Source organism: Staurois parvus, unplaced genomic scaffold (genome assembly GCF_062004578.1).
Source record: "Staurois parvus isolate SC_StPar_1 unplaced genomic scaffold, SC_StPar_1.0 ptg000034l, whole genome shotgun sequence".
Classification (NCBI taxonomy): Eukaryota; Metazoa; Chordata; class Amphibia; order Anura; family Ranidae; genus Staurois; species Staurois parvus.
Window position 1 is genome coordinate 3,649,213 of NW_028317830.1, and position 144,179 is coordinate 3,793,391.

Consider the following 144,179-nt stretch of genomic DNA (forward strand, 5'->3'; position numbering starts at 1 on the left):
TACAGGCCTATCTCTGCCGTAATTTGCCATGCTTATGTTATCCACAGTGTCGCACTCTACCATGTTGTTTCTTCCTGTATTTTGGTTTAAGCTGTAACTATGACCTGATTGATGCTGTATGTGCATTTCTTTATATTTTCCTGTAACATGTTGTCACTTCTAAATAAACTTTTATGGAATAAAAAACAATTTACATTTTAAAAATTTTCGTTTTTGGGCCTTTAGTGACAATATTTCAACTCCTTGATGTTATTTCTTTTTCTGATTTAGCAATTCAAATCCTTATTAAGATTAAAAAAAATAAAGGTGTGCAGAGGTCATCTTCTTTATGTTCCTTGATGGTATGTCTGTGCAGATTCATCCTTGTTTGCACCTTCTGTCCTGTTTCACCAACATAAGATCCTTTGCTGCATTTTCTGCACTGGATGAGGTACACAACATGACTGGAGGTGCAGCTGTATGATCCGGAGATATTGAAGATCCTTTTGAGTGTCTGACACTTTTTGATGGATTGATTTGGTTGCACAGTTTGCAGCGTTTCTTATTGCAGGGAGTGCTTCCATTATTTGTGACATCATCATCATGATTAGTTTATTTCTGAGGTTGGGGGGTTGTCTGAAGGCCAGTATTGGGGGGGTTGTCTGAAGGCCAGTATTGGGGGGGTTGTCTGAAGGCCAGTATTGGGGGGTTGTCTGAAGGCCAGTATTGGGGGTTGCTGGAATATTTCTTTCAGAGTTCCATCCTCCGTTATTCTGAATAGAAATTCGGACGGATTTTCCTTTATTCAGAGATTTGAATGTATCCAAATTACAACAGTAATGAATCCGAAATAATGAAATTAAATTTTGTCCAAAATTCAAAACGAATTTGAAAACGAAATTGAATTTGAGAACAAATTTTAAGTATGAACATATTGCTGATTATTGCTGATTTCCTTCAAAGACTATGGGGTTTATTTACTAAAGCTGGTTCACTCAGGATCTCATGCAGTTCTGCATGGAAACCAATCAGCTTCCAGGTTTTATTGCTGAAGCTTAATTGAACCAACTGAGGTTAGAAGCTGATTGGCTGCCATGCACGGCTGCACCAGATTCTGAGGGAACCAGCTTTAGTAAATAAACCCCTATGTGTATTAGCATTAGAATGTAGCGGTCTTTCGAATAGAATATAAAATAATAGAATAGAAAATAAAATAATGGACTAGAATAGAAAGTATAGGCATAGAATAGAATAGAATAAAATGATAACTGAACCCACTTATATATTGTTTTTTTTTTACATGTATTATCCCGCATTTGGATTCACTGTGTACACAACTGGTGTATGGTATTGATCCCTTGTTAGGGAGTGGGTTCAGTATATGAGTTCATGCACTATTTATTTTATTAGTTCACTTACTGGGTCCAAGTTTAGGACCTTGTGTGTTTATGCAATATTGTTCACTGTTTTGCACATTTTATGTAGGTCCTATGAGGATCATTTCACTTATGTGGTTTAATTTATTTATGCATATATAGCGCTGCACCATATTATTGTTTAGTTTGTTTATTCACCTCTAGGTAAAAGGTTTGAGGTGCTAGCTGCTTAGTATAGATTTATTCCTATTAAGCGCAGGGGGAACACTACTCTGTTTAATAAAATGATAGCTGCTTTCTGAAATTCAATTTTTTAAAAGAATAGAATAAAACAAACAGAATACAAAATAAAAAAATAGAATACAAAAGAAAAGAATAGAAAATAAAGGAATAGAATAGAATAAATATAGCCGTCATTCAAATTCACATTTCGAAAAGAATAGAATTGAATAAAACAGAATTACTTGATTACCAGTCCCCAAGTGTACTTTGAAACACCACCTTTTGTTTCATTCCTCAAAGAAATGAACATGTCCTTTGGATCTGTAACAGTAGCAGTTTGTGAAGATGCAGGGATATCCTCCAATAAAGGAAGCAGCAGCATTGGAAGGGACAAGCTATGTGAAGAAAGAGGCTCATTTCCCTGCTTGGGTTTCTTTGTTTTAGCAGGACTTCTAGTAGAAGGGCTGTCAGGTGGGCTGCCCAAGGTCGGCTGTGGGTTGCAGAAGAAGACTGAGCTGGTGTCCTCAGCCAATGAGTATGAGTGCTGTGTGTCTCTGAAAGCAGCTTCCCCACCATCAAGCTGAATTCTGCAATTGGGGGATAGAGAGCAGTCAGCTTTGGTAGAGCTGATCGGGTATTTTGCCTTTTGGGCATGGCTGGAAGGGTCCCAGATGCTCCTTGAACAGCTGTAGAGAGTGAGAAGGAGAGTGGAGCTCTTTCAGCAAGCAGCCATCGAGCTCCAAGCTGTACCCCCCCCCCCCCAGTATTGGTATTAGAATTCTTCAGATTTATTTGTATATGATAATTAATTTTTCATAAGGGTCTGATTGCTGGTAGTCCAGTTTGGAATATTAAAATGATGATAATAGTGTATATGCCGCATGTTCCTATATAATTATAGGTTAGTATGGTTTACTCCTTTTAATAATGCATTTTTCGTGAAATAAAAACATTGTTTTAATTATACCTTCTCAGCTTTCTTTTAATTACCCCATAAAAGTCCCATATCGTATTAATTTTTGATTTTGTATATATTATACTTGCAGACAGTATACATCAGTTATCTGGGAGGATCCCATGGTATTCCTTTGTCAAAAAAAGACAATCCATCACAAAACTTTTTAGATGCCATTTATTATATCTGTATTATACTTATTGAAAATAATTTCCATAATATTTGTTTTTTTTCAAGCTAATAGTGTTTAGTTTTAGTAATCATGTATAGAAAATGATCACATGAAATACCATTTAAAAGATTCCTCTTAACCCATGTATATGTTTATGACCCCTATTTATCCCAGATACAAATCATTCCTTGAAATGTCCCACTTTGGACATGTTTTTAGTCTTGTAGATGCTTCCAAATGACTTTCTCATTTTTTATTTTCTTCTGGCTATGCTGGTCAGCAAAATTCTCCCACATTTATTAATGCGTTCATGTTTTAAGCCATATCAGATTTAATCGATATGCCAGGAAGTGTGATGGTTGTGGTTCTCCCGATATTTACCATCTTGGCAAGACTTTGTCTGCAGTAGAGGATCATGCTTTGCTCTGAGTGTTTATAAAACCCTTCCACAATGTGTAGAGTGTCACTGATCTACAAATCTGACACCAATTCACATGGATGAGTCTCACTAATGCTAGTACAATAGGAACAGGAAAACAATGGCGGAGATGAAAAGCTTTGCCATTGGTACAGCAGTGCCTGGAAGACAAAAAACAAAAATGATCATTTCAAAAAATATCCCTAAACATGCTATCAGTCATCCAATCTGTACACTCATTTTCCCCCAGCAAGACAGTATCGGGGAACTCTGCAGTGACCCCCCCCCCCATCTGTCTGTGTATACCAAATACAACTGTTAAAATGAAAGTGCAGGTGAGTACAAATGGTTAATGTTTTATTTTTCTGTTCTGACTTTTCTGCAATTATCTGGGTCAAATTTTCAGTTACAACTATTACGATGTTTATGTGAGCACTGTGTCCCTGGGGTGACCTGCTGGGTGAATGGATCTCAGAGGAAAGGGTTAATGTGGCTGGCCAGGTCTTCCCACCAAAATTCTGAGGTCCACCCCCCCTGCAGGTCAGCCCATATAAATAGAGGCTCTTCTGTGCCCCTGAGAGCTCTTCCTAAGTCACTGCCAAGATGCACGCTGTTACCCTGCTGGACTGTGTCCCCCTCCAGGGGATGGGGGGGGGGGGCAGTAGGGATTCCTTGAGGGGCTGGAAACCTGAAGACTTTATGAATTCTTAACTGCCAGCTATGGACTTTGTGCCTTTATGGATTATTGCCAGACACAGACTTTAAGGATTCTTGCTTCCACTTGTGGTTTCTTTGCCTTAACGTGGTTCTAAAGGATCAAGGTTTTTTATCTTCATGAATTCTCTGCATGAAGGTAAAAAAAAACCTTCTGTGTGCAGCAGCCCCCCCCCCCCAGCCCCCTCAGAACTTATTTGAGCCTCATTGTGATTGAGCGGTGTGAATGACAGCCTTGGCTGTTCTGAGTCTGTACCTCCTCATTGGCTGAGACAGCAAGCAGGAACCATTGGCTCTTGCTGCTGTCAATTACAACCAGTCAGCCAATGAGGAGAGAGATGGGCGGGCAAAGCCACGGCTCGGTGTATGAATGGACACACAGAGCAGCGGGTGTCCCACAGCAAGCTGCTTTCTGTGTGGTCACCCAACAGACAGGAGGAGCCAGTGGGGGAACCAAGAAGGGTAGGATCCGGGCTATCTCTGTGCAAAACCATTACACACAGCAGGTAAGTATGACATGTTTGTTAGTTTACAAAAAAAAATGAACCTTTAGAATCATTTTAATGGACTATTGCTTTTAAAGGACTATGGACTTGCTGCTACTCAGGTATTCCTACCCAATGGGCACTTAGAGAATCTTTGTACAGAGATACATGTGATCTTGTTACAAGAAGAGCTGCTCCTGTATGTTTTTTATTGCTTGGTTGTTGGTTGTTATATACCTATCTAAACAACAGGGCTATATCAGCGATGTAAATAACACCCTAGAGACAGTTTCCTTCTCTGTCCATGTCACCGCCATGTAAAACAAGGGAAACACAGATAATATAACATCCTTTTATTTCATAAACCACAATATACACAAATTGTGACCTTAAATTCTACATAGATATGTATGCCTCCACTACTGGCCCCAATCCAAGATAGTCGTGTGCTCCACAGACCTTAAGTGACGTCTTGGACATAGCCCCACCCAACGCATTTCATCTAAAGAACGTCTTCAGGGATGGAGATCCCAGGATTCCAGTCTGTGGAGCACACGGCCATCTTGGGGCCAGCAGTGCAGTTTATATGTATGAGGCCTACATATCTATGCAGTATGTCAGTATGCAATGTGTGTATATTGTGGGGTTTATTAAATAAAACGGTGTTATATTATCTGTGTTTCCCATATTTTGCTTGGCGTGGATGGAGAGTGGAGGAAACTGTCTCTAAGGCAGGGAATTGGAGGAAAGTAGGGAAAAGGAGGAGATATTAAAGCAGAACAGCAGAAACAGAAAAAAAGCACGGAGACCTTAGGGGTCATGGGAGACCCAGTGAGTGAGTTTTCCACAAGCTGTATGTGGTTAGGCACTGATCACTGTGGTCACTGGATTCTTGTTGAAGCACATGGAACTATGAAATATTACAGACTTGGCACTGAAGATTTCAATGTGTACACAGACATTTTATTAAGAGCATTATATTAATGAGAACTTTATTTGTTTGCACTTTTAATGTGATAGCTAGACATGTGTGATTCTTATCATTACGAATCATATTTCGGGAAAAAAAATGTTGTTATTCAGAGATTTGGATGTATACTAATTTCTGAATCACAATAGGAATTAATTTCAACAAATCTGCATGAAATTATACCAAAACAAGGAATTAATTTGTATTCATTTGTTTCATTCTAATGATATGACACTACAGTTTGGGCATTTTATTATTGTTTGAAGCATCCGAAATAATGTAACGACATAACTAATGGATCCAGAATTTACTTTCTTCCATACGTTCCTCCGGTTCCATTTCAATTTACCATTTTTCATTATTATTAAAAATGCATCATATATGAAATGGAAACATATTGCAATAAGTACAGCAAGGAAAGATGAAATAAGATGATGATTCCCATGTATTGTGGTTGGGTTGGATGGAGGTGAATCCATCAGAATCTCTAAATCATAACATAACAAATTAATATAACATTTAGTTCCATTCGTTCTTTTGGATATCGTCCAATCAGCTCGTTCCAATTTTCTTTATTATGAATGAACTTAATGAATGAATCCAAATAAATTTTGTTCCATTTTTTTTTTTTTTAAATCATCCAGTTAGCTCATTCCATTTCTCTTTGTAACAAATGAACATAACAAATGAATCTGAAATCAATTTAGTTTCATTGTTTTTTGCGGATATCGTCCAATCAGCTCATTGCATTTCTTTTTATAATGAATAAACATAACAAATGAATCCAAAATTAATTTTAGTCCATTGGTTTTTATGTAAATCTCCCAATCAGCTCGCTCCATTTCGCTTTGTGGGTTGGACTAGCCGAATTTGAAAATGTGAAACTAATCTGAATATCCAAAACTAATCTGGATATACAAAACAAACTCCAAATATGTGAAACAAATCTGAGTATATGAAAGGAATCTGAGTATACAAAATTAATTCAGAAAATGAATCATTCTAACATAATGATAATGACAAAATTCATTTTTAAACTTAACAAATTAATCCGAAATAAACAGATTTTTTTCTTGTGCGCATCTCTACAGGTAGTACATTTGCTCATGAATGTTTTGAGGCACATATTTTATAATATGGTAATGAAGAGGATTTGTGTGATTATTTATACTGTGAGCACAAGCTATTTATTTGTTACTCAAATAATAATTTTTCACCAGTGTGGATTTACATTTATTATTTTTTATTGAGAGTATATTTGTTTAGAGCAAACAGCGCCTCACCTCTGGAATATCTCTATAGTATCTCACCTTCCTTATCAGGAAAGAAAAAGGTGTCCAGTATCAGTACTTACCAATCAGCACGTTGTATTTTCTATAGGTGCGGATTTTATATTAGATTTATTCTAAGACTCTTAGTTTGTCTCATAGGAGGGACAACCCCGATCCCTCTATACAGAGGAAGACCTCCACATGGCTGAAATCCCACCTAACTTCACTGAATGTTTGAAAGTAACACACCTTCCCTGGAATAGGGACTCAGATTTATTATTTAGACCTTTTTATCCCAATGAGTTACTCCACCAGCCAACCAAATGTGATCCACCATGACTAAAGGCAATTGATTATAATATATCATTTCCCTTCTTACCTCCATCAGAAGACAGAGCAGCTGGAAATAAAAGATATAAACACAAATCAGACGGTTTTTTTATAACAAAACTATGTTACTTATCACATTTGTTCATATATATTTATTTATTTATTTCAGGTACATATATAGCGCTGTCAATTTACGCAGCACTTTACATATATATTGTACATTCACTTCAGTCCCTAACCCTCAAGGGGTGTACAATCTAAGGTTCCTTACTCACATTCATATACAAGGGCCAATTTAGACAGGATCCAAGTAACCTACCAGCATGTCTTTGGAGTGTGGGAGGAAACTGGAGTACCCGGAGGAAACCCATGCAGGCACAGGGAGAACATGCAATCTCCAGGCAGGTGGTGCCATGGCTGGGATTCGAACCAATGACCTGAGTACTGCCAGGCGGAAGTGCTAACCATTTAGCCACTGTGCTGCCCATATATATATACAGCGGAGCTGTAATTGGCTCTCAAATCAGCTGTGCTGGGAATTATTAATATCAAGGCAACTTCAAATTAACTTCTATTAAACAATCATATTTAGGAAACATTAACAAAAAGACAAAACAAGAATAAAGCACCCCTCCCCCCAAAAAAAATAAAACAAAACAAAATAAAAACAAAAAAACACTCCACCCCCCCAAAAAAAACAACCCCCCCCCAAAAAAAAACACAACACACACACACACAAAACAGACAGACTCAATGAACCACTTAGTCTGTTTCTGCTGCCATATTTCTATGTTTCTATATTTTTTAATTTCAATGTTTCTCCAATCCCCTTTATTCTGATTGGATACCAAAAATGAGCACAGGTGCTCTCCGCATGGAAAGAATTAACTCCTATCCAGCCAAATACGTTTACCAGCCACCAGTGATAAGACTTCTACTTAGTTCTATACTTCTTTTATATGTATAATGCACTTGATAAAATTGCAGCTGATTATAAAAAAAAAACTCAAGCTCACCTCCAACAGACACCTCAGCAGCTGAAAGTAAAATAAAGATACAAATATTATTAATGAAATTTGTATTATTAACTTAATTTAACTTTGTATTATTAACATTTTTACCTTAACTTTTCATCGATTTTTAGAAAAGGTTTATTGTACTTCTAAAATATATATTTTTGTATCAATTACTTTATGAGATATCAGCTACTGAAATGAAGCCTGGGTATTACAGATATCCAATTTGTTACAAATAAAGAAATAGATATAAAAGAAATAAAACAGAATAGCGCATCATTACTTCTACATCAGTTTTTAACAAGTTATTTTCAACTTTTAGGCTGAGTTCACACCTATGCAGTTTGCTTGTTATCCATTTTTCAGTGCTTTTCACAGTTTGGTTTGCGTTTTTCTACACGCATTTTTTACATGTTTTTGATGTGTTTTTGTCATTTGTTCAGCTATTTTTTTTTCTAATCATGGAATTTTTTTTATTGCTGGGCAGAATAAAAATGCAAAACATGGGAAAAAGTGTCAAAAACGCTCTACCATGCATTTCAGCAGCTTCTCCATTGAACTATTAGCAAAACCGCTGCTTTTTGCTTTTGAAAACACTTTTAAAGAAGTGTTGTAAAGTGAGAAAAATGCCAGAATATTCTGCTTCTCAAAATTACAAGAGGAGGGAAAATCATAATATTTTTGACATACCAGTAAAATATTTTTCTTGGTGTGAAATTTGAAATACAGGATCCCTATAAATTACATTGACTATTATGCAGCTACTTTCAGGTGATTGGACAAAACTAGGGGTGTATGCAGTGTCATCCTCCTTTGTAACTCCTCCCACTCCAAGATAGTTTCAGTTTTGTAGCAAGCAATCAAGAGACCAGATTTTTCTCAATTTCTTCTTGGTCCATAATGTACAAGTCAGGTCCTCCAGCTCTGTGGATGTTTATTGAACTTTCTATATACACTTCATTATTATATCCTTTTGAGTCTTCCTTTCTCCATTTGCAACATTTATATTTGTGGGTTTGGGAGTGCCACATCTTTTATTTTATCCACAGAGTCAGAGAGCTGCTTGTAGCACCTATGGCTGAAATCACCATTAGAGGAGGCCTTAATGTCCACCTGGTAAATCTTTACAAACATGTGAATGGAAGACCAAGTGGCTGATGCTGAAAAGTCCATGAAGCACTAACAGGTTTGGTAGAGTTTGTTTTAAAAGAGAAGGGAGGAACCCTATCATTTAGACCATGAACTCAGGTAATCCACTTAGCAATGGTGGAATCTGAAGCAGAAATTCCCCTTTGGGAACCCTCAGGAAGCACAAAAAGGGGATCCAATTGCATAAAAGAGGCACCAACTAAGAGACAAACTTTCATAGTGAGTATTATGTCAAGTCAGTGGAGAGGAATGTCAGTGCAGGTCATAAGGAAGAAATGACAATGTACTGGAGGAGATGTAGGGAAGAAACCACCTCAAGGAAGAAGGAGGCTTTGAGAAAATCTTGTCCTTGTACAACAGTTGGAAGGGCTCCTCACAGGCTATGGCTGCTATCTCAGAGACCTTCCATGTAGAGGTGATACAAGAATGGCCACCTTGTAAATGAGGTCAGGCTACGGAAAATATCCCTAGTGGGTCCAAAGGGCAGCTTCTGAAGAGCTAAAATAACCAGATTAAGACCCCATGGAGGAACAGTGGAGTGTGCAAAGTGAAAAGTGAGTGAGACAACTTGTACAAAAGCCTTAAATAGTGAATGAGAAGCCAATGGCCTATGAAACAATACAGCCAAGGCTGACATTTCCCCTTTATTAGTGCTCAAAGCCATATGCTGATGCAGACCAGAGTGACTGACAGAAAGGCAGGATGAGTCCCTTGGAGTATTTCTAAGGAGAAATTTCCTTAACTTGCACCAAGCAAGACAGAATTTTATGAAGACTGATCATGTTCACTTGCCAGCTCTCCACTCCAGGGATTTGGCTGTGTATAGGGCCAGAATATACAGTTCTATCCATGAGAAAATCAAGCCTGCTTCCCATTATACATCTTTTTAGTGAAATTACTTCCTTGACTCCAGCACTAAGTTGAAAACCCCAAACCCCAGTGATAGTCTGGCCTTGGGGTCAGATGCTGACAAAATGGTGAAATGCAACAGACTGGAGAGAAAGTACACATATGGCATTGCCTCAAAGAGGCCATCCTTCCACCCCCAAAAAATCATGCAGCCACAAAGTGAGACAGAAGTTGGTCCAAGGGTAGGAAAATCCTGGACTGGATCATGTATAACAGGTCAAAGCACTCTAGTTTATGAGAAGGTTCCAGCAATGACTTTCATAGGCTGAGGATTAAACCAAAGCTTTGCAGAATTTGCATCGTCCACTGGATGTTAGCTGACAGGGATAGGGAGGACTGATCCTTTACTGGGAGATCATCCAGGAATCCCACAACATGAATCCCCAGAACACAGAGCAGAGCTCAGACTGGGGCAAGCGCCTTTGTGAAAACCCGGAGATACCAAGGACAAGCCAAAGTGATGAGAGACAAAGTGGTAATGCTGATCATCCATTGCAGAACTAAGATAGCATTGATGTGGAGGATAGATGGAGATGTACAAGTAGGCTTCCCAAATGTCTACTGAAGCAAAAAAATCAGAAGCAAGGAGGCAATTACTGGCCTGGCAGAACCCATGCAGAACCTCTGAACGCATTGAGAGTCTTTAGATCCAGAATGAGAAAAATTCCTCCATTTGGTTTCCAACCAGGGGTGGACTGACCATTTGGAAACTCGGGCACTGCCCAAGGGCCCGGGGTCAGTAGGGGGCCCCATGAGATGCCCCTGGTACCTTTTTCATAGGCTTTTTTGAGTTTGGGCAAGGACACAGGGGCCCAATGATCCCCTATTGCTCGGGGGCCCCATGAGTTGTCAGTCCGCCCCTGTTTCCAACTGTAAAGTGATGTGTGCAGAGGAGCTGCTGAACAACAGCAAGAAGATCCAACCGCCCTTGCTGCACAAGAGTCGCAGGGACTATGGTTCTGCAATGAATATAATCGGAATCAACAGAGTAAGAAAAGCTTCATAGGAAAAGGGAACTTCGCTAAGCTAACACTAGCAAACAACTGAGGCTCTCTGGGAGGGGGAGGTCTTATATAGGGGGATGTCCCTGTAGACTTCTCTTTTTTACCGGCGTCCAATCACCTGAAGACAGATGCATAATACCCAGTGCAACAACTAAAGATCCCGTGTCCTGTACCATACCACTAACACCTTCCCATGCTAAGCATTGTTATACAAATGTTTTGTGAACTAGAAGTAGATATTGACAGTCACATGTACAGTATAGGAGACATCACATATTTCCAAAAAACGTCTTTATAAAAATAAATCTTACCTTTCTGGTATATGGGTCCAATAGTTATATTTTTCACATTATCATTGCCAACCGAGGAAGATCTCATAGCCGGACAACTCTAAAACCCCAAAAAAAGAGTCATCAAATTCTAACCCAGAAACAATAATAGATAAGTCACAAACATGTATTGTCAAATTCTGAGGGTTTCTACATCCCAGGAATGAGAACAATTCTTAATGTATTATCAGATCTTCCCAAAGAGCCCCGGGTGTTATATAAATGACAACATGTTTATACTGCAAATAAAACTCCTCATCTTATTGGAAATATCAGTTAATTATGTATATTGTTCAAGAATATTTTTAAGGGGAACAAATGAACGCAATAAATATCATTATTATCAATTCATGTTTACAAATAGGAAATACTTTCAATTGTAATAAATACATAACGTGCCGACTTATTATGAAGACATGAACTATTATATGATAAAAAATGATCAAACTGTCATGTAATAAACATTCCAAGAAATTTCAAATTAATAGTAAATGTATGCGCCATTGTCTTATATATATTATTTTTTATAAATATTAATTTTAAATGAATTTTCAATTTTCCTAACATTGTTTTTCATTAGTTTATCAAAGAAACTGATAATATTTGCCACATAAAGACAAACCAACAGAAGAACTTAATCCAACTGACCAACCACAGTCACACATTATTATTATTATTAGTAGTAGTAGTAGTAGTGTTGGTAGTAGAAGTAGTAGTAGTAGTAGTGGAAGTAGTAGTAGTAGTAGTGTTGGTAGTACTAGCAGTAGTGGTAGTGTTGGTAGTAGTAGTAGAAGTAGTAGTAGTAGCAGTAGTAGTGGAAGTAGTAGTAGTAGTAGTGGTGGTAGTAGTAGTGATGATAGTAGTAGTAGTAGTAGTGGTAGTAGTAGTAGTAGTAGTCATGGTAGTAGTAGTAGTAGTTGTAGTAGTAGTAGTAGTAGTGGAAGTAGTAGTAGTAGTAGTGTTGGTAGTACTAGCAGTAGTGGTAGTGTTGGTAGTAGTAGTAGAAGTAGTAGTAGTAGTAGTAGTAGTGGAAGTAGTAGTAGTAGTAGTAGTGGTGGTAGTAGTAGTGATGATAGTAGTAGTAGTAGTAGTGGAAGTAGTAGTAGTATTGGTAGTAGTAGTAGTAGTAGTAGTAGTGGAAGTAGTAGTAGTAGTAGTGGTGGTAGTAGTAGTGATGATAGTAGTAGTAGTAGTAGTGGAAGTAGTAGTAGTATTGGTAGTAGTATTGGTAGTATTAGTGGTAGTAGTAGTAGTGGTAGTAGTAGTAGTAGTAGTAGTAGTAGTAGTGGTAGTAGTAGTGATGATAGTAGTAGTAGTAGTAGTAGTAGTAGTAGTAGTGGTAGTGATAGTAGTAGTAGTAGTAGTAGTAGTAGTAGTGATAGTAGTAGTAGTAGTGGTAGTATTTTAATATTAATATTGTTTCATAAAGCCGTCACACATTCTGTAATGCTGGACAAGGAGCTCTGAGCCAATCCCCTGCACCGGAGGAGCTTGCACTCTAATATTCCCGCCTCATTAGACATACAACACTTGCAGTTTAAAATGGAACATAAAGTGTTGTAAAGGCAGAAAGTTTTTGCATTATAGGCATGAAGGTAAAAAACCTTAAGTCTTCCCCTCCCCCCCATTGTGATCCAGCACTGTGCATGAGAGCATCAGATCTCCTAGGTCTCTCCCTCTTCATTGGCTGAGACACAGCAGCGGGAGACATTGGCTTCCGCTTCTTTCAATCTTAGCCAGTGAGGAGAGAGTGGGAGGCGGGGCGGAGACACGCTCTCTGTGTCTTATAGGCACTTGGAGGTGGAGTGGGAGTGAGCATGCTTGAATGCCTCCAGGGCAGGCAGGGGCCAGAAGCACTGGTGGGGGACCCGAGAAGAGGGGAATCAGGGCTGCTCTGTGCACAACCATTGCACAGGGCAGGTAAGTACGATTTGTTTGTTATTTATATACTTTGTTAATATGTGAACCATTACAATCTAAATGTCACAAATAAACCATTGAGGACGGGCAGGATCTTTCATGCAGAATATAGATACAATGTCTCTGCATTACACTTCCCTTGCCTGCCTGTCCTCTCTATACACGGAGCTGTGCATGCGCTGCTCACTGCAGAAATGCAAAAGGCCGGATCACTGAACTCCCATTGTGTGTGGGAGTCACATCATCTTGGGCCAGCCAATTACATCATCCCTGGATTGATACCCAAAGACCACCAGGCTGATGATGTCAGTGCCCAGTGGGGAGCTCTGGGGGAACACAACACTGGAGAACAGGTAAGTAGAGTTCCGCTTTAAGTGGAGCCCAGTTAGCCTATCAGTATAGTAAAATCTTTAACCCGACAAAATAACATGCAAGTCCTTTCCAGTCTGATTTGTGATTCCCACCCTTCTACCACACTACACCTATAGAGGGCGCCGCTCCTACTTTGTTCTTCAGATTTCAGGCTCCTGTTCCCATCTCTATCTCTAGCCTGCTCATTAGATAATCAACCATCATCATCTCTATGATATCTCATTGTCCAATTAGCAGGCAGGTGACAAAGAAAGTTACTGAAACAGGAAACAGTGGAGTTATATTTCTGGCTGTGCAGTGTGGCAGGGGTTCCTAAACCACAAGATTAGCCAAACAGATTCACAAAATTCCTTTCCAAGAGAAACATTTCCCATGTATCAGTTCTGACTTGGAATTCATCTATTTTCCTGAATTCCCAACCTTAGAACACAGAAATGTACATTACCAATCAATACTCACAGCTGCACAGTAGGAGTTGGAGGTGTCACACAAGCCGACCTGACAGTGTAAGTAAATCTGACTGAATCCTGCCAGGAATTTAAACACTTGAAGTGAAAAGCGACCTTTAAGGGACACTCCATTTTCCGCCATGGAGAGTGTTGGGTCATTCTTGTTGGGACATCTAAAAGTGATATCATCAGACAAGGATCAGAATATTTTCAGCAATATCAATCTATAAAGGTGAGTAATCCCCATTCATTAATATTCTCTTTCCTGTAGCAGATTTCCTGATCTGAAAAGTCATTTTGGGTTTTTTTTCCACCATTGATTAGATTCTGACACCAATGCCTGACAGGTAAATTCTAGAGCCGGTTTGGTGAGCAAACAGGAGGCCCATTCATTATGTAAAAAAAGACAAAATCATTTCCAACCTGTCCTTTCCCTTTTTTATGCTTTGAGTTTTAGACACAAATACAAAAAAACAACTTGAAAAAAGTAACAAGACTTTAACAAAATCATGCAGCCAGTGGTAACCACCTGCCCTCCGAAAGATTTATGACCCGGCCATTTTTTTATATACAGCACTGCGTTACTTTACAAGACAATTGCGCGGTCATGCAAAGCTATACCCAAATAAAATTGAAGTCATTTTGCCCACAAATAGAGCTTTCTTTTGGTATTCTTTGATCACCACTACGGTTTTTTTTTGTTGTTGTTTTTGTGTTATAATAAAAAAAAAAAACACAGTTTAAAAAAATATATATTTTTTTAATTGCTGCTATAAAACATATCTAATAAAAACATTGTTCTTAATAAATTTAGGCCAGAATGTATTCTGCTGCATAATTGTGGTAAAAAAATGCGAACAAGCGTATATTGATTGGTTTGCACAAAAGTTATGTCTACAAACTATGGGATATATACTGGAATTTTATTTTTAATTTTTTTATAATAGCAAGTGATCAGTGACTTATAGAAGGACAGAAATGCCCGTAGCGAATAGGGAAGAATGGAAATAGCGCAGGGCATACATGACTAGGCCCAGAGTGGTGTAGGGAATGGAAGGGGTTAAATTTAGCTCCAGGGGGTGGGGAATTGATTGGGAATTATATTATTGGCAGATGTGGAGTGTAGGAGGGGTCTGTGGTACCTTAGGGTGGGGGGTTCTGCGGAAGGGGTGTCAGTGGAGCAGGACGTGGCGAGGACCAGAGCTTCCCTCCCGCCCTCCCTGTTTTTGGTTAGGTATAGGGTCTTGTCCGGGGGCAGGTGAGTTAGACTGCGAAACATAACACGACCACAAGAACAAAATGGACACCAGTTGGCAGGGGTGTTTTTCCGTTGGTTCTTGGGCGGTTGTTGGTCTTTGGAGGTGGTTCTCATCTTGGAAGGTAATACAATGGTGTGGGACCCCATCCGTAGTATGGGGGGCCCGGTGGATATTCCCAGTTAACCAAGGTTTAACTGGAAGGTGGTGGTGCTGCACTGCGGACGGTATGGTTGTCTCCGAGCTGGTTGGTTGCGGCTGGAGGCCTGGTGTATAGGGTTGTCCGCAGGTGCATTTTGGATCGTTTGTGGGTGCCTTTGAAGACCAACAACAATTCTTTGGTTTTCCGTTAAGGAACGGTTGATGTATGTTAAAATGTGAAGTTGTTAATAAAAGGCCATGTTGGCCATTTACTCCAAATGGTGTCATGTTTTTTGTAAAGTTTAGTTGGTTAAGGGGGGTGTGGAGGGGTATGGATAGGTAATGGTGGAAGTAGGAGTGGACAAGCCTATCTATGGTGCATTAGTCATGCAATATTGCATCAGACAATCGGACACTAACTGACACCTTGTGGGAACCAGTGACACGGATACAGTGATCAGTGCTGAAAAGATAGATTGACACTGTAGTAGTGACACCGGTGAGGAAGGTGCTAAACTTCTAAGGTGATCAAAGAGTTAACTGTGTGCCTAGCTAGTGTTTCAGTGTAAACTGTGTGCTGCTTTTACTAAGGGAAGTGATTGATCTTATTCCCTGCTTTGCAAAGACACAGAATCCATCACTTCCCCTCTGTCAGAACAGAGCTCTGCCTTGTTTACATTGGCAGAGCTCTGATCTATTTCTCTGCCCAATAGTTGGCTGGTGCCAGTGGACATTCGCTGTACGGAACTCACAGATCAGTTTCTTCTGTGAGTACTCACAGCCAAAGTGGTACACCGGCGGCACCCGTGCTCGCCCCCTAGGCAGACGTGTGGAATCATGTATATGTATGTGGTTTTGCACAGGAGGGCTGCTCTGTAGCAGTTTATCTGCTATAGGGTGATCCTTAAGTGGTTAAGGTGCCTCAATGCTCCTTTCTTGTACAAGTGTATTGCAGATCCTATTACCAGCCTATGTGTGTTACCATCACTTGCTCCAATTGTGGATCCTTTGTATTTGTGATGTATGTATCTTAAAACTCTTAATAAAAACCTATTGAACATTAAAGTACTTTAGATTGTAAGGATTTTGATTGTCATCTTAGCAAGGGGTTTGCATACTTCCCCACCCATCACCCATGGGGGGTACAAAGCTGAATGTCTTCTGTTCTGGGTTTGTATCTGTTGTTTGTGAGTTTCTTTCTTTTCAACAATGTGTCCTCCTCCAAACTCTCACACAACATATAGAAGCCCAGCACCCCCGGCATTCAGCTCTGTGCTCCCCATGGGTGAAGGATGGGTAAGCATGCCAGTCCCTTGCTAAGATTATCATAAAAATTCTTAAAAATCTACAGAGCTTTTTTTAAAATAAGTCTCCCCACTACCCACATCAGTTCCTTTTAAATCTTCCGGCTTATCCAGGCAGCTTTATATTCCTCATGATCTTTGATTAGACTTTGCCTTGTAGTGCCGCGAGTCAAATCTAAAGAACACATTTTGCAAACTCCAGTCAGACTGAAACTACTACTTTCATAAGTAAAGTTTGGTAACATTTCCCACCCGTACCTACACTCCACTGTTCCTCCATCGTCATTCTTCAACACTTCATCTACCCAATAGGAAAACCAACTGTTCCTCTGTATACATTGTCACCCCAAGTATTGCTATCACATAAATCAAGTGAAGGGCAGGGAGAAGCATCCAACCATGTCCCCAATAAAATGACGGGGCTCCTGTGATCCTCATCACTCGGCTATATCTGAGGAATATGGGTTCTCCTGGGGTTTGTCCAATCCTGCAATGGAATATTCAGATTTTCCTACTTACAGATCTGATTGGGTGTTCTGTATTTATTTGGCAATGCTGGAAAAAGGATAAAATGACAAAGCTTACTATAGCTTGATACCAATAATATACAACACATGTAATGAACTTACTGGTTTATCAGGATATCATATCGGGGGCCGTAGGAGCTGTCGGCTGTTGGAGAGGCGTAGCAGTTTTTCATGACGAGCACAAATGGCGATGAAGCCGTGGCTCCGGTTACAATGACACCAACATATAGAATGGAGGAGGAGTCCAGCCACACCTGGGAGTCAGTATATGTGGTGGTGTAGCTGGAATCCTGGAACAGACCCATCGTGATTGTGAAATTTGCTGTTCCAGCGATGTTGATAGTGGCCCCGCTGTAACAGAATATAGTCATTATTACAATAACAAGAAGCAAAAAATACAAAAACATGATGTGTTCATTTTTGGTCTCATATAGAAAAAGTGTCTTTGTTTTAGGATTTCTAAAGTAATTTTTGTGTATAACAGCAACATTCGACAAACATTTATTCCACTATGTAATAAATAAATAACTAAATAAATAAATAAAATCACATCCCACTTTCAGATTTGTAGCCAGACTGCCGTTATTCTATAAGGAGAATGCTCATAATGAAGATATTGAGGCTGATTTACTAAAGGAGTTGAGATATCTCACACAACAAATTGTGTGAATATTCACTTCTATTATTTAATTATGTGAAAATCCCTTTTTAGTTTTTTCACATAATTGGATACATTTTCATAAAATATTAATATATGCACAGTACTAGCGAACGTAAATGTTTACACAGGGGGCTGTTTGTGCTGCAATTATTTGTGTATCTTTGTATACAAGATCCTATCTAGCTGGTAAGGGTCTTGGGTCATGACCAGAGCAGCCTACCACCCAGGTTACGTATAAGACCATATACACTATATTGCCAAAAGTATTGGGCCAGCCCTCCCAATCATGTGATTCAGGTGTTCCCATCCCCTCCCAATCATGTGATTCAGGTGTTCCAATCCCCTCCATGGTCACAGGTGTATAAAATCAAGCCCCTAGGCATGCAGACTGCCTCTACAAACATTGGTGAAAGAATGGGTCGCTCTCAGGAGCTCAGTGACACCAAGCGTGGTCCCGTGATAGGTGGCCACCTGTGCAATAAGTCCATCCGTGACATTTCCTGGCTACTAAATATTCCACGCTCAACTGTTAGTGGGATTATAACAAAGTGGAAGCAACTGGGAACAGCCACTCAGCCACCAAGTGGTAGGCCACGTAAAATAACAGGGCGGGGTCAGAGCTAAAGAACTCAAAAACTTCATTTGGTCTTCAGGTGAGCCCAACAACAGTGCGTAGAGAGCTTCATGGAATGGGTTTCCATGGCCGAGCAGCTGCATCCAAGCCTTCCATCACTAAGTGCAATGCAAAGCGTTGAATGCAGTGGTGTAAAGCACACCGCCACTGGACTCTAGAGCAGTGAAGACGTGTTCTCTGGACTGACAAATCACATTTCTCTGGCAATCCGATGGACATGTCTGGATTTGGCGGTTGCCAGGAGAACAGTACTTGCCTGACTGCATTGTGACAAGTGTAGTTTAGTCGAGGGGGATTATGGTGTGGGGTTGATTTTCAGGGGTTGGGCTTGGCCCCCTAGTTCCAGTGAAGGGAACTCTTAAGGCATCAGCATACCAAGACATTTTGGACAATTTCATGCTCCCAACTTTGTGGGAAAAGTTTGTGGGAAAAGTTTGGGGATGGCCCCTTCCTGTTCCAACATGACTGCGCACCAGTGCATAAAACAAGGTCCATAAAGACATGTAGGAGAGAGTTTGGGGTGGAGGAACTTGACTGTCCTGCACAGAGTCCTGATCTCAACTCGATAGATCATTTTTGGGATGAATTAGAGCGGAGAATGCAAGCCAGGCCTCCTCCCCCGACATCAGTGCCAGACCTGACAAATGTGCTTCTGGAAGAATGGTCCAACCTTCCCATAGACACCCTCCTAAACCTTGTGGACGGCCTTCCCAGAAGAGTTGAAGCTGTTATAGCTGCAAAGGGCGGAGCCAACTCAATATTGAACCCTACGGACTAATACTGGGAGGCCATTAAAGTTTATGTGCGTGGAAAGTCATGTCCAAATAGTTTTGGCAATATAGTGTGTATGCTGAACATTATAGGTCTTTGTAGAGCCCCTTCATTCCTCAGCTCCTCTTTCACATGATCGTGGAGGATAAACCAGAAGGAAATGAATATGGTCTGTATCAGAAGAGGACAAGGTTAGGCAGTTATTGAACGTTTAATAGTCAGGGCTTAAAGCTGAACAAATAATTTATAATTTATACATAGAGGATTAAAGGCAAACCATTTAAAAGCATATTTGATGTATAAAATAGAACCTGATGTATAAATCATCAAAGAAATACATTTCTACAGGACTGGACACCAATTAGTTCAGCAGGGTACTTGGTCCATGCCAGGACATACACTGTGCTTGTCATAGATAAGCATGGAGAAAATGGAAGTCCGTCACCGACACACTTTGGAATAAAATAGTTACAGACTTTAATTTTTATCTATCAAGTCAATAAAAGAATCCAAAGTATAAAAAGAATAACCTGTTTCTGCCCCTTCTGTGCCTTAGTTGTAATAATTATTATGACTAATGCCCGGAAGGGGCAGAAACACGTTAATCTTTTTATATTATGGATTTTTTATTGACTTGATGGATATCAAATAAAGTCTGTAACTGTTTTACTCCAAACTGTGTTGGTGCCGGACTTCCATTTTCTCCATTCGGCACTACACCTGTATCTAGGAAAGGTACCAAGGAAAGTGACTCACGCTACGTAGCTGCTGATAGCGGTTAGAAGGTTGATCTCCATGTCTGATGGATAAGAGCAATGGAAGTCAATGGGGTACTCATCTCTTACAATCACTCCGTCAGATTTTGGTGTTAGGTATACGGTGTTTGTATATGTGATATCAGTTCCATCGTTCTGAAAATAACATTTACAGTAAAAGTTAAAGAATTAAACAACAATTCCAGGCAAAAATATATATGACTTATTGTATGTTATTGTCATGTAGTCATGTTTCCGGCTCATTTCCTCTGCAGTCTGACGCACGCTGTGAGCTGCCATTTTAATCAAAGCAAGGCAACAAAATGAGTCAGAACACCAATAAAGTGACCAATGATTGGTTTACTGATCGCTCTCTGTCTGTCCCTGTTGTATCCTCCACCATAGAGATCATCCATAGAGAACACCTGGACTGAGTCAGCTTTTACTGCTCATTCGGGCCTCCTGTTCTTCAAGGGGGAATCCAGGGCTCAGTTACATTGTTACAGCTGCTGACCCCAATCTGTTCTACACATTTGTGATTTACAAATCATTTTATTGATTCTGATTGGAAAGCCGACAAGTCTGCTAGAAGATACTCAGCATCAAACCTTCTCACCGTGCATTCAGATCCATCAATTGAGGATTTTCACCAGTATGTAGCCTTTGATTGGACAGAGAATGGGAAGAAGGGATGATGGGTAGGTGAATATCCCGGGTTTACTTGCTTTATCTAAATCCCCCCTTAGTGGTTTTCTGCTGTCAGATCACTACAGGAAATCTGCTGTATATTTGAAATATATGAGGTAAATTTTTTACTTTTATTAAATTCTGTTCATATTGTCAGGTGAAATACAGATAAGATAATGTATGATTCAATATCCAATGCATTAAAATGATTTAATTGGACTTCCGGTTCCGGCGCCGGATGCTGTAAACGCGGGACCCGCGGCTCCCAGGATCCCGGCTATACAAATCCCGCTATCTGCCTCCGGGTCCCCGCTCTACAGCCCTCGGGTGTCCCTTACCTTCTGGCAGTGGCCCCAGCATGGAGCGGTACCTTCTGCCGGCGCAGTCCGGCCACGAGTCGGCGGCTAGAGCGGAGGGGTGCGGCTCTCCCCCTCCTGCAGCCAAGATGGCCGACGATGCCTGTCACTCTATGGACACAGGCAAGGAGCGACATCACACTGTGGGAGCAGGTACAATGGAATCTCCCTCCAACCTCCTCACTGCCTCTCCACTCCCTTTAGGCACTGACTGCCTTAATGAGCAGTATAATATGATTGCACAGGCAGTGTCCTCTATATTGCTCCCTAATATCACTCAGGCTGTAGATAGAGCTGTCACAATGGGCATGGAACAGCTGAGAAAGGATTTATGTGATCATTCTAAACGATTGACTGAGGCTGAGCAGCGTTTATCTGATTTAGAAGATGAAGTCCATTCCATGCAAGCGGGTACATCACAATCCAATAGTATACAGCAAAGTATTTTGGATAAAATCGAAGATTTGGAAAATCGATCACGTAGGAATAACCTACGCATTGTAGGTCTTCCAGAATCTTTTAATACTGGATCTCTCCCCGATTTATGCTCAACACGGATCCCGGCGGCATTAGGCCTATCCTCCTCCTGCCAGGTCGAGAGAGCTCACCGCCTGGGGCCTCCGTCTACCGAGCGCCGAACGCCTCGCTCAGTGATTGTCCGCTATCTCAATTATGCTGACCGCGTGGCGATCCTCACCTCTTTCCGTAACTCACGCTCTTTGCAGATTGAGGGTCACAAATTACTGCTATTTGCGGACTACTCGCAGGAAGTGTCGCGTAAACGGAAAGCATTCCAACAAGTATGTGGCACTCTTTATCAGAAAGGAATAAAGTTCACATTGGCGTATCCGGCCACGTTACGGTTCACTGCACCATCTGGGGTCTCTAAATCTTTTGTCCATCCTGAAGAAGCCCACCAATATATCCGAGATCACCTAGCCGAAGGGGATCCGGCATCACAGCCAGTGGGTAGAAATTTTGGGCCCAGAGATCAACGCAGTCCCCGCAAAGACCCACCTAAACGTCAACGCATCATTCCATCGTCCTCTAAAGCTCGTCCGCCTTGAAGGTCTAGGAGGCCATTGGTCTCTACATTAAAGCTTCAAGCTTTTCTCTTGATTCGATTGGCTCTGATGAAAGAGCTTTCTATTGGTATTCTTATTTTTGAATGGTATTTTTTTTTTTTTGAATACTGACAGCTCACACGTTCTACAGTCTGAGTCTGTTCGATTGTTCAGCGCTAGATGTTCTATGTATTATTTGTTTGGCACAAGGCCTTTGCATTGTCGCCTACTTCAATGTCATGTTTTATTTACATATATGCCTGAATTTTACTTCTTCCTGCCTGCATTTGCCTTGCTCCATACATCAGCGGTGCTGCGGGGGAGGGGTGCTGGAGCCGCTGTCGGGAGTTCATTTGAGGGACGCCCTCACGTATCCTTAGCAATTATAACTTGGTCCCTGGGGCAGGCTCCTCTCACTGCTACTCCCGGTCACGCTGATGTTGGTGGATACAGCATGCGGAATGACGTGAAGTCCTTTATACTGTTGTGGTATATTATATGTTTGGTATTTTTGTTGGGCTCTGCTAGGGCCCCTGCTCTTGTCTTCGCTTTCTCTCCTCTTTTTTCTCTCCAATTTCACTTTCTCTTCTTTGGAGATCTCCGTCGTCTTCTGAGACCAGATTTACACCACCCACGTCCGCCTAATGAAGCAGCGCTAATTGTTTCTACATCTCTAATTGGTAAGTCCCGTATCTTCTTATCACATACCTTATCCCAGCTAGAATGACACGTATTTTTTCCTGGAATGTTAAAGGCCTCAGATCCCCTCACAAGCGCATGGCAGTACTAAGACATTTGCGGCGCTTACGCGCGGATATAGCTCTACTCCAAGAGACTCATCTTACACAGCCTGACTTTGTTCGTATGCGAAAACTCATGGTGTGTCACGTCTTCGGCTCCTCCTCCCTTAATAATAAAGCAGGAGTACTTATTCTTATTCACAAGAGACTTAATCCTGAATTGGTCTCTGTGGACGCAAATGCCGAAGGCCGTTTCATAGCAGCACATGTCAAAATAGGACCCCAAGAGTTGGTCCTTGCCAATATATATGCTCCTAACTCCCCGACGAGGCAGGTTTTTCAGGGCCTGTCTTCACGGCTGGCACCCTATATCCACAAGCCGCTTGTCATAGGAGGTGATTTTAATTCTGTTATGCAGGAGCAGGAGGATAAATCGCAGAGTGTTGACCGAGACTCTCGCTCTACTCAGCCTCCCCGTCCAACGCCCACTTTACTTGGCAATTTTGTTGAAGCTATGCAATTTACTGATATATGGCGCTTGACTCACCCAGATGGTAGAGATTATACTTTCTATTCTCCCGTTCACCACTCTTTATCTCGAATCGATTATATTTTTTGCAACCCCACAACGTTGCAACATGTTGTATCATCTACTATACATGACATAGCCATATCGGATCACTCTCCAATTTCTATCATGATAAATTTCTTAGATCCTACACCGCACCCTAGGATATGGCGTTTCCCCTCGTTTTTGGCAAATAATCAGGAGCTTTCCCGGCAGCTACAAGACACCTGGGCAGATTTCCAATCTACTAATGCGGCTCATGTTTCTAATCCAAATTTATTTTGGGATACGGGGAAGGCGGTATTACGCGGTAAAATTATTGCTTTTACGTCATACATATAAAAAAAGAATTTTGCACCATTTCACGGAGGCTAGTAACCTTCTTAGACTGACTCAGCGGCAGGATGACGGACTCAAATACGCAGGACAATAGGACAGCTTGGGCGGACGCTAAGAACCAGTTCAACACTTGGGCGGCAGCACAGGAAACACTTCATCACTCATACCTTGACCTACAGTATCACAGGTTTGGTAACAAACCAGGAAAATTTTTGGCGCGCATGTGTAGGAAGCCTTTTACCCCCACACAATTCACCTCTTTAAAGGATTCTCAGGGGATACTTAAACAATCATCGGAAGAGATTATATCTATTCTGGAAAGTTTTTACGCAAATTTATATGGGCCGGACCCTATAGACCAGGCACGGGCGCACTCCTTTCTTGACAGCGTACATCTACCACAAATTGATCCAATAGCACTGCAATCTTTAAATGCCCCGATATCGCAGGCGGATATTTGTTTAGCTATTAGTTCCTTAGCCAATGGTAAAGCTCCAGGCCCGGACGGGTACACTTCTGAATTTTATAAACTTATGGATAAAACTCTCTCTCCTACTCTACAGCTGGTATATCAGTCTATTCAGGAGAGCGGGGTATATCTGCCATCAGCTTCGCAGGCCCACATTAAATTAATAGCCAAAAAAGGCAAGGACCCCTCGGACCCTGGTTCTTATCGACCGATTTCTCTCCTTAATCTAGATGCAAAGATTCTCTCCAAAATAGTAGCTAACCGTTTGGCCATCATTTTGCCCACCCTTATTCATCCTTCTCAAGCTGGCTTTATAAAGGGGCGCTCGGCCACCTCAAATATTCGCAAAGTGCTCACAGTTTTACATCAGGCTAAACATAACCCATTACAGGATCTAGCGATTGTTTCCCTCGACGCTGAAAAAGCGTTTGACAATGTAAGTTTTCAATGGCTTTATTCGGTCCTCACTAAATTTGGCTTTTCCGGACCGTTCACGCGTTTAATTCAGGCTATGTATTCCGCCCCGACGGCGCAGGTAGTGGCGGCGGGGAAAATATCCAATCCCATTCCATTACATAAGGGTACAAGACAAGGCTGCCCATTGTCCCCCCTGCTTTTCAACTTAGCTTTAGAACCCTTAGCCCGCTTTCTGTTGTTTCAATCACGACTCCATGGCATTCAAATTGCCCAACAGGATCTTCGTCTAGCTTTATTTGCGGACGACATACTAATATTCACCTCCAACCCGACTCTAGACTTACCGTACATTCAATCCGTTTTCGCAGATTTTCGATGCTGCTCGGGCCTCCGTATTAATTTTGCGAAAAGTGAGGTTCTGCCGTTGTATCACGCTCGACTCCCTGAGTGGGCTGGCGACTCACTCTTTAAAATTAATACGAACCATATCACTTATCTAGGTATTAAAATTGGGAAATTGGCCTCGTCCCTTTATTCTCTGAACTATTCACCAGTAATTCAAAAAATTTTAGGGGAATTGGAAATGTGGAAAGAACTGCCATTATCACTTATGGGTAGAGTCCATCTCTTCAAGATGACGAGTTTTCCAAAGCTTCTGTATCCTCTTCAAACTATCCCTCTCCTGCTCAAACATACGGATATAGTCAGGCTGAATAAAGCGATTTCTAGTTTCTTATGGAGGGGGCGCCGTCCGCGAATAGCTATACATAAGTTGTTTCTTCCTAGATGTGAGGGTGGTCTGGGCCTTCCTAACATTAGGCTTTACAATCTATCTTGTATTTTACGGGTGTGTGTAGATTGGATCTCCCGTTCGTCCGTGTTTTCTAATTACCGACTCGAATCTGCCATGGTGAGCCCATATGATCTGTCGGCCCTTTTACATTCTAATTCTGCCTCACTTCCTCCGCATCTTCAACACAATCCACTCATACGGGACACCCTCTTCACATGGAGGGAGGTCAGACGTAGACTAGGAGTTTCTCCCTGGCTGTCTCGATATCTTCCTATTCATCACAATCCTTCCTTTTCTGTCTCTCAACAGTATGCAGCTTATGAAAAGTGGTATGACCAGGGTCTTAGATTTGTAAGTCAGTTGTATGACTCAGCATCAGGATCCCCCCTTCCGTTCCAACAAATTCTCAGCGCGTTTGACTTACCTTCACATCATTTTTTGTATATTTTGCAAGTTAGGAATTATGTGAATTCCATAGTACAAAATAAGTCTTCTTGCTTTTGTTCTACTATGATAGAAGTCCTTGTAAGGAATCAAAAATACAACATATCCAATATCTATGGTCAACTATCTATGCACTATGCAAAACCGCTGGATTCTTATACTTCCATCAAAACGTGGATACGAGACTTTGACAATGCCTTCACCGCGGAGCAATTGCTCACAGGTTTTAATACTACCTGTGCGTTCAATACGAACAAATTTTGGAGGGAGCAGCAATTCAAAATTATGCACCATGCATATATGCCTTGCCTGTACTCCCGAGCAGACTCATTGATCTCTACATGCCCGCTCTGTGGTTCATATAAACCGTCACTTCATCACAGATTCTGGAATTGTCCACGGGTCTGTATCTTTTGGAACCAACTTTTGAACTTTGTGCTTTTCGTCACTACTCTCCAGTTACCTAGGGACCCGCTGCTTCTTCTCTTTGGCAATCTGGAAATATCAGTGTCTGCTGCCTCACACTGCAATCTTGCTTTGTTCAGAGCAACCAAACCTTGGCTATCCATTTGCTTGATGGCGGCGAGAAGGTCTATTTTGAAAAAATGGGTCTCCAACTGTCCACCTACCATCTCAGACGTCAAATTGGAACTCAACTTTCTACTTCGATTGGATCGGCTTGGTCTGCATATAGCTCCTTCTACAACAGGAGTGGAAAAGTTCAACCGCAAGTGGGGTCAATATGTTTCAAAAGTTCTCCCAAGTCCTGAGCCCCAGCACCCTTCTCATGGTTCTCTAAGCTAGATTTAAGCTAGTTTCCAGGGTATTCCTGATGCATGGTGATTCTATTGCTCAAGGGGTCAAATGATTGCAACATTATAAATGCTGTGTACCTCTCAGAAATCTCTTTTGTTCTCGCTTTGCTCCACTCCCACTTCGCCAATCTGGCTTATTAATCTCTCTCTCATTTTCCTGGCGGACCTATATGAAGTGGTCCCCTACTAGCACATCTTTATACATACTGATGCGCTGCTTCTCACTATACTTTAATATCTCATTATACTTTACTATCTTATTACTTTATCAGTCTATTACTTTTTTATCCTAATCTCTTTATCCTGGCTTGTTTTCATGGTCCTCTGGCCTCAGACTTTTGGTACATAACTTCTTGTACTCCAGTTCTCCTTTTTTTTCTTTCCCTTTTGGCATATTCTTTATATGCTGGCTTTTCCAACTCCCTGGTCTTATGTCCCTACTGCTCTATCTCTATCCTATATTTTTACTTTCTTTTTTCCTTTTTTAATCTCATGCACGATGACCTCCCTATCGGTCGATATGACAAATGGTTAACATTGCTCACGTCGCTTATTCTTTTGCTTTACGTATGTTTATATATATATATGTGATTTTTCGAAATCCTGCATACTTTAACTTCAAGCCCTTGTACCCTGACATATTACATGTGCTATATTTTCCCATAGATACTCTTCATTCCAAACTTCTCCATTCCCTCTCGGATTCTTTCGGGGCTTCTGTAATATGTTTATGAGTAAATTGTTATCCTGGAATTTATTCATCTGTTTTGGCATGTTGCCACGCTATGAATACTGACAAACCTCATCGTTGGTTATTTTGTGTGTACAATAAAACCCAATAAAGCTTCTTTTAAAAAAAAAAAAAATGATTTAATTACATCATTCATAATCATGAGGCGATTAAAAAAGTAACATAAAAGTAGCATACCCATTCATGTACTTAGTGTGAATAGTAACAGGTCCATTCCATGTCCTCATGTCACTTTCTCAAGTCCATTGGTAAAGAAGTCCAGTGAAAAAAAAAATATGAACTGACTTCTGTATGAATGATCTGTACATTGAACACAACTTATTGAATGCACTTAGAGAAGGTGATATAATGATATTGTGATGACCAAAACTGGACATTTGTTTATAAAGATCAAAGGCCCATTCACTGGTAATGGGGAGCGGGAAGCCTTGGATTAAATAAATGGGGACAATGGTAATGCAAAGATTTCATGAATACAACATCAGATAACATGGCAGTGGACATCTACGTACCCCAATGAATCCCCCACATCTACCATCTGATGGCCGTGTGATGAAAGTGATGTAACTTTTATTACTTCTTTCAATGATTCCTCGACAGTAATTGTCGTTCAGATGAAAGGCTGAGGTGTTGTATCCCCACTGCTCCAGGAGACATTTGCTGAACCTCACTTCTATGTTCTCCAGGCCACAGGTGACTTGTGGTTTACGATCATCTACAAATGTAGAATGAAAACCCATATTGATATACAGGATATTGTAAATATAATATACTGGAAGGTCTTTGTCATCCACCTGACTCATCTGCTTCACTCACAATGGATTGCTTAAAGCATAAGTTCACCTTTAGGAACATGTTACAACTGTTTTGATGGTGGAACAAGTTCCCACTCCTTGTCAGGAATGGACTCACCACTGGTGGTGGGACTCACCTGCTGTGTGGTCTGCAGTACCAGGGCTGGCCAGCGGGTGCTCTCAGCAATCGAGTCATCACCTGAGACTGATTGCAGGAGGTGTATTTAAGGAGTAGCCAGGTCTGCAGTCAGGGCCTTGGTGTATGTTTCCCATGAGCCCCTGTACCTGCATCCTGTCTGCTTCCTGCCTGATCCTGATTCTGCTTTGATCCTGACTCTGAACGAACTCTGCCTGTCCTGACCTCGGCTAGTCCTGACCACTCTTCTGCTCGCTCCTGGTACCCTGTTTGCCCGTTTGCTACCGACCTGGCCTGCCCGACTACGTTTGATTTGTATATATGGTTATCTGTTGGAGGTTGGGTTGTTTGCACTGTGTTATGTTTACCTTGCACTGCGTTTGTGTTGTTTAGTCTTTAATAAATTGTCTTGTTTACTCTATACCTGAAGCCTGTGTTTCCCTGTGTCAGTCCACACACCTCTGGTCATACCTGGAGCCCTGACACTCCTGCGGCCTCTGCCTGATCCACACCCTCCCTGCGACAGCAAGCCAAGATCTTGTCCCCACACTCGCTGTCACCATTTGAAAAAAAAATAACACAGCCATGTGTAGCTCCACCCACCAAGCTGCTTCATTCATTCATAGAGTTCTGTGAGTGGAAGAACTACAACTACTGTCAACTGTTATGCCTGACGGCTTGTAATTCTCAATGAACTACTCTGGAGCTGGTGAGCACTCTAGGTAGTTCATTGATCCTTCCTGTCACTCAGTAACCGCCCGCCAGTATGATGTATGGGCAGACAGTATAGTGGGAGAGTTTGCAGGATCCAGGCATTGCACCCACAATCTGATCATCACGGGTGCAATGCCTTACAGGCTGAAATGTGAAGAAAAAATACATGTACATGTTTTTTACCTGCAAATGTGTTGACTACATTTAGTAACTGAATGAATGGAGTGTTGGGTTTGTATTTCTTTAAAAAGACCCTTTGACTGTACACTGAAGTGAAGGGTAGAAACTTATTAACTCCCCTATTCTAGCAGGAAAGTAACATGTGGAACACCTTTTTGCAAATCCATCATGTCCCCCTAGGATACCAGTACTGCAAATGGTCTCCAATAACACAAAAACTGCTTTGTTTTTTTTTTTAAAGGAGATGGCTACTTTATATGAAGATTTCCTCTAGAAGAACCTTCTCAGAGCTGAAAGACATGCAGGCAGAGCTATTCAGCCATGGCCATAGTATCCGCTATCTTTGGGTAGAGGGGACATGCACATTCCCAATTTTTAATTCATAACTCTATCAATCTGAAAAGTGGAAACATCAAGTTTTTAAATTAATCTGAACCTGGTAACAATGCTGCTAGAGTGCAGGCAGAGGACATGGAAGAACATGTGTTATACCTCAAACTGGACTCAACACCCTGGATTTATGGAGGATCGGCCCAAGCCACCACTAAGCTCCGACCCCTCCTAATACTATGCCCCACCCCTTATTATTCAAGTTTAAAAGGACACGGCCTTTATTGGCTAATAAGAATTTGGCATTTAGAAGAAGAATGGCCGGGGGAGTGGCTTAGAACAAAGAAGGGACATGAATCAGTGCAGATTTGGACAGAAAGCAATGTTCTCAGTACAGCCTGAACCTGGAATCTAATGGGCTCACCAAAGACACAGAAACTGATAGAAGAAAGGAGATGGAACTTTAACAATATTAGACCATTATAAGTCAGAATATGTTTATTTTAAAACTGCATTTTTAACATTATTTGTCAAAATCAGGAAGTGTGTCTAATCATCCTACCAAAGACACCAGACTAGTACAGGCTACTATGTAGTTTTCTTCCATAATCTCTTCAATTTTATTGCACTTATCAAATATCAGTATCTTTAAAGGATATGTTCACCTTTGGGAACGTATTTCATGTTCCACCAGCTATTGTTCCCATAGCCACAGCCGCTGCCCACCGCCCCCCTCCCTTCGACAGATAATACGGGGAGACGTTCCCCCATACTATCTCTCAGATTTGACAACAGAATGGTGATGTGGGGCTCTGCCCACACGTCATTCATCCACAGACTTCCATGAATGAATGAACTACAAGTCCCAACAGCCTTAGTGGCTGTGTGCTTGTAGTGCTCACTGAATGACCACGGCGCTGTGGAGTTCTATGGTAGTTCATTGATTTGTCCTGTCAGTATATCTTCTTGTTCGTACATCCCATACACTGTGTACACCCCCTAATCCTGTACTCCCCGTACACCCCCTACATCCTGTACATTCTGTACACCCCATACACCCTATACACCCCTTACATCATGTAAACCCGTACACCCCATACACCCCATACACCCCATACATCTCATACATCCCATACACCCCGTACATCCCGTATACCCCATACACCCCATACATCCCATACACCCCGTACATCCCATACACCCCATACATCCCATACACCCCATACACCCCATACATCCCATACACCCCCTACATCCTGTACATTCTGTACACCCCATACACCCTATACACCCCTTACATCATGTAAACCCGTACACCCCATACATCATGTAAACCCATACACCCCATATACCTCATACACCCCATACATCCCATACATCCCGTACATCCCCTGTACCCCATACACCCCATACATCCCATACACCCCATACATCCCTTACACCCGTAATCCTGTACTCCCCGTACACCCCCTAGATCCTGTACATTCTGTACACCCCGTACACTCTATACAGCCCTTACATCATGTAAACCCGTACACCCCATACACCCCGTACATCCCATATACCCCATACACCCCGTACATCCCATACACCCGTACATCCCATACACCCCATACATCCCATACACCCCGTACATCCCATACATCCCATATATCTCGTACATCCCATGCACCCCGTACATCCCATACACCCCGTACATCCCATATACCCCATACATCCCATACACCCCGTATATCCCATACACCCCGTACATCCCATACATCTCATACACCCTGTACATCCCATACACCCCATACATCCCATACACCCCATACATCCCATACATCCCATACACCCCATACATCCCATACACCCCATACATCCCATACATCCCATACATCTCTTACATCCCATACATCCCGTACATCCCGTATACCCCATACACCCCATACACTTTGAACATCCCATACACCCCGTACATCCCATACACCCCGTACATCCTATACATCTCATACACCCCATACAGCCCGTACATCCCATACACCCCGTACATCCCATACACCCCGTACATCCTATCCATCTCATACACCCCATACAGCCCGTACATCCCATACACCCCGTACATCCTATACATCCCATACACCCCGTACATCCCATACACCCCGTACATCCTATACATCCCATACACCCCATACAGCCCGTACATCCTGTACAGCCAAGCAGATATTCTGACAGGTCTGCAGGAGACCTGCATTGCATCAGTGATCTACTGATCGCTGGTACAATGCTTTCCAGGCTCTTGTAGACAAAAATAATAAATGCACATTTTTTTACCTGCAAAAAATGTGCGTTTAATATTTTGGTCTAAAAAGGTGATCCTTTAAAGTTGAATAATAACCTATTTGTAAATAAAATTTATCACGTATCAATATAAGTGATTCAAAAAGAATGTAAACTTAAAGTGTTCAGAAAAAAAAATGTAATCATTGCAATATCAAACAACATGAAGCAATGATTAAAATAGTGAATAAAAAAAGTCCACAGTGAAACAATCTTCAGTGAATTCTTCACTTGAAAGAACAATGGTGTCTTGATCCTTTAAATCCACCACCAAGATCATGTGCAACACCACAAGTGTCCTTTAACCAGCACCACTAGGAACTCACCAGATATTAAGCTGCAGTTATCCATACAGCTAATCACACATATATACAGATGATGACTTCACTCCTCCAAAGTAACCAAAATGCAATCTTCCTCCACAGTAGGGATTACCCCAAGCATTCTAAGGCACTACGTGTGAAGAGCCACTCATAACCACAAAGAGAAAGCTCGTATAGTGTAGTATTTTACCAAAAAAGGGCAATAAAGCTCACTTTAAATAAAAACTAATCTAAATCACACAATATTCCAATTCAGCAGTGATAAAACTACAATAGTTTTGCTCCAGTAGCAATCAAACAATAAAAATTGCTCAACAAACATTTACAAAAATGTCCGTCAGTTGCAGAAGCAAAAGCAGTGGCATGACGTCGGCACATAGTTCTGTCCCAATGTGTTCCGTGTGAAGGAACATCCTCAGGGGATTTCCACATAGTACCTTAGCATGCTTGGGGTGATCCCTACTGTGGAGGGAGATTGTGTTTTGTCTACTTTGGAAGAGTGAAGTCCTCATCTCTGTATATGTGTGATTGGCTGCATGGATAACTGCAGCTTAATATCTGGTGAGCTCCTTTCTTTCCTTTAAATAGAAATCCTCATGTTTTATAACCTACAGTACCTTCTAGATTTCCTTGTTGTATTCCATCTTTACAGTAACAGCCAGGAACTCCGTCCACAATTCTACATTCCTCATCCGGAGCGCAGTCCACCCCTGAGCAGCTATATTTGGATTCTAGAAATGAAGGAACACAAAGAATGGTTTATAAACTGAAGAAAAGACAGCACATAAGTATCATACATACACATACTGTATATATAGATAGATATATTGTTTTACACATGAAGACAACACACTGAATGATGCTTTGTGCCAATACTTACCTGTACAATAGGCGAAGTTGCAGCCTGGTGGACTCTGTAGCTTATACACATAAAATCCTCCTGGACACATTTTCACAGAAATATTGAAAGGTTTTGTACAGCATCCCTCATACGTGTTGGAACAAGCTACACGATTAACAATGCCGTCACTGCTTGTAGGGTGGGAGCCGTTCATCCAAATGGGGACAACAGTACCACAGCTAAATTGTGGTACGCAGTGCTCAGGGATTTGCTGGTTATATTCTCCTTTAAACCGATACCAGCCAGACAGGCCATAGTCACAATTATACCAATACCACCAATAATACCAGTAATTACTATAATCATATGTATTAGAAGTGCTGCGCCAGGGATCATTAAGTTCGGTGTAGCTGGAACAAGGTTCAATACAGGAATAGGATCCACTGTACTTAACACAGTCTTCATTAGAGCCACATGGAGTTCCTTGTTGGCATTCATTGACTTCACAGTGTCTTCCATCTCCATAATATCCATAGGAACAAGCACAGGTGTAGGATCCATAATAATAATTTGTACATGTAGCTACTGGATCACAGTCATTCAGAGATCTGTCCGCACACTCATCAATATCTACACAGCCAACTCCTTCTTTATATTCAAACCCGGAGTAACAATTACAGGTGTAAGATCCGGCAGTGTTCACACAGTAACCACTACCATAATAATAACAATCGTTGGTGTAATAATCCTGACATTCATCTATATCAGTACAAGATGTTCCGTCTCCAGCAAATCCCTCTTTACATGTGCACTCCCCGTATCCTCCAAATTCTGAACAAGTGGCATCTGGGTGGCAATCAGAATCAGAACAAGTTCCTAGAAAAGTGAAAAAAAAAGTGCTTTCTTGGGTAGGTGGGTTTATACAAAATAAAAAATAAAACAAATAAACAAAAAAATATATGTAATAGTATATATACACAATCCTACATCCACTGTTGAAACAGAGAAAGGCAAAAAACCCTCAAAAAAGCATGATTCAATTTGCTCCTGCAGGGGAAAAATGCCTTTGTCATCCCCCAATAGGAAATCAGACATACCCTGGATCAAATTTACCCATAAATATGTTAAATGCTAAAATGTTAAAATCAAAAACATGTAATGAACTCAACAGCCAATGTGTTTCTGGGGCCTCAGCCCACCCCCATCATCAGGACTTGAGAGAATGGCTTTTGGAGGACTTGAGCATGAAATAGGATCAGGATAATTGTGTTCCAAATGTATTGATTAGAGATGAGCGAATCGAAGCATCCGAAGTGGAATTCGAGTCGAATATCGGAAAAATTTCGATTCGTGCCGAATCCGAAAAACAGCCTAATTCGGACGCGCAAATCGAAATTTTTCCGAAAATGGCGGCTGACATGTGCGGCGACGGAGCGGGGATGTCGGGGAAGGCGCGCAGACAAGGCGCGCTGCCCCATAATGCATTCCTCAACGACATGTGATCGCATCAGCCAATCAGCAGCCAGCCAGCCAGCACTGTGTAATGGTCGAGGTATATATAGCGGCCATTTTGGAAATCTTCATTTGCCTGCAGTCATTGAACAGAGGCAGACCGCTCTGTACTAGGGACAGGGACAGAGTTAGGGCCACAGAAACGAGAATTGGGGACAGAGAGAAGTTACTTAGGGACAGAGAACCATTACTCAGGGACACAGACTTGTTAATGAGGGCCACAGAATCGTTATTTAGGGACAAAGAAACGCTAGTTAGGGCCACAGAATTCATACTCAGGGACAGACAGAATTGTTACTCAGTGCCAGAGAATTGTTACTTAGGGCCACAGAAACGTTATTAGGGCCACAGAATTTTTACTCAGGGACAGACAGAATTGTTACTGAGTGCCAGAGAATTGTTACTCAGGGACAGACAGAATTGTTACTGAGTGCCAGAGAATTCTTACTCAGGGCCACAGAATTCATTCTCAGGGACAGACAGAATTGTTACTCAGGGACAGACAGAATTGTTACTGAGTGCCAGAGAATTGTTACTCAGGGACAGACAGAATTGTTACTGAGTGCCAGAGAATTGTTACTCAGGGACAGACAGAATTGTTACTGAGTGCCAGAGAATTGTTACTCAGGGACAGACAGAATTGTTACTGAGTGCCAGAGAATTGTTACTCAGGGACAGACAGAATTGTTACTGAGTGCCAGAGAATTGTTACTCAGGGACAGACAGAATTGTTACTGAGTGCCAGAGAATTGTTACTCAGGGACAGACAGAATTGTTACTGAGTGCCAGAGAATTGTTACTCAGGGACAGACAGAATTGTTACTGAGTGCCAGAGAATTGTTACTCGCACAGACACAAAATTGTTACTTGCACAGACACAGAATTGTTACTCGCACAGACACAGAATTGTTACTCAGGGCCACAGAATTCATACTCAGGGACAGACAGAATTGTTACTGAGTGCCAGAGAATTGTTACTCAGGGACAGACAGAATTGTTACTGAGTGCCAGAGAATTGTTACTCAGGGACAGACAGAATTGTTACTGAGTGCCAGAGAATTGTTACTCGCACAGACACAAAATTGTTACTTGCACAGACACAGAATTGTTACTCGCACAGACACAGAATTGTTACTCAGGGCCACAGAATTCATACTCAGGGACAGACAGAATTGTTACTGAGTGCCAGAGAATTGTTACTCAGGGACAGACAGAATTGTTACTGAGTGCCAGAGAATTGTTACTCAGGGACAGACAGAATTGTTACTGAGTGCCAGAGAATTGTTACTCGCACAGACACAAAATTGTTACTTGCACAGACACAGAATTGTTACTCGCACAGACACAGAATTGTTACTCAGGGCCACAGAATTCATACTCAGGGACAGACAGAATTGTTACTGAGTGCCAGAGAATTGTTACTCGGGGACAGACAGAATTGTTACTGAGTGCCAGAGAATTGTTACTCAGGGACAGACAGAATTGTTACTGAGTGCCAGAGAATTGTTACTCGCACAGACACAAAATTGTTACTTGCACAGACACAGAATTGTTACTCGCACAGACACAGAATTGTTACTCAGGGCCACAGAATTCATACTCAGGGATAGACAGAATTGTTACTGAGTGCCAGAGAATTGTTACTCAGGGACAGACAGAATTGTTACTGAGTGCCAGAGAATTGTTACTCAGGGACAGACAGAATTGTTACTGAGTGCCAGAGAATTGTTACTCAGGGACAGACAGAATTGTTACTGAGTGCCAGAGAATTGTTACTCAGGGACAGACAGAATTGTTACTGAGTGCCAGAGAATTGTTACTCGCACAGACACAAAATTGTTACTTGCACAGACACAGAATTGTTACTCGCACAGACACAGAATTGTTACTCAGGGCCACAGAATTCATACTCAGGGATAGACAGAATTGTTACTGAGTGCCAGAGAATTGTTACTCAGGGACAGACAGAATTGTTACTGAGTGCCAGAGAATTGTTACTCAGGGACAGACAGAATTGTTACTGAGTGCCAGAGAATTGTTACTCGCACAGACACAAAATTGTTACTTGCACAGACACAGAATTGTTACTCGCACAGACACAGAATTGTTACTCAGGGCGACAGAATTCATACTCAGGGACAGACAGAATTGTTACTGAGTGCCAGAGAATTGTTACTCAGGGACAGACAGAATTGTTACTGAGTGCCAGAGAATTGTTACTCAGGGACAGACAGAATTGTTACTGAGTGCCAGAGAATTGTTACTCGCACAGACACAAAATTGTTACTTGCACAGACACAGAATTGTTACTCGCACAGACACAGAATTGTTACTCAGGGCCACAGAATTCATACTCAGGGATAGACAGAATTGTTACTGAGTGCCAGAGAATTGTTACTCAGGGACAGACAGAATTGTTACTGAGTGCCAGAGAATTGTTACTCAGGGACAGACAGAATTGTTACTGAGTGCCAGAGAATTGTTACTCGCACAGACACAAAATTGTTACTTGCACAGACACAGAATTGTTACTCGCACAGACACAGAATTGTTACTCAGGGCCACAGAATTCATACTCAGGGACAGACAGAATTGTTACTGAGTGCCAGAGAATTGTTACTCAGGGACAGACAGAATTGTTACTGAGTGCCAGAGAATTGTTACTCAGGGACAGACAGAATTGTTACTGAGTGCCAGAGAATTGTTACTCGCACAGACACAAAATTGTTACTTGCACAGACACAGAATTGTTACTCGCACAGACACAGAATTGTTACTCAGGGCCACAGAATTCATACTCAGGGATAGACAGAATTGTTACTGAGTGCCAGAGAATTGTTACTCAGGGACAGACAGAATTGTTACTGAGTGCCAGAGAATTGTTACTCAGGGACAGACAGAATTGTTACTGAGTGCCAGAGAATTGTTACTCGCACAGACACAAAATTGTTACTTGCACAGACACAGAATTGTTACTCGCACAGACACAGAATTGTTACTCAGGGCCACAGAATTCATACTCAGGGACAGACAGAATTGTTACTGAGTGCCAGAGAATTGTTACTCAGGGACAGACAGAATTGTTACTGAGTGCCAGAGAATTGTTACTCGCACAGACACAAAATTGTTACTTGCACAGACACAGAATTGTTACTCGCACAGACACAGAATTGTTACTCAGGGCCACAGAATTCATACTCAGGGACAGACAGAATTGTTACTGAGTGCCAGAGAATTGTTACTCAGGGACAGACAGAATTGTTACTGAGTGCCAGAGAATTGTTACTCGCACAGACACAAAATTGTTACTTGCACAGACACAGAATTGTTACTCGCACAGACACAGAATTGTTACTCGCACAGACACATAATTGTTACTCAGGGCCACAGAATTCATACTCAGGGACAGACAGAATTGTTACTGAGTGCCAGAGAATTGTTACTCAGGGACACCTAATCGTTGAATTAAATAGTATGTCAGACAACATGCAGAGGAGTGGCAGAGGAGGCAATGTTTTAGGAGCGAGCAGACGTGGCAGCAGAGGAAGGGGTCGAGGCAGCAGTATTCGCAGCCAGAGGCCAGTGCTCCCGGTGTCATCCAGCGGTCGTGTCTCCACCGACAACCCTGCCGTCATTGATTGGTTGGCTCGGTCGTCTTCCTCTTCCCAGGTCACCTCTGACACCTACAGCCAACGGTCGGTGGGTACGTCAGACACAACCGTTAGTTGGCATGGCCCGGGACCAAGCCCACTGAAATCACGTGTCCTCTACCTGCCCCTGTCCTTTGCTGTTCCCTCACCAAGCGAAGTATCGCATGCTGTGGGCTCAGCCCCACTGTACAGTGAGGAAGAGCTAACAGAGGGCGGTCAGGAACGGGGGGAGACATCGGCCTTTTCAGCAGCCAAGCGAACAAGTACTGGCGAGGAGAGTGGCTCGGTAGCCGGTCTAGAGACAGGTCTGTCTCCTGACCCAGACGCAGCCGAGGGGGCTAGTAGTGAGGCGGAGACCCTACTTGATGATGAGGAGGTTGATCGCACTTGGCAGCCTCGTCGTCATCAGGCAATTTCTTCCGCATCATCAGGAGAAGAGGGTGGCAGCTTGGCAGCGAGCAAAACAGTCGGTGGGTTGCCCAGGAGACAGCAGCAGGGTCGCATCAGTGTCAGTGGAGCCAAACGTCCACGGAGTAGAGCACCAGCTCCACTGCAGCCTACCACCACGGCCAGTAGTGGTGCCGTTGCGCACGGAGGAAGTAGCAGTCAGCCAGTGAAGAGTAGCGGGGGCAAAGTTTCCTACTCGGTGGTGTGGCAATTTTTCCTCAAGCCGCCCGAGGAAGTAAACGTAGCCGTATGTCGACTATGTGGCCAGAAATGCAAGCGTGGCCAGGGGGCCCATGTTGGGACTACAGCGTTGCGTCAGCATATGCAGCGTCACCATTCGGTGGCCTGGGAAAACCGTGATAAACATACGGCGGTTCTGCCTGCCCCAGCCCCCGCTCCATCACCCGCTCCGTTACTTGCTCCGTCACCCGACGTCGTCAATCGCCCTCTATCAGCCAGTCAAGGCTCCAACACCTCTGCTGAGGGGAGTTGTCGCTCATTGGCATCTTCCGCTCGTTCAGATGCTCCTTCTCCTGCTACTCCTCTTCTCGGATTCCGTCAACAGTCTTTCTTGGAATCCGTATCCAAGAGACAACAGTTTGCGAGCACGCACCCGACGGTGCAAAAGCTGAACGTCCTCCTGTCCAAGTTGCTGGTGCTGCAGTCCCTCCCTTTCCAACTGGTGGACTCAGCACCTTTCCGAGAAATGATGGCTTGTGCCGCGCCGCGGTGGAGAGTGCCAAGCCGTCATTTCTTTGCCCAAAAGGCAGTGCCAGCCCTGCATTCACATGTAGAAGAGATGGTGGGCCAGTCTTTGAGCATGTCGGTCTCTGCCAAAGTGCACGGCAGCGCCGACGTGTGGAGCTGTAACTACGGTCAGGGACAGTACATGTCATTTACGGCCCACTGGGTGAACGTGGTGCCGGCACAGCCGCACCAGCAACTTGGACAGGTCACGACGCTTTTGCCTCCACGTTTGCACGTCCTTGGTCCAGCAAGCATGTCCGCCTCTACCACCTCTTTTTCCGCCGTGTCCTCAGCCGCCACCCCCGTGCCAAGTCCCATTACCCGACCGGCATATCACATGTGCAGGGCGCAACGGTGTCACGCTGTGCTGCACCTGGTATGCCTTGGCGAACGTAGTCACACAGGGGAGGAACTGCTGAGTGTAATGAACAGAGAAATCGACAGATGGCTGTCTCCGCGCAAACTAAAAATCGGAACCATGTTGACTGACAACGGAAAGAACATGGTGTCTGCTCTGCGTCAAGGAAGGTTGTGCCATGCGCCATGCATGGCTCACGTGTTCAATCTGGTTGTCAAGCGGTTCCTAAAATCCACCATCCCACTGCAAGACATCCTTAAAATGTCACGTAAACTGTGCATGCATTTCAGCCATTCCTACACCGCAAAGAACACCCTCATTGAGCTGCAGCGGCAGAACGGAATTCCACAGCATCGCCTGATCTGCGACGTTGCAACAAGGTGGAATTCAACCCTACACATGTTAGACCGCCTTTACGAGCAGCGAAAGGCCATCACCGATTTCCTGATGTTACAAGCGGATAAAGGTACTCCCCTGTGTAACTTAGATGTCAGCCATTGGCAGCTCATGCGTGACACCTGCCGCTTGCTCAGGCCCTTTGAGGAGGCCACGCTATTCGTGAGTCGGCAGGACTATGGGATGAACGACGTCATTCCTCTGTTGCACGTCCTGGAACAAATGCTGTTAACAATGGCTGGTCAGGGTGCGGTAGACGTGGCGCACAGATCTCAACGCCACATGACCCCTGTGGGGGCAGGACAGGAAGAAGAGGAGGAGGTAGAGGAGGACATTTGTGCTCAGGAATTATTGAGTGAAATGGGTGGTTTTTCCACTCAGCGGACAGGAGTGGAGGAGCAGGAGCATCTGGTAGAGGAGGAGGAGGAGGAGACAGAGGACCCAGACGCACCGTGGCAGTATGCTGTGGAGATGGAGGCAGGGAGTCCCTCGCATTCCTTGGCACAAATGGCCCATAGCATGCTCGGTTGCTTGCGTAGCGACAGCCGAATAATAACCATCAGACAGAGGGATGACTTTTGGCTGTCCACCTTGTTGGACCCTCGCTACCGGTCCAAAATGGTGGCCTTTTTCACACCTGCTGAGAGGGAGGCCAAAATTACGTACTATAAAAACCACCTATGTAGTCAGTTGGTCTCTGCCTTTGTGCGCCAACGTCCATCCTCAGACACTGTGGGCCCTGTGCGCTCGCGTTCCGCTGGCATGGCAGCAGGGGAGGGGTGGGGTGGTAGGAGCAGTGGCAGCTCCACCAGCAGCGGCTGCCTCAGTCTGCAGTCGATGATGAGTAGCTTTCTTCACCAGCGCAGTGAGGAAACTACTAACCAGCCGCAGCAGCAGCAGCAGCATCAGGTGGACCTGGAGCAGGAGCTCAAACAACAGGCTTGGGCCTACTTGGACAGCACCCTGCCAACCGAGGTAGACAATCCCCTTGACTACTGGGCAACGAAACTTGACCTTTGGCCCCAACTAGCTGAATTTGCCCTTGAAAGGCTGTCATGCCCGGCCAGTAGCGTGGCATCGGAGCGCGTGTTTAGTGCGGCAGGAGGTATTGTAACTCCGCGGAGGACACGACTGTCCACCCAAAGTGTGGAGAGACTCACGTTTGTGAAAATGAATCAGGCGTGGATTAGTCTGGATTTCAAACCACCAGTTCCTGACACAACTGACTAAATCCGCCATGAATCATGCCTCAAACATGTGCCACTTTCAGGTCTCCTCACACTGCTGGTGTGTTTAATTTTTTGACATAGGGTGCTGGCAGATTACGGGCCTCCTATAGCTGCTGCCAGGCCCCTAATCTGCCATAGGCCCCTATATACCGCCTCCTCATGCTGCTGCTAGGTCCAGAGTCTCTCATGGGTCCCTGTACGGCCTCCCATTGCTGCTGTCTCCATCGCCACACTCTGCTGCCATGTGCCACTTTCAGGTCTCTTCACACTGCTGGTGTGTTTAATTTTTTGACATAGGGTGCAGGCAGATTACGGGCCTCACATAGCTGCTGCCAGGCCCCTAATCTGCCATGGGCCCCTATATACCGCCTCCTCATGCTGCTGCCAAGTCTAGAGTCTCTCATGGGTCCCTGTACGGCCTCCCATTGCTGCTGTCTCCATCGCCACACTCTGCTGCCATGTGCCACTTTCAGGTCTCTTCACACTGCTGGTGTGTTAAATTTTTTGACATAGGGTGCAGGCAGATTACGGGCCTCACATAGCTGCTGCCAGGCCCCTAATCTGCCATGGGCCCCTATATACCGCCTCCTCATGCTGCTGCCAAGTCCAGAGTCTCTCATGGGTCCCTGTACGGCCTCCCATTGCTGCTGTCTCCATCGCCACACTCTGCTGCCATGTGCCACTTTCAGGTCTCTTCACACTGCTGGTGTGTTTAATTTTTTGACATAGGGTGCAGGCAGATTACGGGCCTCACATAGCTGCTGCCAGGCCCCTAATCTGCCATGGGCCCCTATATACCGCCTCCTCATGCTGCTGCCAAGTCCAGAGTCTGTCATGGGTCCCTGTACGGCCTCCCATTGCTGCTGTCTCCATCGCCACACTCTGCTGCCATGTGCCACTTTCAGGTCTCTTCACACTGCTGGTGTGTTTAATTTTTTGACATAGGGTGCAGGCAGATTACGGGCCTCACATAGCTGCTGCCAGGCCCCTAATCTGCCATGGGCCCCTATATACCGCCTCCTCATGCTGCTGCCAAGTCCAGAGTCTGTCATGGGTCCCTGTACGGCCTCCCATTGCTGCTGTCTCCATCGCCACACTCTGCTGCCATGTGCCACTTTCAGGTCTCTTCACACTGCTGGTGTGTTTAATTTTTTGACATAGGGTGCAGGCAGATTACGGGCCTCACATAGCTGCTGCCAGGCCCCTAATCTGCCATGGGCCCCTATATACCGCCTCCTCATGCTGCTGCCAAGTCCAGAGTCTGTCATGGGTCCCTGTACGGCCTCCCATTGCTGCTGTCTCCATCGCCACACTCTGCTGCCATGTGCCACTTTCAGGTCTCTTCACACTGCTGGTGTGTTTAATTTTTTGACATAGGGTGCAGGCAGATTACGGGCCTCACATAGCTGCTGCCAGGCCCCTAATCTGCCATGGGCCCCTATATACCGCCTCCTCATGCTGCTGCCAAGTCTAGAGTCTCTCATGGGTCCCTGTACGGCCTCCCATTGCTGCTGTCTCCATCGCCACACTCTGCTGCCATGTGCCACTTTCAGGTCTCTTCACACTGCTGGTGTGTTAAATTTTTTGACATAGGGTGCAGGCAGATTACGGGCCTCACATAGCTGCTGCCAGGCCCCTAATCTGCCATGGGCCCCTATATACCGCCTCCTCATGCTGCTGCCAAGTCCAGAGTCTCTCATGGGTCCCTGTACGGCCTCCCATTGCTGCTGTCTCCATCGCCACACTCTGCTGCCATGTGCCACTTTCAGGTCTCTTCACACTGCTGGTGTGTTAAATTTTTTGACATAGGGTGCAGGCAGATTACGGGCCTCACATAGCTGCTGCCAGGCCCCTAATCTGCCATGGGCCCCTATATACCGCCTCCTCATGCTGCTGCCAAGTCCAGAGTCTGTCATGGGTCCCTGTACGGCCTCCCATTGCTGCTGTCTCCATTGCCACACTCTGCTGCCATGTGCCACTTTCAGGTCTCTTCACACTGCTGGTGTGTTTAATTTTTTGACATAGGGTGCAGGCAGATTACGGGCCTCACATAGCTGCTGCCAGGCCCCTAATCTGCCATGGGCCCCTATATACCGCCTCCTCATGCTGCTGCCAAGTCTAGAGTCTCTCATGGGTCCCTGTACGGCCTCCCATTGCTGCTGTCTCCATCGCCACACTCTGCTGCCATGTGCCACTTTCAGGTCTCTTCACACTGCTGGTGTGTTAAATTTTTTGACATAGGGTGCAGGCAGATTACGGGCCTCACATAGCTGCTGCCAGGCCCCTAATCTGCCATGGGCCCCTATATACCGCCTCCTCATGCTGCTGCCAAGTCCAGAGTCTGTCATGGGTCCCTGTACGGCCTCCCATTGCTGCTGTCTCCATCGCCACACTCTGCTGCCATGTGCCACTTTCAGGTCTCTTCACACTGCTGGTGTGTTAAATTTTTTGACATAGGGTGCAGGCAGATTACGGGCCTCACATAGCTGCTGCCAGGCCCCTAATCTGCCATGGGCCCCTATATACCGCCTCCTCATGTTGCTGCCAAGTCCAGAGTCTGTCATGGGTCCCTGTACGGCCTCCCATTGCTGCTGTCTCCATCGCCACACTCTGCTGCCATGTGCCACTTTCAGGTCTCTTCACACTGCTGGTGTGTTTAATTTTTTGACATAGGGTGCAGGCAGATTACGGGCCTCACATAGCTGCTGCCAGGCCCCTAATCTGCCATGGGCCCCTATATACCGCCTCCTCATGCTGCTGCCAAGTCTAGAGTCTCTCATGGGTCCCTGTACGGCCTCCCATTGCTGCTGTCTCCATCGCCACACTCTGCTGCCATGTGCCACTTTCAGGTCTCTTCACACTGCTGGTGTGTTAAATTTTTTGACATAGGGTGCAGGCAGATTACGGGCCTCACATAGCTGCTGCCAGGCCCCTAATCTGCCATGGGCCCCTATATACCGCCTCCTCATGCTGCTGCCAAGTCCAGAGTCTCTCATGGGTCCCTGTACGGCCTCCCATTGCTGCTGTCTCCATCGCCACACTCTGCTGCCATGTGCCACTTTCAGGTCTCTTCACACTGCTGGTGTGTTAAATTTTTTGACATAGGGTGCTGGCAGATTACGGGCCTCACATAGCTGCTGCCAGACATGTAATCTGCCATGGGCCCCCGTACCGACTCCTCATGCTGTGACGTTGCAACAAGGTGGAATTCAACCCTACATATGTTAGACCGCCTTTACGAACAGCTAAAGGCCATCACAGATTTCCTGATGTTAAAAGCGGATAAAGGTACTCCCTGTGTAACTTAGATGTCAGCCATTGGCAGCTCATGTGTGACACCTGCGCTTGCTCAGGCCCTTTGAGGAGGTCACGCTATTCGTGAGTCGGCAGGACTATGGGATGAATGAGGTCAAATCGGCCATGGGCCCCCGTACCGCCTGTTCACGCTGATGCTGGTCCCACAGTGTGACCTGGGTCCCTGTACGGCCTCCCATTGCTTCCACTCTGCCATGTGCCACTTTGAAATCTCCTCACACTCCTGCGGTTGTCCATTTTGTCATAGGTTGCTGGCAGATTACAGGCCTTCCATAGGTGCCACCAAGCCCCATATCGGCCATGGGCCCCCGTACCGCCTGGTCACGCTGCTGCTGGGCCCATAGTGTGACCTGGGTCCCTGTACCGCCTCCCATTGCTCCCACTCTGCCATGTGCCACTTTCAGGTCTCCTCACGCTCCTGCTGGTTTCCATTTTGTCATAGGTTGCTGTATGGCCTCCCATTGCTGCTGCCTCCACCGCCACACTGTGGCTCCAAACGCTGGTTTTGGCCCCGTGACTGGCCAAAGGAGTGAAGTGTGCAGTGATTCTAAGATCGACGGCACTCATCTGCATGTCATACTGACAGACAGTATTATTTCTCTTCCCCAGCAGACTCCAAGGGCATTTAAATTAAAGGTACAGTGTTCTGCACTAATATTAAGTCTCTCTGAAGCCTAGAAACACCCTTTTTTAAGTTAAATTCACAGCGAATTTATTCGACTCGAATCGAATATTGTCCACGAATTCGCCGAATCAGTCGAATCGAATTTTTCATTTCTTCGCTCATCTCTAGTATTGATCTCCTTGTTACATTCATCAGCTGCTGAAAGTGCTGAAGGAGACTCAAGACTTTCAGTACACAATTATCCTGATCCAATTTCCATCTCGAATTCGCCAAAACCCATTTTCCTGAGCCCTGATGAAGGGGAGTGGGCTGAATCCCCACAACTCACGGAGATCATTAAATGCTTTGGAATAAACCCTCCATTTGGATTTTAAATCTTAGAAATAACCATAATAACTTCAAATTGGTTTTGCTGTCTCTCACATTGATGTACGATTTGATATCGTAAGCATAACACTTGGACTATCAAACCTGATGTGTTCTTGCACCTTTGTTCCTTTCAGTTTTATATGTAATAGTTCTTGTTTCTTCACCAATGATTGTTACTTTTACAAAACAAATAAATACTAGTTGAAATTAAAAAAAATAGTACTAGGACAGAATGAACTTGGCCACTGACTACTTGTCTGTTTTATGTGAAACCTGTCTCACCTCCAGTGGTAAACTTGTCTCAGACTTAGTAACCTGCAGAATTCATCAACCTTTTGGATTTTTCTGCAAGGGTCACACATACAGATACAGACTGTTGCACAGACTTTGCTAACTGACACAATGTCTGATTTGTATTGATATTTATCACTAACTTGCTTAAAAGTGACCTTGAATTCATTTTTCTTTTGGGTGTACATGAAACATCCAAACCTGAAAAAGTATCACTTGTAGGAAACAAAGGTAAATGCAGAAGTTTTGCCTTGTATACCTCTGGAGTGATGACCATGTTGAATGGCATCTATAGACAGATGATCTCTACACATAACAGAAAGATAATAGAACTGGAATGTTTGCATATAAGGAAATCACAAAATGGTTGTATGTTGGGCTTACCTGATTTGTCCAACCCTACAAAAATGTAAAAAAATAAGAACATTAGATTTTGTTTCTTGGCATGCATCTCTTGGAAATAGCAAATCATCAGATAAAGTGGTATTTTGTGACATCAATAATTATAAAGTAATAACTTACACTTTACCAACAAAATATTGCTCACATTCCACTCTACATGATGCTGAACTATGTGCTGTTAGCATTGCATTCATTCAGGAAGGATTACTTTAAAAACCTATATTCAGAGATTGACATATTAATCCACGAGGATTCCCTTTCATAGGATAGAAAATAACATGTAGGTAAGTTACAGTGGAATTTGAGGACTTTGAACATTACCAACAGTGGAAAAACTATAGCCATAGCAGCCTGAGCAGGTGCTAAGGGGCTTTGGGGTTAGAAGGGGCCTCATTAGCGAGGCTGTTGAGGTAAATTAAAATGTGAAGTTTACAGTCTAGAAGAGCTCACAGAAGAAATCATTAGGATCCTTAGTCACAGATCCTTCTTGTTTTAACTATTTTGTTTAGCCGTCTTAGCAATGTAGACACAGACAGTACATGGGATTGTGGTTGCCATCACAGCACTTTCTTGGTGATCACATGGCTCTGGGTATAAATAAAGTTACAGCTACCTTAGGGTCAAATTTAGGGTCACTTTTGGGGATAATGTTTTGGTCTGTTATAACCTTTTTGGCAGAAGAACAGGTCCAGGATAGTTAAAAGAAGCTTCTGTAACTCTCAGGAGCCATTGCACCCTTAAAAACCAATAAGTAATTGTAGTTCTATTTTTTAACCCCTTAGCACCGGCACCTCTGGGCCCTTTAGGAGGTCTCAGACACTGAGAGGTGGAGGCAGGAATTTCAGTTATGTGACCCCCATGATTGGCTGTCACAGTGGTCACACGATCATAAAGCTCCCAATCAGAAGTAGTGATCGTGACCTTTCTGTTACCTGCATTGCTTACATTTTGGTACACATAAATGCGACCTCTCGGTGTTAAGAGGCCATATATATGCAAACTGCTGGCATAAGAGATTAATAACAAAATGTCTCTGTTCAATGGCTTTGCACAGATCAGCTTCAATTCTCCTCTTCTTAAGTCCCCCGCTGGAGCTCCTGGCTTCTTCCTGTTCAGTTCCCCCATAGTCAGCCACTTGCTATCGGTGCATTTGTGCAGGCTCTCTTCCGAGCCGTGCTCTGTGTGTCCTTTCATACATAAAGTGAAGCTGAGCTCTACTGCCCACCTTCTCCTCACAGGATGTAACTGAAATCAGCCAATAGCTCCCTCTGATGACTCTGTCCATTGAGGAGGGAGCAAGAGGAGAGAGTCGCTGCCCTTTTGTAGTGGTTCAGGTAAGTATGGCCTGGGGGGGGAGCTGCATATAGAAGGGTTTTTTTAACCTAATGCACTGATTGTACCAACCAGAACCACTTTATTGTCTCTTTTTTATGTGCCTACAATACATTTAGAAAACAAATGTCAACATTTTCACTTATTGCAAATTAATAATTCCACATCTTGCTACTTACTAAATATAACCTCCATAGGTACTGGATAAACACACTTTATAGAGAGTTGTATAATACTTGATTATAGAGAAAAGCAATACAAAATTGGTAGGACACCCTTCCTCACCTTGTCAAAATTGTTTGTGAAATTCCTGCAGTTCTGCATAATGAGATAGTGGGTCCAAAAAAATTGGGATGAGTACAAAAAAAAAAAAAACAGGAACTCCTATCAACCCTGGGAGTCTCATATACATTAACAAAGTATTCCAATGGGTTCGGGGGAGGGGAGCTTTGGTGGTCTCAGACAACAGTCAGAATCAGTGTAGGTGTAAGACACAATGTCAACCTTTTATTCCTAAAATGATGCCAAGGATACTTAGATATTACTAGGTGAGTGGGCCTGGCAGGTGTTAGGAGCCTTGGGATGGATAGATAACAACTGCAGTAGGCATAGATGCATACATAGTGTGAGGCATCAGTTCCACAAATTGTACCAGATGACAATTAGTAAGCCAGTAGACTACAACAGTCCAAACTGACTGCCAGTAGCCAAAGGTGCAGAATGACAAGATGCAAGTGCCTTTTAGAGTTTAGCACTGAACAAAACTGCTCATTTTTATAAAACAATTTAAAAAAGAAACATTAACATTGGCCCGTGCTGCCCTCATTGTAGTCACCTACTTTAAATGGCTGTTTTTCTATCCTCTATTCTATCCCGCCACAACAGTGTCTCCATACACCCCCTTCTCCCTCCACCACAATGGGGAGAGATGAACTCTGGGAGGGGCTTCCTTTCATACCAGAATGGAAAGAACATTTTGCAGCATTACAGCAAAAATATTGGCTCAATGGAGGTCACATGGCTCCTAGAAGACATTTGGGAATCTGAACTGCCAAAAAACACACCAAAATATGGATTCATATTTACCTGAATTTAACAATATTCAAATTTTAGGAATGACTCTACTAGACAAGCCATAGGAGGGGAACTGTCAGAGTCAGAATTATTCATATACACTGAGATGATAGAACTTACCAGTAAATCCCAATATTTGAACAGAAAGTGAAAATCTTCCCTGAGCGTTCAGAGTCCAGGATCCTGCAGCCGGACTTTTTACTAAATGAGCATTTATAAAACCAAGATCATAGGAGTAATAATAGTAGTAATAGTAATAGTAGTAATAATTGTAGTAGTAATTATAATATGGATTTTTTTCAAATGTAAATGTGTTTCCTGAAATAATAAAAGATATATAAATAAATACAACTTAAATACATTTATACATTGAATCAAGTCTAATGAATGCCTTTTATTATCAAACATTCGTAAGAGTAACATTCAAACAACATTAACGGTGCGTTTCAACCTGTTCTGATGATCAATAAATACTGATGTTCCTGAAGAATCAATATAGAAGCATATTTATATTTAATGGGCACCTCTGCTAACCAAAATTTGGTTGTATTTTTGGGGCCTCATCCCCTTCACCATTGTTCACTGGATCTGATTTCAGCCTAGCACAATGCGGGTATCTCTTGAAAACCCTGATGAGCATTGAGTGTGACCCCAACATTCTGTATGGAGACATTCTCCACATATTCTTCACATGTGCGAAATTCGCCCTAGGATGGGCGAATTTCGCCCTAGGATGGGCGTTCTACAACCTTATGCAATCTATCTCTCTATTCCTCACGTCACTCCACTCGCATTCCTAACTTACTAACTGACATATCAGCTTAGATGTCACACCACTTAGTCCCCCCCCCCCCTCTAGTTGTCCTCCTCGATGACTTTTCTATCAAGATAAATAATACAACTATAGTCCCATCCCTTACACCAGGGTACTAGATGTAATCCTAGACTCTGACTGTCCTTTTGGCTTAAATCCAATCGCTGTCAAAAGCTTGTAGACTTCTCCACCATCTCTAAAATGTGCCCCTTTTTAAACTAATGAAACCATCAAACTACTCAATCACTCCCTTGTTATATCTCGCCTTCACTATTGCAACTCTCTCCTCATAGGCTTACCTCTACGTAGGCTATCATCTCTTCAGTCTATCATGAATGCTGCTGCTAGAATCATCTACCATATCAACTGCTCAGTGTCTGCTATCTCCCTCTGCCAGTCCCTCCACTAGCTTTCTGTTGCCCAGCAAATTAAATTCAAAATACTAACAACAACTTACAAAGCCATCCACAACTATATCCTGATATACATCACCAATCTTGTCTCCCTATATCACCCAACCATCCTCTTTACTCCTACTAAGACCTCCTGCTCTCATGCTCCCTTGTCTCCTCCTCCCATGCTCATCTCCAGGACTTCTCCAGAGCCTCTCTCATCCTCTGGAACACTCTACCTCAGTCTGTCCAGCTACTGTATCTCCTACTTTGGCTGCCTTTAGGTGAAAACTCATATCTTCAGGGAAGCCTATCTTGCCTCCACTTTTTTTTTTCCAAAAACAATTTTATTGAGAAATAAAGCAGAATGGTAACATATACAGGTTACATTCGGATCATGTATACAACTCAGTAAAAGCCCGTATCCCTGACAGGGTATAAATCTGAAACACATATAATGTCATCAATTAACATTGCTTGAGTTAAGAAGAATAGAACATGTTCCAAGCAAATATTGACATAGAATAAAGTGAACAGAGCAGTTGGGTACAGACATCAGGCAAACCTCATATGAGCCCCTTTAAATGACAAATGTGATGTAATACAAAGTGAGAGGATGGTGAGAACAGTGGATATTAGGGCGTCCACGCCTGAGGGGCGGAGGCTGAGGAGCTGCAGTTGTACCTGTGGGTCTGCTGGTATTCTAAGTTCATCTAAACTCAGAGAAATGGGAAGGTAATGTTGAGAATATGGGAATAGTGGTGATAAATAGTAAGCGCTCATAAATAATGCAAGCAGCTGAACATATAGGAAAACACATAAAAAGTCCCAAAATACATAAACAGAAGAAATGCAGCGCTCTTAAAATTGATAATGGAATTAGTAGTAAACACAGTCCGGTAAAACAACAGTGTTCCTTGTTTCCCAGTGTAAATGGTAGAATTTTGCACTAACCAGAACGCGCATGGATAATGCGCATATGTGTATAAATCCTGAAGATCCTTTTCTCCACTTAAGGCTGGTCAGGCATATGGCTTAGAAGAATAGAGATCCTACGCCCTCATGTGGTGGGAAATGATCCAGCAGGTCAAAGCTATGACGATCCAGATGAGCCTCCACAAAGAACTGGCTTTGCAGCAGTTTAAGACATTGAATTCATAAGCAGGGGATATGTAGAGTGATATGAAGAATTGTGAAAGGAGCTTTTCCATCCTTGTAGCCCTTGGGATTCCTGTGCCAGTTCTTTGTGGAGGCTCATCTGGATCGTCATAGCTTTGACCTGCTGGATCATTTCCCACCACATGAGGGCGTAGGATCTCTATTCTTCTAAGCCATATGCCTGACCAGCCTTAAGTGGAGAAAAGGATCTTCAGGATTTATACACATATGCGCATTATCCATGCGCGTTCTGGTTAGTGCAAAATTCTACCATTTACACTGGGAAACAAGGAACACTGTTGTTTTACCGGACTGTGTTTACTACTAATTCCATTATCAATTTTAAGAGCGCTGCATTTCTTCTGTTAATGTTGAGAATATAGGATAGAGCGAAGGAGGAGAAAGAGAGGGAGAGAAAGGGGGAGGCAAGAAGATGGAGAGAGGAGAAAGATGGAGGAGAAGGAGAGAAAAAAAGGGGGGGGGGGTAGGGAGAAAAGGGGGAGCCGCTGCAACTACTCCAAGTCAAACAGGTTAAGATAATCCAAGCAACAATCAGAGGTCTCCTACGGCAATCTAGGTAGGCATTTTCAGTAGTCCAATATATAGGTCAGTTTCTGTGATATTTGGGCCGTAATATTCGGTCCAAGTCAGGTAAGGTGCACGTTATATGCATGACACCTGGGAAAAATTATTTATTCCTATTGGCCATCAAGCTATGATCAAGTGGGGGAAGGGGTGGAGTCAAGCAGCAGCTGCTGATAAGCTGTTGTGGTTTTGAAATGACTCCAACATGCCCACGTCTTCCTGAATCTCTCGGGCAATCTTTTGCTACAAAGATGAGTTCCTCCATGTCAGCAACTTTGTTTATACACTCAAACCATTCCCGGACTGAGGGGATATGTGTTGAGCGCCAGTGAATTGGAATACACTGTTTTGCCGCATTCACCATATGCATAGCGAGTGATTGCAGTATGTCCTATAGGGGAGTGAGGAGTGGTGGAGTAAGAATTCCGCAGGAGATAAAACTAGGGAGTAAGTTGTTACTTGCCTCCACTTAATAACTGAACCTTTAATTCTTCCATCAGCTCATCCCCCACAGTAACTACCTTTTGTTCCACAAGCCCCACCCTTTCAGATTGCAAGCTCTTATGAACAGGGTCCTCTTAACTCTCTTATATTTTATTGTATTGTAATTGTACTGTCTTCCTTTATATTATAAAGTGCTGCACAAACTGTTGGCACAATATAAGTCCTGAATAATAATAATAATAACAATAATAGGCATTATTATGATGTCATGGTTTAAAACTAAGTACATGAACAATTACTGCAACTATGGTACCCAATGTGCATGACATTCATATCCATCCTGCCAGGCACACAGCCAGTGGGAAGGATTTGGCACAAAAGCATGTAGAGGAACGTGTAGAATCTTCCATGAGTCTACAGGCACCTATTTCAGTGAGCTTTTGTTCACCTTCGATGGGGTTTGCATCGCTGTAGAAGTCTGCCATAATGCAAAACCTGCTTAAAGCAGATCAAATGTAAGTCACAAGAAGGTCAGATCCAGGTCAAATGCAACAAACGCCATTAGAATGAACTGGATTCAGGGTCACTAATGCATTAACTCTATTCCCATCTCAGGTTCTGGTGATCCAAGAAGAGAAGAATTCCCGTATACTAAGTTTGGGTTGGACTTTTTAAACAATGTGAAACCCGATGACTCCCAGGACACTTCGTCTGAATTTTGGCAGTAAGGATTGACTATAATTTTTTTGTAGAAATGGTGGACATCAGTTAAATGATGCAATATATACATTCAGACATTCTTACAGTCATGAACGTACCATTCGGATCAGTGAAACTAAGAGTGAATGTTTCATCTCCTATGATCATTAAATGTGATAAGGAAGTTGTAACATCAAACGTGTCAGTATATTTCTTAGTGACATTTTTGTTGACGTTCAGGATGCGCACAGATGAATTTAGAGGTTTAGACAACAATAATTCCAATGAGCGAAACAACTGTCAAAAATAAGAGAGAAAGAAAACATATTATTTAAAATAACACAAAAAAATGTATCAAGGAATACATTTATGGACAAAAGCACTTACTACAGTTTAAACCTCCATTTATTTCCCATATACACCCAGATGTGGAAGTCTACCTTTGTGCATCAAGAGCTATCGATACCATTGAGCTATGATAATTGGTGATTTGTCGTACAAGAATTTGTCCAGTGGTCATTATTGAAATGGCTCTTGGTTAGGCCCAGCCTTATTGGTCCACTATTGTAGCACTATGAGACTCCCACAGAACTTTGAGGGACTGAGATCATATAGATAAGAACATATACTATATTGCCAAAAGGACTGGGTTGCCTGCCTTTCCAAGCATATGACCTTTAATGGCCCCCCAGTCTTAATCCGTAGGGTTCAATATTGAGTTGGCCCCGCCCTTTGTAGCTATAACAGCTTCAACTCTTCTGGGAAGGCCGTCAACAAGGTTTAGGAGGGTGTCTATGGGAAGGTTTGACCAGAAGTGCATTTGTGAGCTCAGGCACTGATGTTGGAGAAGAAGGCCTGACTGACAGTCTCAGCTCAAATTAATTCTAAAGGTGTTCTATCGGGTTGAGGTCAGGACACACTGGTGCACAGTCATGTTGGAGCAGGAAGGGGCCATCCCCAAAGTCTTCCCACAAAGTTGGGAGCATAAAATTGTCCAAAATCTCTTGCTATGCTGACACCTTAAGAGTTCCCTTCACTGGAACTAGGGGGCCAAGCCCAACAGCTGAAAAACAACCCCACACCATAATCCCCCTCCACCAAACTTTACACTTGGCACAATGCAGTCAGGCAAGTACCGTTCTCCTGGCAACCACCAAACCCAGACACGTCCATCAGATTGCCAGACAGAGAAGTGTGATTGGTCACTCCAGAGAGCATGTCTTCACTGCTCTAGAATCCAGTGGCGGCGTGCTTTACACCACGGCATCCAACGCTTTGCATTGCACTTGGTGATGTGAGACTTGGATGCAGCTGCTCAGCCATGGAAACCCATTCCATGAAGCTCTCTACGCACTGTTGTTGGGCTCATCTGAAGGTCACACCAAGTTTGGAGGTCTTTAGCTATTGACTCTGCAGACAGTTGGCGACTTCTGCGCACTGTGAGCTTCAGCATGCACTGACCCCGCCCTGTCATGTGACGTGGCCTACCACTTGGTGGCTGAGTGGCTGTTGTTCCCAGTTGCTTCCACTTTGTTATAATCCCACTAACAGTTGAGCGTGGAATATTTAGTAGTAAGGCAATGTCACGGATAGACTTAATGCCCCCTATCACGGGGCCACACTTCAGTTCACTGAGCTTCTGAGAGCGACCCATTATTTCACAAATGTTTGTAGAAGAAGTCTGCATGCCTACTTGATTTTATACACTTGTGGCCATGGAGGAGATTGGAACACCTGAATCACATGATATGGAGGTGACTGGAACACCTGAATCACATGATATGGAGGTGACTGGAACACCTGAATCACATGATTTGGAGGGGATTGGAACACCTGAATCACATGATTTGGAGGGCGGGGCCAATACTTTTGGCAATATAGTGTATCAGTTCTCCAGCCTTGCCTCTTATTGTTTGAGAGAAAAACATCAGGATCACTCCCTCTAAATGCCGGCTTCTGTAAGATTTGTTGAATTTATTATATGGCCGGTGTTACATTTGTTGGCACCTTTTACTTTGTAAAATTCAGTGTTTTGAAAATTAAAATAAATACAGATTTTCAGGGGTCCCCTCATGCAGGACTATTGGCTTCTATTGCACATTTATCAGAATTTATCAGAATTCCAGTCAGAATTTCCTGTAGGCAGGAAGGGGGTAGAAGTGCCCAGTAGGCAGGAAGGGGGTAGATGTGCCCGGTAGGCAGGAAGGGGGTAGAAGTGCCCGGTAGGCAGGAAGGGGGTAGAAGTGCCCGGTAGGCAGGAAGGGGGTAGAAGTGCCCTGTAGGCAAGAAGGGGGTAGAAGTGCCCGGTAGGAAGGAAGGGGGTAGAAGTGCCCTGTAGGCAGGAAGAGGGTAGAAGTGCCCTGTAGGCAGGAAGGGGGTAGAAGTGCCATGTAGGCAGGAAGGGGGTAGAAGTGCCCGATAGGCAGGAAGGGGGTAGAAGTGCCCTGTAGGCAGGAAGGGGGTAGAAGTGCCCTGTAGGCAGGAAGGGGGTAGAAGTGTCCGGTGGGCAGGAAGGGGTTAGAAGTGCCCTGTAGGCAGGAAGGGGGTAGAAGTGCCCGGTGGGCAGGAAGGGAGTAGAAGTGCCCTGTAGGCAGGAAGGGGGTAGAAGTGCCCAGTAGGCAGGAAGGGGGTAGAAGTGCCCTGTAGGCAGGAAGGGGGTAGAAGTGCCCGGTAGGCAGGAAGGGGGTAGAAGTGCCCTGTAGGCAGAAAGGGGGTAGAAGTGCCCGGGAGGCAGGAAGGGGGTAGAAGTGCCCTGTAGGCAGGAAGGGGGTAGAAGTGTCCTGTAGGCAGGAAGGGGGTAGAAATGTCCTGTAGGCAGGAAGGGGGTAGAAGTGTCCTGTAGGCAGGAAGGGGGTAGAAGTGCCCGGTAGGCAGGAAGGGGGTGACAGTGCCCGGGAGGCAGGAAGAGGGTAGAAGTGCCCTGTAGGCAGGAAGGGGGTAGAAGTGCCATGTAGGCAGGAAGGGGGTAGAAGTGCCCGATAGGCAGGAAGGGGGTAGAAGTGCCCTGTAGGCAGGAAGGGGGTAGAAGTGCCCTGTAGGCAGGAAGGGGGTAGAAGTGTCCGGTGGGCAGGAAGGGGTTAGAAGTGCCCTGTAGGCAGGAAGGGGGTAGAAGTGCCCGGTGGGCAGGAAGGGAGTAGAAGTGCCCTGTAGGCAGGAAGGGGGTAGAAGTGCCCTGTAGGCAGGAAGGGGGTAGAAGTGCCCAGTAGGCAGGAAGGGGGTAGAAGTGCCCTGTAGGCAGGAAGGGGGTAGAAGTGCCCGGTAGGCAGGAAGGGGGTAGAAGTGCCCTGTAGGCAGAAAGGGGGTAGAAGTGCCCGGGAGGCAGGAAGGGGGTAGAAGTGCCCGGGAGGCAGGAAGGGGGTAGAAGTGCCCTGTAGGCAGGAAGGGGGTAGAAGTGTCCTGTAAGCAGGAAGGGGGTAGAAGTGTCCTGTAGGCAGGAAGGGGGTAGAAGTGTCCTGTAGGCAGGAAGGGGGTAGAAGTGCCCTGTAGGCAGGAAGGGGGTGACAGTGCCCGGGAGGCAAGAGGTGGGTGACAGTGCCAGGTTGGCATACGGTTAATATGTTTTCTATTAGTCTGAAGTGTATTCATGCGTTTTGCATCCTGACTCTGGTTTGCATTATTGTTTCCAACTTGGGATGAGCTTCTGGTTCAGTCTAAACTCCAATTCACACTGAATTCTGGGTGTTCGGAAGGTTCAGCAAATAGGCGAGTGAAATGAATATTCGGCAATGTTGAACCTCCGGATGCAGAGAAAAGCAGTACATTTAGTAACACCTCTGCACAGCCAGTGATGTATTTCTACCTGGCTCATTCAGCTGTCAGCTTGGGATTCCCGGCTGACATCATGTGAACAAAAGGGCGAGGAAAGAGTGAAAAAACAGTGGTGAGTCCCCCTCCCAAAATTCCTACAAGGACCTGGCATAAAATAAAAACAAAAAAAGGATCATCCCCGCAGTCTGATCCAGACCCTTTGATAGATGAAGTGAATCCCGGGCCAAATTTTTGCAAATAAAGTAGTCAGAAGCAGTAATTTAGGGGCAATTTAATGGCTTTTTTGTAAATGTCAATTTTGCTATAGAAGGTTAATACATAATACATAAATATCACCTCACAGGCAGGCTAAGGACACCCACCAGGCATGATATTTAGAGGAATTTTGCATTTTTAATGTTATCCCTAAGGCAACATTAAAATTGCTGCTATCCACCAGATTCAATTTTGTAGAATCCCTTTTTACTTTGGTACATGTTCCAAAAGGCCATGACCCCCCCCCCCCCCCCACACACACACACACACACACATGCAATTTTATTAAGCATTTCTTGCCTATTAGTTTGAAAACGACCAGTATTGTTGACTCCTATTGGCTTCAGTTGGGTTTGGATCTGGCACTTAACCTTTGATTAAATTTGCAAGCTTACCCCGTTACACCTATTTTACAAGTTGCAATTACTGTGTCTGGTCACTCAGGTGATTGCCTGTTCTGTGAAAGTACCTCAGACATTAAATATGAACAAAGCATATCCCTCTATAGTGTGTAGTTGTCTCAATTAGGAGCACCAAGTGTCATTTCTGTCTTCTGCTTTGTTCCTCTGCTATCAGAAAACTTCTGACAAGTTTTCCTAACACCAGGAGAAAAATGATGACAGGTGAGGGAGCTCTGGCAGATTGACACCCTCAGCTCTCTTCCTGTGTTCTGTGTGGAGGGGTGTGTGTCTCTTCTCACCAATCAGCTCTCAGAGCTTTCCTCACTGAGCTCTGCAGTGTGTGATTTCATATCTCCGCCCCCTGTTTTCTGAACTCTCAGACAATCTGTAAAATTCAGCACTTTGAACAGATATAGAGAAGAGAAGACTGCAGATAATCAGGTACAACATATGTAGTAGAATCTGTTTAATCTCAGTGTATCACCTGAGGCCAGTCACTTCACTGGGTATATGGGAGGGTTTACAACCACATTAAAGTTGCCATTGGTAAATTACACAGTGACTATTCTCACTGTCCTCTAATACAGAATACAATACATGCTGTTGTGGTATATGTGACATGTAAACTATTGGCCAAGAAAGGACACATTTCCTAGCAATGGACCCAGACTTGTCAGCATAGTGTCAATGAGAGCAAACAATAGCCTGAGCTTTGTGCGTATTTCACCAATGACATTCATAGTACTACACTAGGATCCAGAGATTGTAGGGAGAAACGCTTTCCTCATAGAAATAGATGTCTCCATATTTCATCAATGTCATTGCCTATAACACCTTTGGGTCTGGTATGAATTTCTTGGAGGACTACACACTTTTTGGTTTTGTTTTTTTTTTGTGTGAGGTGCTCCCTCAAAGGGTCTGATACGTATTTTGAGGGCTCTATGGTATTTTTTTTTTTCTTGCTGAAGGATGAGCTACAGCAAAAATGACAGTAAAATGACAGTTAAAAAAAAGTACACAAACCTCTCTTAAGGACCCACAAAATGCATAGGAGAACCTCGGAGGGGTCTGTGTGCTTTTCTAAACAAAATATCTGTAAATTATATCATCTACCAACAATTTTGAAACCTTTTTCCTTTGTAAATGTCAGTACTGCTGCAGCGCTTTCTATACATCACAGAGACTCCCCCTTACAGGCAGGACACCCCCCAGACATGTTATTAAAAACATTTTTACAGTTTCATTTCAAGCATTTAAAAAATCACTGCTGCTCACCAAATTCATTTTTAAAAATATTTTTTTTTTACAGTGGCACATGTTCACAATGGCAGTGCCACCCCAATGCTATTATTGCCTATTAGTCCATAAAATGGGCATTTTTAATTTGGCAGATTCTGCTTCCATTAATTTCAATGGGGTTCAGGTTCAGCATGTAAACTTCTTTAAAGTTCACCGAATCCCTGCTGAACTGAACCTATGATGGTTGAGATCATTGTGATCTACAGATGTATAGTATACAGTATATTTGGAATTGAATCTCATACATAAAGTGTCCACCAAAATGTATTTGCCTTCTCTACTGTATACGTCCTATGATTCTAATATGATTCATACCTTATAAACATCAGTAAAAGCCATATTAATCAATTCTCCATAACTACGAGATGAAATGTCACGAAGTACATCAACCTGGGAAGAACTCCGTGTATAATACCCCCATGGGTCCCAAAGAAAATAAACCTGTAGAGAGAAATAAAATGTTTAGCTACGGATCAGAGATACGTAGACGATGTATGACTTTACATGGAAGACTCTTACTTGGGACTTCTTTTCCTCCAGCAATGTATGAACCTCAGACAGGAGCTGAGTGTCATTGTAATCTGTCATGGAGCCAGTTGTATGAACCCAAATGATGGACTCAGCGGGGGAAATCTCCAGAGCTCTCTTCAGCCCATAGAGGAGGGACTGATTGAAGTTTATTAGATGGTTATAGTAATTATTAGTAGTGTCATCCCAATAGTTTCTTGTTATACTTTGTAAAAAAACACTCTTATCATCGGTGATAGTTTCACTGGTTTCTGAAAGAAAAATATAATATTTTATTAAAAAGTAGAAGTAGACTAATGTTAACATAAAACATAGTAAGAGAACAAAACTGCTTACCAAAGTCCTGATATCCTCAGCTTAGCAATGTCGTTAGTTAAAATCAGCTCTGCTCAGAAAAAAACAAAAATTTACAGAGCCCAATTATACCTATTTTCAGACTAGATCACTTTTCCCTGACTTCCAAATATCACCGAGTGATCTGATTGGCCCAAACAAGGAGTGGAATGTTGTACATATCATATTCTTAGCCAGCAGTTCATACCCTGCGCCTTACTGCTGTACTCTGTATGCCGTGCTTTATGTTGTACTCATGACTGCTGTACTCTGTATGCCGTGCTTTATGTTGTACTCGTGACTGCTGTACTCTGTATGCTGTGCTTTATGTTGTATACATGACTGCTGTACTCTGTATGCTGTGCTTTATGTTGTACTCATGACTGCTGTACTCTGTATGCTGTGCTTTATGTTGTACTCGTGACTGCTGTACTCTGTATGCCGTGCTTTATGTTGTACTCATGACTGCTGTACTCTGTATGCTGTGCTTTATGTTGTACTCGTGACTGCTGTACTCTGTATGCCGTGCTTTATGTTGTACTCGTGACTGCTGTACTCTGTATGCCGTGCTTTATGTTGTACTCATGACTGCTGTACTCTGTATGCTGTGCTTTATGTTGTACTCGTGACTGCTGTACTCTGTATGCTGTGCTTTATGTTGTACTCATGACTGCTGTACTCTGTATGCCATGCTTTATGTTGTACTCGTGACTGCTGTACTCTGTATGCTGTGCTTTATGTTGTACTCGTGACTGCTGTACTCTGTATGCCGTGCTTTATGTTGTACTGATGACTGCTGTACTCTGTATGCTGTGCTTTATGTTGTACTCGTGGCTGCTGTACTCTGTATGCTGTGCTTTATGTTGTACTGATGACTGCTGTACTCTGTATGCTGTGCTTTATGTTGTACTGATGACTGCTGTACTCTGTATGCTGTGCTTTATGTTGTACTCGTGACTGCTGTACTCTGTATGCTGTGCTTTATGTTGTACTGATGACTGCTGTACTCTGTATGCTGTGCTTTATGTTGTACTCGTGACTGCTGTACTCTGTATGCCGTGCTTTATGTTGTATACATGACTGCTGTACTCTGTATGCTGTGCTTTATGTTGTATACATGACTGCTGTACTCTGTATGCTGTGCTTTATGTTGTACTCGTGACTGCTGTACTCTGTATGCCGTGCTTTATGTTGTACTCGTGACTGCTGTACTCTGTATGCTGTGCTTTATGTTGTACCCGTGACTGCTGTACTCTGTATGCTGTGCTTTATGTTGTAGTCATGACTGCTGTACTCTGTATGCTGTGCTTTATGTTGTACTCGTGACTGCTGTACTCTGTATGCCGTGCTTTATGTTGTACTCATGACTGCTGTACTCTGTATGCCGTGCTTTATGTTGTACTCGTGACTGCTGTACTCTGTATGCTGTGCTTTATGTTGTACTCATGACTGCTGTACTCTGTATGCTGTGCTTTATGTTGTACTCATGACTGCTGCACTCTATGCTGTATGTTACATAGTCCTGATCACTGCACCCTATAAACTGTGCTGCTCATTACATGTTTTGATAAATCCAAAAAAACGAAGTTAAAAAGAGGGGAACTCCATAAGCTGGATAGCAAATGTGCACCCTCACTGCCCTCTCACTGAAGTAAAAATATATACAGTGAGTCTCTATGGCCAAGGTACAGCATAAAGAAGAAAGAGGCAGATACAGAACAATCCACCAAAAGGGCCGTATAACTGAACCTTCGGGGCATAAATTGACAGGTTCATCAATGATACTCAATAATAATAGACAATTAGAAAACATCTTTATTAAGTTTACCAAAATCTTTACAAAAAAACTGTAAAAAATAATAATCTTCCACCACCATAAAAAACAAGACAACATTGCCTTAGTAGCAAATAGCACATCTAGACGTCACACGTACATTCATTATTTTACTGGACATATTTTATAGCAAAAAGTCAAAAATATTGTTTTTTTTCTAAAAATTGTCGTTTTTTTTTTATTTATAGTGCATAAAGTACAAAATGCACAGGCCATCAAATACCACCTAAAGAAATATCTATTTGTGGTAAAAAAAGGCTGTAAATGTCATTTGGGTGCAGCGTTGCATGAGAGTGCAATTGTCAGTTAAAGTAACGCAGTGACGTAATGCAAAAATGGCCTGGTCAGGAAGGGGGGGGGGATACTCTGGAAGGCGAGGGGTTAACAAGAAGCATTACAGGATCACCGAGTGTAAAGAACATAACTCACTATGACTATAAATCAATCAGATATTTATTAATTCAGGAGGGCTGGTAATGTAGTAGCAGCAGTCCTATACTGAGCACACAATCCTGTAAGTGGGGGGGGGGAGCTGGTCACAGTGTTTATGCAAACAATTATCTCTCACAGCCCCCCAGATAGGTAACAGTTCAGCAGAAAAGCTCAAAGCGGCAGAGGCAGCATGTGTAACAAATGGTAAAGAGACAGCGCTCCGCATCACCAGATCTTCCACAACAGGCTCATGAAGGGTGTAAAACCACAGCACCATAAACCAAAGGAGACATGTTTTGGTCTGTAGGCTGTGCTATGCATTATATACCCCTGACCTCTGCACTCTGTAGAATGTGCTGTGCATTACATACCCCTGACCTCTGCACTCTGTAGGCTGTGCTGTGCATTACATACCCCTGACCTCTGCACTCTGTAGGATGTGCTGTGCATTACATACCCCTGACCTCTGCACTCTGTAGGCTGTGCTGTGCATTACATACCCCTGACCTCTGCACTCTGTAGGATGTGCTATGCATTACATACCCCTGACCTCTGCACTCTGTAGGATGTGCTACATATTACATACCCCTGACCTCTGCACTCTGTAGGATGTGCTATGCATTACATACCCCTGACCTCTGCACTCTGTAGGATGTGCTACATATTACATACCCCTGACCTCTGCACTCTGTAGGATGTGCTACATATTACATACCCCTGACCTCTGCACTCTGTAGGATGTGCTACATATTACATACCCCTGACCTCTGCACTCTGTAGAATGTTATATGCATTACATACCCCTGACCTTTGCACTCTGTAGGATGTGTTGTGCATTACATACCCCTGACCTCTGCACTCTTTAGGATGTGCTACATATTACATACCCCTGACCTCTGCACTCTGCAGGATGTGCTACATATTACATACCCCTGACCTCTGCACTCTGTAGATAGTGATACGTATTATATACTTCTAACCAAAATGTCTTTTGTTTAACCTGTTAAAGTGATTGTAAAACTTTAGTTTCTTTTTTATTAAAATAATAAACATCTTATACTTACCTGCTCTGTGAAATGGTATTGCACAGAGCAGCCCTGATCCTCCTCTTCTGGGGTCTCCCATCAGCACTCCTGGCTCCTGACCCCACTGAGTGCCCCCATAGAAAGTGAATTCCTATTGTGGACACCAAGGCATGCCCAAATCTTTTCAGACTCACAGCCCAGCTCGGCCCTGCCCCCCACTCTCTAACCTCAGCCAATCCTGTGAGACAGGAGAGAGGAGAGAAGAGCGGCTGCAGATGTGCACAGTGCTGGATGGAGATGGGGATCAGGTGATTATTTAGGATGGGCTGCGGGGGAGTTACTAATAAAAGGTGTTTTGTGCATTAAATTATAAAAAACGTTTACTTTTACATCCTCCTGAATGTTTGCTTAGTACCCCCCCCCCCCCAGCTCTTTAAAGTTCCCCCCAATGAAAGGCTCAGGCAGTGTGTTGGCTGTGTGTCTATAATGTGTTTGCAGAAAATCAGATGGAAGGGAAGAGTTTCATTATTTCTAAAGTCACAGTTTGTCTTGAAGTTTTTAGGGTCCCAGCAATGACCTGAGAAATCTGTTACATTGGTGGGTCAGTGGAACATCTATGTCCTTCTGTACTCATCCACCATACCTCCATATAAGTATGGGAAGTGATGTCAATTCATAACCCCTCCCAGCTATGACATCAGAGAGCCCATCAGGCTGAGTGAGATATCAGGCAGAGAAGGACTTAGACATCCCACCGATCATTGTATATAGGGGGAAGAATGTGCAGCAATTCAGGGGGGAGAGAGAAAAGTGAGTGTTGGTTCAGAAACAGAAAGTGAAAACCTGTATATTGGTGCCGGGATGGAGGGGTAAGAGGTGAGCATCAGTGCAGCACCAGAGAGTGAAGAAGTCCATGTCAGGTTAAGAACAGATGGACACGTTGTGGTTGATTTACTAAAACTGGAGAGTGCAAAGTCTGGTGCAGCTGTGCATGGGAGCCAATCAGCTTCTCACTTCAGCTTGTTCAATTAAGAATTGACATAATAACCTGGAAGCTGATTGGTTTCTATGCAGAGTTGCACCAGATTTCCCACCCTCCAGTTTTAGTAAATCTCCCCCTTTGTGAAATTCCCCTCAATGGTCAGTGTGACTGTTCTCATAGACAGATACCACTGACATCATGTCTACAAAAATGAAACATTGCTTAGATATTAAAATGTTACAACAAAACAACTAAAGTAGTGATGTTTGTATTTACCGGCATAGTCCAGGGTTACTGAGGTATATTGCCGTGTGACGCAGGGGAATCTGGAGGATACAGAATTCAGAACTCTCTCAAAGTTGTAGGAAAAACCATAATACATGAAATACGCATCCATCAGTACAGTCAGGGAGGTCCCCTCTGCAACACAAATCCATCAGATAAATCAATGTTCTATTCATATTTTATAAATCACATTCAGGATCATCACTGGTAACATTGTAACAAAATCTCTCCTTCTATTTTGGTGATGGATTTGATAAATGTATGTTGTCAGGATGGCCGTTTAGACAGTTCATCAGTAGAGAAGTTGATAAGATCTGACAATTTCAGCCAAAAATGTTTTTCCTGTTGGCTGAGTGCACTCCAGGGTGAATCTAAAAGATCAAATTTCCCCAATTTCAAGTCTAATAGTCATAGGTTTGTTAACAAAAAAAAGGGCATGGGGTGGGCATTGTCTTCTGTACCAATGACAGCATGTTTGGACATATATGCAGAAATGTTTTTGTCTGGCACAGTGGTCAGGTCTGGAGGTGTGGGGGGGACCTATTGGAATCTGGAAGCGCCCTTAAAGATAAGGGCTCCACAAATATCCAGCCCTATGTGAATAGGTAGAAGGTACATTGTACCCCGACCCATTAAAAATCTACTATAGTCAATAAGCACACAGGTACATTTAAAATAGTCATTTTTAACTAATAAAAACAGTGCTTTGAATCTACCATCAAGCATGTTGTCCAGAGATGCAGATCTGTGTCATTCACAATGAAGAACTTCAAGGAAAAAAACGCTGATCTTTCTAACCCATCTACACCCATCTCCTCCAAACCAATAATATCACATGAGATATTTGGATCACATGACATTTTTTTCCAGTTATCTCATGCAATATTGAAAATGTCACTTCACTAGTACAAAATGTACAGTAAATACCACATAAACTGACTCTAAAAGTCAATTCGCAAAACAATATAAATAAATAAATGATGCTGAGCAAGCCGTGGTTTAGTCACGCGTTATTCAAGGAATAGGTTTAATTAGCACTGATTGAAGAAACCGGCATTAGCCGGAGTCCCCCGAAGTACATCTAAAGTGCATCATCATGAACACCGGCCACCAATATAAACTGAAAAAGAAAACCCAACCCCCACTGATGCTTAGTTCTCGATGAATGATAGCTCAGCCGCCTCTCAATCTAAACAAAAACAAAGAGGCAGGGCCACCCGATGATGTCATAAATGACATCATAAATAAAGGATTTGTAAAAAACTACTTTTTTAATTTACTTTTTACACTTTTTTAGTGAATGAATAGGGGTAGTATGTACCTCTACTCATTCACATGGGGGGTCCAGGAGCTGGGGGGTCCTTTTTTAAAAGGGGTTTCCAGATTCCTATAAGTTCCTGACCCATAGACCCCACAACCACTTCCTAGGGCTGTGGGGAAGAGGCCCTTGTCCACATCAAATCGGGGACAGGGTGCTTTGGGGGGGAGTCCCCCCTGCCCTAAAGCACCCCCCCACTCCAAAGGGCCTGTTAAGTATTGGGGGGACCCCCATGTAATTTATTTTTTTTTACATTTTAAAAGCTGGAAATTCTTTTGTTTTTACATTCTTTTGTCAATTGGGAACCCTTTTGACAGCAGATGAGTCATGGTTTCTAAGGGTGTGGAGGCCTCCTGCTTCTTGACAGCCATGTTGTTTTCTGGTTATTAAAGTGGAAGTAAAGGCCAAACCCAACTAATGCTAAACCTTCTCTCAGCTACAATCCAAGCCTAATCTATCTAGCCTTGTAAAGAAATAATCGCTATACTTACCTGTTCTGCAGCTGCTCCGGTCCGGTCGCATGTTGAGCTGTCAGTGGTGACTTCAATGTGTGGGAATGTGCAGGAGAGGCAGGTGACAATGGAAGCCCCATAGTAACTCTACAGTATGGGTGACATCACTTCACAGGCTCTTCACAGCCATTGTCGGATGTATCCTGTACACAGAGGGTGTCGCTGGATACTGGACCGGAGAGGCTGCAGAACAGGTAAGTATAGCGATTTTCTCTTTACAAGGCTAGATAGATTAGACTTAGAATGTGGCTGTGAGAAGGTTTAGCATTAGTTGGGTTTGGCCTTTACTTCCATGTTAAGGACGCTGCTTACCGCCGGCATTAATATACAGCTGGCTTTTACTACTAAAATATCACATCACTTCATAACATAGCTCATGGGGGGTTTTAGTAGCACTTCTTAGCAAACTGCAAAAAATGTTTTTAAAAATGCTACAGCCTGGTACACATAGGCCAAATATCAGCCAGTTCAACAAAAACCATCAGACATTCAATGGCTGCCAGCACTGACTGGTGTGTTCTGGCGGTGGGGGGGTCCCCCTGTCAGAGCACAATAGCTCAGAGGGGAGATCGCTGTACTAACATCGCATAGTTAGTACAGAGAGCGCCTCCTGCTGGGCTGAACAAAGTAATCATAATGTGTACCAAAAGAGGTATTTTACTGCAGATCTTAGTAGATACCACTTTGTGAATTGAGCCCGCTGTGACTAGACAGTGAAGGAGAAGCATCACACACATCTCTCTGTCACTCTTCTCTCTCCTCCTATCAGCATACTCCATGCACTGCAGAGCACAAGATTGGTTGCATGTGCTGCTTCTCCATCTCCTAATCTGAGCTCTGCTGTACAGGGGACTCAAAGAGACTGATGCCAAGTTATATTCAGGTGCCTACACTGCTAGCTTTAAAAATAATGACATTCACAATGTATTGATGATTCCAGAACTGCATTAATGTGTGCTTCAGTAACATTGTGCTTACACATGATTGGATGAATAAAGTGAAGACATGATTTACCTGATTCACTAAACTAAATAACATTCATTTGCATTCTCTACTCCTTCAGTGAATGAACCCCAGTGATAGGATCTCATGAGATCACATGTCTTATTAAGACCTAAGATGGTCAATTCCCACCCCTGATGGTGTATACATCTATTGGTTATATCATGTGGATCCAATCAATATGTAGAGTCTTTGTTGTGTAACCAAAAAGTCCATAAGGAAGAATTTGCATCTTCTTGCTTATTTCAGCCAAAATAAGAGAAATTGTGATAAAAGTGATGATTTGTTTTGCTACTTGTCTGACTGAGTTCTTGTATCAGAGATTCCTCACTTGGTGACTTACCTCTCTGTGTGCAGCTGTAGCCGTCAGTATCTGAAGAAAAGGAAAAATGTAGATATGAGATCCCTACAAAAGCATTCTTCTCTACAAAAAGGGGCAACAACTTCAACTGTTCTGTTTGCTTAAATCCAACTAACCCCCTTCCATCATAGAAGTCAACTCCCCCCTTCCTTCATAAAAGTCAACTCCCCCCTTCCATCATAGAAGTCAACTCCCCCCTTAAATCATAAAAAAGTAAACTTCCCCCTCACATCAAACAAAAAGTCAATTCCCCCTTCCATCATAAAAATCAACTCTCCCTCCCATCATAATAAATGCATATATAACAGTATATATATATATATATATATATACAGTTGTGCTCAAAAGTTTAAATCCCCTGGCAGAAATTGTGAATTTTGGCATTGATATTGAAAATATGACTGATCTGCCAAAAAATGCTCTTTTATTGAAGGATGATGATCATATGAAGCCATTTCTTATCAAATAGTTGTTTGACTCCTTTTTAAATCATAATGATAACAGAAATCACCCAAATGGCCCAGATCAGAAGTCTCCGCCCCCTGGATCAGAAGTCTCCGCCCCCTGGATCAGAAGTATCCGCCCCCTGGAATGTTTGGCCTTGGTACAGACACACAAGGTGACACACACGGGGTACAATGGCAATTAGAGGTTAATGTCCCACATCTGTGGCTTTTTAAATTGCAATTAGTGTCAGTGTATAAATAGTCAATGAGTTTGTTAGCTCTTACGTGGAAGCACTGACTAGGCTAGATACTGAGCCATGGGGATCAGAAAAGAACTGTCAAAAGTCTTGCGTATCAAGGTAATGGATCTTTATAAAAATGGAAAAGGACATAAAAAGATGTCCAAAGCCTTGAATATGCCAATCAGTACTGTTCAATCGCCTATTAAGAAGTGGAAAGTTCGGGGATCTCTTGATACCAAGCTAAGGTCAGGTAGACCAAGAAAGATTGCAGCCACAACTACCAGAAGAATTGTCCGGGATTCAAAGAATCCACAGGCAACCTCAAAAGAAATCCAGGCTGCTCTGGAAAAAGATGGTGTGGTTGTTTTTAGGGAGTACAATACGGTGATACTTGAACAAAAATGAGCTGTTTGGTCGAGGTGCCAGAAAGAAGCTTTTACTGCACCAATGCCACCAACAAGCCCGGTTACAATATGCCTGGCAACACCTTGACATGCCTAACCGGGCCTTCTTGTGTCATTGATGCAGTAAAGGCTTCTTTCTGGCACATTGACCATGTTGACCCAGTGTTTGTGGGGGTGTGGTGTGGGGGACTTATCAAAATCTGGAATTTCCTTCAAGATATGGGTGGGGCCCATATATCCAGCCCCCTTTTATAAATACGTACAGGGTATATAGTACCTTTGGTCCTCTATTAAAAAAGGGAAATAAATCCAGCATTGTAAACCCACCCTTATCCATGTCATCCAGTCATGTATCCTTGTCAGTGACAAAGATCTACATCCATAGATCACAAAAAGAAAACATAAAGTGATGAAAATTCATGAATCCCTCTGACTTACATTCCCAACTTCAAGAAATCAGATGTATTCATGCATTGTCATCTCTGGATCCATCATCTATTATATGTTTATGTACAACCTCCGAGGAGGAATGAGATAAACGTGTTGAATATATATATATATTGTGTATGTACAGTGTATGTACTGCATAATAACTTATTTAATTATCCGCTGTGGTGGGAGTTTGTTTTCTTCTTTGGGTGTAGTTATATTTATTGTGTTGGTTTTCCATGTCTGATCACTAATGAGCAAGAGAAAGGGCAGCGACCCCTGAGACATTCATTCTTCCTTCCTGGTGAAATGTACATTTGAATAAAGACAATGCAGGATCTGTGCTCCATCATTTATGAATATACTGTACTGTATATACTGTATATATACTGAAGGCAAAATGGGGTCCAACCTGTTACTAGCAAGGTGTACCTAATAAGGTGGCCGGTGAGCGTATATATATATATATGCCAACACAAAACAAGAAGATCAACAAAAATAAATGTAAATGTAATAAAACTATATATTGATAAATATTTTACTATTTTACATTTTTTAGGGGTGATGCCCGGAGGTTTAACTATACTTTGAAAAAGGAGATGCTTTTGTGACTAATGTATTGTAAACCACAAAGAATCTTTTCAATATATTTAATAATAAATAGTTTTATTTTACTTGATCTTTTTGTATTGTTTTGACAACCTAGACATCAGATATATTGTTTTTGTGGTTAAATCTTTATATAGAGTATATATTGTTTTTGGTCTAAGGTAATCAGGGATGTGGTGCCGTTTGATCGTCCATCAATCCATTGTACAATATTTATTAGATATGAGATATTTGTATACTTAATGCTCACTGATTGATAGAAATATGATTTACTTTTTTGCTGCTCTGTGTTATCATGGATATTGTTTTTATGTCTGTTTAAAGCCCAGGTGAAGGGGGTTTATTAATGTTTGGTTGGTTACATTTGTAGCTGTTAAATATTCTACTTTTGGTTCAGAATCTTTTTGCCCTTCCAGGTTGGAGTGAAACACTCACTTTTGTTGTTTCTTTATTACGTTTTCACTGATTGCATGCTTTCCTACCATTTTATATTGTTTGTAGGGGAGCAGCCTAAACCTTTCACAAGGCAGAGGAATATTTTGGGCTTGAGTGAGTTTTTTTCTATAACTGGATCAGTATGACAGCCAGGCGATTAGCATTCTCTGAAGGTGGCCGACAATGGCAGCCCTGATATTTGTCTCTGTATATTTTGTATTTATTGTATCAAATCCACAGTGATTTTCATTACAAATTCCCCATCCTGATAGTATCCTCAATTCTGTCATAAAAGAGGAAAACTCTGGAAAGAGAATGATAACTTACCAGGAGTCAGAGAGGTGGTGAACTCTGAAACAAGAAAAATCAGAAAAGAGATTATATGGAGAAAAGGAACATTAATAAATCTGATTTGTGTCACTCCATCTGCTGCACCTTTTCTTTCAACAGATGGAGCATTAAACTGACATTTCAGTATTTTTACAAACCCGCAGGGATACATTCCTGATATATTACAATAGACAATATTACAATTGCTGGGGGGTCTATTGTTGCTGGATGTATTTTCTGTTGCTGGGGGGTCTATTGTTGCTGGATGCTAGGAATCTGATTTATTGCTTTTCTTGTTATCATGTCTTAGCATGTCTTATTTGTTTCTGTATTCTCTAAAGGGGGCTATACTAGGAGGTGGGTAGGGGGAGCAACCAATGGATGATGCTCGGAGGTAGGTAGGGGGTGAAGACAAAGTGTGACTCAGAAGGGGGGAGTACTCTGAGAAAAAAACCCTGCCTGGAAGTGTTACAATACTGAGCGTGGAACAACACATCTGATGCTAGACCTGCTTTATAGTTCCTTTCCTGTCATTATTCTTAGTGTATTCATGAGATAGAATATGAATATCATACTGCCACTCAAATGCCACATCCCTATATACCTCCAAAATGTAAAAACATTAATTATGTCAGACTTTGCTGGCATTAAAGGGGCACACATAGTAATTCATTAAAAAAAGGAAACATTTTATTACAAACAAGATGGATACATTAAAATCACATTAAGATCATAATAGGTCAATAAAATCTAATGTGTGTTTGTTGTACAACTTTGACACCAGCTGCTGCTTATTTACCACATATAGGTTTATACCTCCTAGCCATCACCGAAACCTGGGTACAGGCCACCGACTCTACCTCCCCTGCGGCACTCTCTCATGGAGGTCTCATCTGGTCCCATTCACCAAGACTGAGCGGTCACAAAGGTGGTGGTGTCGGCCTGCTCCTATCACCGCTGAGCACCTTCCAGGTCCTCCCTAACCCCCCCTCCCTAACCTTCTCCTCCTTCGAGGCTCACTGCATCCGGCTCTTCTCACCCACCCCCTTAAGGATCGCAGTGATCTACAGGCCCCCCGGATCCATAGCCCGCTTCCTGGATGACTTCGCCGCCTGGCTTCCCTTCTTCCTCTCCTCTGAGCTACCGACCATCATCCTCGGGGACTTCAACATCCCCATCAACGACAACACCCCAGCTACCTCTCGACTCCTCCACTTAACCACCTCCTTCGCGCTCACACAACACACTCAATCCTCCACCCACATCAATGGGAACACCCTGGACCTCGTCTTCTCCCACCTCTGTACCCTTAACCACTTCACTAACACCCCCTTCCCTCTCTCCGACCACCACCTCCTCACGTTCTCCATCTCCCCTTCCCCTAACTCCCCCCCCCCAGTGCGCCAAACCATCACCAGCCGCAACCTCCGCAACCTGCACCCGGCCCCCCTCCACTCGGCTGCCGACCGCTTGCACGACAGCATCCTTCCACTGTCATGTCCTGACCTAGCCACCTCCGCGTACAACGAGTCACTATCAGCCACCCTAGACTCTCTGGCACCCCTAACCACACGCAACATCAAACCCAGACCGCTCCAACCATGGCAGAACGACCACACTAAATGCCTCAAACGTCGCAGTCGTGCGCTGGAGAGACTATGGCGCAAAACCAGGTCCCCTCATGCATTCTCCCTCTACAAATCTGCCTTCCTCACCTACACCTCCTCCCTCCACGCCGCCAAGCAGGCCTACTTCGTTGACCTGATCAACACCCTCTCTAACTGCCCTCGCCGACTCTTCTCCACCTTCAACTCCCTGCTCTCTCCCCCCCCTCCTCCACTCAGTACCTCACTTACCGCCCACGAGATTGCCACTCATCTCCATAGCAAGATTGACGCAATCCGCAAGGACATAGTCAACTTGCAGTCTACCTCCCCATCTAGCCTCTCCCCTTCCATCACCCTCTCATCTCTCCCCTCCTCTGACCTTGCAACGGCACTGCCCCCCACCACACCCAAGGCCCTGCCTACCGTAACCCCCCCATCACTGCACTCCTTCAGCCCTACTACCACTGAGGAAGTCACCAGAGTCTTCTCAGAAGCCCGCCTCACTACCTGCCCCCTGGACCCTATCCCCTCTCAACTCCTCCGGTCACCCCCCTCTTCCCTCATCCGCTCCCTTACCCACATCTTCAATCTCTCCCTCGCTACTGGCGTCTTCCCCTCCCCCCTAAAACATGCGCACATCACCCCCATACTCAAAAAGCCCTCCCTGGACTCCACTGACCTCAACAACCTCAGACCAATTTCCCTACTGCCACTCACGTCCAAGCTCCTTGAGCGCTTGGTCTACGATCGCCTAAGCGCCCACCTAACTGACAACAACCTCCTTGACCCACTACAGTCCGGCTTCCGTCCCCTACACTCCACCGAAACTGCCCTCCTCAAAATCACCAACGATCTACTAACCGCCAAAGCCAAAGGCGACTACTCTGTCCTCCTTCTCCTAGACCTCTCTGCGGCCTTTGACACAGTCGACCACCCCCTCCTCCTTAATAAACTACTCTCCCTTGGCATCAGAGACACCGCTCTCTCCTGGTTCTCCTCCTACCTATCCCAACGCTCCTTCAGCGTTTGCTACAACGGCGCCACCTCCTCTTCCCTCCCCCTCTCTGTTGGGGTCCCCCAGGGCTCTGTCCTTGGACCCCTTCTCTTCTCCATCTACACCTCCTCCCTTGGCAAACTCATACACTCCCACGGCTTCAACTACCACCTCTATGCTGATGATACTCAAATCTACCTATCCACCCCTCACCTCACCCCCACATTCTCCGCCCGCATCACTCACCTCCTAAACGACATCTCTGACTGGATGTCGCTCCATTTCCTCAAACTCAACCTCTCCAAAACCGAGCTTCTCGTCTTTCCCCCTTCCCGTGCCCCCCCCCCCATCCTTTCCATCACTACCAACAACACCACCATCAATCCCGCCCCGCAAGCCAAGGTCCTTGGCGTCATTCTGGACTCAAACCTTTCCTTTCAACCTCATATCAAATCTCTCACAAACTCATGCAGGCTCCACCTCCGGAACATCTCCAAGATACGCTCCTTCCTTACCCCAGACACCACTAAACTACTCGTTCACTCCCTGATTATCTCACGCCTTGACTACTGCAACTCCCTCCTCACCGGCCTACCCCAGTGCAAACTCACCCCGCTTCAGACCATCCTGAACTCAGCTGCCAGACTCATCCACCTCACCACCCGCTCCACCTCTGCCACCCCCCTCTGCCTCTCCCTCCACTGGCTCCCCATTGCCCAACGCATTAAATTCAAACTGCTCACTCTGACCTATAAAGCCATTCACAACACTGCCCCTAACTACCTCACCGACCTGATTCCCAGATACCACCCTACCCGTACCCTTCGCTCTTCACAGGACCTCCTTCTATCTTGCTCCCTGGTCTCCTCCTCCCACGCACGACTGCAAGACTTCTCCAGGTCCTCCCCCATCCTCTGGAACTCACTACCCCAACCCATCAGACTGTCACCTTCCCTCCTCACCTTCAGGCGCTCCCTGAAAACCCACCTCTTCAGGGAAGCCTACCCCACCCTCACCTAACAGCCGCTGCCCTTCCCTCCTCCTTCCACTCCATCCCCCACAGCCATTTCCTCCTGTACCTCTACCCCCTCCCTCCTAGATTGTAAGCTCGAAAGAGTAGGGCCCTCTTACCCCTTGTGTGCTGTTTGATGTTACTGTACTGTTTCATGTATTGTCCCCCCTCTATTGTACAGCGCTGAGCAAACCCTTTGGCGCTATATAAACTCGATAAATAAATAAATAAATAAATAATATATTCAAATAAATGGCCAATTGCCTCCTTCAAGAAATATGTTGTGTGGAAATAAATCGTCATAGGGACTTATTTCTACCAAAAACTCTTTTTTTTTTAAAGTGCTTCTTTATAAATATCTTGAGGATCTTCCTGACAATAGAGGTTAGCTCTGAGGAAGAAGGCTTGACCTTGACACCAACATGTGCTAGATAGCCTCACCTATTTCATTTCATTTTATACACTGGAGAGGTAATCTTCTCATACATTCCGTCTCTGAGGACGTGACAGCACCATATACCTAGGATTTGATGATTTTTTTTCTCTTTTCTGAGTATTTTAATAAAAAAAAGTTGAAAATTTAATGATGTCAGAAGGTTTTGCACTAGACTATTGAGTTCTTTCTTTTTTCTGTTTCTTTAGTATCAAAGATTACCCGGGTCACAAGGAAGCTGCGAGGCCTGGAATAATCTCTGCACACTTTTAGTTCTGAACAGTATTAAAGGAGGAAAACTCTTCAGCCCCGTGTCCTAAATCTGTATCCTTCAACACTGGAGCGCTGATATTGTATGTATATTTAAAGGAACCGGTCTGTAGGTACTTGATAAAGAGTTCAATCCCTTTTTAAATATAGGCACCACACTGGCCTTGCACCAATCCATTGGTACTAAGACAGCTATTAAAAATATTTCAAAATTAATTTAATCAGAGCTCAGCTCTTTAAGGACACATGGGTGTAAGCCATCTGGTCCTGATGTTTGGTTCACTTTTTATTTGTCTGTCTCTGGACCTATCGATTTTGAGCCATTGTAGTTCATTTGAGGCTGTGGTAATAGTATCTTCATTATGGGCCTGAGCTCCTACAATTTCTTTTATACTAAGAGCTAAGGAAAGTATTTTATAGATTTGCTTCCTTTTGGCCCCAGTCACCAACTATGAGCTATCCCGTAAAGGGACCTTCATGCTGAGACAATTTTTTACTAGTAACATGTTTAAATACTTTTTTTGGGGAGGGGTTATTTGTATCTTTCCCAACCAGTTTTTTTTTCCTGGCAGATTTATGAGTTTTCATACACAATGTATTATATACATATTATAGCATTAAATGTTCTGGGACCCTATCAATCTTGATATTTAAGGGGAATATTGATGCACTTTTTGCATATTCTAAGTGAAGGATCTACACCTCCCTTGTTGGGTCTGTAGATGTTTTATTGAGGAATGGATCTAGGTCCTCCATATGTTGTCTGCTCTCCCCCATCAATCACTATGCCATAGACCACCCCTAACCCTCCCACCCAGGTTGAATCACATCAGGTGACTTGAATCTACTCACCAGCCATCCCATGGGGAGCGCACAGCAGGACCAGGAGAAGGAGAAGAGACATTGTCCTTCTCATTGTGGATTCTCCTTTCTGTATCAATCCGTCATCAACACAAACTGCTCTGAGTGTTGGTTTGTTCACAAATACGATATCAGCCTTGCTGCTGTTCTTTTATAACATTTCTTTACAAGTTCCTTGTCCTTTGGCACATTCCACATTATATTTAATATTGACTTCCTTTTACTCTACCATTACTGTCACACCAAAAATGTTACTCCAAATCATTATTAACAAAGCACCTGAACATCCACTGAGACCTCGGGGTAAATCATTTAAATATTTCCAGTAAATGACCTCAATGAGCTATCTAGCTATTATAAGAAAAAAACGCTCTCTGCAGTTAATGAACAGAGATATTTAGTACCCAGAATAAAGAAAAACTTGCAAAACTCTATAAACTACTTAGAAACTGGCTTTTGTTGCATACATTTGTAAATACATGTTGAAGTTACATGGTTGTGCCAAGGCACCTCGGTAGAGTGCGATTCCTTACTCAGAACGGAATCCCCAACAAGTGGAATGTATACAGTCAGGTCCATAAATATTAGAACATCGACACAATTCTAACATTTTTGGCTCTATACACCACCACAATGGATTTGAAATGAAACGAACAAGATGTGCTTTAACTGCAGACTATCAGCTTTAATTTGAGGGTATTTACATCCAAATCAGGTGAACGGTGTGGGAATTACAACAGTTTGCATATGTGCCTCCCACTTGTTAAGGGACCAAAAGTAATGGGACAGAATAATAATCATAAATCAAACTTTCACTTTTTAATACTTGGTTGCAAATCCTTTGCAGTCAATGACAGCCTGAAGTGTGGAACGCATAGACATCCCCAGACGCTGGGTTTCATCCCTGGTGATGCTCTGCCAGGCCTCTACTGCAACTGTCTTCAGTTCCTGCTTGTTCTTGGGGCATTTTCCCTTCAGTTTTGTCTTCAGCAAGTGAAATGCTCAATCGGATTCAGGTCAGGTGATTGACTTGGCCATTGCATAAAATTCCTTCGAAAGAGGGTATACAGTTGAGTTTCCTCTTGTTGTGCCCTGTGGTTCCCTGTAGTTGGATGCTCCATTAGTAGAAGGCCCACGCACCTCTGAACTTTCACAAAGCACCTATAATTTGGGATGTTCTGATCTGGTAGGAGGCTGTGTGTGTCACGTGGTGGCCGGATTCACTGGTGGCCGGATTCCAAACAAGATCTTTTTGGGTGGAACTAAAGGGAATGTTTTATTTATACTTCAACACACGGTGTTAATGGACTATTTCAATTATGTGGTGTTATTGACATTTTATTGGTACATTTATGTATTTGAGATCACTTTCACATTCATGAATATTTAAATGTACAGGATCTGAACCTCCCTTGTTGGGTTCCAATTTTCTTTTTCTAGGCAAGCAATGGAACTAGACCCTTCATACATTTCTAATCCCCACCATGAGCCGCTATGCCATAGACCACCTTAACCCTCCCACCCAGGTTTAATCACATCAGCTGTCATGGGGAGCACACAGCCGGACCCGAAGGAAGAGACATCCAGCTTCTCATTGTAGAATCTCCTTTCTGTATCGATTCTTCATGAACACAAACTTCTCCCAACAATTATTCTTTCACAAGTACAATGTCTGCTTTGTTGCCCCTCAAAAGGGAAAACCACAACAATGCCTCTCGGTGCATTCCTTATCATATTACATGTTGTCTTCCTTATACTTTGCCATGTTTGCTACTCAAAATAATGTTTTTGTTGTCGCCCGAAGCATTATTAACAAAATAACCGAACACTCCTTGACACTTGGAGGTAAATAAGTTAAATATTTTCAGTAAATTACCTTTTCTGTATTGTAAGTGAAGTTTGACCATTATGTCACCTTTTCTTCACAGTTTAGCTCTTTGAATAGATCTTCAATATTTTAATATTTTAGCACCAGATAGGTAATGAAAATAGAAGATGAGCTCCCCGGATATTCACACATAACACAACCCAAGATTTGTTTTTCTCCTGGTGCCTTCCTTTGAGACCTCTTCTTGGGGATATTTTGGGCGCTCATTCAGAAAACTGCATTGGCTAGACTGCCTCAGCTTTGGTTTCTTAGATGTAGTCCAATTTATATATTGTGTTCTGCTGGTGGGGAGCTTTCCCGGCTGGCAGGACACAAGGCTCACTGCTGCTCACCAGAGGCTATAGCCACTGGCCAAAATCGCATGTGCAAAATCCAACAGGCTGGCTGTACTGAAGTCAATCAATGGATCAACTTGGATACAACCAGCCTGCCCATAGATGGGTCAAATCTTGGCCAGTCCAGCTGAGATTCCATCCATGGATGGCTGGCTTTAGTATATTACACTTTTCTTTTAATTTTAATGTGTTTATTTCATGCTGCAAGGAGATTAAATAAAACATCACATTAAAGTGTTACTAAACCCACAACAGTACAATCAGTCTGTAGATGCAGTAAAGCATGCTTGTTATACTCACTGCGGAACCTAAGGGGTTAATCCTCTGCATTGTGTAAAAAAGCTGTTTGATCCTGTCTTCTCTTCTTCTTATACTGTCCCCAATCCATCTGCTGATAGTACAAAGCTCCAGGAATCACTCAGTTTGGTGTGTATGGCTAGAGAGTTTTTTTTTTTCTTTAGGAGGATGCATGTGATCAGCACAAGGCCAATCAGCACTGTCCAGACAGAGGGTCAGGGGTCCTGCAGTATCATAGGACAGTTAGAGGGGAATGAAAACTCCTACAAGCATTAACCAGTGCTCTGCTGGACACTGATATAAGTCACAAGACTGCTATATACTGCTAGTGAGAAAAGGTATTTAGCAGTTTATATTTAATAAAATAATTACATTTCCATATTCTGTGTACTGTGGGAGACCAGATATAGTGAATGCAGGGTCCGGGGAGAAGGGATATAATGAATGCAGGGTCCTGGGAGAGCAGATATAGTGAATGCAGGGTCCGGGGAGACCAGATATAGTGAATGCGGGGTCCGGGGACAGCGGATATAGTGAATACAGGGTCCTGGGAGAGCAGATATAGTGAATGCGGGGTCCTGGGAGAGCAGATATAGTGAATGCAGTGTCCGGGGAGAGCGGATATAGTGAATGCAGGGTCCTGGGAGAGCAGATATAGTGAATGCAGTGTCCGGGGAGAGCGGATATAGTGAATGCAGGGTCCGGGGAGAGCGGATATAGTGAATGCGGGGTCCGGGGAGAGCGGATATAATGAATGCGGGGTCCGGGGAGAGCGGATATAGTGAATGCGGGGTCCTGGAAGAGCAGATATAGTGAATGCGGGGTCCTGGAAGAGCAGATATAGTGAATGCGGGGTCCGGGGAGAGCAGATATAGTGAATGCGGGGTCCGGGGAGAGCGGATATAGTGAATGCAGGGTCCTGGAAGAGCAGATATAGTGAATGCGGGGTCAGGGGAGAGCAGATATAGTGAATGCGGGGTCCGGGGAGAGCGGATATAGTGAATGCAGGGTCCTGGAAGAGCAGATATAGTGAATGCGGGGTCCGGGGAGAGCGGATATAGTGAATGCGGGGTCCGGGGAGAGCGGATATAGTGAATGCAGGGTCCTGGAAGAGCAGATATAGTGAATGCGGGGTCCGGGGAGAGCGGATATAGTGAATGCGGGGTCCGGGGAGAGCGGATATAGTGAATGCGGGGTCCGGGGAGAGCGGATATAGTGAATGCGGGGTCCGGGGAGAGCGGATATAGTGAATGCGGGGTCCGGGGAGAGTGGATATAGTGAATGCGGGGTCCGGGGAGAGCGTATATAGTGAATGCGGGTTCCGGGGAGAGTGGATATAGTGAATGCGGGGTCCGGGGAGAGCGGATATAGTGAATGCGGGGTCCGGGGAGAGTGGATATAGTGAATGCGGGGTCTGGGAAGAGTGGATATAGTGAATGTGGGGTCTGGGGAGAGCGGATATAGTGAATACGGGGTCCGGGGAGAGTGGATATAGGGAATGCAGGGTCCGGGGAGAGTGGATATAGTGAATGCGGGGTCCGGGGAGAGTGGATATAGGGAATGCGGGGTCCGGGGAGAGTGGATATAGTGAATGCGGGGTCCGGGGAGAGCGGATATAGTATATTTCAGTTTTCAGGCCTTTAGTGACAATATTTCAACTCTGAGATGTCATTTCTTTTTCTGATTTGTAAATTTCCAACCTTAACAATAATAATAAAAATTCAAAGAAAGATAATGAAGAGAATTTTAATATCAATTTACAATTTTACAATATTTTAGTTTATAGACTTTTAGTGACAATGTTAAGTGATGTTATTTCTTTATATGATTTTCAATTAGTAGCCTTAATATGATGAAAAAAATTTAAAGAAATATAGAGATGAAAATTTTAAGAGCAAATCACATTTTAAATATTTTGGTTTCCAGGTCTTTAGTGGCAATATTTCAGCTCTTTGACTTAAAATTTTATGTATGGTCAATTATTATCCATATTAAGATAATAAACATTGAAAGAATGAAAAAAAGAATTTAAAGAAAAAATCAGTATCTTCCATCTTGCTTGATGTCAGTCTTTGCTTTTACTGTCTTATCTCTAGTCTAATCCTAGTTTTATAACCATTGCTGTGTAAATTTTTTTGTTTATTTTTGTTTATTTTTTATTTATTTTTTTCTCTCAGAGATTGTTTCTTTTAACATTCTGCTAAAACTTTGAGACGTACTACTGCTTGGACCTTGAAGGGGACAGCTTGTTCTGAAAATTGTATGGTAGTGCAAATAAAAGAAGTATCACGGACAGTACTCAATAGTTTCTAAAAAAAGAACACAATTGGAAATATTTAGTTTTCAGGACTTTAGTGGCAATATTTCAACTCTGAGATGCTATTTATTTTTCTGATCTGTCATTTACCATTCTTATCAATAATAATAAAAATCAAAGAAAGATTAAGTGAATTTTAGAAACAATTTACATTTTTAAAATATTTTAATTTTTAGAGACTTTGTGACAATATTTCAACTTCATGATGCGATTTCTTTTTCTGATTTGGCAATTGAAATCCTTATTAAGATAAAGATAATTTCAAGAAATATAGAGGAGATCATTTTAAGAACAAATCACAATTTTAAATAATTTAGTTTTCAGGAAATATTTATACTCTGAAATGTTAATTCTTTTTCTGATTTGTCAAGTACCATCCTTATCAATAATAAAAAAATTAAAGAAAGATAAAGAGAATTTCACAAACAATTTACATTTTTTTAAATATTTTGTTTTTAGACCTTTAGTGACAATATTTCAACTCCATGATGTTATTTCTTTTTCTGATTTGGCAATTGAAATGCTTATTAAGATAAAAAATTATTTAAAGGAATATAGAGAAGAAAATTTTAAAAACAAATCACAATTTAAAATAGGCCTTTATTGGCAATATTTCAACTCTGAGATGTTATTTATTTTCTAATTTGGCAATCAACATCCTTATCAATAAGAAATATAAAGAAGATAATTTAAAAAACAATTTACATTTTAAATATTTTCGTTTTTGGGCCTTTAGTGACAATATTTCAACTCCTTGATGTTATTTCTTTTTCTGATTTAGCAATTCAAATCCTTATTAAGATAAAAAAAAATAAAACAAACATAGAAAAGAGAATTTTGAAAACAAAGCACAATTTTAATATTTTAGTTTTCAGGTCTCTTTAGTAGCATTAGTCCAACTCTGAGATTTTGTTTTATAATTTTTTGAATAATATCCATATTAAAATAATAAGATTCAAAGAAAGAAAAAGAAGAGTATTTTAAGATCAAACCACAATTGGAAACATTTTAATTTTCAGGCCTTTATTGGCAATATTTCAACTCTGAAATGTTATTTATTTTTCTGATTTTCAATTAACACTCTTATTAAAATAAAAAAATTAAATAAATATAAAAATGAAGATTTTAAGAGCAAATCACAACTTAAAATATTTAAGTTTTCAGGTCTTCAGTAACAATGTTTTCACTTTGAGATGTTTTTTTGTTCCTGATTTGTCATTTAGAATTCTTACTAAGAATGCAATAATTTAAAGAAATATCAAGAAGAGCATTTTAAGAACAAATCACAATCTGAAATATTTTAGTTCTCAGGTATTTAGTGGAAATACAGTATTTCAGCGCTGAAATGTTATTTCTTTTTCTGATTTTTCAATTAACACTCTCATTAAAATAAAACAATTTAAATAAATATAAAGAATAGGATTTTAAGAGCAAATCACAATTTAAAATATTTAAGTTTTCAGGTCTTCAGTAACAATGTTTTAACTTTGAGATGTTAGTTCTCAGGTCTTTAGTGTAAATACAGTATTACAACTCTGAGATGTTATTTATTTTTCTGATTTGTCAATTTCTGTAATATTCTTATTACAATTTCAGAAAAGATGAAAAAACAACTTGTAATAACAATTTACATTTTAAATTATTTTAGTTTTCAAGCCTTTAATAGCAAAATTTCACCTCGTGTAGAGTGTGGAATTCAGAAAGTCTAATTTAGAAGTAACAGACCCAAATCTTTTTTCATAGTACCACAGTTTAAATGCCACATCACCGATAATTATTTTTGATTGAGTAAGCTTAGAAAAAACACGATACTAAAATATAAAATCTAAAGCGCTAGGTGTCAGGTTTATTTTCAATTCTAGCTCAGAAGCGCGCCTTTCCCAAATTAGCTGATGGGAGGGTGTTACATTTTGTAAGCTATTTCTCCTTATTATTTTGCAACTTTGACCTGTGTTAGTAAATCCGTACATATCATCACAACTACATAATGTATCCAGGTGGATTATATCGCGCTTTTTTTCAAGACAAATTGGGCTTTCATTTGGTGGTAAATGGTAATGATATCTCCTGATGGTTTTTTTTATTACAAAAGTAAAACTGGCCAAAAACATTTATTTTAAATGTAGCTGTATATTTCTTGCTACTGCCATAACTTACCAAAGAACAACCCAAAATAATTTCTCCTGCTCCTGTCAATCGCAGAGATATCACATTTGTGTATGTGTCACTGATACTAATTAAAAAAAAACCCTGACTCTGATCTTTTAACCTGACCTTTTATCCTGACATTGACCTTTGACCCTGACCTTGATCCGAACACTAACCCTGGCACAGACTTAGATCAAACCTTGACCTAGATATTTTTGTTTTGTTTTTTTATTATTATTATTTTTATTTATTTTTTACACACACTTGTGTTCTTTTTTTCTCTCTGAAAGGACAGAGACAGATACAATGTATAATTTGATGTGTATTATGATGCAATGTATAATTTGATTTATATAATGATACAATTTATAATATGATGTATATAATGATATAATGTATATACAATGTATCTCTCTCCTCCATTCATAGTGAGAAAACAAAGGGGGCGGGCTTCACACTAACTGGTCGCTGTGCTAGTCAATCAGAGGCTATCATAGTGATCAGGTGACCATGGATTGGGTGTTCCAGGTCCCAATCGTTAAAACGGGACACGGGGCTCTCAGTGACACCTCAGTCTCTGTGCTGGGAATGCTCTGTGCAGTGCACTCCTAGTAGAAGGACGGATACACAAATTAGCGGCCCAACGGAAAAAAGCCCAGCTCTGTGAGGCCACTAATTTGAGGTTGGTCGGCATCAAGGGGTTAATCATGGAACATCGATTCTCTATATGATGTTATGTCCTCTACTCTTTCAGAAAGGTTTCAATTCAGTCAATGTAGCCTTGCAATAATTTTCAGGAAACCCCTGCTATGATTAGTTCCTCGGTGGTCATTGGAAAATAAAATCCTGTTACATTGATGGTGGTCAGTGGCAAGAATGCTCCCCTTACAGTGGTGGTCAGAATATCACCCTTACAGGTGGCTCTGCCAACTGGTGTTGGACCCGGAACTATGCAGGAACCATGACATGGGAGTTCAGTTGGCCAGAGTTCCAGGAAACCCCAGCCATCTCTAGAGGGACCCTGGTTAAGGATGGCTCTGCTAGTTGTTTCAACATTGCTTGAGGTACCTCTATGACTAAGTCCTGTGGGTGGGGCAAAATGTGTCAGGGGGCGTGATTATTAGAGGGGTCATGGCTGAGGCTGGTTTTTACTTCCTCTGCACTTTAAGCCATTTGGTGTGTGACATTCACCTACCTTGTATTACTTCTTACTGGATTAGCACAAACGCCAGCACCCTTCTTGAGTGGGGTACCCGAGGCATAGCATTGGCACTTGGAGTGGTCCTTTGTTACATACCTACAAGGTCACATTGCATGGGGGACGCCACACATTGAGCCATTGATGGTTTAATTCCATGCTGGCCTCTGCATCACTTATCGCTTTGCACTTTGTAGGCAATCATTCTCTACAGAACACCATTTCTACTAGTAGATGAGGGGCGTTCAAGTCAAACTGGGACTTTTGAGTTTATATACAGTAATAAAAGAACAAATTTCAAGGAGTGGAAACTACATTTATTTTTCAACATCCTCCCCTGCTACATATATACGCTTATCCAATCATTTAACTAATGCCTGGAAAGCTTCGGCATAGAAAGATGTGTCAGGAAGCCTGAACCATCCTAAGACAGCCGGCTTCACTTCCTCATCATTGTGTTCACTGATCCCATCGCTGGAGATAAAGTGTATGGCCTCGTAGGCGAGTCAGAACAATAGGATTCATTTGTATGGTCAGATCTCCAAGCATGTCCCCTCAGTGCCACCTTAGCAGATCAAGGACTTATATACATAGATGTACTGTATGCAGCTTCTGGTCAAAGAATGTAAATTCCATCCCCCCCCTATTATTGCAGATCTCCACACCTGGAACGCAACATTCTAAGCTCCCAGCCCCAAAATGATTGAAGTGTAATATGTTGAGTGAGGGACTTGCCCAGCACAGTTTTACATATTGGCACACCCTCCAGAAAACAATGATAATGCACTTTATAAACAATGAATAATCTCTTTATTTCTAGACTTGTGCGGATTGCTTCATTCTGAATAGGAGCAATTCAGTACTGTCCGTTTTTTTATTTGCACTAACATACAATTTTGAAGACAAGCTTTCGGGGAATGTCCCCTTCTTCAGGTCTAAGCAGTACTAAAACAAAGATTTAGCAGAATGTTGGAAGAGATGTAGGGGATGGGAAAAAAAACAGAGATAAGACACAGCAAAAGCAAAGTATGGGGGGGGGAGGGGAACAACAGTAGCAGAGGCAGTCATGCTTGAGCTGATAGTCAACTGTTGGATAATGATTGAGGGATCCCATGTCCAAATTCAGGCCGTTATCTCTTGTGTCAGATAGAATTATCATTCTTAGTTCAAAAGTTGTTCTTTCTTGAATGGATTCGAAATTTCCTTTAACCTCCTTAGCGGTATTCCCGAGTGTAGCTCGGGGTAAAATTTCTATACCAAGAGCGGTAACCCCCCCGAGCTACACTGGGGCTTACCATGCGGCGTTGCTCAGGGGGTCCCTGCAGCACTTACCTTGTCCTTCGCGCCCGCGATGTGTCCCCTGCAGCGTCCCCAGCCATCTCCTCCGGCCGATGCCGGCATCCGGCTTCCATGTTCCGGTCCCTGTGACGTCGGGACGTATGGGCGCCGGAACCGGCAGCAAATTTGAAATTTTTAAAAAATGTCATTTTTGCTGTCATTGCTGTTTCAATGCATTTCACATATATTTTGTCCCGAGTGATTTGTCCGGCGCCCTGCCTGCATTGTTACTGTTCTTTCTGCCTGGAAACTGAGAAAAGTCCATGGCGTCCAAAAAGCGTCCCTTTAGGTCAAAAGCGGTTTTAGACCGGCTAGAGAACAGCGATAGTAAATCAGAACCACTTGCAGAATTGAGTGACAATGATTCGTGGGGGAAATTCGTCCTCAGACACTGAAAATGATTTTGCGACTTTGCTCAGAGATGTGCGAATTTGCCTCTGTATTTCAAATTTCAGTGTTTTTGGTTTGATTATTGAATTACATTTATTATTATTATATTATTATTATTTTTTATGATTATTTATTAAATTATAATTTATGATTTCGTGTTTCAAGTTTTATCATCCCCGGGATGTTTACTAGACTCTTGTTCGGACAGATTTCAGTGAGTTATTCCTAACAATTACAGCCTACAATAAAAAACTACATATTTTCATGCAAAAAAATGTACCTTTCAGCACAAAAAATCAGAAAGAATCATACCGCCGAGGAGGTTAAGAACTAAAACATTGAGGTCTCCCATTGTGTGGTCTGGTTGTGTGAAATGGTGTCCCAAAGGTGTGCAGAGGTCATCTTCTTTATGTTCCTTGATGGTATGTCTGTGCAGATTCATCCTTGTTTGCACCTTCTGTCCTGTTTCACCAACATAAGATCCTTTGCTGCATTTTCTGCACTGGATGAGGTACACAACATTACTGGAGGTGCAGCTGTATGATCCGGAGATATTGAAGATCCTTTTGAGTGTCGGACACTTTTCGATGGATTGATTTGGTTGCACAGCTTGCAGCGTTTCTTATTGCAGGGTTCGCTTCCATTATTTGTGACATCATATTCAGAAGGAAGTTTCTTACTGATTAGATTATTTCTGAGGTTGGGGGGTTGTCTGAAGGCCAGTATTGGGGGATTGTCTGAAGGCCAGTATTGGGGGTTGTCTGAAGGCCAGTATTGGGGGTTGCTGGAATATTTCTTTCAGAGTTACATCCTCTGTTATTCTGAATAGAAATTCGGACGGATTTTCCTTTATTCAGAGATTTGGATGTATCCAAATTACAACAGTAATGAATCCGAAATAATGAAATAAAATGTTGTCCAAAATTCAAAACGAATTTGAAAATTGAATTTGAGAACAAATTTTAAGTATAAACATATTGCTGATTATTGCTGATTTCCTTCAAAGACTATGGGGTTTATTTACTAAAGATAGTTCACTCAGGATCTCGTGCAGTTCTGCATGGAAACCAATCAGCTTCCAGGTTTTATTGCTGAAGCTTAATTGAACCAACTGAGGTTAGAAGCTGATTGGCTGCCATGCACGGCTGCACCAGATTCTGAGGGAACCAGCTTTAGTAAATAAACCCCTATGTGTATTAGCATTAGAATATAGCGGTCTTTCGAATGGAATATAAAATAATAGAACAGAAAATAAAATAATGGACTAGAATAGAAAGTATATGCATAGAATAGAATAGAATAGAATGATAGCTAAATAAAATGATAACTGAACCCACTTTTATATATTTTTTTTTAATTTATTATCCTGCATTTGGATTCATTGTGTACACAACTGGTGTATGGTATTGATCCCTTGTTAGGGAGTGGGTTCAGTATATGGGTTCATGCACTATTTATTTTATTAGTTCACTTACTGGGTCCAAGTTTAGGACCTTGTGTGTTTATGCAATATTGTTCACTGTTTTGCACATTTTATGTAGGTCCTATGAGTATCATTTCACTTATGTGGTTTAATTTATTTATGCATATATAGTATATTCTATTCTATTATTTTATTTTCTATGCTTTTCTTTTGTATTCTATTTTTTTATTGTCTATTCTGTTCTGTTTTATTCTATTATTTTACAAAATTGAATTTCAGAAGGCAGCTATCATTTTATTAAACAGAGTAGTGTTCCCCCTGCGCTTAATAGGAATAAATCTATACTAAGCAGCTAGAACCTCAAACCTTTTACCTAGAGGTGAATAAACAAACTAAACAATAATATGCTGTTTAGTTTGTTTATTCACCTCTAGGTAAAAGGTTTGAGGTTCTAGCTGCTTAGTATAGATTTATTCATATTAAGCGCAGGGGGAACACTACTCTGTTTAATAAAATGATAGCTGCCTTCTGAAATTCAATTTTTTAAATGAATAGAATAAAACAAACTGAATAGAAAATAAAAATATAGAATACAAAAGAAAAGAATAGAAAATAAAGGAATAGAATAGAATAAATATAGCCGTCATTCAAATTCACATTTTGAAAAGAATAGAATTGAATAAAACAGAATTACTTGATTACCAGTCCCCAAGTGTACTTTGAAACACCACCTTTTGTTTCATTCCTCAAAGAAATGAACATGTCCTTTGGATCTGTAACAGTAGCAGTTTGTGAAGATGCAGGGATATCCTCCAATAAAGGAAGCAGCAGCATTGGAAGGGACAAGCTATGTGAAGAAAGAGGCTCATTTCCCTGTTTGGGTTTCTTTGTTTTAGCAGGACTTCTAGTAGAAGGGCTGTCAGGTGGGCTGCCCAAAGTCAGCTGTGGGTTGCAGAAGAAGACTGAGCTGGTGTCCTCAGCCAATGAGTATGAGTGCTGTGTGTCTCTGAAAGCAGCTTCCCCACCATCAAGCTGAACTCTGCAATTGGGGGATAGAGAGCAGTCAGCTTTGGTAGAGCTGATCGGGTATTTTGCCTTTTGGGCATGGCTGGAAGGGTCCCAGATACTCAACATTGAAGACAATGCTCCTTGAGCAGCTGTGGAGCTTCAGAGTGTGAGAAGGAGAGTGGAGCTCTTTCAGCAAGCAGCCATTATGCTCTAAGCCGTACCCCCCCCCCCCCCGGTATTGGTATTAGAATTCTTCAGATTTATTTGTATATGACAATTAATTTTTCATAAGGGTCTGATTGCTGGTATTCCAGTTTGGAATATTAAAATGATGATAATAGTGTATATGCCGCATTTTCCTATATAATTATAGGTTAGTATGGTTTACTCCTTTTAATAATGCATTTTTTGTGAAATAAAAACATTGTTTTAATTATACCTTCTCAGCTTTCTTTTAATTACTTTGGCCCCTTAAAAGTCCCATATGGTTTTAATTTTTGATTTTGTATATATTATACTTGCAGACAGTATACATCAGTTATCTGGGAGGATCCAATGGTATTCCTTTGTAAAAAAAAAAGACAATCCATCACAAAACTTTTTAGATGCCATTTATTATATCTCTATTATACTTATTGAAAATCATTTCCATAATATTTGTTTTTTTTTCAAGCTAAGTGTTTAGTTTTGGTAATCAGGTATAGAAAATGATCACATGAAATACCATCTAAAAGATTCCCCTTAACCCATATATGTGTATATATCTCCTATTTATCCCAGATACAAATCATTCCTTGAAATGTCCCACTTTGGACACGTTTTTAGTCTTGTAGATGTTTCCAAATGTTTGACCTGACTTTCTAATTTTTTATTTTCTTCTGGCTATGATGGTCAGCAAAATTCTCCCACATTTATTAATGCGTTCATGTGTTAAGCCATATAAGATTTAATCGATATGCCAGGAAGTGTGATGGTTGTGGTTCTCCCGATATTTACCATCTTGGCAAGACTTTGTCTGCAGTAGAGGATCATGCTTTGCTCTGAGTGTTTATAAAACCCTTCCACAATGTGTAGAGTGTCACTGATCTACAAATCTGACACCAATTCACATGGATGAGTCTCACTAATGCTAGTACAATAGGAACAGGAAAACAATGGCGGAGATGAAAAGCTTTGCCATTGGTACAGCAGTGCCTGGAAGACAAAAAACAAAAATGATCATTTCAAAAAATATCCCTAAACATGATATCAGTCATCCAATCTGTACACTCATTTTCCCCCAGCAAGAAAGTATCGGGGAACTCTGCAGTGACCCCCCCCAGCTGTCTGTGTATACCAAATACAACTATTCAAATGAAAGTGCAGGTGTGTACAAATGGTTAATGTTTTATTTTTCTGTTCTGACTTTTCTGCAATTATCTGGGTCAAATTTTCAGTTACAACTATTACGATGTTTATGTGAGCACTGTGTCCCTGGGGTGACCTGCTGGGTGAATGGATCTCAGAGGAAAGGGTTAATGTGGCTGGCCAGGTCTTCCCACCAAAATTCTGAGGTCCACCCCCCCTGCAGGTCAGCCCATATAAATAGAGGCTCTTCTGTGCCCCTGAGAGCTCTTCCTAAGTCACTGCCAAGATGCACGCTGTTACCCTGCTGGACTGTGTCCTCCTCCAGGGGATGGGGGGGGTGGCAGTAGGGATTCCTTGAGGGGCTGGAAACCTGAAGACTTTATGAATTCTTAACTGCCAGCTAAGGACTTTGTGCCTTTATGGATTATTGCCAGACATGGACTTTAAGGATTCTTGCTTCCACTTGTGGTTTCTTTTCCTTAACGTGGTTCTAAAGGATCAAGGTTATTTATCTTCATGAATTCTCTGCATGAAGGTAAAAAAAAACCTTCTGTGTGCAGCAGCCCCCCCCAGCCCCCTCAGAACTTATTTGAGCCTCATTGTGATTGAGCGGTGTGAATGACAGCCTTGGCTGTTCTGAGTCTCTACCTCCTCATTGGCTGAGACAGCAAGCAGGAACCATTGGCTCTTGCTGCTATCAATTACAACCAGTCAGCCAATGAGGAGAGAGATGGGCGGGCAAAGCCACGGCTCGGTGTATGAATGGACACACAGAGCAGCGGGTGCCCCATAGCAAGCTGCTTTCTGTGTGGTCACCCAACAGATAGGAGGAGCCAGCAGGGGGACCCAAAAAGGGGAGGATCCGGGCTGCTCTGTGCAAAACCACTGCACACAGCAGGTAAGTATGACATGTTTATTAGTTTACAAAAAAAAATGAACCTTTAGAATCACTTTAATGGACTATTGCTTTTAAAGGACTATGGACTTGCTGCTACTCAGGTATTCCTACCCAATGGGCACTTAGAGAATCTTTGTACTGGGATACATGTGATCTTGTTACAAGAAGAGCTGTTCCTGTATGTTTTTCATTGCTTGGTTGTTGGTTGTCATATACCTATCTAAACAACAGGGCTATATCAGCGATGTAAATAACACCCTAGAGACAGTTCCCTCCACTCTCCATGTCACCGCCATGTAAAACAAGGGAAACACAGATAATATAACACCCTTTTATGTCATAAACCACAATATACACAAATTGTGACCTTAAATTCTACATAGATATGTATGCCTCTACTACTGGCCCCAATCCAAGATAGTCGTATGCTCCACAGACCTTAAGTGACGTCTTGGACATAGCCCCACCAACGCATTTCATCTAAAGAACGTCTTCAGGGATGGAGATCCCAGGATTCCAGTCTGTGGAGCACACGGCCATCTTGGGGCCAGCAGTGCAGTTTATATGTATGAGGCCTACATATCTATGCAGTATGTAAGTATGCAATGTGTGTATGTTGTGCGGTTTATTAAATAAATGGTGTTATATTATCTGTGTTTCCCATATTTTGCTTGGCGTGGATGGAGAGTGGAGGAAACTGTCTCTAAGGCAGGGAATTGGAGGAAGATAGGAAAAAGGAGGAGATATTAAAGCAGAACAGCAGACACAGAAAAAAAGCACGGAGACCTTAGGGGTCATGGGAGACCCAGTGAGTGAGGTTTCCACAAGTTGTATGTGGTTAGGCACTGATCACTGTGGTCACTGGATTCTTGTTGAAGCACAAGGAACTATGAAATATTACAGACTTGGCACTGAAGATTTCAATGTGTACACAGACATTTTATTAAGAGCACTATATTAATGAGAACTTTATTTGTTTGCACTTTTAATGTGATAGCTAGACATGTGTGATTCTTATCATTACGAATCATATTTCGGGAAAACAAATGTTGTTATTCAGAGATTTGGATGTATACTAATTTCTGAATCACAATAGGAATGAATTTCAACAAATCTACATGAAATTATACCAAAACAATGAATTAATTTGTATTCCTTTGTTTCATTCTAATGATATGACACTACAGTTTGGGCATTTTATTATTGTTTGAAGCATCCGAAATAATATAACAACATAACTAATGGATCCAGAATTTACTTTGTTCCATACGTTCCTCTGGTTCCCTTTCAATTTACCATTTTTCGTTATTATAAAAAATGCATCATATATGAAATGGAAACATATTGCAATAAGTACAGCAAGGAAAGATGAAATAAGATGATGATTCCCACGTATTGTGGTTGGGTTGGATGGAGGTGAATCCATCAGAATCTCTAAATCATAACATAACAAATTAAAAAAACATTTAATTCCATTCGTTCTTTTGGATATCGTCCAATCAGCTCATTCCAATTTTCTTTATTATGAATGAACATAACGAATGAATCCAAATAAATTTTGTTCCATTTTTTTTTTTTTTTTAAATCATCCAGTTAGCTAATTGCATTTCTCTTTGTAACAAATGAACTTAACAAATGAATCTGAAATCAATTTAGTTTCATTGTTTTTTGCGGATATCGTCCAATCAGCTCATTGCATTTCTTTTTATAATGAATAAACATAACAAATGAATCCAAAATTAATTTTAGTCCATTGGTTTTTATGTAAATCTCCCAATCAGCTCGCTCCATTTCGCTTTGTGGGTTGGACTAGCCGAATTTGAAAATATGAAACTAATCTGAATATCCAAAACTAATCTGGATATACAAAACAAACTCCAAATATGTGAAACAAATCTGAGTATATGAAAGGAATCTGAGTATACAAAATTAATTCAGAAAATGAATCATTCTAACATAATGATAATGACAAAATTCATTTTTAAACTTAACAAATTAATCCGAAATAACCAGATTTTTTTCTTGTGCGCATCTCTACAGGTAGTACATCTGCTCAGGAATGTTTTGAGGCACATATTTTATGATACGATAATGAAGAGGATTTGTGTAATTATTCATACTGTGAGCACAAGCTATTTATTTGTTACTCAAATAATAATTTTTCACCAGTGTGGATTTACATTTATTATTTTTTTACTGAGAGTATATTTGTTTAGAGCAAACAGCGCCTCACCTCTGGAATATCTCTGTAGTATCTCCACCTTCCTTATCAGGAAAGAAAAAGGTGTCCAGTATCAGTACTTACCAATCAGCACGTTGTATTTTCCATAGATGCGGAGTTTATATTAGAGTTATTCTAAGACTCTTAGTTTGTCTCATAGGAGGGACAACCCCGATCCCTCTATACAGAGGAAGACCTCCACATTTCTGAAATCCCACCTAACTTCACTGAATGTTTGAAAGTAACACACCTTCCCTGGAATAGGGACTCAGATTTCTTATTTAGACCTTTTTATCCCAATGAGTTACTCCACCAGCCAACCAAATGTGATCCACCATGACTAAAGGCAATTGATTTTAATATATAATTTCCCTTCTTACCTCCATCAGAAGACAGAGCAGCTGGAAATAAAAGATATAAACACAAATCAGACGTTTTTTTTATAACAAAACTATGTTACTTATCACATTTGTTCATATATATTTATTTATTTATTTCAGGTACATATATAGCGCTGTCAATTTACGCAGCACTTTACATATATATTGTACATTCACTTCAGTCCCTAACCCTCAAGGGGTGTACAATCTAAGGTTCCTTACTCACATTCGTATACAAGGGCCAATTTAGACAGGATCCAATTAACCTACCAGCATGTCTTTGGAGTGTGGGAGGAAACTGGAGTACCCGGAGGAAACCCATGCAGGCACAGGGAGAACATGCAAACTCCAGGCAGGTGGTGCCCTGGTTGGGATTCGAACCAATGACCCGAGTACTGCCAGGTGGAAGTGCTAACCATTTAACCACTGTGCTGCCCATATATATATATACAGTGGAGCTGTAATTGGCTCTCAGTGGAGCCGTAATTGGCTCTCAAACCAGCTGTGCTGGGAATTATTAATATCAAGGCAACTTCAAATTAACTTCTATTAAACAATCATATTTAGGAAACATTAACAAAAAGACAAAACAAGAATAAAGCACCCCCCCCCAAAAAAAAAATAAAACAAAACAAAATAAAACAAAAAAAACACTCTACCGCCTAAAAAAAAAAAAAACACCCCCCCCCAAAAAAACACAACACACACACACACAAAACAGACAGACTCGATGGACCACTTAGTCTTTTTCTGCCATCACCTTTCTATGTTTCTATATTTTTTAATTTCAATGTTTCTCCAATCCCCTTTATTCTGATTGGATACCAAAAATCAGCACAAGTGCTCTCCGCATGGAAAGAATTAACTCCTATCCAGCCAAATACGTTTACCAGCCACCAGTGATAAGACTTCTACTTAGTTCTATACTTCTTTTATATGTATAATGCACTTGATAAAATTGCAGCTGATTATAAAAAAAACTCAAGCTCACCTCCAACAGACACCTCAGCAGCTGAAAGTAAAATAAAGATACAAATATTATTAATGAAATTTGTATTATTAACTTAATTTAACTTTGTATTATTAACATTTTTACCTTAACTTTTCATGGATTTTTTGAAAAGGTTTATTGTACTTCTAAAATATATATTTTTGTATCAATTACTTTATGAGATATCAGCTACTGAAATGAAGCCTGAGTATTATATCCAATTTGTTACAAATAAAGAAATAGATATAAAAGAAAGAAAACAGAATAGCGCATCATTACTTCTACATCAGTTATTAACAAGTTATTTTCAACTTTTAGGCTGAGTTCACACCTATGCAGTTTGCTTGTTATCCATTTTTCAGTGCTTTTCGCAGTTTGGTTTGCGTTTTTCTACGCACATTTCTTACTTGTTTTTGATGTGTTTTTGTCATTTGTTCAGCTACTTTTTTTTCTAATCATGGAATTTTTTTTATTGCTGGGCAGAATAAAAATGCAAAACATGGGAAAAAGTGTCAAAAACGCTCTACCATGCATTTCAGCAGCTTCTCCATTGAACTCTGTTAGCAAAACTGCTGCTTTTTGCTTTTGAAAACACTTTTAAAGAAGTGTTGTAAAGTGAGAAAAATGCCAGAATATTTTGCTTCTCAAAATTACAAGAGGAGGGAAATTCATAATATTTTTGACATACCAGTAAAATCTTTTTCTTGGAGTGAAATTTGAAATACAGGATCCCTATTAATTACATTGACTATTATGCAGCTACTTTCAGGTGATTGGACAAAAAAGGGGTGTATGCAGTGTCATCCTCCTTTGTAACTCCTCCCACTCCAAGATAGTTTCAGTTTTGTAGCAAGCAATCAAGAGACAAGATTTTTTTCAATTTCTTCTCGGTCCATAATGTACAAGTCAGGTCCTCCAGCTCTGTGGATGTTTATTGAACTTTCTATATACACTTCATTATTATATCCTTTTGAGTCTTCCTTTCTCCATTTGCAACATTTATTTTTGTGGGTTTGGGAGTGCCACATCTTTTATTTTATCCGCAGAGTCAGAGAGCTGCTTGTAGCACCTATGCCTGAAATCACCATTAGAGGAGGCCTTAATGTCCACCTGGTAAATCTTTACAAACATGTGAAAGGAAGACCAAGTGGCTGATGCTGAAAAGTCCATGAAGCACTAACAGGTTTGGTAGAGTTAAAAGGGAAGTGAGGAAATCTATCGTTTAGATCATGATGAACTCAGGTGATGACGTGTCTAATCCGCTTAGTAATGGTGGAATCTGAAGTAGAAATTCCTCTTTGGGAACCCTCAGGAAGCACAAAAAGGGGATCCAATTGCATAAAAGAGGCACCAACTAAGAGGTAAATTTTCACAGCAAATATTATGTCAGTGCAGGTCATAAGGAAGAAATGACAATGTACCGGAGGAGGTGTAGCGAAGAAACCACCTCAAGGAGGAAGGAGGCTTTAGGATAACCTTGTCCTTGTGCAACAGTTGGAAGGGCTCCTCACAGGCTATGGCTGCTATCTCAGAGACCCTCCGCATAGAGGTGATAGTAACAAGAATGGCCACCTTGTAAATGAGGTCAAACAAGGGAATATCCCCAACAGGTTCAAAGGGCAGCTTCTCAAAAGCTAAAAAAAACAGATGAAGACCCCATGGACAAACAGTGGAGTGTGCAAAGTGAAAGATGTGTGAGACAACTTATACAAAAGCCTTAAATAGTGAATGAGAAGCCAATGACATATGAAACAATACAGCCAAGGCTGATATTTTGCCACTTTAGTACTCAAAGCCATGTGTTGATGCAGACCAGACTGGCAGAAGGGCAGGATGAGTTCCCTGGAGTGTTTCTAAGGAGAAATTTCCTTAACTTGCACCAAGCAAGATAGAATTTCATGAAGACTGAGCATGTTCACTTGCCAGCTCTCCACTCCAGGGATTTGGCTGTGTATAGGGCCAGAATATACAGTTCTATCCATGAGAAAATCATGTATGCTTCCCATTATACATCTTTGGAGTGAAATTACTTCCTTGACTCCAATACTGAGTTGGAAACCCCAAACGCCAGTGAGAGTCTGGCCTTGGGGTCTGATGCTGACAAAATGGTGAGATGCAACAGACTGGAGAGAAAGTAGACGTATGGCACTGCTTCAAAGAGGCAATCCTTCCACCCCCAAAAAATCGTGCAGCCACATGACTTTGCCCCAGGGTAGTAAAATCCTGGACTGGTTCATGTATAACAGGCCAAAGCCCTCTAGTTTGTGAGAAGGTTCCAGCAATGACTTACATAGGCTGAGGATTAAACCAAAGCTTTGCAGAATCTGCATCATCCACTGAATGTTAACTGACAGGGAGAGGGAGGACTGATCCTTTACCGGGAGATCATCCAGGAATCCCACAACATGAATCCCCAGAACACAGAGCAGAGCTCAGACTGGGGCAAGTGCCATTGTGAAAACCCGAAGGTACCAAGGACAAGCCAAAGTGATGAGAGACAAAGGGGTGATGCTGATCATCCATTGCAGAACTCAGATAGCATTGATGGGGAGGATAGATGGAGATGTACAAGTAGGCTTCCCAAATGTCTACTGAAGCAAAAAAATCAGAAACAAGGAGGCAATTACTGGCCTGGCAGAACCCATGCAGAACCTCTGAACGCATTGAGAGTCTTTAGATCCAGAATGAGAAAAATTCCTCCATTTGGTTTCCAACTAGGGGTGGACTGACCATTTGGAAACTCGGGCACTGCCCGAGGGCCCGGGGTCAGTAGGGGGCCCCATGAGATGCCCCTGGTACCTTTTTCATAGGCTTTTTTGAGTTTGGGGAGGGACACAGGGGCCCAATGATCCCCTATTGCTTGGGGGCCCCATGAGTTGTCAGTCCGCACCTGTTTCCAACTGTAAAGTGATGTGTGCAGAGGAGCTGCTGGACAACAGCAAGAAGATCCAACCGCCCTTGCTGCACAAGAGTCGCAGTGACTATGGTTCTGCAATGAATATAATCGGAATCAACAGAGAAAAGCTTCACAGGAAAAGGAAACTTCGCTAAGCTAACACTAGCAAACAACTGAGGCTCTCAGGGAGTGGGAGGTCTTATATAGGGGGATGTCTCTGTAGACTTTTCTTTTTTACCGGCGTCCAATCACCTGAAGGCAGATGCATAATACCCAGTGCAACAACTAAAGATCCCGTGTCCTGTACCATACCACTAACACCTTCCCATGCTAAGCATTGTTATACAAATGTTTTGTGAACTAGAAGTAGATATTGACAGTCACATGTACAGTATAGGAGACATCACATGTTTCCAAAAACAATCTTTATAAAAATAAATCTTACCTTTCTGGTATATGGGTCCAATAGTTATATTTTTCACATTATCATTGCCAACCGAAGAAGATCTCATAGCCGGACAACTCTAAAACCCCCAAAAAAAGAGTCATCAAATTCTAACCCAGAAACAATAATAGAGATGTCACAAACATGTATTGTCAAATTCTGAGGGTTTCTACATCCCGGGAATGAGAACAATTCTTAATGTATTATCAGATCTTCCCAAAGAGCCCCGGGTGTTATATAAATGACAACATGTTTATACTGCAAATAAAACTCCTCATCTTATTGGAAATATCAGTTAATTATGTATATTGTTCAAGAATCTTTTTAAGGGGAACAAATGAATGCAATAAATATCATTATTATCAATTCATGTTTACAAATAGGAAATACTTTCAATTGTAATAAATACATAACGTGCCGACTTATTATGAAGACATGAACTATTATATGATACAAAAATGATCAAACTGTCATGTAATAAACATTCCAAGAAATTTCAAATTAATAGTAAATGTATGTGCCATTGTCTTATATATATTATTTTTTATAAATATTAATTTTAAATGAATTTTCAATTTTCCTAACATTGTTTTTCATTAGTTTATCAAAGAAACTGATAATATTTGCCACATAAAGACAAACCAACAGAAGAACTTAATCCAACTGACCAACCAAAGTCACACATTATTATTATTATTAGTAGTAGTAGTAGTGGAAGTAGTAGTAGTAGTAGTGTTGGTAGTACTAGCAGTAGTGGTAGTGTTGGTAGTAGTAGTAGAAGTAGTAGTAGTAGTAGTGGTGGTAGTAGTAGTGATGATAGTAGTAGTAGTAGTAGTGGAAGTAGTAGTAGTAGTAGTATTGGTAGTAGTATTGGTAGTATTAGTGGTAGTAGTAGTAGTAGTAGTAGTAGTGCTAGTAGTAGTGATAGTAGTAGTAGTAGTAGTAGTGGTAGTGATAGTAGTAGTAGTAGTAGTAGTAGTAGTAGTGGTAGTAGTAGTGGTAGTAGTAGTGATAGTAGTAGTAGTAGTGGTAGTATTTTAATATTAATATTGTTTCATAAAGCCGTCACACATTCTGTAATGCTGGACAAGGAGCTCTGAGCCAATCGGCTGCACCGGAGGAGCTTGCACTCTAATATTCCCGCCTCATTAGACATACAACACTTGCAGTTTAAAATGGAACATAAAGTGTTTTAAAGGCAGAAAGTTTTTGCATTATAGGCATGAAGGTAAAAAACCTTAAGTCTTCCCCTCCCCCCCATTGTGATCCAGCACTGTGCATGAGAGCATCGGATCTCCTAGGTCTCTCCCTCTTCATTGGCTGAGACACAGCAGCGGGAGACATTGGCTTCCGCTTCTTTCAATCTTAGCCAGTGAGGAGAGAGTGGGAGGCGGGGCAGAGCCATGCTCTCTGTGTCTTATAGGCACTTGGAGGTGGAGCGGGAGCGAGCATGAATGCTTGAATGCCTCCAGGGCAGGCAGGGGCCAGAAGCACTGGTGGGGGACCCGAGAAGAGGGGAATCAGGGCTGCTCTGTGCACAACCATTGCACAGGACAGGTAAGTATGATTTGTTTGTTATTTATATATATATATATACAATCTAAATGTCACAAATAAACCATTGAGGACGGGCAGGATCTTTCATGCAGAATATAGATACAATGTCTCTGCATTACACTTCCCTTGCCTGCCTGTCCTCTCTATACACGGAGCTGTGCATGCGCTGCTCACTGCAGAAATGAAAAAAGCCGGATCATTGAACTCCCATTGTGTGTGGGAGTCACAACATCTTGGGCCAGCCAATTAAATCATCTCTGGATTGATACCCAAAGACCACCAGGCTGATGATGTCAGTGCCCAGTGGGGAGCTCTGGGGGAACACAACACTGGAGAACAGGTAAGTAGAGTTCCACTTTAAGTGGAGCCCAATTAGCCTATCAGTATAGTAAAATCTTTAACCTGCCAAAATAACATGCAAGTCCTTTCCAGTCTGATTTGTGATTCCCACCCTTCTACCACACTACACCTATAGAGGGCGCCGCTCCTACTTTGTTCTTCAGATTTTCAGGCTCCTGCTCCCATCTCTGTCTCTAGCCTGCTCATTAGATAATCAACCATCATCATCTCTATGATAACTCATTGTCCAATTAGCAGGCAGGTGACAAAGAAAGTTACTGAAACAGGAAACAGTGGAGTTATATTTCTGGCTGTGCAGTGTGGCAGGGGTTCCTAAACCACAAGACTAGCCAAACAGATTAACAAAATTCCTTTCCAAGAGAAACATTTCACATGTATCAGTTTTGACTTGGAATTCATCTATTTTCCTGAATTCCCAACTTTAGAATATAGAAATGTACATTACCAATCAATACTCACAGCTGCGCAGTAGGAGTTGGAGGTGTCACACAAGCCGACCTGACAGTGTAAGTAAATCTGACTGAATCCTGCCAGGAATTTAAACACTTGAAGTGAAAAGCGACCTTTAAGGGACACTCCATTTTCTGCCATGGAGAGTGTTGGGTCATTCTTGTTGGGGCATCTAAAAGTGATATCATCAGACAAGGATCAGAATATTTTCAGCAATATCAAGCTATAAAGGTGAGTTATTTCCATTCATTAATATTCTCTTTCCTGTAGCAGTTTTCCTGATCTGAAAGGTCATTTTGGTTTTTTTTCCACCATTGATTAGATTCTGACACCAATGCCTGACAGGTAAATTCTAGAATCAGTTTGGTGAGCAAACAGGAGGCCCATTCATTATGTAAAAAAGACAAAATCATTTCCAACCTGTCCTTTCCCTTTTTTATTACCTTGAGATTTAGACACAAATACAAAAAAACAACTTGAAAAAAGTAAAGAGACTTTAACAAAATCATGCAGCCAGTGTTAACCACTTGCCCTCCGAAAGATTTATGACCGGCCATTTTTTATACGGCACTGCGTTACTTTACAAGACAATTGCGCGGTCATGCAAAGCTATACCCAAATAAAATTGATGTCATTTTGCCCACAAGTAGAGCTTTCTTTTGGTATTCTTTGATCACCACTACGGTTTTTTTTCGTTGTTGTTTTTGCGTTATAATTAAAAAAAAACACAGTTTAAAAAAAAATATTTTTTACATTTCTGCTATAAAACATATCTAATAAAAACATTGTTCTTAATAAATTTAGTCCAGAATGTATTCTGCTGCATAATTGTGGTAAAAAAATGCGAACAAGCGTATATTGATTGGTTTGCACAAAAGTTATAATGTCTACAAACTATGGGATATAGACTGGAATTTTAATTTTTTTTTTTCATACAAGTAATGGCAGCCAGTGTTAACCGCTTGCCCTCCGAAAGATTTATGACCCGGCCATTTTTTATACACGGCACTGTGTTACTTTACATGACAATTGCGCGGTCATGCAAAGCTATACCCAAATAAAATTGATGTCATTTTGCCCACAAGTAGAGCTTTCTTTTGGTATTCTTTGATCACCACTGCGCTTTTTTTTTTGCGTTATAAACAAGAAAAGACAGTTTAAAAAAATCTGTTTTTTTTACATTTCTGCTATAAAACATATCCAATAAAAACATTTAAAAAATCTAATTTCTTCATAAATTTAGGCCAGAATGTATTCTGCTACATAATTGTGGTAAAAAAATGCCAATAAGCGTATATTGATTGGTTTGCACAAAAGTTATGTCTACAAACTATGGGATATAGACTGGAATGTTTATTTTTAATTTTTTTATAATGGCAGCGATCAGTGACTTATAGAAGGACTGCGATATTGCATCAGACAATCGGACACTAACTGACACCTTGTGGGAACCAGTGACACGGATACAGTGATCAGTGCTGAAAAGATAGACTGACACTGTAGTAGTGACACCGGAGAGGAAGGTGCTAAACTTCTAAGGCGATCAAAGAGTTAACTGTGTGCCTAGCTAGTGTTTCAGTGTAAACTGTGTGCTGCTTTTACTAAGGGAAGTGATTGATCTTATTCCCTGCTTTGCAAAGACACAGGATCCATCACTTCCCCTCTGTCAGAACAGAGCTCTGCCTTGTTTACATTGGCAGAGCTCTGATCTATTTCTCTGCCCAATAGTTGGCTGGTGCCAGTGGACATTCGCTGTACGGAAGTCACAGATCAGTTTCTTCTGTGAGTACTCACAGCCAAAGTGGTACACCGGCGGCACTCGTGCGCGCCCCCTAGGCAGACGTGTGGAATCATGTATATGTATGTGGTTTTGCACAGGAGGGCTGCTCTGTAGCAGTTTATCTGCTATAGGGCGATCCTTAAGTGGTTAAGGTGCCTCAATGCTCCTTTCTTGTACAAGTGTATTGCAGATCCTATTACCAGCCTATGTGTGTTACCATCACTTGCTCCAATTGTAGATCCTTTGTATTTGTGATGTATGTATCTTAAAACTCTTAATAAAAACCTATTGAACATTAAAGTACTTTAGATTGTAAGGATTTTGATTATCATCTTGTAAGGGGTTTGCATACTTCCCCACCCATCACCCATGGGGGGTACAAAGCTGAATGTCTTCTGTTCTGGGTTTGTATCTGTTGTTTGTGAGTTTCTTTCATATACACAGCGTGTCCTCCTCCAAACTCACACACAACATATAGAAGCCCAGCACCCCCGGCATTCAGCTCTGTACTCCCCATGGGTGAAGGATGGGTAAGCATGCCAGTCCCTTGCCAAGATTATCATAAAAATTCTTAAAAATCTACAGAGCTTTTTTAAAATAGGTCTCCCCACTACCCACATCAGTTCCTTTTAAATCTTCCGGCTTATCCAGGCAGCTTTATATTCCTCATGATCTTTGATTAGACTTTGCCTTGTAGAGCCGCGAGTCAAATCTAAAGAACACATTTTGCAAACTCCATTCAGACTGAAACTACTACTTTCATAAGTAAAGTTTGGTAACATTTCCCACCCGTACCTACACTCCACTGTTCCTTCATCGTCATTCTTCAACACTTCATCTACCCAACAGGAAAACCAACTGTTCCTCTGTATACATTGTCACCCCATGTATTGCTATCACATAAATCAAGTGAAGGGCAGGGAGAAGCATCCAACCATATCCCCAATAAAATGATGGGGCTCCTGTGATCCTCATCACTCGGCTATATCTGAGGAATATGGGTTCTCCTGGGGTTTGTCCAATCCTGCAATGGAATATTCAGATTTTCCTACTTACAGATCTGATTGGATGTTCTGTATTTATTTGGCAATGCTGGAAAAAGGATAAAATGACAAAGCTTACTATAGCTTGATACCAATAATATACAACACATGTAATGAACTTACTGGTTTATCAGGATATCATATCGGGGGCCGTAGGAGCTGTCAGCTGTTGGAGAGGCGTAGCAGTTTTTCATGACGAGCACAAATGGCGATGAAGCCGTAGCTCCGGTTACAATGACACCAACATATAGCATGGAGGAGGAGTCCAGCCACACCTCGGAGTCAGTATATGTGGTGGTGTAGCTGGAATCCTGGAACAGACCCATCGTAATTGTGAAATTTGCTGTTCCAGCGATGTTGATAGTGGCCCCGCTGTAACACAATATAGTCATCATTAAAATAACAAGAAGCAAAAAATACAAAAACATGATGTGTTCATATTTAGTCTCATGTAGAAAAAGTGTCTTTGTTGTAGGATTTCTAAAGTAACTTTTGTGTATAACAGCAACATTCGACAAACATTTATTCCACTATCTAATAAATAAATAACTAAATAAATAAAATAAATCACATCCCACTTTCAGATTTGTAGCCAGACTGCCGTTATTCTATAAGGAGAATGCTCATAATGAAGATATTGAGGCTGATTTACTAAAGGAGTTGAGATATCTCACACAACAAATTGTGCGGATATTCACTTCTATTATTTAATTATGTGAAAATCAAAATCCCTTTTTAGTTTTTTCACATAATTGGATACATTTTCATAAAATATTAATATATGCACAGTACTATCGAATGTAAATGTTTACACAGGGGGGCTGTTTGTGCTGCAATTATTTGTGTATCTTTGTGTACAATATCATATCTAGCTGGTAAGGGTCTTGGGTCATGACCAGAGCAGCCTACCACCCAGGTTACGTATAAGACCATATACACTATATTGCCAAAAGTATTGGGCCAGCCCTCCCAATCATGTGATTCAGGTGTTCCCATCCCCTCCATATCATGTGATTCAGGTGTTCCAATCCCCTCCATATCATGTGATTCAGGTGTTCCAATCCCCTCCATGGATACAGGTGTATACAATCAAGCCCCTAGACATGCATACGGCTTCTACAAACATTGGTGAAAGAATGGGTCGCTCTCAGGAGCTCAGTGACTCCAAGCGTGGTCCCGTGATAGGTTGTCACCCGTGCAATATGTCCATCCGTGACATTTCCTGGCTACTAAATATTCCACGCTCAACTGTTAGTGGGATTATAACAAAGTGGAAGCAACTGGGAACAACAGCCACTCAGCCACCAAGTGGTAGGCCACGTCACATGACAGAGCGGGGTCAGCGCATGCTGAAGCGCACAGTGCGCAGAAGTCACCAACTGTCTGCAGAGTCAATAGCTAAAGACCTCCAAACTTGGTGTGGCCTTCAGATGAGCCCAACAACAGTGCGTAGAGAGCTTCATGGAATGGGTTTCCATGGCCGAGCGGCTGCATCCAAGCCTTCCATCACCAAGTACAATGCAAAGCGTCAGATGCCATGGTGTAAAGTATACCGCCACTGGACTCTAGAGCAGTTGAGACGTGTTCTATGGAGTGACAAATCACATTTCTCTTGCAATCCGATGGACATGTCTGGATTTGGTGGTTGCCAGGAGAACAGTACTTGCCTGACTGCATTGTGACAAGTGTAGTTTAGTCGAGGGGGATTATGGTGTGGGGCTGATTTTCAGGGGTTGGGCTTGGCCCCCTAGTTGCAATGAAGGGAACTCTTAAGGCGTCAGCCTACCAAGACATTTTGGACAATTTCATGCTCCCAACTTTGTGGGAAAAGTTTGGGGATGGCCCCTTCCTGTTCCAACATGACTGCGTACCAGTGCATAAAACAAGGTCCATAAAGACATGGAGGAGCCAGTTTGGGGTGGAGGAACTTGACTGTCCTGCACAGAGTCCTGATCTCAACTCAATAGATCATCTTTGGGATGAATTAGAGTGGAGACTGCGAGCCAGGCCTCCTCCCCCGACATCAGTGTCTGCCCTCACAAATGTGCTTCTGGAAGAATGGTCCAACCTTCCCATAGACACCCTCCTAAACCTTGTGGACGGCCTTCCCAGAAGAGTTGAAGCTGTTATAGCTGCAAAGGGTGGGGCCAACTCAATATTGAACCCTACGGACTAAGACTGGGAGGCCATTAAAGTTCATGTGTGTGTAAAGGCATGTCCAAATAGTTTTGGCAATATAGTGTGTATGCTGAACATTATAGGTCTTTGTAGAGCCCCTTCATTCCTCAGCTCCTCTTTCACATGATCGTGGAGGATAAACCAGAAGGAAATGAATATGGTCTGTATCAGAAGAGGACAAGGTTAGGCAGTTATTGAACGTTTAATAGTCAGGGCTTAAAGTTGAACAAATAATTTATCATTTATACATAGAGGATTAAAGGCAAACCATTTAAAAGCATATTTGATGTATAAAATAGAACCTGATGTATAAATCATCAAAGAAATACATTTCTACAGGACTGGACACCAATTAGTTCAGCAGGGTACTTGGTCTATGCCAGGACATACACTGTGCTTGTCATAGATAAGCATGGAGAAAATGGAAGTCCATCACCGACACACTTTGGAATAAAATAGTTACAGACTTTCATTTTTATCTATCAAGTCAATAAAAGAATCCAAAAAATAAAAAGATTAACGTGTTTTTGCCCCTTCTGGGCCTTAGTTGTAAAAATTATTATGACTAAGGCCCGGAAGGGGCAGAAACACGTTAATCTTTTTATATTATGGATTTTTTATTGACTTGATGGATATCAAATAAAGTCTGTAACTGTTTTAGTCCAAACTGTGTTGGTGCCGGACTTCCATTTTCTCCATTCAGCACTACACCTGTATCTAGGAAAGGTACCAAGGAAAGTGACTCACGCTACGAAGCTGCTAATAGCGGTTAGAAGGTTGATCTCCATGTCTGATGGATAAGAGCAATGGAAGTCAATGGGGTACTCATCTCTAATAATCACTCCGTCAGATTTTGGTGTTAGGTATACGGTGTTTGTATATGTGATATCAGTTCCATCGTTCTGAAAAATAACATTTACAGTAAAAGTTAAAAAATTAAACAACAATTCCAGGCAAAAATATATATGACTTATTGTATGTTATTGTCATGTAGTCATGTTTCCGGCTCATTTCCTCTGAAGTCTGACGCACGCTGTGAGCTGCCATTTTTATCAAAGCAAGGCAACAAAATGAGTCAAAACACCAATAAAGTGACCAATGATTGGTTTACTGATCGCTCTCTGTCTGTTCCTGTTGTATCCTCCACCATAGAGATCATCCAACACCTGGACTGAGTCACCTTTTACTGCTCATTTGGGTCTCCTGTTCTTCAAGGGGGAATCCAAGGCTCAGTTAAATAGTTACAGCTGCTGACCCCGATCTGTTCTAAACATTTGTGATTTACAAATCATTTTATTGATTCTGATTGGAAAGCCGGCAAGTCTGCTAGAAGATACTCAGCATCAAACCTTCTCACCGTGCATTCAGATCCATCAATTGAGGATTTTCACCAGTATGTAGCCTTTGATTGGACAGAGAATGGGAAGAAGGGATGATGGGTAGGTGAATATCCCGGGTTTACTTGCTTTATCTATATACCCCCTTAGTGGTTTTCTGCTGTCAGATCACTACAGGAAATCTGCTGTATATTTGAAATATATCAGGTAAATTTTTTACTTTTATTAAATTCTGTTCATATTGTTCATAATACAGATAATATAATGTATGATTCCATATCCAATGCATTAAAATGATTTAATTACATCATTCATAATCATGAGGCGATTAAAAAAGTAACATAAAAGTAGCATACCCATTCATGTACTTAGTGTGAATAGTAACAGGTCCATTCCATGTCCTCATGTCACTTTCTCAAAGTACATTGATAAAGAAGTCCAGTGAAAAAAAAAATATGAACTGACTTCTGTATGAATGATCTGTATATTGAACACAACTTATTGAATGCACTTAGAGAAGGTGATATAATGATATGGTGATGACCAAAACTGGACATTTGTTTATAAAGATCAAAGGCCCATTCAATGGTAATGGGGAGCGGGAAGCCTTGGATTAAATAAATGGGGACAATGGTAATGCAAAGATTTCATGAACCCAACATCAGATAACATGGCAGTAGATTCTACGTACCCCAATGAATCCCCCACATCTACCATCTGATGGCTGTGTGATGAGAGTGATGTAACTTTTATTACTTCTTTCAATGAATCCTCGGCAGGAATTGTCGCTCAGATGAAAGTATGACGTGTCATAGCCCAGCTGCTCCAGGAGACATTTGCTGAACCTCACTTCTATGTTCTCCAGGCCACAGGTGACTTGTGGTTTACGGTCATCTACATAGGTAGAATGAAAACCCATATTGATATATACTATCAGTATAATATAATATACTGGAAGATCTACTTTGTTATCCACCTGACTCATTTGCTTCACTAACAATGGATTGCTTAAAGCATAAGTTCACCTTTAGAAACACATTACATGTTCCAACTGTTTTTAGGGTTAAACATGTTACATGTTCTCACTCCTGCGGCCTCTTCCTGATCCACTTCCTCCCTGTGACAGCAATCTGGGGATCTTCTTCCCGCACTCGCTGTCACCATTTGAAAAAAAAAAAGAATGCAGCTGTGTGGGGATCCACCCACCAAGCCGCTTCATTCACAAATCACCATCAGCCTCTGATGGCTTGTTGTTCTCAGTGAACTACTCGGGAGTGCTATAGGTATTTCATTGATATTTCCTGTCATTCAGTAACTGCCTGCCCATACAATGTATCCAGGCAATCTGATTATCATGGGTGCAATGCCTTACAGGCTGAAATGTTAAAAAAATATAAATTTGCATTGTTTTACCCACAAAAAGATGTGTATTTAAGTGAATGTATCCTTTAAATGAGCTGACTGCATTTAGTAAATGAGTGAATGAGGGTTGGGATTTAAAAAGACCCTTTGGCTGTACACTAAAGAGGGGATAAAAATGTATTAGCTATCCTATTCCAGCAGGAAAGTACCATATGGAACACATTTTTGCCTCCTAGGAGACCAGTACTGCAAAGAATAATGGTCTCCAATAACACAAAACTGATTTTTAAGAGGGGGGGGGGCATTTTATATGGAGATGTCTTCTAGTAGAACCTTATTAGAGCTGAAAGACATCTATCAGTGCCATTCATCCAGCCATGTGCATAATAACTAGCGTTTTAGGGGAAACGGGACATGCACATTCCCAATTTTTTAATTCATAACTGAACCTGGTAACAATGCTGCTAGAGTGCAGGTGGTGGACATGGAAGAACATTTATTATACTTCAAATTGGACTCCAAAACTTGGATTTATAGAGGATATGACATCTGCCCCAGTCTCCGCTAAGCTCCGACCCCTCTTAATGCTATGCCCACCCCTTGTTATTCAAGTTTAATGCCACAGCATTTATTGACCACTAGGATTTGGCATTAGGCAGTAGGATGGATGGGGTGTGGCTTATAACAAAAAGGGGGCAGAAATGAGTTCTGGTTTGTACAGAGAGCAATGTTCTCAATAGAGCCTTAATCTAAACTCTAAAGGACTCAACAAAGACATAAAAACTGATATAAAGAAAGGAGATGGAACTTTAGCAATATTAAACCATACAGTCATGGCCGAAATTGTTGGCACCCTTGATATTTCTCCAGGAAATCATGTATTTCTCACGAAACGTATTGCATTAACACATGTTTTGCTATACACATGTTTATTCCCTTTGTGTGTATTGGGACAAAACAAAAAAAGGGAGGAAAGAAAGCAAATTCGACATAATGTCACACAAACCTCCAAAAATGGGCTGGACAAAAGTATTGGCACCCTTTCACAACTGCGGATAAATAAGAATGTTACAAGCATGTGATGCTCCTGTAAACTCACCTGGGGCAAGTAACAGGTGTGGGCAATATAGAAATCACACCTGAAAGCAGATAAAAAGGAGAGACGTTCACTTAACCTTTGCATTGTGTGTCTGTCTGTGCCACACTAAGCATGGACAACAGAAAGAGGAGACGAGAACTGTCTGAGGACCTGAGAACCAAAATTGTGGCAAAATATCAACAATCTCAAGGTTACAAGTCCATCTCCAGAGAACTAGATTTGCCTTTGTCCACAGTGCGCAACATTATCAAGAAGTTTGCAACCCATGGCACTGTAGCTAATCTCCCTGGTCGTGGACGGATGAGGAAAATTGATGAAAGATTGCAACGCAGAATAGTCCGGATGGTGGATAAGCAGCCCCAAACATGTTCCAAAGACATTCAAGCTGTCCTACAGGCTCAGGGAGCATCAGTGTCAGCGCGAACTATCCGTCGACATTTAAATGAAATGAAACGCTATGGCAGGAGACCCAGGAGGACCCCACTGCTGACACAGAGACATAAAAAAGCAAGACTACAGTTTGCCAAAATGTACTTGAGTAAGCCAAAAGCCTTCTGGGAAAACGTCTTGTGGACAGATGAGACCAAGATAGAGCTTTTCGGTAAAGCACATCATTCTACTGTTTACCGAAAACGGAATGAGGCCTACAAAGAACAAAACACAGTACCTACGGTAAAATATGGTGGAGGTTCAATGATGTTTTGGGGTTGTTTTGCTGCCTCTGGCACTGGGTGCCTTGACTGTGTGCAAGGCATCATGAAATCTGAGGATTACCAAAGGATTTTGGGTCGCACTGTAGGGCCCAGTGTCAGAAAGCTGGGTTTGCGTCCAAGATCCTGGGTCTTCCAGCAGGACAATGACCCCAAACATACGTCAAAAAGCACTCAGAAATGGATGGCAAAGAAGCGCTGGAGAGTTCTGAAGTGGCCAGCAATGAGCCCAGATCTAAATCCCATTGAACACCTGTGGAGAGATCTTAAAATTGCTGTTGGGAAAAGGTGTCCTTCCAATAAGAGAGACCTGGAGCTGTTTGCAAAGGAAGAGTGGTCCAAAATTCCGGGTGAGAGGTGTCAGAAGCTTATTGATGGTTATAGGAAGCGACTGATTTCAGTTATGTTTTCCAAAGGGTGTGCAACCAAATATTAAGTTAAGGGTGCCAATACTTTTGTCCAGCCCATTTTTGGGGTTTTGTGTGACATTATGTCATATTTGCTTTTCTGCCTCTGTTTTATATTTGTTCCAATACATACAAAGGGAATAAACATGTGTATAGCAAAACATGTGTTAATGCAATACCTTTTTTGTGTGAAATACTTGATTTTCAGGAAAAATATCAAGGGTGCCAACAATTTCGGCCATGACTGTATAAGCCAGAACATGTTTGTTTTAGAGCACCATTGTTTTTTTTTTATTTTTTTGTCAACATTAAGTAGTGTGCATGGTCATCCTCCCCAAAGACAACAGACAAGGACACTTTTATTCCACTTATCAAGCGCCACTATCCTCAATTCTAAAATTTGCCTGGCTGAGCTGAAAATGTTCCTATCCTGGGCTAACTGTATTTTCTTACATTAAAAATTGTACAATTAATATTATTTTATACTATAATATTTTAACTATTTGTTTTAATTTTCTCCAGCACAGTATGGAGAGCTCTAGCTAGCAGTTTTGCCTGTTGTATTCAAATATTTTGAAAGGGCTTGGATGAAAGGCATTGGCTCTGCGATGGATTCCAAGTGGCACTCTCGGGAAAAAAGTTGTTCTTTTTAAAAAATGAAATGGCTCCAGATAGGCTTCTCTTAAAATAAGAAAGGCCTGCACAGACTCCTTGGAAGAAATCTAGGAACCAAAAGGCGAAAGAAAACCTCACTCCATAGAAACTAGAATCCAAATAGCTTTATTTGCAAGAACAATGAACGAATCTGCTTTGGGGGACAAGCTGCATTCCATGCTTCAGGGATTAGGAGGAAAATTCAGTGCTGTTTAATTCACATTTTCTAAAGAAAACTGCTGGATATTTTTTCCAGCAGCCAATACTTTGCTACCAGAGGTTTGTTTCTTAGCATTGGTTCTCCACCAGTTTCTTCCTAGAATATCTGAATTAGACAGAGTCCTGATTTGTCATCTTATACAGTTTTTCAATCCCTGAAGAAGAGGATGCAGCCTGGCACCAAAGCACATTGGCCTGCTGTTTTTTTGAATACATTTTTTGGACCCTCTGGTTCCTTAAATGATGTTTTGACAGCTTTCTGTACTGGTGACAAGGGGTGTTTGACAGGTCAGAAGAATGCAAAAGACTACCACAAGGGAAAAATAGCCCCCCAATAACTCACTGGCCATATTTCCTAGCGAATCCTTCATAACAGACCTCTTAAAAAAGTTATAAGAGCTCCTTTATTAATTTCCTTTATATCATCATGTTTTATAACCTACCTGCTAGATTTCCTTGTTGTATTCCATATTTACAGTAACAGCCAGGAACTCCGTCCACAATTCTACATTCCTCATCCGGAGCGCAGTCCACCCCTGAACAGCTATATTTCGATTCTAGAAGAGAAGGAACACAAAGAATGTTTTAGAAACTGAAAGAAAAGACAGCACATAAATATATATATACACACCGGCCACTTTCTTAGGTATGCTTGTTCAATTTCTTGGTAATACAAATTGCTGATCAGCCAATCACATTTGCTGAAGTTCGAACCAAGCATCAAAATGGGGCAAAAAGGGATTTAAGTGACTTTGAACATGACATGGTTGTTGGTGCCAGATGGGCTGGTTTGAGGATTTCAAAAACTGCTGATCTACTGGGATTTTCACGCACAACCATCTCCAGGGTTTACAGAGAATGGTCCAAAAAAGAAAAAATATCCAGTGAGTGGCAGTCGTGTGGAGGAAAATGCCTTGTTGATGTCAGAGGTCAGAGGAGAATCAGGAGAGGAGGTCACAAGACCTCCTACTTTCTAGCTCCCTGGTCTCCTCCTCCCACGCCCGAATGCAGGACTTCTCCAGGACTTCCCCCATCCCCTGGAACTCACTACCCCAATCCATCGGACTGTCACCTACCCTCCTCACCTTTAGGCGCACCCTGAAAACCCATCTCTTCAGGGAAGCCTACCCCGCCCTCACCTAACAGCCGATATCCTCCTACCATTCCATCCCCCACAGCACCTTCCTCCTGTACCACTATCCCCTCCCTCCTAGATTGTAAGCTTGAAAGAGCAGGGCCCTCGAGCCCCTCGTGTATTGTATTGTTACTGTATTGTCTCATGTACTGTCCCCACTATAATGTACAGCGCTGAGCAAACTTTTTAGCGCCATATAAATACTGTATAATAATAATAATAAATGAGCAGACTGGTTGCTGCAAAATTCATATGGTAGGGTCAGAACTTGGCCTAAACAACAATAAAGCACGGATCCATTCTGCCTTGTATCAAAGGTTCAGGCTGGGTTTGGTGGTGTCATGGTGTGGGTCTTGGTACCAGCAAGGTTGACCTAATAAAGTAGCCAGTGAGTGTAAATCTAGTTTTATAAATGAAGACAACACACTGAATGATGCTTTGTGCCAATACTTACCTGTACAATAGCCAAAGTTGCAGCTTGGTGGACTCTGTAGCTTATACACATAAAATCCTCCCGGACACATTTTCACAGAAATATTGAAAGGTTGTGTGCAGCATCCATCATACGTGTTGGAACAAGCTACACGATTAACAACGCCGTCACTGCTTGTAGGGTGGGAGCCGTTCATCCAAATGGGGATACCAGTCCCACAGCTAAATTGTGGTACGCAGTGTTCTGGGATATGTTGGTCATATTCTCCTTTAAACCGATACCAGCCAGACATGCCATAGTCACAATGATACCAATACCACCAGTAATTACTATAATCATATGTATTAGAAGTGCTGCGCCAGGGATCATTAAGTTCGGTGTAGCTGGAGCAAGGGTCAATACAGGAATATGATCCACTGTACTTAACACAGTCTTCATTAGAGCCACATGGAGTTCCTTGTTGGCATTCATTGACTTCACAGTGTCTTCCATCTCCATAGTATCCATAGGAACAAGCACAGGTGTAGTAAGGTCCATAATAATCATTTGTACATATAGCTACTGGATCACAGTCATTCAGAGATCTGTCCGCACACTCATCAATATCAACACAGCCAACTCCTTCTTTATATTCAAATCCGGAGTAACAATCACAGGTGTAAGATCCGACAGTGTTCACACAGGAACCACTACCATAATAATAACAAGTGTTGGTGTAATAATCCTGACATTCATCTATATCAGTACAAGATTTTCCATCTCCAGCAAATCCCTCTTTACATGTGCACTCCCCGTATCCTCCAAACTCCGAACAAGTGGCATCTGGGTGGCAGTCAGAATCTGAACAAGTTCCTAGAAAAGTGAAAAAAGTGGGTTTTTTTGGGTAGGTAGATTTCTAAGAAATAGGAAAATACAGTGAACTAATGTCTGGAGAAACACATTCTAAATGTTTGGGTGCCATAGCAGACTTTTTCAGTCAGGCACAATAAAAGAAGTTGCCCCCACCAAACACACTACATTCTGCCTCTTGCCACTCCACCTGACCTCCCCTCTGGCCCATCTGCCTTGTGACATGCTGAACACATTATCTCCCCTGAGGCTGTCACAGAGGTCTCTGACCACAGATCTAGTGGGTTGAAACTCTCCGAGGTTAAATATTTTCATAGCTGCAGATGAAGGTATCTCAGCGCCAGATAAGAAGAGTAATAGGTGGACATCGGGTCATAATGGAGGCCATGGGATCAGTGAGGGAGAAAATAGGGGTCAGGACCCTCAATGTTTTGTGACCCATTCACAAATATAGCTCCTGTACCTACAACAATCTTCACAGTAACAATGTGGGATGCGTATCAATTCTGTAGCACAGCTAGACAAACCATAAACGGGAGCATTGAGGAAGATTTGAGGCACAGATTTTATTTATAGGCAGATTCCACAATCAACTGCTTTAAAATAGCACTGCAGCAACAAGTAGGCAACCTGATGCACACTATATGGTAATGAAAAACCCTCTGTAGCTTCTGGCAGAAAATCTTTTAAATTATTTCAGAAGTAACAATGGTCATGACTTCATCTAAACTCCCAATAACCATCCTAAACTTAGAAATAGATGACTTTCTCCCATGCTTTCACACTGTGGTCACTCAAATTCTCTTGGCAGCAAGACTGACTGTCAGACATTGGAAAAAAAAACTTTGCACCAAATTTATCTGAAGCTGTTATATTGGTTCAAATACATTAAGCCTTTGAAAAATTGTTAGCCGTAAGGAAAGATAAAAGTTTTAAATTTGAGAACATCTGGACTCCTCGGGCTATTTGGGTTGGAGCTGAGAGCCCACAACATAATAGACGACCCAGAGTATACCACACCAGAATTACATAGTTACAGTGAAGGAAATGTGTATTTGATCCCCTGCTAATTTTGAATGTTTGTCCACTCACACAGAAATGATCGGCCTAAAAATCAAATGTTCGGAGTATTGTAACACTGAGAGACAGAATAGCAACAACAAATTCAAAAGAAATGCATGTGATTATGCACTGATCTGCATGTTCATGAGGGAAATAAGTATTTGATCCCCTATCATTCAGCAGGATTTCTGGCTCCCAGGTGTCTCTCATACAGGTAACAAGGTGAGATTAGAATCAGTCTCTTAAAGGGAGTGCTGCTAATTTCATTTTGTTATCTGTATAAAAGACACCTGTCCACAGGAGCAATCAAACCATCAGATTCCAAACTCTCCACCATGGCAAAGACCAAAGAGCTGTCCAAGGATGTCAGGGACAAGATGGTAGACCTACACAAGGCTGGACTGGGCTACCAAACTATGGCCAAGCAGCTTGGTGAGAAGGTGACAACAGTTGGTGCAATCATTCGCAAATGGAAGAAACACAAAACAAGTGTCAGTCTCCCTAGGTCTGGTGCACCATGCAAGATCTCACCTCGTGGAGTGTCAATGATCATGAGAACAGTGAGGAATCATCCCAGAACTACACGTGAGGATCTTGTCAATGATCTCCAGGCAGCTGGGACCACAGTCACCAAGAAAACAATTGGTAACACACTACGCCGACAAGGACTGAAATCCTGCAGTGCCCGTAAGGTCCCTCTGCTCAAGAAAGCCCATGTCCATGCCCGTCTGAAGTCTACCACTGAACATCTGAATGATGCAGAGGAGGCCTGGATGAAAGTGTTGTGGTCAGATGAGACCAAAATCCAGCTCTTTGGCATCAACTCAACTCACTGTGATTGGAGGAGGAGGAATGCTGCCTATGACCCCAAGAACACCATCCCAACTGTGAAATGTGGTGGTGGAAACATTCTGCTTTGGGGGTGTTTTTCTGCTAAGGGGACAGGACAACTGCACCATATCAAAGGCATGATGGATGGGGCAATGTACCATCAAATCTTGGGTGAGAAACTTCTTCGCTCAGCCAGGGCATTGAAAATGGGTCATGGATGGGTGTTCCTGCATGACAATGACCCAAAACACACGGCCAAGGCAACAAAGCAGTAGCTCAATAAAAAGCACGTTATGTTCTTGGAGTAGCCTAGCCAGTCTCCAGACCTTCATCCGATTGAAAATCTGTGGAGGGAGATGAAAGTTCAAGTTGCCAAACATCAGCCACCAAACCTTAATGACTTGGAGAGGATCTGCCAAGAGGAGTGGGCCAAAATCCCTCCTGAGATGTGTGCAAACCTGGGGGCCAACTCCAGGAAACGTCTGACCTTTATGATTGCCAACAAGGGATTGGCCACCAAGTACTAAGTCATGTTTTGTGAAGGGGATCAAATCCTTATTTCCCTCATGAACATGCAGATCAGTCATCATTTGTTAGATGCATTTCTGCTGAATTTGTTGTTGTATTCTGTCTCTCAGTGGTACACCGAACATTCCATTGTTAGACCGATCATTTCTGTGTGAGGGGCGAACATTCAGCATCAGCAGGGGAGCAAATACGCATTTCCTTCACTGTACATAGTTAGTCTGGTTGAAAAAGGTCTATCCAGTTTAACCAATAGAATGGGAGAAAACAAACAAACAAATATATGCAATGGTATATACACACTATCCTGTACTCACTGTTGATGCAGAGGAAGGCAAAAAAACTCAATAACGCACAATCCAATCTGTTCCAGCACGGGAAAAAATTCCTTCCTGATCTCCTGAGAGGAAATCTGATATTCTCTGGATCAACTTTACTTATAAATATGTTGAATGCTAACATGTTAAAATCCAAAACATGTAATGAACTCAACAGTCAATGTGTTTCAAGTGCCTCAGTTCACTCCCATCATCAGGACTTGAGAGAATGGCTTTTGGAGGACTTGAGCTTGAAATGAGATCAGGGTATTTGTGTACCAAATGTTCAGATCTCTTTGTTACATTCATCAGCTACTGAAAGTGCTGAAGGAGAATCGAGACTTTTAGTACACTATTATCCTGATCCCATTTCCAGCTCATGTTCTCCAAAACCCATATTCTTCAGCTCTCATGAGGGGGGTGGGCTGAGTCCCCCAAAATGCCTTGAGATCATTGCATGCTTTGGAATAAAACCTATTTGTAGTTTAATATTCCAGTGTGGCGCCCCAAATCTTTGATGAAATAATATTAATTTCAAGTTCGTTTTGCTGCCTCATACATTGATGTATGATTTGATATCATAAGTATATTGAACCTGATGTGTTCTTGCACCTTTGTGCCTTTCACTTTTATATGTAATAGTTGTCATCTCTTCACCACTGACTGTTACTTTTACAAAACAAAATAAAGACTAATTGTAAAACATTTAAAAAAATAGTCCTGTGACAGAATAAACCCGGCCACTGACCACTTCTTAATTCTGTGATTGTTTTGAGTGATACCTGTCTCACCTCTCACCACTTGTCTCAGACTTAATGACCTACACAATTTGTCAGCCTTTTCCACTTTTCTGTGGGGGTCACAAATACAAATACAAACTGTTCCACAGATTTTGCTAACTGACACAATGCCTGATTTGTATTTATATTTATTACTAGAGATGAGCGAATCGAACTAGGCGAAGTGGAATTCGTTTCGAATATTAGGAAAAAAACGATTCGCGCCGAATCCGAAAATTAGCAGACTTCGGATGCGCGAATCAAAATTTTTCCTAAAATGGCGGCGACATGTGTGGCGACGAAGCGGGGATCTCTGGGAAGGCGCGCAGACAAGGCGCGCTGACCCATAATGCATTCATTCATGACATGTGATCGCATTAGCCAATCAGCAGCCAGCCAGCCAGCACTGTGTAATGGTGGAGCTATAAATTGTGGCCATCTTACAATTCTCCATTTGCCTCCAGTCATTCAAGAGAGACAGACCTCTCTGTATTAGGGCCAGAGTTAGGGCCAGAGATACTTTAGGGACACAGAATCGTTACTTAGGGACACAGAATTGTTACTCAGGGACACAGAACTGTTACTCAGGGACACAGAACTGTTACTCAGGGACACAGAACTGTTACTCAAGGACACAGAACTGTTACTCAGAGACAGACACAGAATTGTTACTCAGGGACACAGAACTGTTACTCAGGGACACAGAACTGTTACTCAGGGACACAGAACTGTTACTCAGGGACAGACACAGAATTGTTACTGAGGGACACAGAATTGTTACTGAGGGACACAGAACTGTTACTCAGGGACACAGAACTGTTACTCAGGGACAGACACAGAATTGTTACTGAGGGACACAGAATTGTTACTGAGGGACACAGAATTGTTACTGAGGGACACAGAATTGTTACTCAGGGACAGACACAGAATTGTTACTCAGGGACACAGAACTGTTACTCAGGGACACAGAACTGTTACTCAGGGACAGACACAGAATTGTTACTGAGGGACACAGAATTGTTACTGAGGGACACAGAATTGTTACTCAGGGACAGACACTGAATTGTTACTGAGGGACACAGAACTGTTACTCAGGGACAGACACAGAATTGTTACTCATGGACACAGAACTGTTACTCAGGGACACAGAACTGTTACTCAGGGACACAGAACTGTTACTCAGGGACAGACACAGAATTGTTACTGAGGGACACAGAATTGTTACTGAGGGACACAAAATTGTTACTCAGGGACACAGAACTGTTACTCAGGGACACAGAACTGTTACTCAGGGACACAGAACTGTTACTCAGGGACAGACACAGAATTGTTACTGAGGGACACAGAACTGTTACTCAGGGACAGACACAGAATTGTTACTCATGGACACAGAACTGTTACTCAGGGACACAGAACTGTTACTCAGGGACACAGAACTGTTACTCAGGGACAGACACAGAATTGTTACTCAGGGACACAGAATTGTTACTCAGGGACACAGAATTGTTACTCAGGGACACAGAATTGTTACTCAGGGACACAGAACTGTTACTCAGGGACACAGAATCGTTACTCAGGGACACAGAATCGTTGAATTAAAGAGTATGTCAGACAACACGCAGAGGAGTGGCAGAGGAGGCAATGTTTCAGGAGCGAGCAGACGTGGCAGCAGAGGAAGGGGTCGAGGCAGCACTAGTCGCAGCCAGAGGCCAGTGCTCCCGGTGTCATCCAGCGGTCGTGTCTCCACCGACAACCCTGCCGTCATCGATTGGTTGGCTCGGTCGTCTTCCTCTTCCCAGGTCACCTCTGACACCTACAGCCAACGGTCGGTGGGTACGTCAGACACAACCGTTAGTTGGCATGGCCCGGGAGCAAGCCCACTGAAATCACGTGTCCTCTACCTGCCCCTGTCCTTTGGTGTTCCCTCACCAAGCGAAGTATCGCATGCTGTGGGCTCAGCCCCACTGTACAGTGAGGAAGAGCTAACAGAGGGCGGTCAGGAACGGGGGGAGACATCCGCCTCTTCAGCAGCCAGGCGAAGAAGTACTGGCGAGGAGAGTGGCTCGGTAGCCGGTCTAGAGACAGGTCTGTCTCCTGACCCACACGCAGCCGAGGGGGCTAGTAGTGAGGAGGAGACCCTAATTGATGATGATGAGGCTGATCGCACTTGGCAGCCTCGTCGTCATCAGGCTATTGCTTCCGCATCATCAGGAGAAGAGGGTGCCAGCTTGGCAGCGAGCAAAACAGTCGGTGGGTTGCCCAGGAGGCAGCAGGGTCGTAGCAGTGTCAGTGGAGGCAAACGGCCACGGAGTAGAGCACCAGCTCCACTGCTGGTGGGTTCCATTTTGTCATAGGGTGCTGGCAGATTACGGGCCTCCCATTGCTGCTGCCAGGCCCGTAATCTGCCATGGGCCCCTGTACCGCCTCCTCATGCTGCTGCCAGGTCCAGAGTGTGTCATGGGTCCCTGTACGGCCTCCCATTGCTGCTGTCTCCATCGCCACACTCTGCCATGTGCCACTTTCAGGTCTCCTCACACTGCTGCTGGGTTCCATTTTGTGATAGGGTGCTGGCAGATTACGGGCCTCCCATTGCTGCTGCCAGGCCCCTAATCTGCCATGGGCCCCTGTACCGCCTCCTCATGCTGCTGCCAGGTCCACAGTGTCTCATGGGTCCCTGTACCGCCTCCCATTGCTGCTGTCTCCATCGCCACACTCTGCCATGTGCCACTTTCAGGTCTCCTCACACTGCTGGTGGGTTCCATTTTGTCATAGGGTGCTGTATGGCCTCCCATTGCTGCTGCCAGGCCCGTAATCTGCCATGGGCCCCCGTACCGACTCCTCATGCTGCTGCCAGGCCCGTATTCTGTCATGGGCCCCTGTACCGCCTCCTCATGCTGCTGCCAGGTCCACAGTGTGTCATGGGTCCCTGTACGGCCTCCCATTGCTGCTGTCTCCATCGCCACACTCTGCCATGTGCCACTTTCAGGTCTCCTCACACTGCTGCTGGGTTCCATTTTGTCATTGGGTGCTGGCAGATTACGGGCCTCCCATTGCTGCTGCCAGGCCCGTAATCTGCCATGGGCCCCTGTACCGCCTCCTCATGCTGCTGCCAGGTCCACAGTGTCTCATGGGTCCCTGTACGGCCTCCCATTGCTGCTGTCTCCATCGCCACACTCTGCCATGTGCCACTTTCAGGTCTCCTCACACTGCTGCTGGGTTCCATTTTGTCATAGGGTGCTGTATGGCCTCCCATTGCTGCTGCCAGGCCCGTAATCTGCCATGGGCCCCCGTACCGACTCCTCATGCTGCTGCCAGGCCCGTAATCTGTCATGGGCCCCTGTACCGCCTCCTCATGCTGCTGCCAGGTCCACAGTGTGTCATGGGTCCCTGTACCGCCTCCCATTGCTGCTGTCTCCATCGCCACACTCTGCCATGTGCCACTTTCAGGTCTCCTCACACTGCTGCTGGGTTCCATTTTGTCATAGGGTGCTGGCAGATTACGGGCCTCCCATTGCTGCTGCCAGGCCCCTAATCTGCCATGGGCCCCTGTACCGCCTCCTCATGCTGCTGCCAGGTCCAGAGTGTGTCATGGGTCCCTGTACGGCCTCCCATTGCTGCTGTCTCCATCGCCACACTCTGCCATGTGCCACTTTCAGGTCTCCTCACACTGCTGCTGGGTTCCATTTTGCATTGGGTGCTGGCAGATTACGGGCCTCCCATTGCTGCTGCCAGGCCCCTAATCTGCCATGGGCCCCTGTACCGCCTCCTCATGCTGCTGCCAGGTCCAGAGTGTGTCATGGGTCCCTGTACGGCCTCCCATTGCTGCTGTCTCCATCGCCACACTCTGCCATGTGCCACTTTCAGGTCTCCTCACACTGCTGGTGGGTTCCATTTTGTCATAGTGTGCTGGCAGATTACGGGCCTCCCATTGCTGCTGCCAGGCCCGTAATCTGCCATGGGCCCCCGTACCGCCTCCTCATGCTGCTGCCAGGTCCACAGTGTCTCATGGGTCCCTGTACCGCCTCCCATTGCTGCTGTCTCCATCGCCACACTCTGCCATGTGCCACTTTCAGGTCTCCTCACACTGCTGGTGGGTTCCATTTTGTCATAGAGTGCTGGCAGATTACGGGCCTCCCATTGCTGCTGCCAGGCCCGTAATCTGCCATGGGCCCCCGTACCGCCTCCTCATGCTGCTGCCAGGTCCAGAGTGTCTCATGGGTCCCTGTACGGCCTCCCATTGCTGCTGTCTCCATCGCCACACTCTGCCATGTGCCACTTTCAGGTCTCCTCACACTGCTGCTGGGTTCCATTTTGTCATAGGGTGCTGGCAGATTACGGGCCTCCCATTGCTGCTGCCAGGCCCGTAATCTGCCATGGGCCCCTGTACCGCCTCCTCATGCTGCTGCCAGGTCCACAGTGTGTCATGGGTCCCTGTTCGGCCTCCCATTGCTGCTGTCTCCATCGCCACACTCTGCCATGTGCCACTTTCAGGTCTCCTCACACTGCTGCTGGGTTCCATTTTGTCATTGGGTGCTGGCAGATTACGGGCCTCCCATTGCTGCTGCCAGGCCCGTAATCTGCCATGGGCCCCTGTACCGCCTCCTCATGCTGCTGCCAGGTCCATAGTGTCTCATGGGTCCCTGTACGGCCTCCCATTGCTGCTGTCTCCATCGCCACACTCTGCCATGTGCCACTTTCAGATCTCCTCACACTGCTGCTGGGTTCCATTTTGTCATAGGGTGCTGTATGGCCTCCCATTGCTGCTGCCAGGCCCGTAATCTGCCATGGGCCCCCGTACCGACTCCTCATGCTGCTGCCAGGCCCGTAATCTGTCATGGGCCCCTGTACCGCCTCCTCATGCTGCTGCCAGGTCCACAGTGTGTCATGGGTCCCTGTACGGCCTCCCATTGCTGCTGCCAGGCCCGTAATCTGCCATGGGCCCCCGTACCGACTCCTCATGCTGCTGCCAGGCCCGTAATCTGTCATGGGCCCCTGTACCGCCTCCTCATGCTGCTGCCAGGTCCAGAGTGTGTCATGGGCCCCCGTACCGACTCCTCATGCTGCTGCCAGGCCCGTAATCTGTCATGGGCCCCTGTACCGCCTCCTCATGCTGCTGCCAGGTCCAGAGTGTGTCATGGGTCCCTGTACGGCCTCCCATTGCTGCTGCCAGGCCCGTAATCTGCCATGGGCCCCCGTACCGACTCCTCATGCTGCTGCCAGGCCCGTAATCTGTCATGGGCCCCTGTACCGCCTCCTCATGCTGCTGCCAGGTCCAGAGTGTGTCATGGGCCCCCGTACCGACTCCTCATGCTGCTGCCAGGCCCGTAATCTGTCATGGGCCCCTGTACCACCTCCTCATGCTGCTGCCAGGTCCAGAGTGTGTCATGGGTCCCTGTACCGCCTCCCATTGCTGCTGCCAGGCCCGTAATCTGCCATGGGCCCCCGTACCGACTCCTCATGCTGCTGCCAGGCCCATAATCTGTCATGGGCCCCTGTACCGCCTCCTCATGCTGCTGCCAGGTCCAGAGTGTGTCATGGGTCCCTGTACGGCCTCCCATTGCTGCTGTCTCCATCGCCACACTCTGCCATGTGCCACTTTCAGGTCTCCTCACACTGCTGGTTGGTTCCATTTTGTCATAGGGTGCTGTATGGCCTCCCATTGCTGCTGCCAGGCCCATAATCTGCCATGGGCCCCCGTACCAACTCCTCATGCTGCTGCCAGGCCCGTAATCTGTCATGGGCCCCTGTACCGCCTCCTCATGCTGCTGCCAGGTCCAGAGTGTGTCATGGGTCCCTGTACCTCCTCCTCATGCTGCTGCCAGGCCCGTATTCTGTCATGGGCCCCTGTACCGCCTCCTCATGCTGCTGCCAGGTCCACAGTGTGTCATGGGTCCCTGTACGGCCTCCCATTGCTGCTGTCTCCATCGCCACACTCTGCCATGTGCCACTTTCAGGTCTCCTCACACTGCTGGTGGGTTCCATTTTGTCATAGGGTGCTGCATGGCCTCCCATTGCTGCTGCCAGGCCCGTAATCTGCCATGGGCCCCCGTACCGACTCCTCATGCTGCTGCCAGGCCCGTAATCTGTCATGGGCCCCTGTACCGCCTCCTCATGCTGCTGCCAGGTCCAGAGTGTGTCATGGGTCCCTGTACCGCCTCCTCATGCTGCTGCCAGGCCCGTAATCTGCCATGGGCCCCCGTACCGACTCCTCATGCTGCTGCCAGGCCCGTAATCTGTCATGGGCACCTGTACCGCCTCCTCATGCTGCTGCCAGGTCCAGAGTGTGTCATGGGTCCCTGTACCGCCTCCTCATGCTGCTGCCAGGTCCAGAGTGTGTCATGGGTCCCTGTGTGGCCTCCCATTGCTGCTGCCAGGAGGCAGCAGGGTCGCAGCAGTGTCAGTGGAGGCAAACGGCCACGGAGTAGAGCACCAGCTCCACTGCAGCCTACCACCACGGCCAGTAGTGGTGCCGGTGTGCACGGAGGAAGTAGCAGACAGCCAGTGAGGAGTAGCGGGGGCAAAGTTTCCTACTCGGCGGTATGGCAATTTTTCGTTAAGCCGCCCGAGGAAGTAAATGTAGCCGTATGTCGACTATGTGGCCAGAAAGTCAAGCGTGGCCAGGGGGCCCATGTTGGGACTACAGCGTTGCGTCAGCATATGCAGCGTCGCCATTCGGTGGCCTGGGAAAACCGTGATAAAGATACGGCGGTTCTGCCTGCCCCAGCCCAGGGTTCCATTTTGTCATAGGGTGCTGGCAGATTACGGGCCTCCCATTGCTGCTGCCAGGCCCGTAATCTGCCATGGGCCCCCGTACCGCCTCCTCATGCTGCTGCCAGGCCCGTAATCTGTCATGGGCCCCTGTACCGCCTCCTCATGCTGCTGCCAGGTCCAGAGTGTGTCATGGGTCCCTGTACGGCCTCCCATTGCTGCTATCTCCATCGCCACACTCTGCCATGTGCCACTTTCAGGTCTCCTCACACTGCTGGTTGGTTCCATTTTGTCATAGGGTGCTGTATGGCCTCCCATTGCTGCTGCCTCCACTGCCACACTGTGGCTCCACACTCTGGTTTTGGCCCCGTGACTGCCCAAATGAGTGAAGTGTGCGGTGATTCTAAGATCGACGGCACTCATCTGCATGTCATACTGACTGACAGTATTATTTCTCTTCCCCAGCAGACTCCAAGGACATTTAAATTAAAGGTACAGTGTTCTGAACTAATATAAAGTCTCTCTGAAGCCTAGAAACACCCTTTTATAAGTTAAATTCGCAGCGAATATATTCGCCTCAAATCAAATTTTTTCCACGAATTCGCAGAATCAGTCGAATCGAATTTTTGAATAATTTGCTCATCTCTATTTATTACTAATTTTCCTAAAAAATGTCCATGAGTACATTGCTCCTTCAGAGTTTACAGGAAATATCCAAATCTAAAAAGGTATCACAGAGACTGATGTCATTCGGCAGAAAACAAACTAAAGTAATTGCTCTGTATATCTCTAGGATGCTGACTGTTTTAAATTTCATCTAGACCGGTAAACTCCGTCCATAAGAGAAAGATGACAGAACTATAATATTTACATATAAAGAAATCTCCAAACTGTTATACGTTGAGCTTACCTGATTTGTCTGACCCTATAGAAAAAAAAAAAAAAGAACATTAAATTTTGTTTTTTGGCACGCATCTCTTGGAATTATCATCGTTCTAGATAAAGTGACATTTAGTGACAAGTATAATTATATAAAGTCCTGATTTACACTTTACCAACACAACATTGCTCACATTCCACTCTACATGATGCTGTATCCTGAGCTGTTAGCATTGCATTCATACAGTATTAATTGCTTTAAAGACATTCAGTATATTCACTGATCGGTATATTCAGTCCATGATGATTACCTTTCACAGGATAGAAAATAATAAGTAGGTAAGGTAGTGCGGAATCTGAGGACTTTTAACATTATCACAAGTGTAAAAACTAAATCCATAGCAGCCTGAGAAGCTGCGATGGGATATTGGGATTGGATCTGCGGATTGAGCATAATGGAACAGACTCTGATCCATTATCCTCCCCATTCCGAAGATCCGATCCATCCTGGGGGTGTCATCGGCATGCAACCTATACGGGGTGAATCCGAACCCGCAACACCAAAAGGTAAGTTGTAAAGCAAGCCGACGATCCCCGCAGGATGGATCGGATCTATGAATTGGAGAGCATAATGGATCGGAGTTCGTTCCATTATGCTCAACCCGCAGATCCAATCCACCCTGTGGGGATCGTTGGCTTGCTTTACAATTTACCTTTTGGTGCAGCGGGTCCTGTGTCACCCGGTGCGGCGCTCACCCCCTGAACCTACCTAGGGACGGCACTGTGCGTATGGCCAGTGTTTTGAGGTTAATAACAAACCTGCTCTCTCCAATAGTTTTGCACAATCCTTCTCCTCTTAAGTCCCCAGCCAGTGCTCCTGGCTCCTCCACCCTGTTGAGTGCCCCCCTAGTCCAGCATTTGCTATGGGTGCATTTGTGCATGCTCTCTCTTTTGAGACATGCTCTGTTGTTCTTTTGATACACAGATCGCAGCTGGTCCCCACTGCCCACTCTCTCCTCACAAGATGTAAATGAAAGCAGCTGGAGCCAATGGCTCCGTGTGATGACTCTTTGTCCAGTGAGATAGAGATCGGGCTCAGGTAAGTATGGGCTGGTATGGGGCTGCATATAGAAGGGTTTTTAACCTAATGCAGATACCAACCAGAACCATTTAATGACCCTTTTTTATTTTACTACAATGCATTTTTTTAAACTGCCAATATTTATTTACTTATTGTCCTATTTTTACAGAAATTTCAGCAAATTAAAAAATTCCAAGTCTTACTTATTACTAAATATAGCCACCACTGGTAAAAGCTCTTTATAGAGAGATATCTGATACCTGATTATAGAGAAAGGCCAATAACAACAATAAGTAATTGGTAGAACGTCCTTCATCACCTTGCCAAAATTAACTGTGAAGTTCCTGGCAATTCTGCATAATAAGGCAGTGGGTTAAAAAAATAAAAAAAATTAGATTCAATCTAAGTAAACTGGAAAAGAAAAAAACAAGCAGGAACTCCTAGCAACCCTGAGAGTATCTTATAATGTGTGTTAACAATGTAAGAAAAATTGTTTCCAATGGGTTTGGTGGGGCAGGTTAGGTGGTCTCAGACAACAGCAGTCAGGAATACAGCCAGAAGCAGTGCAGGTGTAAGACATGGTGTCAGCTCTTCATTCCAAAAATAATGCCAAGGATACTTAGATATTATTAGGTGAGTGGACCTGGAAGGTGTCAGGAGCCTTGGGATGGATAGATAACAACAGCAGTAGGCATAGATGCATACATAGTGTGAGGCATCAATTCCACAAATTGTTCCAGATGACAATTGGCGAGCCACTAGACTACAACAGTCCAAACTGACTGCCAATAGTCAAAGGTGCAGAATGACAAGATACATGTGCCTTTTAGAGCACAGCACTGAATATAATCTGTTTCTTTTTATTAAACTTTGTTAAAAAGGAAACCTTAACATTGGCCCGTGCTGTGAATGGATGATTTTTATCCTCTACTCTATCCCACCACAACAATCTCTCCATACACCCCCTTTTACTTCAACCACAATGGGGAGAGATGAACTCTGGGAGGGGCTTCTTTTCATGCCAGAGAGGGGATAGAACATTTTGCAGCATTACAGCAAAAAGATTGGCTCAATGGCGGTCACGTGGCTCCCCAAAGACATTTAGGAATCTGAAATGTCAAAAAAAACACACCAAAATCTGAATTCAGATTTACCTGAATTTCACATTATCCAAATATGAGGAATGACTGTACTAGACAAGTCATAGGAGGGGAACTTGCAGAGTCAGAATTATTCATATACACTGAGATGATAGAACTTACCAGTAAATCCCAATATTTGAACAGAAAGTGAAAATCTTCCCTGAGCATTCAGAGTCCAGGATCCTGCAGCCGGACTTTTTACTAAATGGGCATTTACAAAACCATAATCATAGTAGTAGTAGTAGTAGTAATAGTAATAGTAATAGTAGTAGTTATAATTGTAGTAGTAATTATAATATGGATTTTTTTCAAGTGTAAATGTGTTTCCTGAAATAATAAAAGATATATAAATAAATACAGCTTAAATACATTTATACATTGAAAACAATTCTAATAAATGCATTTTGTTATCAAACATTTCTAAATGTAATATTTAAACAATATTAATGGTGTGTTTTAATCTGTTCATATGATCAATAAATACTGATGTTACTGAAGAATCCATTTGGAAGCGTCTTTTTATTTAACGGGCTGACTAAAATTTGATTATATTTTTGGGGCCTCATCCCCTTTACCATTGTTCACTGGATCTGATTTCAGCCTAGCACAATGTGGGTATCTCTTGAAAACCCTGATGAGCATTGAGTGTGACCCCAACACTCTGCATGGGGACAGTCTCCACATATTCTGCTAATTTAGGTTTCTTGACCCTAGGATGGGCGTTCTGCAACCTTATGACATCCAAATCTATCTCTATATTCCTCACCTCACTCATCATTCTCCTCTCACATTACTAACTTACTAACTGATGCATCAGCTTGGATGTGGCACCACTTCCTTAAACTCACCCTCCCCCCCTTTATGTAGTTGTTCCTCCATAAATATACTATCAAGACGAATAATACAACTATCAGTCCCATCCCTTATACCAGGGTACTAGGTGTAATCCTAGACTCTGACTGTCCTTTTGGCTCAAATCCAATCACTGTCCAAAGTTTATAGACTTCACCTCCACCATCTCTAAAATTTGCCCCTTTTTAAACTAATAAAACCACCAGCTACTCAATCACTCCCTGGTTATCTCTCGCCTTGACTATTGGAACTCCCTCCTCATTGGCCGACGTCTACGTAGGCTACCCACTCTTCAGTCTATCGTGAATGCTGCTGCTAGAATCTTCTACCTTATCAATCGCTCATTGTCTGCTACCTCCCTCTGCCAGTCCCTCCACTAGCTTTCTGTTTCCCAGCAAATTAAATACTAACAACTTAAAAAGCCATCCACAACTCTGCCCTGAGCTACATCACCAATCTTGTCTCCAAATATCACCAAACCATCCTCTTTACTCCTACTAAGACCTTCTGCTCTCATGCTCTCTTGTCTCCTCCTCCCATGCTCATCTCCAGGACTTCTCCAGAGCCTCTCTCATCCTCTGGAACGCTCTACCTCAGTCTGTCCAGCTACTGTATCTCCTACTCTGGCTGCCTTTAGGTGATTCCTGAAAACTCATATCTTCAAGGAAGCCTATCCTGCCTCCACTTAATAACCAAACTGTTAAATCTTCCATCAGCTCATCCCCCACAGTTACTACCTTTTGTTCCACTTGTCCCACCCTTTAGATTGTAAGCTCTTATGAGCAGGATCCTCTTAACTCTCTTATATTTTATTGTCTTGTAACTGTAATGTCTTCCTTTATATTATAAAGTGCTGCACAAACTATTGGCGCTATATAAATCCTGAATAATAATAATAGGCATTATTATGATGTCATGGTTTAAAACTAACAACTACATAAACAATTACTGCAACTATGGTACCCAATGTGCATGAAATTCATACCCATCCTGCCAGGCACACAGCCACTAGGAAGGATTTGGCACAAAAGCATGTAGAGGAACGTGTAGAATCTTCCTGGAGTCTACAGGCACCTATTTCAGTGAGCTTTTGTTCACCTTCGATGGGGTTTGCATCGCTGTAGAAGTCTGCCATAATGCAAAACCTGCTTAAAGCAGATCAAATGTAAGTCAGAAGAAGGTCAGATCCAAGTCAAATGCAACAAACGCCATTAGGATGAACTGGATTCAGGGTCACTAATGCATTAACTCTATTCCCATCTCAGGTTCTGGTGATCCAAGAAGAAAAGAATTCCCTTATACTAAGTTTGGGTTGGACTTTTTAAACAATGTGAAACCCGATGACTCCCAGGACACTTTGTCTGAATTTTGTCAGTAAGGATTGACTATAATTTGTTTGTAGAAATGGTGGACATCAGTTAAATGATGCAATATATACATTCAGACATTCTTACAGACATGAACGTACCATTCGGATCAGTGAAATTAAGAGTGAATGTTTCATCTGCTATGATCATTAAATGTGTTAAGGAAGTTGTAACATCAAACGTGTCAGTATATTTCTTAGTGACATTTTTGTTGATGTTCAGGATGCGCACAGATGAACTTAGAGGTTTAGACAACAATAATTCCAATGAGTGAAACAACTGTCAAAAATAAGAGAGAAAGAAAACATATTATTAACCTCCCTGGAGGTATGAATATTTCCGATTTTTGGTGCTGAAAGCAGTACCATTATTTTGCATGGAAACATTTATTTATTTCAGGTACTTATATAGTGCTGTCAATTTACGCAGCACTTTACATATATATTGTACATTCACATCAGTCCCTAACCCTCAAGGAGCGTACAATCTAAGGTCCCTAACTTACATTCATACATACACATACTAGGGACAATTTAGACAGGAGCCAATTAACCTCCCAGCATGTCTTTGGAGTGTTGGAGGAAACCAGAGCACACAAGCACAGGGAGAACATGCAAACTCCATGCAGGAGGCACCATGGTCGGGAATCAAACCCATGACCCATTTACTGCAAGGCAGACATGCTAACCACTAAGCCACTGTTCCGCCCACTAAATATGTTGTTTTTTTATTGTTGGCCTGTAATTTTTAGGAATAACTCACTGAAATCTGTCCGAACAAGAGTCTAGTAAACATCCCGGGGAGGATAAAACTTGAAACACGAAATCATAAATTATAATGTAATAAATAATAATAATAATATAATAATACATTTAATTCAATAATATAATCAAACCAAAAACACTGAAATGTGAAATAGAGCGCCAAGTTTGCACATCGCTGAGCTCAGTCGCAGAATCGTTTTCAGTGTCTGATGAGGAATTTCCCCCACGAATCATTATCACTCAATTCTGCAAGTGGTTCTGATTTACTATCACTGTTCTCTAGTCGGTCTAAAACCGCGTCTGACCTAAAGGGACGCTTTCTGGATGCCATGAGCGTTTCTCAGTTTCCAGTCAGAAAGAACAGTAATAATGCAGGCAGGGTGCCGGACAGAGCACTCGGGACAAAATGTATGTGAAATGGTTTGATACAGGAATCTTATACTATGTATTATTCATTTTTTAGAAAATGAAATTTTTTAAAACTTTCAAATTTGCCGCCGTTTCCGGAGCCCGTATTTCCCGACGTCACAGGGACCGGAACACGGAAGCCGGAGGAGATGGCTGGGGGAGCTGCAGTAGGGACATCGTGGGAGCGAAGGACAAGGTAAGCGCTGCAGGGAATCCCTGAACAACGCCGCATGGTATTCCCAAATGTAGCTCGGGGGTTACCGCTTGTGATACTGAAATTTTACCCCGAGCTACACTCGGGAACACCGCCAGGGGGGTTAAAAAAAAAACACAAAAAATTCATCAAGAAATACATTTATGAGCAAAAACCCTTTGCTACGGTTGAAACCTCCATTTATTTCCAATATACACCCAGATGTGACAGTCTATCTTAGTGCATCAAGGGCTAATGATACCATTGAGCTATGATAATTGGTGATTTGTCGTACAAGAATTTGTCCAGTGATCATTATTCAAATGTCTCTTGGTTAGCCCAGCCTTATTGGTCCATATACTGACCTGGGAACCACCAAAGAGTCTTGGGTTGGCCGTCCCCACAATCTGGATGTTGTGTGACATGGACAATCTCTAAATCCCACAATGCAGCACTATGAGACTCTCACATAACTTTGAGGGATTGAGATCATATAGATAAGAACATACACTATATTTCCAAAAGTATTGGGCCGCCTGCCTTTTCATGCACATGAACTTTAATGGCCCCCCAGTCTTAGGCCGTAGGGTTCAATATTGAGTTGGCCCCGCCCATCGCAGCTATAACAGCTTCAACTCTTCTGGGAAGGCCGTCCACAAGGTTTAGGAGGGTGTCTATGGGAAGGTTTGACCATTCTTCCAGAAGTACATGTGTGAGGTCAGGCACTGATGTCGGACGAGAAGGCCTGGCTCAAATTCATCCCAAAGGTGTTCTATCGGGTTGAGGTCAGGACTCTGTGTAGGCCAGTCAAGTTCCTGCTTCCCAAACTGGCTCCTCCATGTCTTTAAGGACCTTGCTTTGTCCACTGGTGCGCAGTCATGTTGGAACAGGAAGGGGCCATCCGCAAACTCTTCCCACAAAGTTGGGAGCATGAAATTGTCCAAAATGTCACCTTAAGAGTTCCCTTCACTGGAACTAGGGAGCCAAGCCCAACCCCTGAAAAACAACCCGACACCATAATCCCCCCTCCACCAAACTTTACACTTGGTACAATGCAGTCAGGCAAGTACCGTTCTCCTGGCAACCACCAAACCCAGACATGTCCATCGGATTGCCAGGCAGAGAAGTGTGATTGGTCACTCCAGAGAACACATCTCCACTGCTCTACCACGGCATCCGACTGTTATGATCCGCCAGGTGGTGCCTTCAGGCTACCAACTGATAGACCTACCCAGAGCGTGGGGTCTAAGCCCGGGCTGTGCCTTCACCAGGGCCCCTGATGGTGGGGATGGACTTGAAACAGTCCCGGGCCAGGTCGCAACCTCCGAGCAGGCCCACCAGCGGCTTAGGAGGCCTCCGGGGATGTATGCAGGTACAGGGAGAGCCAGATGTGAAGCGGATGGCGGCCCCAGCAGGGTAGTAACGGATGGTGGTCCCATGGGGGTAAGCGGGGTACCGAATCGGCGGGCAAAGAGTAGTCGGGTCACACGCAGGATCAGCAGGGTGAGTCAGTCCGCAGAATAGTCAGGGCAATCCGGGTCAATCACAGGAGCAGGCAGAATAGTCAGGGCAATCCGGGTCAATCACAGGAGCAGGCAGAATAGTCAGGGCAATCCGGGTCAATCACAGGGGCAGGCAGCGTAGTCAGGGTCAATCAGGGTCACTAGATGGGTGCAGGAACTCTGGATCACAGATAGACCTTGCGGCAATCTGTGACAGTGCAGGGCATCTTTAAATAGTGCGCCCTGCACTGTCATTGGCCGGTTAGGATGCGCCCCCGGCTGTCATTGGACGCCTGAGGCGCGCCTGCGGCTCCTACTGCGCATGCGCGGCGTCCTGTCAGCCGCGGCTCACCGGGACCTAGTGCCTGTGTCCCGGCGAGATCCGCCGCCAGTGCGCATGCGCGGGGGACGGCGCCGCGATCCCGGATTCCGGAGCCGCGATCCCTGACATTGCCCCCCCCCCCCAATGGGCACCCTCCAGGAGCCCCACTGATCTCTCCACCGCGGATGACTACGAAAAAACTCCCGGATGAGCCTGGGTGCGTGAATGTTCTGGGCGGGTTCCCATGAGTTCTCCTCAGGGCCATAACCCTTCCATTTTATCAGGAACTGTGTCTGGCTCCCCCTCTTTCGGCAACTGAGGAGAGTCTCCACTTCATATTCCTCCTGGTCACCTATGGTGACTGCCTCGGGAGGTCTGGATTCACGGTCCGGGAAGGGATGCGGTCTGGATGGCTTCAGGAGAGACACATGGAACACAGGATGTATCTTGAAGGTTCGCGGAAGCTCGAGTTCGTAGGCCACCTCGTTGACTACTCGTCTTACCGGAAATGGCCCAATGTACTTGGGTCCCAGCTTTCTTGAAGGACACAGCATCTTCAAGTTGGTCGTTGCCAGCCAAACTTGATCCCCCGGTTGAAGCAGTAACTCTCCTCTTCTTTTCCTGTCGAACGCCCTTTTACTGTCCTCTTGGGCTTTAGCGATGGCTTCCTGAATTGTTTTGTTATTGACAGAAAAGAAGTTCAAGATGTCTTGAGACGCCGGTACCGGATTTTCAGGCATCAGGTCAGGGAGGAATGTGGGATGATACCCGTAATTGGAAAAGAACGGGGATTGACCCGTAGCTGAGTGATTCGAGTTGTTGTACGAGAATTCTGCGGAAGGCAACAACGTCAGCCAGTCATCCTGAAGGTAGGAGGTGTAGCATCGTAAGTACTGTTCCAGCGTTTGGTTGGTCCTCTCGGTTTGGTCGTTGGTCTGAGGATGGTAGGCGGATGAAAGCGACAGCTTGATTCCCAGCGCTTTACATAGGCGTTCCAGAACCTGGAGGTGAATTGGACTCCCCGATCTGACACTATATCTTCGGGGACCCCATGAAGCCTCACTACTTCCTTAATGAAGATCCGTGCCGTTTCTGTTGCTGATGGGGTCTTCTCCAGGGGTACGAAATGTGCCATTTTTGAGAAGCGGTCGACGATCACCATTATTGCTGTGTAGCCTTCGGATGGTGGGAGTTCGACCACAAAATCCATGGCTATCATTTGCCAGGCCCGCTTGGGTATAGGTAATGGACGTAACAATCCCCATGCCCTGCTCCTGGAGGGCTTGTTCCTTTGACAGGTGGGACAGGTCTGGACGTAACGCTCGCAATCCTTGATCATGTCCGGCCACCAGAACGAGCGCCGTAGTAGTTCCAGAGTCTTCGTAACCCCAAAGTGCCCTGCCATTGGATGGTCGTGGCAGTGCCCTAGGACCAAGGTTCGCACTTCTTCTGGGACCATGATCCGGTCTTCCTTCCAAAATAGCCCACCGTGGTTCTGAAGGGGTGACCCAGACGAAACTGGTAGTCCTACAGAAGCATCGAGAAGTCTGGAACGAAGTTCCGTTTGTAGAGCGAGGAAGCTTCCGGAAGGTAAGATGGTGTCAGATACCACTGCGTCGTCGGGGTCCTCAAACATGCGGGACAGAGCGTCTGGTTTTGTATTCTTAGTACCGGGTCGGTACGTTATATGGAATATAAATCGAGAAAAGAAAAGAGCCCATCTTGCCTGGCGAGGTCTCAGTCGTTTTGCTGTTCCTAAATATTCAAGGTTTTTGTGATCTGTGAATATTAGGATTGGGTGTGTGGCTCCTTCCAGCAAATACCTCCATTCTTCTAGAGCGGACTTAATGGCCAGGAGCTCCCGATCTCCAATGTCATAGTTATGTTCCGCCGGTGTCATCTTCCTGGAGAAGAACGCCACAGGGTGCAGTAGTTCCTTGGTCCCATTCCTTTGGGACAGAACCGCTCCTACCGCGTTCTTGGAGGCGTCCACTTCCAAGACATATGGGAGAGAAGAATCCGGATGGCAGAGAATGGGAGCAGAGGTGAACAATTTCTTGAGCTTTTCGAATGCCGTCTGAGCTTCGGGAGTCCACTTAAAGCGGACCCCTTGTTTCGTCAGTTGCGTGATCAGGGAGACCAGACCGGAGAAGTTCCTAACAAACTTTCTGTAAAAGTTAGAAAAGCCGATGAAACGCTGTACCCCCTTTTTATCGGCGGGTACTGGCCAATCTAAGATCGCCGTGACTTTCTGGGGATCCATCGCGACCCCCGCGGAAGAGAGAACCAGTCCCAAGAACGTGATTTTGCGCTGCTCGAAACAGCACTTCTCTGCCTTAGCGTATAGCCCGTGTTGACGCAACCGTTCTAATACCCATAACACGTGACCTCGATGAACCTCCAGTGAAGGGGAAAAAATTAGGATGTCATCCAAATAAACCACCACGAAAACATCGAGGAAATCACGAAAAACATCGTTGATAAAATGCTGGAAGGTTGCCGGTGCATTACAGAGCCCGAACGGCATCACCAAATATTCATAGTGACCGAATCTCGTACGGAAAGCCGTCTTCCACTCATCCCCCTCCCTGATACGGACAAGGTTATAGGCCCCCCGCAGGTCTAATTTAGTAAATATCATTGCTGATCTCAATCTCTGGAGGAGCTCGGGGACTAGGGGTAAGGGATAACGATTCTTTACCGTTATTTTGTTCAGATCACGGTAGTCTATGCAGGGCCGTAACGATTTGTCCTTCTTCTCTACGAAGAACAACCCGGCCCCGGCTGGGGATGTGGATGGACGAATAAATCCCTTCCGAAGGTTTTCGTCAATATATTCCCTCAGTACTCCCGATTCCGTTTCTGACAACGGAAAGATACGGCCGAACGAGATTTCAGATCCGGGTAGGAGGTCTATGGGGCAATCGTATGAATGGTGCGGAGGAAGAATGTCGGCTCCTCTCTTACTGAAAACGTCTAAGAAGTCATGGTAGGCCGGAGGGATAACCTGGAATAGATGGGTATCGCCATCCAAGCACAGGAGGAACCGGGGAACCACGGATCCTGTGACGTAGCAGTGACTCAAACAGTAAGGTGACCGAAATTGAATTGTTCCTTTTCCCAGTCAATCTGGGGGTTATGGGCCCACAGCCAAGGGAGCCCCAGAATGACTGGAAAAAGGGGAGATGCGATGGCATCCAAACGGAGGAACTCCTGGTGATGGTCTGCCATTGTAGTGAAAATGGGTGGTGTCTCCTGGTCCACCACCCCTGATTTTATACTGGACCCATCTGCCAAGAAGATGTTGAACCCCTTTTCTTTGGTCTGGAGCGGGATTTTTTGCCGGTGGGCAAAAGTCAGATCGATAAAACAACTACAGGCTCCTGAGTCAACGATTGCGGTCACCGACAATGTTCCTCCGGGGAGCTGTAAAGACACAGGTATGGCCAGGTAACTTGACTGATCATCCCTTCCTGCAGGTAAAGTAAAAGAAAAGGAAGCAGACTTACTCATTTTTGCAGGACAGGAGCGCACCTGGTGACCAGCTTCCCCGCAGTACAGACATAGGTTCTGCGATCGCCTCCTCTGACGTTCCTCGACCGATAAGTGGGAACGGGCCCGTCCCAGTTGCATGGGTTCCGGGTTGTCCCCTGATTCCATGCTTCGGGGATGGTTCCCTGGGGCTGGAGCTGTGTCTCTTGGTGGAATCCATGCCACCCTTTGACCCTGGCTGCTCCTTTCCAGCCGAAGTTCCCTTAATCTATGGTCAATCTGAATGGCCAACTCAATCAGTTTTTCCAGGGAGTCAGGTAGGCCTACTCGTGCAAGTTCGTCTTTGAGAGACTCAGACAGCCCGATGCGGAACTGGTGACATAAGGCCGCATCGTTCCATCTGGTGTCTCCCATGCAACGCCTAAAATCGGACGCGTATTCTTCGGCTGTCCGGCGGCCTTGCCGTAGAGAGTATAGGGTAGCCTCTGCGGAAGCAGCCCGCTGAGGGTCGTCATACAAAACAGCCATGGCCTGAAAGAACTCGGTCACGGAGTCAAGATGGGGGTCGTGCTTCTCCATCAGACGGTGAGTCCAATCCTGGGGCTCATCCTGAAGGAGAGAGACTATAAACCCCACCTTGACGGTCTCGGTGGTGAACGTGCGGGGCTGCAAGTCGAAATACAGGGTGCAGGCGTTCCGGAAGGCTCGGAAGCGGCTCCGGTCACCATGGAATCGTTCCGGCAGGGGAACGCGGGGTTCAGGAGCTAGGGGTGTGGCAACTGCTCCGGATGCTGGGGTAGCGGGAGGTTCCGCAGATGGAGGACTCTGAGCAGGGGGAGTTAGGGGGGCTAATGACTCCATGCGGTCCTCCAGTCGGGCGCAGCGACTGTGGAAATTCTGGAAAGCCTGGGTCAAAGTTGCCAGGTGCTGGCAAATATCCTCTAGGGACGCCGGTCCACTTCCTGGCTCTGTCATGGCCGCAAGGTACTGTTATGATCCGCCAGGTGGTGCCTTCAGGCTGCCAACTGATAGACCTACCCAGAGCGTGGGGTCTAAGCCCGGGCTGTGCCTTCACCAGGGCCCCTGATGGTGGGGATGGACTTGAAACAGTCCCGGGCCAGGTCACGACCTCCGAGCAGGCCCACCAGCGGCTTAGGAGGCCTCCGGGGATGTATGCAGGTACAGGGAGAGCCAAATGTGAAGCGGATGGCGGCCCCAGCAGGGTAGTAACGGATGGTGGTCCCGTGGGGGTAAGCGGGGTACCGAATCGGCGGGCAAAGAGTAGTCGGGTCACACGCAGGATCAGCAGGGTGAGTCAGTCCGTCACTAGACGGGTGCAGGAACTCAGGATCACAGATAGACCTTGCGGCAATCTGTGACAGTGCAGGGCATCTTTAAATAGTGCGCCCTGCACTGTCATTGGCCGGTTAGGACGCGCCCCCGGCTGTCATTGGACGCCTGAGGCGCGCCCGCGGCTCCTACTGCGCATGCGCGGCGTCCTGTCAGCCGCGGCTCGCCGGGACCTAGTGCCTGTGTCCCGGCGAGATCCGCCGCCAGTGCGCATGCACGGGGGACGGCGCCGCGATCCCGGATTCCGGAGCCGCAATCCCTGACACCGACGTTTTGCATTGCACTTGGTGATGGAAGGCTTGGATGCAGCTGCTCGGCCATGGAAACCCATTCCATGAAGCTCTCTACGCACTGTTGTTGGGCTCATCTGAAGGCCACACCAAGTTTGGAGGTCTTTAGCTATTGACTCTGCAGACAGTTGGAGACTTCTGCGCACTGTGCGCTTCAGCATGCGCTGACCCCGCCCTGTCATGTGACGTGGCCTACCACTTGGTGGCTGAGTTTCTGTTGTTCCTAGTGGCTTCCACTTTGTTATAATCCCACTAACAGTTGAGCGTGGAATATTTAGTAGCCAGGAAATGTCACGGATGGACTTATTGAACAGGTGGCCACCTATCACGGGTCCACGCTTGGAGTCACTGAGCTCCTGAGAGCGACCCATTCTTTCACAGATGTTTGTAGAAGCAGTCTGCATGCCTAGGGGCTTGATTGTATACACCTGTGTCCATGGAGGTGATTGGAACACCTGAATCCAATGATTTGGAGGCCTGGCCCAATACTTTTGGCAATATAGTGTATCAGTTCCCCATCCTCATCTCTTACTGTTAAAGAGAAAAACACCAGGATCACTCCCTCTAAAATGCTGGCCTCTGCAAGATTTGTTGAATTTATTATATGGCCGGTGTTACGCTTGTTGGCATTTTTTACTTTGAAAAATTCAGTGTTTTGAAAATTAACCACTTGCCGACTTGCCACTGTAGAAATACAAAACAGGTCGGCACGGCTGGGCAAAAGCACGTTTTAAAACGTGCTTTTGCAAAACAGGTAGGGGGCGCGCACGAGGTGCGCCACCGCCCTACCTGCACCGCCAATCGCAGCCGCGGGTGTCAGTCGCCGGGTCACAGATGGTCATTACCGGTTATGTCCTGCTGATTAGCAGCAATCACTGACAGAGAGCAGGGCTGCAGTAGCTCTGCTCTCTGTCAGTTCCCTGACAGCTCCTGACAAGCTGAGCCGGAGAGAAGAGTTTATCTCTCCTGATCAGCTTGTCCCTGTGTAGTACACCCTCCCCCGCCCCCTAGTAAAACACTCCCCTCACACAGTTAACCCTTTCATTACCTAATAAAAGTTCACCCCTTCCTCCCCAGTGACATTAGTACAGTGTCAGTGTTTTTTTTTCTCAATGATCACTGTATTGGTGTCACTGGGGATGTCAGTGACCCCAAGTCAGTTCCCCCCCAGTGTCAGAATTTCCGCCGCAGTCCCACCATAAGTCGCTGATCTCTGCCATAAGTCGCTGATCGCCGCCATTATTAGTATAAAAAAATTAAAAATCCCAGTATCTTTCCCGCCATTTGTAAACGCTATAACTTTCACGTAAACCAATTAATTTACATATATTGGGGTTTTTTTTAGCAAAGACATGTCGCAGAATGCATTTTGGCCAAACATTTTTGACAAAATTTGATTTTTAAATTTTTTTTACTGGACATGTTTTATAGTAAAAAGTTCAAAATATAGTTTTTTTTCTCACAATTGTCAGCGATTTTTTTTATAGCGCAAAAAATAAAAAACGCACAGCCGATCAAATACCACTGAAAGAAAGCTCAATTTGTGTGAAAAAAAGGACATAAATTTCATTTATGTACCGTATTGCATGACCGCGCAATTGTCCGTTAAACTAGCGCAGCGCTGTATAGCAGAAAAATGGTGTAAATTGCAGTATTTATACCATAGTTTGTAGACGCTATAACTGTCACACAAAGCAATCAATATACACTTATTGGGATTTTTTTACCAAAAACATGGAGCAGAATACATTTTGGCCTAAATTTACAGGTGATCAAATACCACCGAAAGAAAGCTCTATTTGTGTGAAAAAAGGACGTACATTTCGTTTGGGTGCAGCGTTGCATGACCGCGCAATTATCAGTTGAATTAGTGCAGCGCCGAGTAGCAAAAAGAGGCGTGGTCATTAAGGGGGGTAAATCCTCAGGAGGGCAAGTGGTTAAAATCAACACAGACTTTCAGGGGTCCCCTCATGCATTCCTATTGTCTGCTATTGCACATTTATCACAATTCCAGTCAGTATTTCCATCAATTCCTCATGTTTAAGCCATTGTTGCTTTCCATAACCAGATGCAGACACCGGCCCTTTTAATTCTATTTCCCACAACTCCCTGGGTTCCTGGACATGCCCAATAATAATACGTTTCTCTGGTTTCCTCCATTGGCAGCTCAGAGAGGCCACACATGATGGGGCAGAAGTAGCTAAGCAGGTGATCGGCAGTCGGGTAAAAGGCCCTCAGAATGGGTGTGAGGTCGGCAGGGGAGAAGTCTCATAGATCACAGCTTCTTCAGAAAACTCACCTATCATGGGCAGCCCTTCCCCCATTGCTACAAATGCACTGAATTTCCAGTGGGGGGGCCCTTTGTTACTGGTCTTTGGATCCCTCCAACTGTTCACCTTTGTTACCAGAACTTCCCTGGTTTTCATTGTAAGGGACGCTGTTTATGAAAATAAGGAGTTGTTTTCTGAACTGCCTTAGTGAAGAGGGATTCACAGTTAAACTCTCTGTTTTTGTATAGAGACTATTTTATGCAGCCACATGTTACCCTGACTGAGCCACATAGACATGTCTGTGAAGAATCCATGTTTGTGTCGCTTTCTTAGCCACTTCTTGACCACGCTATGGCTGAATTATGGCTACAGTATGGTTGTCCAATTCTGGGAGGGCGCCATATGACATCCTCCCCCAGAACACGCCTCCCCCACCGCACGCATCCAACGGTGCAAACCCAGTGTTCTCTGGACACAGCTCATCATGTGACATGGTAAAGAACCAATTAAACGGCCTTTTACCATGTGATAAGCTGTGTCCAATCACAGCTGATCACTATGTAAATACACTTGCAGATTATTGGCAGTACTTTCCTCACACTGTTACAATATGAGGAAAGTACTGCTGATAACCAGCAACTGTAAAAGGGTTAATCTACACTGATAATCAGGGCACTGGTTATCAGTGCAATCCCAAAAGTTCCCATCAGTGCCCAGAAGTGTTGCCAATCTGTGCCTGCCAGTGCCACCAGTCAGTGCTGCTAGTCAGTGCCCTCCAGTGCTGCCTATTAGTGCCCATCAGTGCTGCATGTTAGTGCCCATCTTTGCCATCAGTGCCGCATATCAGTGCAGCCTCATCAGCACCTCCTCATCAATGCCCACCAGTGCTACCTATCAGTGCCGCCTCATCAGTGCCCATCAGTGCTGCACATCAGTGCCTATCAGTGAAGGAGAAAAATTATCTGTTTGCAAAATGTTATAATAGAAGCAAAGAAAAACGTTTTTTTCATTTGTTTAGCAAAAAATTATACACCCAGCGGTGATTAAATACGACCAAAAAGAACACTCTATGGTATTTGTGTGAAAAATAATAAAAAATATCATATGGGTGCAGTGTTGCATGACCGCACAATTATCATTCAAAGTGTAACAGCACTGAAAGCTGAAAATTGGCCTGGGCAGGAAGGGGGTGACAGTGCCCAGGAGGCAGGAAGGGGGTAGAAGTGCCCAGGAGGCAGGAAGGGGGTAGAAGTGCCCTGTAGGCAGGAAGGGGGTAGAAGTGCCCTGTAGGCAGGAAGGGAGTAGAAGCGTCCGGTAGGCAGGAAGGGGGTATAGGTGCCCGGTAGGCAGGAAGGGGGTAGAAGTGCCCTGTAGGCAGGAAGGGGGTAGAAGTGCCCGGTAGGCAGGAAGGGGGTAGAAGTGCCTTGTAGGCAGGAAGGGAGTAGAAGTGCCCGGTAGGCAGGAAGGGGGTAGAAGTGTCAGGTAGGCAGGAAGGGGGTAGAAGTGCCTGGTAGGCAGGAAGGGGGTAGAAGTGTCCTGTAGGCAGGAAGGGGGTAGAAGTGCCCAGGAGGCAGGAAGGGGGTAGAAGTGTCCTGTGGGCAGGAAGGGGGTGACAGTGACCAGGAGGCAGGAAGGGGGTAGAAGTGCCCGGTAGGCAGGAAGGGGGTAGAAGTGTCCTGTAGGCAGGAAGGGGGTAGAAGTGCCCAGGAGGCAGGAAGGGGGTAGAAGTGTCCTGTAGGCAGGAAGGGGATAGAAGTGTCCGGTAGGCAGGAAGGGGGTAGAAGTGCCCGGAGGGCAGGAAGGGGGTAGAAGTGCCCGGTAGGCAGGAAGGGGGTAGAAGTGCCCTGTAGGCAGGAAGGGGGTAGAAGTGTCCGGTAGGCAGGAAGGGGGTATAGGTGCCCGGTAGGCAGGAAGGGGGTAGAAGTGCCCTGTAGGCAGGAAGGGGGTAGAAGTGCCCGGTAGGCAGGAAGGGGGTAGAAGTGCCTTGTAGGCAGGAAGGGAGTAGAAGTGCCCGGTAGGCAGGAAGGGGGTAGAAGTGTCAGGTAGGCAGGAAGGGGGTAGAAGTGCCTGGTAGGCAGGAAGGGGGTAGAAGTGCCCGGTAGGCAGGAAGGGGGTAGAAGTGTCCTGTGGGCAGGAAGGGGGTGACAGTGACCAGGAGGCAGGAAGGGGGTAGAAGTGCCCGGTAGGCAGGAAGGGGGTAGAAGTGTCCTGTAGGCAGGAAGGGGGTAGAAGTGCCCAGGAGGCAGGAAGGGGGTAGAAGTGTCCTGTAGGCAGGAAGGGGATAGAAGTGTCCGGTAGGCAGGAAGGGGGTAGAAGTGCCCGGAGGGCAGGAAGGGGGTAGAAGTGCCCGGTAGGCAGGAAGGGGGTAGAAGTGTCCGGTAGGCAGGAAGGGGGTAGAAGTGCCCGGTAGGCAGGAAGGGAGTAGAAGTGTCCGGTAGGCAGGAAGGGGGTATAGGTGCCCGGTAGGCAGGAAGGGGGTAGAAGTGCCTTGTAGGCAGGAAGGGGGTAGAAGTGCCCGGTAGGCAGGAAGGGGGTAGAAGTGTCCGGTAGGCAGGAAGGGGGTAGAAGTGCCCGGTAGGCAGGAATAAGGTGACAGTGCCTGGTAGGCAGGAAGTTCTGAAGGACCCTCTGCACACTGGTATATACCCTTTCAAGCAGACTATGCAATAAATGGGGATATTTAGTTCACACATATTGCAATACATGCTTAAACTGGCCAACTGCGTCAAAGTAATCCCTCTATGGCCAGTCCTACTCTGCTCTGTCTATGCAAATGCTACTGTGGACACAATGCTAACATAGGGGAAAAGACACAGTAGCCAGACCTGAACCTTGTAGCTCTCCCCATTGTGTCTTTTCCCCTATGCTAGCATTCTGTCCACAGTAGCATTTGCATAGACAGAGCAGAGTAGGACTGGCCATAGAGGGATTACTTTGACGCAGTTGGCCAGTTTAAGCATGTATTGCAATATGTGTGAACTAAATATCCCCATTTATTGCATAGTCTGCTTGAAAGGGTATATACCAGTGTGCAGAGGGTCCTTCAGAATTTCTAGTGTTAGTATGTGGTTACACCCCTTTAGTACCTGATGGATAAATGCATGCACTAGCTGTTGGGATTTGAGCACAGGGATCTCTTGTTTGTGGTAGGCAGGAAGGGGGTAGAGGTGCCCGGGAGACAGGAAGGGGATGACAGTACCCGGGAGGCAGGAAGGGGGTGACAGTGCCCGGGAGGCAGGAAGGGGGTGACAGTACCCGGAAGGCAGGAAGGGGGTGACAGTGCCCGGGAGGCAGGAAGGGGGTGACAGTACCCGGGAGGCAGGAAGGGGGTGACAGTGCCCGGGAGACAGGAAGGGGGTGACAGTGCCCGGTAGGCATACGGTTAATATGTTTTGTATTAGTCTGAAGTGTATTCATGCGTTTTGCATCCTGAACCTGGTTTGCATTATTGCTTCCAACTTGGGATGAGCTTCTGGTTCAGTCTAAACTCCGATTCACACTGAATTCTGGGTGTTCAGAAGGTTCAGCAAACAGCCGAGTGAAATGGATGTTCAGCCATGTTGAACCTCCGGATGCAGTGGGAAGCGGTACATTTAGTAATACCTCTGCACAGCCAGTGATGTATTTCCACTTGGTCCATTCAGCTGTCAGCTTGGGATTCCTGGCTGACATAATGTGAACAAAGGGGCGGGGATAGAGTGAAAAAACTGTTGTGAGTCCCCCTCCCAAAATTTCTACAAGGACCTGGCAGGTGTTTTAAGGGGAAAATAAGTAAAAACACAAAAAAAAAGGATCATCCCCACAATCTGATTAAGACCCTTTGATAGATGAAGGGAGTTCCGGGCCACATTTTTGCAAACAAAGTAGTCAGAAGCAGTCATTTAGGGGCAATTTAATGGCTTTTTTTGTAAATGTCAATTTTGCTATAGAAGGTTGTATACATAATACATAAATATCACCTCACAGGCAGGCTAAGGACACCCACCAGGCATGATATTTACTGGAATCTTGCATTTGTAATGTTGTCCTTATGGCAAGATTAAAATTGCTGCTATCAATCAGATTATATTTTCTCGAATTTCTTTTTACTTTGGTACATGTTCCAGAAGGCAATCCCATGCCCCCCCCCACGCACACACATACACACATGTAATTTTATTTAAGCATTTCTTGCCTGTTAGTTTGAAAACGACCAGTATTGTTGACTCCTATTGGCTTCAGTTGGGTTTGGATCTGGCACTTAACCTTGGATTACAATTGCAAGTTTACCCCTTTACATCTATTTTACAAGTTACAATTACACTGTGTTTGATCATTCAGGTGATTGCCTGTTCTGTGAAAGAACCTCAGATATGAAATATAAACAAAGCATATCCCTCTATAGTGTGTATTTGTCTTAATTAGGAGCACCAAGTATCATTTCTGTCTGCTGCTTTGTTCCTTTGCTATCAGAAATCTTCTGAGACATTTTCCTGACACCAGGAGAAAAATGATGACAGGAGAGGGAGCTCTGGCAGATTGACAGCCTCAGCTCTTTTCCTGTGTGCCGTGTGTCTCTTCCCTCCAATCAGCTCTCATAGCTTTCCTCACTGAGCTCTGCAGTGTGTGATTTCAACTCTCTGCCCTCCTTTTTTCTGAACTCTCAGACAATCTATACAATTCTGCACTTTGAACCAATGAAGACAATACTGCAGATAAACAGGCACAACGTATGTAGGAGGATTTGTTTAATATCTGTGTCACACCTGAGGCCAGTCACTTCACTGGGATGGGGGGGGGGGTTACAATCACTTTAAAATTCTCATTGTTAAATTAGACAGTGACTAGTTTCACTGTCCTCTAATACAGAATACAATACATGCTGTTGTGGTATATGTGACATGTAAACTATTGGCCAAGAAAGGACACATTTCCTAGCAATGGACCCAGACTTGTCAGCATAGTGTCAATGAGAGCAAACAATAGCCTGAGCTTTGTGCAAAAAGTACCAAGCCTCTCCTAAGAACCCTGAAAGCAAAACCTTGGAGGGGTCTGTGTGCTTTTCTAAACAAAGGAGCTATACATTATATCATCTACCAACGGTTTTAAAACCTTTTTCCTTTGTAAATGTCAGTACTGCTGCAGCACTTTCTATACATCACAAAGATGCCCCCTTACAGGCAGGATTAGGAAACCCCCAGACATGTTATTAAAATCATTTTTAATTTTTCAACTTAAGCATCTAAAAAAAATCACTGCTGCCCACCAAATTAATTTTTAAATATACATTTTTTGCATTGGTACACATTCCCAATGGCAGTGCCCACCTCAATGCTATTATTGACACTCTCTTGCCCATTAGTGTAGAAAATGGTCATTTTTAATTTGACAGATTCTGATTCCATTCATTTACTAGATTGTAAGCTCCAAGGATCAGGCCCTCCTTTCTCTCTTGTACTGAACTGTATTGTCGCTGTATTGTCTCCCGTTATATTGTAAAGAGCTGAGCAAACTGTTGGCACTATATAAATCCTGTATAATAATAATAATATATAAAT

The 144,179-nt window shown here is 43.5% G+C and overlaps 2 protein-coding genes across 5 annotated transcripts in view; both read right to left on the bottom strand.

The window, feature by feature from the left end:
* Nucleotides 1–2,695: 2,695 nt before the first annotated feature.
* On the bottom strand, nucleotides 2,696–75,525 carry LOC149470714 (uromodulin-like). 2 transcript variants are annotated; one of them, XM_089661683.1, is made up of 19 exons: nucleotides 75,407–75,521; nucleotides 70,236–70,259; nucleotides 67,326–67,355; nucleotides 64,142–64,285; nucleotides 59,251–59,510; nucleotides 59,047–59,172; nucleotides 53,128–53,305; nucleotides 49,037–49,234; nucleotides 46,493–46,507; nucleotides 33,209–34,045; nucleotides 32,946–33,059; nucleotides 28,045–28,247; nucleotides 20,091–20,245; nucleotides 17,371–17,619; nucleotides 14,051–14,213; nucleotides 11,282–11,360; nucleotides 7,909–7,929; nucleotides 6,942–6,962; nucleotides 2,696–3,283 (listed from the first exon to the last, which is right to left on the bottom strand). In XM_089661683.1, exons 1-19 carry the CDS (start codon nucleotides 75,468–75,470, stop codon nucleotides 3,219–3,221), a joined length of 2,946 nt encoding a protein of 981 aa, XP_089517809.1. In that variant the 5' UTR covers nucleotides 75,471–75,521; the 3' UTR covers nucleotides 2,696–3,218. The 2 variants fall into 2 exon arrangements, with proteins under 2 accessions (XP_089517809.1, XP_089517816.1); XM_089661690.1 differs by lacking the exon at nucleotides 70,236–70,259 and having other exon boundaries at nucleotides 75,407–75,525.
* A 12,830-nt stretch (nucleotides 75,526–88,355) lies between these two features.
* Nucleotides 88,356–144,179, bottom strand: part of LOC149470715 (uromodulin-like) — a 70,870-nt gene continuing 15,046 nt past the window's right edge. For all 3 annotated transcript variants that reach the window (XM_089661663.1, XM_089661658.1, XM_089661650.1), the window contains 13 exons: nucleotides 128,153–128,330; nucleotides 125,953–126,159; nucleotides 123,641–123,655; nucleotides 111,681–112,511; nucleotides 110,535–110,648; nucleotides 106,332–106,534; nucleotides 105,051–105,205; nucleotides 102,249–102,497; nucleotides 99,312–99,474; nucleotides 96,936–97,014; nucleotides 93,595–93,615; nucleotides 92,604–92,624; nucleotides 88,356–88,951 (listed from right to left, as the gene is read on the bottom strand). In XM_089661663.1, coding sequence (XP_089517789.1) covers nucleotides 88,887–88,951; nucleotides 92,604–92,624; nucleotides 93,595–93,615; nucleotides 96,936–97,014; nucleotides 99,312–99,474; nucleotides 102,249–102,497; nucleotides 105,051–105,205; nucleotides 106,332–106,534; nucleotides 110,535–110,648; nucleotides 111,681–112,511; nucleotides 123,641–123,655; nucleotides 125,953–126,159; nucleotides 128,153–128,330 — 2,301 coding nt within the window. In that variant the 3' untranslated portion in view covers nucleotides 88,356–88,886. The remainder of the gene's footprint in view (nucleotides 88,952–92,603; nucleotides 92,625–93,594; nucleotides 93,616–96,935; nucleotides 97,015–99,311; nucleotides 99,475–102,248; nucleotides 102,498–105,050; nucleotides 105,206–106,331; nucleotides 106,535–110,534; nucleotides 110,649–111,680; nucleotides 112,512–123,640; nucleotides 123,656–125,952; nucleotides 126,160–128,152; nucleotides 128,331–144,179) is intronic.

Coding starts and splice junctions, on each gene's coding strand:
- LOC149470714 (XM_089661683.1), bottom strand. CDS start 75,470: ATGAGAAGGACAATGTCTCTTCTCCTTCTCCTGGTCCTGCTGTGCGCT. Junction 7,930..11,281: donor TGGACCCATATACCAGAAAG/GTAAGATTTATT, acceptor TTTTACTTTCAG/CTGCTGAGGTGTCTGTTGGA. Junction 6,963..7,908: donor TGCTGAGGTGTCTGTTGGAG/GTGAGCTTGAGT, acceptor TTTTATTTCCAG/CTGCTCTGTCTTCTGATGGA.